Raw genomic sequence first — 143,470 nt, 5'->3', positions numbered from 1 at the left:
TTGTAGTAGCAAGAATGCATGTTCTTTGGCTTGGCTGAACTTGAGACACACCAAACATTTTCCACCCATACCATCGCTGTCTCTCGCCAGTGTTTATAGCGAGGTAATAAATGTGCCTAATTTCCGCAAGTGGCAGACATCTGTGGTGCAAGGAATCCATGCAGTCTGAGCTTATAAGGAATGAGATGCAAGCAAAGGGAGGATTGTGAAACTGAAGTGGGAGTCTTTCACTGATAATGCAAAACTGCAGGAAGGAGTCACTGGTACTTTGACAAAACGAGTTTTCCTCTTTTCCCCACAAACGAAGCTTCAGATGAATTTTCCCTCATGTGCACCTTAGCTTGCTTAGGCTGCAAGGACAATGCTTTTCTTAATCAGCAGCGTCTGCACGAGATGCTTGCAGACATAACCCTGCCAATTCCTGGCTGCTGAGAACAGCTCTTAAAGATGACAAAGCATCAGCCCCTTCCTCTAGCCGGGGAGTGAAACCATGTAAGGAGTTGCATTCCTCCTGCTAGCTCTGAAAACCATATGTTCTTTCGCTTTGAAAGTGGAGATCGCAGAAAAGCACATTTTTGTTTTGTATTTGCTTTGTTTTTGGTTTTTGGGGAAGGGGGATGGGAAGCAAAGACATGCCTCTACCACAGAGGATAAGGGGAATAAAAGCATATCTAAGAGTGAGATGGAATTAAAGAAATAATGCATAATTAACCTGTGGAACTTTTTGCTGCAGGCTCTTGTTAAGGCAGATGATTTAACGTGAGATCTTTTAAAAAATGGGTTAAATCCTGATCTGAAGAATGACATCTGCAATTACACCACCCCCGTTACCCGTCCTCATTCTTCAGTGATAAGCTGACCACTGTCAGAGGTCAGGAGGAACTCCTCTTCCCCATGGTATGTTATCACACAGCTAGATTTGGTACCAGGGGTTAGGGGTGTTGAATTTTCTTCTGATGTATCCAGCGGTTAGTGACAGGATTCTGGAGCTGTTTAACTTATTTATTATTTGCGTTATAGTATCTATCATCTAGGAGACCAAGTCAGGGATCAGGGCCTGGTTGAGTTAGGCACTCTGTGGACAAGTAGCAAAGAGGACAGTCCTTGCCTTAGAGAGTTCACAGTCTGCAAGGCAGGTAGTTGCAATAGGAGGATGACACAAACAGTTGGGCTAGGTTGGAAGGATGAGGTAACAAACAGGATGTACCCAGTGCCAGATCTGATGAGCCCTATGTTACTAGTTAGATACGGGGTGGGGGGGGGAGGGGGAAATGGGCATCTTGAAGAAATATAAAAATAAGACAAAAGTTACTGATGTGATTCATTGTGGGTGACTGTTCTCATTTGTCTAGTATGGCCCTGGGCACATTGTGGACTAATTTAAAATGGTAATATGCTCTAAACCTTTAAATAAGTATCCATCTTCCACACAGCAACTCTGCTACAATGTTTGATTACAGTAGCATTAATGCTAAAAGCTGTCAGCATCTTTGCAGGATGTTGATGATGGATGACATAAATGAAATTATATTTGAGCTCTGGGTAACTGACATACTGGCCGTAATGTCATCAAGCAGGAAAGGTCATGTAAGTAATTTACACCAGTGGTTAGCTGCACTTGACATGTCAGTACATGGACAATCAAAAAGCACAAAATAAATATGTGCAAGCAGAGATGGCTCTTCCCTCTTCCCCCCCCCCCCAGGCAGGTTGTATATTCCTCATGAAATCACCTTCGTTACTATTGTGTCATGCAGGGTTCATTCATTTGAATGTTGTACAGCTTGCCTGCTCTTATTCGAAATGGGATAGAAATGGAATGGAGACAGTGTCTGCCTTGGGAATCAGGGGCTGCATTCGAGCACACGTTCTGCAGATGTGCTCATGAACAGTAAAGATGCCTTCTCTCTCTCAGCACTTGTGTCGAGCCTGCGCTTCTCTGGGTTCCTTCCTTCGCAATCCTATTAATGGTGGTGAGAGCACCTTCGCCCCTGCAGCTCATGTCATTTCCAACAGCCTCCCTGCATCTCTTGAGCCTTCTTCAAACCTCACTTGAAAACCTTGCCTATACAGCTTGATTTCTTTCTGTATCTTCTTCTGGAATTGCATTGTGAACTAATGCAGTACATTATATATGTTTTATTAGAATACTAGCGCGGGCAGCTGTTCGACTTATGAAGCCTAACTTGTGTTACATAATTCTTGTAAGAATATTCCTAATTTTCTGTTTGGTAGATTCCACACTTTATTCTCAAATGTGTGATGTGATCTGTGATGCCCTGGTCTGAAAGGCAGCCGATGAGAGGAAGCATAATGTAGTCGTTAGGGCGCTAGCCTGGGACTCTGGAGACCTGGGTTAATTCCTGCTCCACCCCCGATTTACGTATGACCTTGGGCAAGGCATTTAGGGCCCAATTTTTAAAGCTATTTAGGTGCCTAGAGATGCAGCTAGACAGTGGGATTTTCCAAAGCACCTTCATTGCAGTGGGAGTTTGAGGACGAGGCACTTTCTCCTGCTAAGCACCTGCATCTGCATCTTTAGCTTTTCAAAACCAGAATAGGGGTGGTTCAGATGCAGGTTCCAAAGCACTAGACCCATCAACATTCAAATGAGGGCGAAAGAAGAAGATCATAGATGGGCTTGGATAAACGCTTCTAGTTTTGTGTTGTTATTTCTAGTGGAAACATACCATGTCACATTGGCTTGACAAAGATGTCCTATAATTGGGAAAGGAGCAAAAGGAGTTTGGTTGGACAGTGTGCACAAAAATCACAGTTCGGACTCATTCCTGCACTGAGAGCATTCAGCTCCTTGGCTTTAATGAAAGTTGAAGGTGCTCAGGAATTGGCAAAACTGGATCCTTGATCCCTTGAATTCTAGGTTTCTGTCGAGAATAGCCTGATTGATGGTAGACTCAATGGAGCAGCAGGAGGGTCTATATTCAGCAAGGACCTGATTTTTCAGAAACCCAGCATCCCCACAACTTCAGCTGACGTCGTTGGGAGCTAGGGGTGCAAACCAGGAGATGGGTCTCGGGAAGGAGATAGGGAAAGAGCTCTAAATAAGCTAATCTGACTGCGCTATAGAAAATCATTGATCTTTTTCACAGGTCCTTGCTGACCTGTGCTGTGTATGCTCACCCAGTGCTAAGTTTAAGCCGCCGTCAGATTTGAAATGTATGGCTGCCAATGGGATTTTTTTTAAGCATGCAGGTTTCTGCTGCATAGATGCTGGCAATGGCAGCTGAAGTTTCCCATGCTGCCACTGACCTCTTCCATGGCCTAGAAGCAGTGGTGTCCAGGCTTGGTCCTGACTGAATCTGTGGCTGCTGTGCAGGCTGATACATTGTTAACGCGGCTTATTGCCTGCTAGCGAATTAGCTGAGCTTCAACTGCAGCCTGCCTTAGGCATCAAGCATGGACCAAAGGTAGCAGAAATCTCACCAGGGCAGCTGATCTCATGAGATGGGAGGGGATGGTGGAAGATTTTGGTGCTTTAGAATCTACAGTGGAACTTTAGCCCCGATTCAACCTAATCCCCCTCTTAAACCCAATCTAAACCTGACCAGCTCCCAACAAAGCATGGAACAAAACCTGCCTTTCTGTTCCTGCTGCCAAGGTTTCTGCATGCAATACCACCCCCTTCCCTGTTCAAGAAGTGCATGGCCTTAGGATCCAGCACAGGGGGCTTTCACTCCCTGTGCACCCCAGAGCACAACTCTATAGGAGTGCATTGTACTGAGTCCTGGGCAGTGTGTAGGTAGCAGGGGCGTAGTGTGAGTTAGGACTGGCCAGGGGCCAGGACATAGCTATCTGAATCCACCAGCTCTTGCCTGGCGTGGGTGGGCCAGGGAAGTCTGAAGTGCTGATCATCTATGCTGCAGCCCCAAAGCTGTGATAGTGGCTGCCGAGTGGTTTGGGGTACTAAGCTCAGCTGTTCAGCTGTGGAGTGGGGGATGGAGTTTGCCATCCTGAAAACTCTCTCCTGTTGCTCAGGAGTGTCTGCTATAAATAGACACACATGGAACACCACATCAGTTTGAGTGATGCTGGCAACAGCAGCCCCACTGGGGCAGCAGAGACAGCAGGGGGGCCAGTCCATTAGCATGCTGGCTAACTGACTCCTGCTGCATGGCCTGCCCCAACTCCATACACCAACAAGAACTGGGCCTGTTCCAGGCCTTGTTGATTTCTGCTTATAAGAGACTTTAAATCATCTCAGGATGGGCACTACACCCTGACTGTTTAAGAGTTGTGTTTGCAAGGCAGTGTTGCTGAGCAACTGGGGCTGGGGGTGTGGGGGAGAGGGCGGGACATCAAACTTGTAGCTATTCCTGTCCTAATTTCCCCAAAGGCTGGGAAAGTGCCCAGTTCTTGCTCCTTTGTTCTTCAGGAGGGTGGTTGTCTGTTCTCTTAGAGCTTGCCTACATGGGAGAGTTTTCCAGTCATACTGGTATAAAAATAGCAGTGTAGTTAAATTGCTATAATGCTGTTGTGTAGACACTTCCTATAGCAATGGAAGGGGTTCTTCTGTCTCTGTAGCAAATCCTTCTTTGAGAGGCTAGATCAATGGAAGGATTCTTCCCCTAACCTAATGGTGTCCACACTGGGGCTTAGGTCAGCCTAACTACACAACACGGGGCATGAAATTTTTCCCAGTCCTGAGCGATGTTATTAAGCTGACCTAAATCTGAAGTGCCAACCAGCCCTCATTCCAGAATGATGGGCTTTCTGCAGCTTAACTTGAACTGATTCCAAACGCCTACAAACTAAACCAGAGGAAGGCACTGTGAGAAGAGAGTCTGCAGGGGGATTTATATCCAGGTAACTCTAGTGATTTAAATTCACACTCTGCCTTATACTGGTGTAACTTTCCAGTGTAGACTAGACTCTGATACTTTTACTGAGGCTGAGTATTAGTACCTTGCTCCTCACACAGACCCTTTCATTTCAGTATGATGACTTGAAAAGTAAGGTTCTACTCAAAGTGAATAAGGGTATCTCAATCTAGCCCTTACTTAGGATTTCGTTTGTTGTTTTAAGCAGGGACGCCTTGTAGATATAGGGACAGGCCATCAGCTATGGCTCTGCATGAGAGATCATCTGCATGGCCAGATTTTGGGATCGGTGACTTAGCTTGCCAGTTTTTTGGAGTCAGGAACCAAGTCTTTCTGTTTGCCTTATGAAACACCCAGCACACCCTTTGGGTTATCTAAAAGTAACAGTATTGTCAGTATGGGGAAAAAAACTGCCATTGGTGAGGAGAGATCTGAAGTCAGAAAGGTTATAAAGTGGCAGAATCATAGACATGTCTGGCTGAGAGGTCGTCAAATCCAGCCCCCTCTGCTGAGGCAGGACCAAGTAAACCACCTAGACCATCCCTGACAGGTGTTTGTCCAACCTTAAAACCTTAAACGCTCCTTAAAACCTCCAATGATGGGGATTCTACAAGCTTCCTTGGAAGCCTATTCTAGTGCTTGTGGAATGATTGCTACAGAGAGCAAAGGGCATTTTAATTTCTGATGTCTTTTAACCTGAGCTGCAGTCTGAGTGTGACTTTCAAATGAGTTAGGTGCCCAACTCACCTTATATTTCAATGGGATTAGGGCTCCCACCTCTCTGTCTCTTTTGAAAATCTCACCCGTCATTCTTTTTTCTGTCGTTCCTTTCTTCTGGCACCATTTGGCCTGCTCTGGGCATGGCTGCAGCGCTGGTATGTTTCTGATGATTGTTAAATCCCTGTTGGTGGTGAGTAGGGGGATGGGGAAACCTCCAGCTATTTGTGGGGAGGGGGGCAGAGGTAGGAGTGCACAGCACAGCATTCATTTTCCAGCCAGCTGGTGCTGATTCGGGACATTTTCGGCCATGACAATTGCATGGAGAAAAGCCACTGAGGGATCAGTTACATGTGACTGCTATAGTCACAGTGTATGCAGCCGAGTTCCAGCTCCCTTGTCTTTCTATTTTGCACTGTGAGAGACACAGACGGGTTGTTTGGAGAAGTGACAAGATAGCAAGAAAAGAGTGGGCAAAACCAAACCCCCAAATTCCTCCCTCTGGATTCCCCTGTTTTCCCTATGGCAATGTGATCATATGGTCCATTGCAACAATTTCCGTCCCTCTCTTTAGCCACTGTAGTGGATTGTAGGAGTCAAGCATGAGCCTCTGACACAGCCCAGTGTGATGGGATTTGCAAGAACGACATCGACCTTTATAAATATCTTTGGGTGATTCATATTTCCTATTAAATTAAAACCACAGGATCATGCATCATTTGGACTGTTTGTTAGTTAAACCGTATCTAATTATACACAGTCGATAAGTCAGCTCCTGTGCAAATATTTTCTGTGAGTCCTGACCTCATTTTTCCCCCGCAGTGGGTTGATAAAGAATCCAGCATTTTCTGAAAGATGGGTCACTCAATTCCCAAAGGGCCATGACAAATTCAGGAGATGGGGATCTATGTTAAAGAGTGAGTGGTTGCAGGCAGGAACTGAAATCCCATTTAGAGTCTTCTCCTGGTGCTTTAGGCAGGCTCCTTCCCAGCTGGAAAATAGTAATCTTTTGGGATGGATAAGAAAGCAAGCGGTGTGGGCCAATGAAAAGAGCTGGAATGGGAGTCAGGTGACCTGAGTTCTGTTTCTAGCTCTGCCACTGACCTGTAGTGTGACCTGGGCAAGTGACCTGCTTCAGTTCCCAATCTGCGAAACGGGGACAGAGATCCTTACCTTCCTTTGTAAAGTGCTTTGAGATCTCCCGGCGAAAAGCTGCTTGTAAGTAGTATCCCTATTGCATCTCTTCATATGGAAGCAGTTCTGATCCCTTTGCCGACCCATTTGCTCACCTCTCATCCTGCTAGCACAAGGCAGGCTCTTTCACTCTGGACTCACTTTTCTCTATGACCTTAAAAAATAGCCCCACTTTGTCTTATTTTGACTATGATGAATGCCCATGGCATGTTTATTGTTCAAACAATCTTTTCAGTATCAGGAACATATTATCAGGGGCATATCTAGCGGTTTTGCCCCCAAAAAAACAAACCAACCAGTTCCCCCACACACACACACACACCGCTGGGGAATCAGTGGAGCAGATCCAAAATAAGAGCCCAGGGGCACAATGCGTATGGCAGGGACCCTGCTTGCCCAGTCCTTGAACTGGCCCTGTGTGTTGTATGAGCATGTGAGTTAGTCTCAGAGCAAGGATTTGAACTCTCTAGTGATTAGAACACAAGACTAGCCACCAGGCTCACTAGTGTTCTAATCCTGGCTTGGCCACTGTGTGATCCGGGCAAGTCACTTAACCTTGCTGACTCTATTTCCCCATCTGTAAAGTGGGAATAAAACCTGCAAGCTATTAGGGGCAGGTACTGTCAGTTATAACATGTTTGTACAGCACCTAGCACAATAGAGCCCAAGTTGGCTGAGGCCTTTAGGTACTACCACACCAGCTGTATCTGTTTTAGGTACTTTTATGGCCTTTATTATCATAGTTTGAGCACCCCACATCCTTGAATGTATTTAAATGTTTAATATACTACTACCCCTGTCATATATGGTGCTGAACTTGTGGAGGGCTAGGCTGTGCGGCTAACGCTGTTTGCAAAACCACTGGGATGAGAGTAAAGCATGTTTAGGCTCCAGGACGCAGCCTGTGAAATTGACGCGGCAACCAAAACTCTCTGGAAATGTAAACAAAGTCCTTCAAAACCAAAAAAGATTATTTAAGAAAAAAAAAAAAGAAGACACACCTCACTTAGCTTGCTGTTGCTATTTCTCCGGGTTGCTATGTAAACAGGTTTATTTCTGGCTCGCACTGCATACCAGGCTCAAGCCGGGTGCGATGTAATCCTGCATTATTGGTTAAGCATACCGGGGCAGACGCGTGGGTTTCAGAGCAAAGCTCCTCCAGCATTTCCTGGGAACAGCTGCTCTGCGTGGCCCATGGCAGTTGCAGTCTGTCATTTTCGTCGCCTCACCAGCCAGAGTGTTTTTCCACAAGAGAACGTTCCATCCGCTGCGCCACCCACCTCTTGGAGAGCAGACACCTGCTGCGGGACGCAGATAAGAGAGGCCAGGGAAAAGACTGGGTGTGAGTCAGTAAAGCTACGCAGGGGAGGTGCCCGACCTTTCGGGTGGGAAATGAACGACAGCTGCTGCCTTCACTTTCCCGTTTGGGTCCATTAAGCTGGAATCAGGAAAGGAACCTAGGTTGGTCCAAAGAATCAGTGACACCCCAGGACTTTGAAAGCAAGCTGGTATCAGCTGCCAGCAGCAACAAGGTGACAAAGTTAGGGTCGTGTCACTGTAGTGTCAAGAGACCTGGGTTCCCTTCCCAGCTCTGCCTGCTGTATGACCGTAGGCAAATCATTTCCCCTGGTGGTGTTCTGTAGTCACTCATTAAATGTGACCACATACCTCTCACTGTTAGATTATTTGTATTGTGCCTCAGAGACCATGTCAGGGACCAGGACCCCACTGTCACCGTACAAACACAGAACAAAAAGATGATCTCTGACGAAGGAATTTACAGTCTAAATGATCTGGATGTCTGTTTTCTCTCCCACCCTTTGTATTGTCTGTGTAGATTGCAAGCTCTTAGGGGCAGAGATTGTTTCTTAGCGTGTGTGTTGCACAATGCGCTGCACAATAAGGCTTCAACCACAAATAATGGAGGCTACTAACAGTGCCAGTGATCCTGTTGCACAGGCGAACCAGGCAGTGTCCATGCAAAACTGCTCTATTCGTGATGTGCAATTACCCCATTTGTATGCACACATGCAGGATTTGCACACACATTGTCATGGTGGCATGACTGTGTTTGAGGATGTGGCCTTGAATGTGTCATTGGTGGCTAAGCATGTGACATGTCAAGGGAATGAGCTTCCACGAGCAAAGAGACAGGGCAGCTATTTCTGCTCGCAGTTTGATGTTAGGGTCCACCAGATATGGCTGTGTCTGACCAGCTCTGGACCCATGCGGAGGGCAAGTGTAAGGCCTACAGCCCAACTTAAGTCTCACTATCTTGTGGGGTTAAGTTGGACTTAAGTGGTGAATTTCATCCAGGGTGCGACTTCTTGTCACCTATTGCTAACTCTTCCGCAAATAAAAACGCTAGCTGCAGTGGAGAGATGGCAACACCTGTCACTTGAATTAGGAAACAGCTGGAAGGATGTATTCTCAGACCCAGATAATACATCATCCCAAACAGCAGGTTAGTTTATGACCTAGAGCTATCTATGCAAAGTAGCAATCCTGACTGAGGAATACAAGTAAAGCCTCCTGTCCCTGATGCTGCCTTTCCCAAATTCCAGTAAGGAGGGGAACTGTTGGATAGCATCCTGTGTGGTTTTATGATGTCATCTGTAGTTTCACTATAACCTGCAAATTCATTTCCACTCATGGCCTGTTTGAACCTTAGTGTCTCTATTGATGAATGAGCAGTGGCTCTAAAAGGCCAAGAACCAGGCCATCCCTTTCCTCTGAATCCATACTGAACCAGTGTCACAGCACGGTGTTAGGGGATGCAGTGCTCTGCTGTATGTGAATGGACATCTCTCTTGTATTCTGAAAAGCTTTTTACATGGGCAAGAGCCTAGGGCTATTGTCATAAATATAAAGGGAAGGGTAAACCCCTTTAAAATCCCTCCTGGCCAGAGGAAAAATCCTCTTACCTGTAAAGGGTTAAGAAGCTAAAGGTAACCTCGCTGGCACCTGACCAAAATGACCAATGAGGAGACAAGATACTTTCAAAAGCTGGGAGGAGGGAGAAAAACAAAGGGTCTGTGTCTATCTTTATGCTGCTTTTGCTGGGGACAGAACAGGAATGGAGTCTTAGAACTTTTAGTAAGTAATCTAGCTAGGTATGTGTTAGATTATGATTTCTTTAAATGGCTGAGAAAAGAACTGTGCTGAATAGAATGACTATTCCTGTCTGTGTGTCTTTTTTGTAACTTAAGGTTTTGCCTAGAGGGATTCTCTATGTTTTGAATCTAATTACCCTGTAAGGTATCTACCATCCTGATTTTACAGAGGTGATTCCTTTACTTCTATTAAAAGTCTTCTTGTAAGAAAACTGAATGCTTTTTCATTGTTCTAGGATCCAAGAGTTTGGGTCTGTGGTCACCTATGCAAATTGGTGAGGATTTTTACCAAACCTTCCCCAGGAAGTGGGGTGCAAGGGTTGGGAGGATTTGGGGGGAAAGATGTGTCCAAACCACGTTTCCCAGAAAACCCAGATAAAGTTTGGTGGTGGCAGTGGAAATCCAAGGGTAAAATGATTTTGTACCTTGGGGAAGTTTTAACCTAAGCTGGTAAAAGTAAGCTTAGGAGGTTTTCATGCAGGTCCCCACATCTGTACCCTAGAGTTCAGAGTGGGGAAGGAACTTTGACAGCTATGCTGATGGAATCCCCATATAATGTGCTACAGATAAAGGAGTGAACAAACCAAACCAAACTCCATTAGAAATGGGCTGGGGAGGAGGAAATCGATGTCTGACAAATGGAACCAAATCAAATCAATAGAGATGGGCTTTTTATTTTCAGGCTTCTGAGGCATTGGAAACGGGACCGAACCAATACTTTGACTCTTCACTTTGGGGACATTCGGATCTGGATTCAAACTTTGGGACTGGCTCATGCATCTGTGACTGGCTGAACTGAACACCCCAGAATTCTAATCTGGTCGTGAACTTCACAGCTCAGGCCCATCTCTGATACATATTAAGATATAAGTAGGTGAGTTTCATGCTTCAGGGCATAGGAGTCAGGAAGGAATTTCCTGCTGTGCTCCCTTAATGTACATCAGGCAGCCATGGAAAGCAGAGCGTAAGCTGAAGCAGCCTTGAGTCTGCTCTAACTGATGCTGGGGACTGCAAAGCTTAAGAATATGTGGAATGCAAAGGTGGTTTAAAGGTACCCCCTCTAGCCATCTGTATTCCTGCACCAAGCACAAGACCAGAGTAAGGAAGACTTGGGACCAAGGTCTTAATTACAAACAATTGAAAACATTCTCTTATTTATGCAGCTCCCAATTGGCCTTGCCAAAAGATGTAAAAAGACAGGTCCCTGCCCCAAGGAGCTCCTATTCTGATGACAACAACTGAGGGACTGAAGCATTTGAGGAACAATAAGTAACAATACGGGCAGAAGAAAAGCCCTTGGGAGAGTGTCCCATTAATGGGTGGCTGGGCTAATCAGAGGATGATTGCAGAATTCACAAGGTTGTTCGGTCCCCTGGCCTGACCTACAAACAATGGAAAAAACCTCCTCCAGCCGGTGTCCTGGAGGGCATGTCAATAAAGGCAATAAATGCCGCTGTGTGAGCTGCAACTGCATATGTCTCACTGGATTAGGGCCAGCCCCAGGAGTTGTTTATGCTAATGGAGCTAATCTCTGTAATCTTGTCACACAAATGTCTCCTCACTGCTGGCAGAGGGGCAGGGATTTGGGATTATATGCAGATGACATCATACATGCTCCTCCACCTTCGTGCAATGGGAAAGGGGCACATGTAGGGGATGGGAGTGATACCCTATGGATTTAGCTCTGGGAAAGGGTGATATATCATCCTGCGAGCTGAGGAAGAGATCTCCAAGATGATAGGGGAGCTATGGAGAGCGGTGCTGCAAGTTTCAACTGTGCTGACCTGCCCCACCCTGACCTGAAGGAATTAACTTGAGGGGATGAGGGGCAGTTCATGGTCTAGTCAACAATTGTCCTCTTTGCTCAAAGAGCCCAAGGATGCCAATTATAGTGCCAGTTGTGATGGACTGTAACAGGCTGGCACTGTTTGCCTGGAAACCCTATCCTGTTAGCAGAAGTTAATCCTGCTGAAAAAGGGTTAAGTCGGTTCTGCTGACTAACTGAGGCAAGTGGCTAGTTATGCACCTGGACATAAAGGGGGTGGGAGTGGCTCTCTGGGAACTAGGGTGTGGGCTGACCAGTCTTGAAGAAGGAACCAAACCCGAACAGAAGGGTTGGGCTGAACTTTTCTGATGTTAGTTCTTTGTTAATAAAGCCAGATGCCAGAGGAGGGGGTGGGTTTGGACTCAACACAGAGCGTGGACTTTCTTTCAAAGCACCTGTTCATCTGGAGGTTTTTCTCCCTTGGACAATTGTCTGCTGGAGGCAGAATTGCGACCCACCAACTCATTTCGCATAGGGAATGCCAAACAGCAGGTGGTCGCAGATTTTGGTTATACTTGAGCTGAAATGGATAGAAGCAGTCAGCCTTGAGCTGAAAGGTTCTATGTCCCACTACCAATCCCCTCAGACATCCAGTCCCCCAGGACTATAATAGTCACAATTACCTGGCCAAATTCACCCTGGGTCAAACTCTGCTCGGCGAGAATCACATCAGGGATGAATTCAGGCTGCTGCCAGGAGGTGCAGGTGAAATGTTTGAAAGCAAAAACTATATTTCTCTGATATTTACTGAAAAAGTCTCAGCTGCCAGCCCAGAGCAAAGGCCGTTCATTTCCCCCCACAGCTGTGCTCTTGGGTGCAGATTCCTCCTTTAATTTCTGGATCTCTTAGCACCATTAAAACAGGCACTTGGCAAGCCCAGAAATGCACTGGCATCAGCTCGGGAGATCTTTGGCTGTTACCCGATGGACAGGTTCCAGCTTTCTGAAAAATGAACCTGCTGCTGAGCACGGGTGCAGCTGAGCCATAAGTGCCAACAAGCGAAATGATGCTTGGCATCATTTAAAACTCAGACTCATCGCACCTGATATTTCTAAGGTAAGAAACAAGCAAAAAAAACCCTCTCTCCCAGACGTTCAGGCATTCTTTAGCCATCAGAACAAAGCAAAAAAGAGCACAAACTCGGTATTTTAAAAAATCCTTTGCAAGTTACCTTAAAGCCGGCTCTCCTCTGAGTCTCCCAGGCCGTTTCCAATCATTCCCAATCAGTTCCCCAGGCCTCCTTTTGTGTTAGGATAGAGGCCTTAAGCCTGTTCCACCCTCCTCCATCACCACCTCTGTGTCTCTTTGCTTTAGGTTGCAGGTCCCAATCCACTACATAGATTCTCTTAGCTTCAGGGTGCTAAGAACCAGAGTCCCCTGCAGTCTTCAGGATTCTAGGCCTCAAGCACCCATATAGCAGCAGCTCTTTGCTTCAGGTTGTCTTGCTGGCCACAGTCCTTTTTTCCTCTTCTTGCTTCAAATTCCGGCCTCCCCTTCCCACATCCTTTCTCCTGCCCAGCACGCTCATCACTCTCTGTTTTTTCCCCTTCACACACCCTGTTTTTCCAGATACCCTGGTGAACAACACAGTATAAAAACCCAGCTTGATTAAGACATGGTCCTGCACCCTCTGACTGATGGGCACAGAGGCAGAGGGAGGTTGGAGCTGAGACTGGGCTAGGGGATTGTCATGCCAACTCCTCCTCACCTCAGACGTTTCACTTCTGGTTGAGCTATTTCATTTCTGTGCTGTTTGAGGGGGTTCAGCTTAAATTCCCCCAAGAGCCTCCCCATCATCAGCCATGTGCCCTCTTCCTGAGCATAAATTCCCAACTCATGGGCCTGACTTTGTGCCTAAAACATGCTTTAAGGATTACAGGGCCGGCCCACAACATTTTGGCACCTGAGGCGGGGAGCTCAAATGACGCCCCCATGCCCCCTTGCTTGGGCCAAAACTTTGAAACGCTGGGTCCTAGTGGCACCCCACCCTTCCCCCCAAGGCACCTGAGGCGGCTGCCTCAGTTCGCCTCATGGTAAGGCCAGCCCTGAAGAATTAGCTGGAACACTAATTAGAGTCGGCATGCCATGGTCAGTAAACATAGCACAAGGGGAAAGCAGATGGTGGTGATCGTACAGCCACCAAGGAGAAAGGACTGCAGGACGCTTCACAAGAACCTCTGAGTACAATCCTTTCAGACAACCCCTCATTTTAGTGCCAGACTGTTTGTGTCTCAGCATATGAGTGTAACCCCTCCCCTGACACACACACACACATGCGCGTACTAGACCTGTGGTTTGGGGCACATCTCTGTTAGAAAATTCCCCTTAAAGAACCTTTTAACTTACTGTTCTTTGAGGATTCGGTAAAACACATTGCTCTAGATGTAAAAACCTCATGCCCCAAACTTAGGCCCAAACAAACTTTTTTATGGCTGAGCTCTATAAATCCCTGAATGGGGTGTGTGTGTGTGGTTATAATGGAACTGCTGACGCGAAGCTGAGCGGCAGCACATGAAGAGATCCCTGTTAATACCAGCAATCTGATCACAAACGGAATGCACTGCTGTCATCATTTGGCTTAGTCAATAGGTTGCTTCATTGACTGCTCATTTGACGGCTCAGTTTAGTCTGTTGCATTGAAAGTATGGAAACCGACAAGAGAAAATCCTCGGTGCCTTTTTTCCCCCTCCGACGTCCGACGTTCTTTCTTGGCTTGCTGACAAAGAAGGATTTGCAGAGAGATGATGAGCATGTGAAGAACCCTTAGCTCTGCTCCCTCGGCATATTTACAGATGGCCGGCTGCCCAAAGGCATTCTCCTGTGTGTGCAGCCTAGACAGTAGATGCTCTGCACTATAAAGCTTCCCACCTCTTTATTACAACCTTTCCCACAAGCGCAGTCAGATTTAGTGGGTGTGGTGGGCCTGATTCCCCACTACCTTAAGTTGCACCTGGTACAGTCATTTACTCCTGTGCCAAATGGGCATAAGAACACTGTCAAACTGGTTTGGTGCAGTGTTGTTGTAGCCCTGCCAGTCCCAGGATATTAGACAGACAAGGTGGGTGAGGTAATGTCTTTTATTGGACCAACTTCTCTTGGTGAGAGAGATGAGCTTTCAAGCTTGCACAGAGCTGAAGCTAAACTGGTTTGGGAGCATTTTCAACTCACTTTGCACAGGTGCAAATGAGTCTATCAGGCACAATGCCATGGAGAATCTCCCTGAAAGCATGGAGGGTGGGGTTCTCCAGTCACAACATGTCTTGCACGAGTGCGAAGGAGAAGAGCAGCATATTTGCAGTAGATCGGGAAATGGGATGACTCAGGCGATTAGGGATAGGACATAGTCTTTCACCCTCCTAGTTCTCCAGTTCCAGGGCAGCTCAGGCGGGTAGGAACCATTATCACATGAAGACTGTTCATTGGCAACAGAAAATGAGCTGGGGGCGGGGGAGGGAGCCTCAACCTAGAGTTTGGTGAGCGGGTGCCCCTATTGCAAGAATCCAACAGAGGAGGTGGAACTAACTTTTCCACTGGTGTTGGCAGCCTCAGCAGAGAAGCCAAGGATTATTCCTAGAGAACGACCTCCACCCCTGCTACCATTAGGGAAAGTCACTCCAGTTCAGGTTGAGTCCCGGTGGTGGGGACACTTGCACTGCATTTGTACTTGTGCTGTGGCTCAGAAGAGGACTTCAGATGCCAGGGTGACACCGTTCACTGGTACTATGCTCACTTAATTAGAGACATTGATGGGCTGGGCAGGAAGCAACATTTACAGTAAATAAGTTATGCTGGGATTTTTGGTCCTGCCCTATCAGTCCTCAGCCGGATCTGACAGCTTCAGAAGTCTGTGGGGAGCATTAGTGGTTAGTGCATTAACCTTGATTTCAATAGGAATTAAGCACTTTTAAAAATCCAGCTAAATGCCTATGTGCATTTTTACATGCCTAAATACCTTTAAAAATCTGGCTCTTCCTCTCTCTGCATCTCAGTTTCCCATCCGCTATAGTTCCCTGTATTCTGCAGGAGTCCAGGCTAGATAATCATAACGATCATCTTCTGAACGTAAAATCTATGAATTTTACCTGTTCCAACAGCCTTCCCTGGTGACACTGACCTGTATCTATGGTCCGAGTTATTTAACACTCAGGGAAGGTACTTTGGACCCCACTATCACTGGCCTTGAGCTGCTGCTAAGTTGCCTACACAGATAACAGATAAGGCAGTGGGGCTTAGGAACAGAAAGCTTTTTAAGGACTCAGGCTATCGTGTTCATTTGAAGTTCTGTATTAGCCCTGATAATAAACAATATCCTCAGTAGCATCAATGTAAGGGATGGCAAAAAATACTGGTGAGATCTGGTCCTTTTTAACTGTTAAATAAACTTATTCTTTCTTTGCAGAAAATTCAGCTCATAAATTAATCGGAGCACTGGAGTTCATGGTGGAGAGTAGCCAAATGCAAAAATGCTTCCAAAATCTAAGAGGTCAGTTTTCTACATTTTACATGCAGCATGAATGTCTCTGCTCCTTGGTTGTGTTGAACCAGTGCAATCACTTACAAAATGCTATTGCCAGCAAAAGGGAAGGATGCTGTGAGGCCGGGCTTGCCCCATTTACCTGGGAGGTGTGTCAATGTTTTCCTAAGCAAGAAGACCAACAGAAAGACAAACCAGTGTGCCTGGAGAAAGGATGGTCTTGTGGTTATGTCCTGAGACTGGCAGGTAGGGGAGATCTGTGTTCTATTTACAGCTCTGCCACTGACTCCCTGTGTGACCTTAATCAAATGACGTCACTGCTCCGTGCCTCAGTTTCCCCATCTAAAATGACGATAACAACAACAGTAGGGGATTGTGTGATGCTTAATTTGTCATATTTAAAAACATCTGAGATTATGGCATGGAGAGTTCTGTAGAGGGGTCAGGTATTATGGGGATGGGCACAGTAGAAAGAAGACAGAAAAATGGACAATGGTCAGATGAGAGAGGTTAAATCTCTGGCAGGAAAAATAAACTAATTTGATTCCTTGCAGGATAAATCTCCATGTTTCCTAATGGCAGGACAAACATATGAATCCTGCCAGGAGCTAATTTACATAGACCCTGTCTAGATGGGCATATAAATTCAATTCTTTACAGGGATGGGATGCAGGTTGACACTCTTCAGGGCTCACTAGAGGTTTTCTCTAACCCAGCTGGTCTTAAAGTTCTATGGCTACCTAATTTACCTCCACAGGGCAGTTTTCAAGCCATGTCTGCTCTTCTGTGGATTCACTTAGAAGAGCCTGTGTTCAAAATGACCGAAAGAAGATGAGGTTTAGAAATAAAACACACCTAGTGCAGTCCTTACCGTTTATCAGTAGAGCCAAGCTGCTGATCAGCAGATGTGTGTCAAGCTTTTAGTCTTCCTTTCTGGTGTGCTTTGGATTTTGGCATGCCAGATAGACCTTCCGCCCCCCCTCCACCCAAAAGCAATGCAATCAAAGAAAGATTGTGACACATGTTCCTCTTGCGTACATATCCATTTTTTTCTGGACAGCACCTAAGGAAGTAGAGATCATTTGGGTTATACTGGGGTAGACAACCCCCCCATACACACCCACCAAATAGGACAGCGTTAAAGAGCAGCCCTGGGTTCAGTTAGCCTCACTCTGCTGCACCTGTGCTGAGCCTTGGGCTTAAGAGGAGGAATGCCCAGCAGTGGAGGGCTAGTTGTGAAGGAGAGCAGACAGGCTGATCCTGGTTTGGACTAGGCATTATAGTAGGACTGTGGCCTGTTGGAGGCCTTGGCTGCAATGTAGGCCTGGCCTGGATAGTTAATTAGACGGGTTGCTAAGTGGAAAGACTGGCTGTTGTAGCTGGACTCACCTGCAAGAAGAGGGCTGAAGGCTCAAGCCAGATGGACTGCGGATTCTCTTGTTTGGTTGGTACGTTTATTAGATTTGGACTAAGTCACTCTGCTCCCCTGGAAGGGGTTGAACTTATTCAAGTTGTTTGGCCGAGCAGCCCAGTCACCTCAGTGGCTGAAGCAGGCTGAAGATCATTGCAGGGAAACTGGGGCAGAGCTGCAGCATCACTGTGTTCAGCCCTGAGGGCGTGTGCTGGGATGGCAACTCCATGCCAACAATGAATCAGGACACACTTCCCTATCACTCGGTGGTACTGGGAGCAGCAGTGCACCCCTTAATAATACTGGGCCCTTGCTCTTTTTGAGTTTAGTTTTGACTGTGGTCAAGCTCTCCCTGGAGTCAGTGGCCATTTTGCTTGAGTAAGAAATAAGTAAACACTTGAGGATTTGCCCCTCGGTCCTTCCTCAGTGGGAATGTTCTGCCTGAAGCCTGGGCTACACTTAAACCGTAGGCTGACGTAGCTCCAGGCTCAGGAGTGTGAAAAATCTACACCCCTGAGCCCCGTAACTACGCTGCCCTAACCCCAAGCAGGACGAGGGGAGAATGCTTTTGTCCTCCTAGCTGGCATTGCTTGGGGAGCTGGTGTCCTTCTGTGTCCACACTATGGGGTGATGCCAGCCTAGGTACGGTGCCATGGCTACGTTGCCATAGTCTCCGTAGCATACACGTGACCTGAATAAGGCCTTTAAGAAACTTCCCCTTATTAGTGGCACAGTGTGAGTCACCGTCAGCGTAATGTGACCAGCTGGATCAGTTCAAACGCCTTCTCTGTACCCTCCGCACTGGCACAGTCAGGAGATAAGTGCAGCGAGGGCAACAGCCTCCCCAAGAGGGGGTGGAAAGAGGAATTCAGGATGCTGTCGCAGTCTCGTACCCATTAATCAAATGGATTTAATCCTGAACAATATTCCGTGGCGTGACATTCACTTATGGGCTCTGCCAGCCAGTCGGAGAATGCTCAGCCTGATGGATCCTGCAAACTGTTTTACTCTGACATGCGAGCAATTCTGGACCCTGCCAGCTCGCTAAAATTTACTGATGAGAAGCCAAACTCCGTTGCTCTTAGAACCATTCCTGACACAAAACTGAATGCCAGGCATCTATTTCTCTTTCTCATCCTGTCATGGTAGGATGGTGTTAAAAAAGAGGAGCCTCCGAATAGGTCAGGTTTCCAGCAAGATGCACACCGCAGCATAATGCCAGCTAGAGACATTTTCTGATTCTACCGTAGTTGGGCGGGAGGGTCTATTATTATTGTATAGTGCCTGAAAATGCAGTCTGCAGGTTCCAGAAACCATAGAAAGACATTATAACAGGGAATCATGTTCTAGGATCAGCCTGGAGATACAGGGAGCTTCTGAGTCATTCTGATTTCAGGTACTAGGACACTGTATACATACAGGGTGACTTCTGCTGACTCACTCTTGTGTCAGACCAGATGGATCCTGTTTGCTCCAATCCAGCAGCATGAAATGATGTGAATATCGCTCTGTTAGGCAGAGGGAACTCGGGGCAGAGATACAGGAGGCCCTGCAGGGAAAAGTTCCTTGAAGCAGCTACACTGAAGAGAAAGCATAGGCTATAATAACCTGTAATACAGTAAAAAGAACAGGAGGACTTGTGGCACCTTAGAGACTAACCAATTTATTTGAGCATGAGCTTTCGTGAGCTACAGCTCACTTCATCGGACAGTCCACTGAATGCATCCGATGAAGTGAGCTGTAGCTCACGAAAGCTCATGCTCAAATAAATTGGTTAGTCTCTAAGGTGCCCCAAGTCCTCCTTTTCCTTTTGCGAATACAGACTAACACGGCTGTTACTCTGAAACCTGTAATACAGTGGTTCTCAACCAGGAGTCTGGGGCCCTCTGGGGGGCCGCAAGCAGGTTTCAGGGGGTCCGCCAATCAGGGCTAGGATTAACTCGCTGGGGCCCAGGGCAGAAAGCCAAAGCCCCACTGCATGGGGCTGAAGCCTGGGGCCCTGAGCCCTGTCACCTGGGACAGAAGCTGAAGCCTGAGCATTGTAGCTTTGTGGGTACCCTGTGGCTTGGGGCCATGGGCAATTGCTCTGCTTTGCACCCTTGACTTTTATATGCAGAAAAACAGTTGTTGTGGCACAGGTGGGCCATGGAGTTTTTATAGCATGTGTGGGATGTGGGGCGGGGGGGGGGGGGCTCAGAAATAAAAAGGAGAACCCCTGCTTTACAGTTATAGACTACTTCCAGCAATTAGTGAGCGCCTACTTTGGTACTGTCAGCCAAATAAGACCGTCACAATACTTGAATACTAGTGATAAGTGCCAATATAAAAAATATAGAAGTGGGATTTTTCGAAGGATCTTAAGGGAATTAGGCACCCATGTTCCACTGAAATTCAAGGGGATTTGGGTAGCTAAGAGCCAGATTTTTAAAGGTACTTGGTTACCTAAAGAAGCAGATAAGTGCCCAGTGGGATTTTTAAATGTGCCTATCAGGATATTTAAACTCCTAAATACCTATAAAAATCTGGCCCTATTTCCCTTAGGCCCCTCTGAAAATCTTAGTCTTGATAAGTTCAGTCCTCCTCACCTGATGCACTGCTGACAGGTCAGGAGCTGAAAGCAAATGTCCTGGGGCTGTTTACTACTTGCCCTTCTGCAATTCTTGTGATTGAACACAAGTCCCCTTTGTAGAATGCAAACACAATAAGAAAAATTATGATGGAAAAACCCACACAACACGGATAAATGGATTTAGGATTAAGTCGGATGTTACTAAGTAATATTTATACCATGGTAGGACTGATGGGGGCCCCAAATTGGCTGAGGCCTTATTTTGCAAGTTGCTGTACAAATATATAGTAAAAAACCCAAAGACCTTGAATATGTTTTTTATAATAGGAAAAATTTCCTTTGTAAAAAAGATCTCCCTGCTAAGCTGTGGTCTCATGATTCATTTCTAAGTCTGAGGGTGTTTCTGTACATCTGTCAGTCTCAATTACTTTCCAGGCAATATGTCCAGGTTATAATAGTTCCTTTCATCCCAAAATTCTTTCTAAATGGACACACAAACCATACATGAAGAACATTTCACTCAGCACTAAAATGCCACCACTTCTGGGGAGGAACACAGCAGCTGTTTAACAGCATGCAACAACACTACACAAAAGTTTAGAGCAGGCTGTGAAGAGGAATTGCTGTGTGCAATTAAAACAACTCGGGGAATTTAGTTTGGAAGCAAGTAATTGGAATGAAGCTGGCTGGTTTGGTTCTGATTCACCAATCCCACTTTTTGCAGTGCCCTAAGTGTTCTTTGGCAGTCAAGGAACAAACCATCTAGACTCTGCTTTGCCTGTGCGATCTGACAAGATGGAAGTGCGGGGCAGCACAGCAGCATCAGGGATGAATACGTTTGTCTCATTTACACAGATAACTACATGACACTCTCCACAGTTTACTGAAAAAGGATAACCACAGACAGTACATTTAGCAGCAAGCTTTCCCAGCACCACCTCCTGTGCTTATTGCAGCATTCCAATCCTCTCATTACCCTAAGAAGGACTTTAATAGATTTAATGGGATTTTACAATATTTCTTCAACTCAGTTTGCTCTGTCCTGAAAACATGCAGGGTTATTTAAATACATTATCATTTTTTAGGTTGGAAAGTTTGTCACCAGTCTCATACATGCACAGATGTACCCAAGGATATGAGCTGCATACATACAGCCTTAGCAATCATTACCCTGAGCCACGAGGGCCTTTTCCCTCCCTATAACTCTGCTGTAATCAAATAATAATCTAGTTTACGGCTCACCTGGCAAAGTGCTTTTGCAGATCAGCCAGTTGTGTTAGGAGGATATAAAGGCTGAGCTTGCTGCCAGCCGTTTCTTTTCCCTGCTGGGGAGTTAGGAGAGGGAGGCGGGAAACGATAGCTTCCTCTCATTGAAATCCACATCCTTATAAATTATTCTAATGGGCCTGGAGTGGAAGTCACACTATTCAATTGGTTCCTGTGTTCCTAGGTGTGGCTGGGGTTTTTACTAATCACTGGGGAGGAATCGCATTGAGGACAGAACAGCCTGCATGGTGGGGGAAGGGGGCAGTGTTGAGATGAGAGTCCAAAAAGCCAGGGGCAAGACATATCAGATAATTAAATTATCGCCCATACAGCCATTTCTCAGGATAAGTATTGACTCTCTGTCTCTGGGATCCTAGAAGTTAAGTATCTGTATATCTGTCCTCCAGTATTTCAGTCGGTCTATATTTCTATAATAGAATCCTAGTAGTTACCTATCTATCTCCTAGCAGGCTGCTCCATTTATGAGTTTTCTAATCACAAAGGCCTTGAAGCTAGAGATGGGAAAGATCTATCATATCAGCCAATCCATCCTTCGGGAGCAGGTACAGAATAGCCCCTCCCAGAAATAAGGCATTAGAAGCCACTGATGGATGGCGGTTTGGGGGTTATTTTTTACTAGCTAACGCTGAAATAGCTAGATTAGCTGGGGATGGACGTGCTGAAAGAAACATTCCTTCAGTAGACTCAGGATGATGGGTTGGATGATCTAATAGCGTTTTTCCATCTCTAACTTCTAGGATTCTCTGATCAGAAATGCCATCGAGAGAGAGATTTCAGAGTATCTAGGCATTTCAGCATTTGATAGTAATCATTCCCACCCTTCTAATACTTTGAAAAGAGCAAAAAACAGTGCACAGAGAGTGTCCAACTCCTTAGGGTGGGGAAGGAGAGCACAGCTAAGCAGCAGACAGATCCTGATTGTTTTATGTGTGACCTGGAAATAGCTCCCCAAACTTCAGGATTGCCCCGTTCTCAGACGTGTCTGCAGGATTAGGATTACTGCAGGGAGCAAACGGCTCTTAATAACATGAGAGAGGGCTGTATGGCTCGGGCCGGGGCTTGGCATTAGGAACCTTTCACCACCACAGCACTGCTTCCAGTCAAGCCCCCATGCTCCCTTCTGAAAGCGGGTTGGTGCGGCCTCTGAGATGAATCGTTCGTCGGTTCTAAGGCCACAAGGGACCACTGTGATCATCTAGTCTGTCCTCCTGTACAGAGCACAGCCATGGAACTTGCCCTGAAATAATGCTGGTTTGCACTAACTAGAGCATACCTTTCTGACTCCCCCCTCCCCCCGCCCCCCCAGTTGAGTTAAAAATTGTCAGAACTTTTAATCCGCCACAGCCCCCTGGGCCTTGAGCAATTATAATGTCAGTCCAGTTCCTCGTGAGCTGGGGACATTTCGGTGGGGGGGGGGGGGGAAACTGACATGCAAAGAGATGCTCAGGGCTTATTTACAGCAGCAGTTACAGATTTTACACCAGCGGCCCAACCTGGGAAGCCTGTGCTGTGGCCAGGTACCCGGTGCCATGGAAAACGCCCTCAGAGCTGGCCCCCTCAGCAGAGAGGCCAAGCCTGAACTCCCCCCATCAGCCTGCAGGATTTTTCTCTTCAGAAGAGTATTACAGCACAGTGGTAAGAAGTGAACATTTGAATTACAATAGTGCCTAGAGGCCCCAACCCCGCTCCAGGATCCCAGTGTGCTACACATTGTCCAAACACATAGTGAGACAAGTCTTGGGGTATGAATGTGTCCATTCTGCAGATGGGGAACAGAGGCACTGAGAGCCCAGCTCCTCAAAGGTATAGAATCACCAGACTCCCTGTGAAACTGATGCGAGATAAGTGCCTAAATACCTCTGAGGATCTGCTCCCGAGTGACTTGCCAAGAGCTAGGAAAGGAACCGAGAGGTCCAGTCTAGTGCTATAACAATAGACTATCTTTCCTCTCCAAACCTGCTGCATAACATTGTATCTGCTCTGTGGATCAACAGAAGGCGAATGTCCCCAGGGCTGCAGGTACTGACAGATCTAGGCAAAGGGATAAGATAGTTTAGCATCTAGGTGTGAAGAAAGATCTCTTGTGTGATGCCTGTGATGCACTTGTCAAAATGGTTTGGGATTGCTTCATGTCCACCAGGTGTAAAACTAGAATCCATGAAGAAATTTAAGGCAGTTTCTGAATAATGTGATGATTCCTTAAGTGATTATATACCTGTTGGTGAAGTCGCCTGGAATCAAATGATCCCACAAGACCATAGGACAGTCTCAGAGCTGAAGTGATATCACCCTCTGGTGGTTAAAGTAAGAGAATGGCAGTCGACTGGGATTTTTGGCTGGGGCAGGAGAAAACTGAAAACCCTGAATCCAGTTTGGGGTTTTTTTCTGTAAAGCAGAAACTCAGCCCAGGTTTGCCAAGAGGCTCCCTGAGATTCACCAGTCCTTTGAACTGAGCCAGGGCAATTTTATGGCAAGAACAGGGGAAACTCTGAGATTTGTGCTCTGTTTGAATGGGAGGCTTTTGGCTTGTTCGCCCCCTGAATCCTAAAGCAAAGGGCATGTGAACCCAGCGAGAGTCACAATTCCCATGGAGCCCTGTCACCAGCCTGACCATGTGCCACAGGGCACAGTTACTGGGGGTCTTTGGGGAGGAAAGAGCAGAGGAAAGATTTGTTCAGGCTCTGCCCCTTATGGTGCAGGGATTTGCCCATTGAAATGAAGAGAGGGGCAGACAGCCTGGGAAGCCTGGGGGCTTTATTTCTGTTGGGATCTTTTATTGTGACCACGTACAGGCGACTACAGTAGCCTATATAGCCCCCGCATGACTGGACTGTATCTGGGTGCCTGTGAGGGCCATTTTCTTCCTATTCGGGGGAATAACTTCATCCAGGGATAAGGCAGGGAAATACAAGGCATGACCCCCCACCCCTGCTGGACTTTTCCCTGTAGCACAGTCAGCAGACAAACAGAGGAGCGCTTTCCGAGCACCAGCTGGCCTTTTCTCCCAAATGCATTGGCCAATCAATCTCTGCTCCATATTTCTGACTCCGTGGTTCAGGCTGGGTGGTCACCCACAGAGAGTAAGTGCCCTTTAAGAATGAGGCATGTTAAGAGCGCTCTCTAGGGTATAGACCCCTCCCTGCCTCCCACAGTCTTTCCAGCAGGCACTGGAGGGTGGAGACAGGACCTACAGCAACTGAAGAAAACTGACATCGCTATTTGCGGATTGTTTCTTTTCCAATGGTTTGTGAATGAACCAATGAACTGCTTTCAAACTGCAAATTTTAGGTTGGTGCATTTTCGTCAGTGACCAAAGGGATGGGTATTTTAGTCAGGTTACCAGCAACCTAACCCTCTGAACTAGATTCTGTTCTTAGATGCACGGTGCCTTAACTTCAGTGGGGAAGCAGTGGTGGAACCAGCAGCAGAATTTTCCCTTCTCTGCCTCTTTCACTCTTCCCTCCTCCCCCCCTGCCACTAGTTGGCAGCATCTCAACGACCACAGATTTCATGACAGCGTAACTCCGTTGTTTAGAATATTGTGAGCTCCCAACGCCTTCTGCCGGCTGATATCCTCTGAGGACAGGAAGCAATATGGGATCCATACAGGCCCGTCCATAAATGCTACTTTTTTTTCCTGTCTGGCTTCTGAAATTGTAGCACTTTAAATAAAAGCTATCCTGGAATGGCCCACGTAGGCCAATCAGCAACCTACTGTCAGCGTCTTACTGTGGTGAGCATGGGACATGGCTAGATAGAAACACATACATCCTTACACTCCATACACACCGATTCGCACGCATCTCCAAGTCTGCATCCTTGCTCTAACTTCACATCCATGCAAACAATTCCCTCCTCCTCCTCCCCATGCCCCCCAGTCACAACTTTAGCTTCTTGGTCTTTCCTGAGAACTGCAGTCAGTCATGTCCAATACAAAGGGGAGAAAAAAAGAACCCACAGCTGACCAAAAGAAGAACCAAAGCAGCTGATGTGCAGTTTTAATGTCCAAATGAAAATTGTATCCGTGAGATGATTTCCTATTTTTAGGGCCATTTCCCTGCTGTTTGTTCCTGGAGCTGTGACATGAGTTTGTTTCAGATGCATGTGGTACATAACTGTGCTGCACTCTGCAGACTGTTCCGGGAGCTTGGCCTTCCTTGTTGCACAGCACGACAGCCATCCAACAAGGCTTCCTGTGGTCTCGCTCACACTATTTCATGGAGGGGAGAGGCTTGTGGTGGAAAGCAGAGGGACTTGTCTGTCACGTGCTGCAAGGAACACATGCTGAAATGCACAGTCTGAAAAGTTCACGACTAAATTCTTTGTGGCGCTAAATCAATGGTATCACTGGGAGAAGGGAGCAAAGGCCACGGTCTTTGTATATAACATATGAATAATATGTAGGATGGATGAGATCTGGGCAGATCACCTGATGCCTGTTTTTTATATCTGATTGGACGCACCGAGGAACAGAACCCTCTGAAACTCTTAGCTGGAAAGTGGGTGAGTTCTGTATTTCTATTAGCATTAGTTATCTGCTTCCTCTCCTTCCCTGTCCTTTCCATCCCTGGAGACAATTGGGATGTTTCTTGCTAAAGGTCAGTGTGATGCCTGAACTGAGTCCATAGGGAAGAAAAGGAAATTGCTTCTGGTTCATTGTGAAACCAGAATGGGAAGTAAAATGACATGCCCCTTTTGTCATCAGAAAATCAGTTTAATCCAGAAGGTCTTGAAATGCTCATTCTTCCTTGAATTACACAGGGGTTGGGGAGGATTGTGAAAGGTAAGGAGGTTTCTCAGGTAGGATTACTCTCATGTGATATAAAAGGAGTACTTGTGGCACCTTAGAGACTAACCAATTTATTTGAGCATGAGCTTTCGTGAGCTACAGCTCACTTCATCGGATGCATACCGAAGTGAGCTGTAGCTCACGAAAGCTCATGCTCAAATAAATTGGTTAGTCTCTAAGGTGCCACAAGTACTCCTTTTCTTTTTGCGAATATAGACTAACACGGCTGTTCCTCTCATGTGATATGGCATACATCAGTGCTTCCTTGAGTGTGGTCTGGTGGCCAGAGTAGTTGAGTGCTTCATCCAGGACACTGGCTGACCACAGGTTGAGCCCGGTTGTTCAAGGCCCGTAATAAAATGGAGAGATCCCTTTTCAAGATCGCTGTGGATTGGTTATTTCTCCTGATGAGCTGCAATTCCTGAATCCCAGTCCAGTGTTAATGGGGTCACCAGCAACACAGAGTCATGGGAAGTGCTGTAGTCATTCTTTTGCATTAGGATGTCAACATAATGGGGAAGGGAGAGCCATATATATACAGGAGTATGTGAGAACAGGAGGTAACTGACTCACTCTGCTTGGCACTGCTGAGTTCTCGGCCGGAGTACTGTATCCATCTCTGGGCACCACATGAAGAGAGGTGGACAAACTGGAGAAAGTCCAGAAGACAGCAACAAAAATGATCAAAGGTTTAGAAAACCTGACCTATGAGGAAAGGTTAAAAAAACTGGGCACGGTTAGTCTTGAGAAACAAAGACAGAGGGGGGACCTGATAACAGTCTTCCACTCTGTTAAGGGCTATTATAAAGAGGAGAGAGAGAAATCATTCTCCATGTTCACTGAAGGTAGGACAAGAAGTAATGGGCTTAATCTGCAGCAAGGAGATTTAGGTTAGATATTAGGAAAATCTTTCTAACATCAGGATAGGTTTCAGAGTAACAGCCGTGTTAGTCTGTATTAGCAAAAAGAAAAAGAGTACTTGTGGCACCTTAGATACTAACCAATTTATTTGAGCATAAGCTTTCGCGAGCTACAGCTCACTTCATCGGATGCATACTGTGGAAACTGCAGAACATTCTGCAGTGTGATGAAGTGAGCTGTAGCTCGCGAAAGCTTATGCTCAAATAAATTGGTTAGTCTCTAAGGTGCCACACGTCCTCCTTTTCTTTTAACATCAGGATAGTTAAGCTCTGGAGGTGTGGAAACCTAGTCACTGGAGTTTTTCAGACCAGGTTAGACAAACACCTGTCAGGGATGGTCTAGGTTTACTTGATCCTGGTCCTGATCCTGCCATGGCACAAGGGGATGGACTAAGATGAGCTCAGCCCTAGATTTCTAGGATTCTGTGTTGCTGGTGGAGAGATGTTTTATTGTGACAGCAGACATGAAGCACAGTGATGATGATGATGATGAAGTAGTCCTTTCTGACTCTCTCATGCAGATTGGCACTATTGCTTGCTTTTTGGTGCCACCTGGTGGATAGTTTGTTAACCACTGAAGCCGTAACTGATGTAATGGGATTAGACGTGAATCTGGGGCAACAGCCAGTTGGGATAACTGAATATCACATGGCACATATTACTAGAGATATTAACCCAATTCCAATTAAGCTAACTATATCACCCTTGGTTATGGCATTCTTCACTTCCCAACCTATACCACTGCGTAGTGTTGCTGTGTGCTGTTAAACAGCAGCTGTGCTCCATCCAGAGGTGGCTATATTTCAGCAGAGGATGAAGAGGTGCTCTGTGTACAGTTTGTTTGTAACGTGCTTTGGGATCCTTTAGGTTCTGTATAATGCAATATGGAGAGTAGCATGACATGTCCTTTATCAGAGGACTAAGTCCTGACCAGGCACGGGAACAGACTCAATGGGGCCATTCTCCCTTAACCACTCTGATATCATTGTCTTTAGATTTTTATACCTAGTGAGTGACTGAGTCTTGAGTTTCCCTGGCAGAAATCTTTCCCAGCTTGTGATCATTGGAGCATAAACTTAGAAGCAAAATTATCCCTTCCTTAAAAGATGCTAGTGCCCCCACTTTTGGGAGGGGGGGGGGCTAGCAATGGATTTACAAAGGAAGCTATCTATCAGTATGTAAATCTCTATCCACACTGAGATTGCTTGGTAGAGATATACTGAAGACCTTCACCTTCCCGCTATTATGTGGAAATATTGCAGTTAGACTGTCCATTTCGTGATGCTGAGAGGCTTTTGCAGGATTTGCATGAGGAGGGGGAGCAGCCTTTGTCAGGCAGTCAAATACTGTGGGTGAATTTTAAAGAAGAGTCTATGATTGTGTCATGTGGTGGATGGATCCCTCCTGGGGATTGGCATGTTTGGGGTTAATACAAACTCTGGTTCATGCAGCCAGCATCTCCAGGCTTGCCAGTGTTCCCCCTCAGGAAACTCCTGCACCCTTATTAAAGTCAGCAGGCACCTGGATCCCAGATGCATTTCACCTTCCTCTGAAGAATCAGCACAGCCACTGATGGAGGCAAGGTGCTGGATTCAACGGCTCAATGGCAGAAAGGATAGTCACCTGGTTAAGGCACAACATTGGGACATAGGAGATGTGGATTCAGTTCTTGGCTCTGTGATAGATTTCCTGGGTGACCTTGGGCATGTTATTTAATCTCCTAGTATACCAATCCTCCATCTCTAAACTGGGGGAGATAATAACTCCCATCTCACCCCCTTCGTCTAAATTAAGATCATAAACTGTTTAGGGCAGTAGTGTGCTCTTTCACCCAGCACAACAGGGCCCTGTGCTCAGGTGGGGCCTAGAAATACTAATCCAGGGTCTATCCATTCATGCAAACCCTGTATTCCCAAACTGTATCTTGACTAGTGCTGGATCTTTGGGACAGGCTATTGAGCTGAATAAAAGGTAAGTGTAGTTGGGGATTGAGGGAGTGGAGGAAGGGAAATTAGTCAATCAGTTTTCTTCGCCCCCAGATACTTTTACTGAGAGAAACTCTGGCTCCATGGATAACTCCCACAGCATCTAATGAAAGTCGTCTGACTCAAGGGAGGCAGACAGCAGGAAAAACCCAGTGAACTGTTAAAGTGTCTTTAATCTCTGAATTGCATTGCTATAAAGTCAGTTGACATTTAACCCGCCCACAAAAAACAAAACAATAAAAAAACTTGATAGTCAGGGTGAAGGAAGCAGAAAAAAAAAATCTTGATTGAAACGAAGATTCTGTGAGACAACTACAAGCTTGGAATTCATCAGGTTTCCCAGTAGGTGAAAATTAACTTAAGTGGTAATATTCTCCTGCTGCTCTGTAGGTTTCATGGCAAAACCCAGATCTTCAAAGCGGAAGACATTGATTCCCTGACAAAGATCTTATTTATAATGCTGCTTAGTGACTGGTGTAGATTTGATCACTCGGCCAGTCCATGGATGCTGCTGCAATGGAGTGACAGCTGCTCAGTCTGTCATTACTGACCTGATGCATTTTGATGAGATTAGGCCTGTTGTTTGCTTCAACCAATCATAGATCAGCTTTCCTAGGAAAAGTCAGGCTTTTGTAAAATCAAAATGCATCTTTACAAATCAGTGGATTTATTTTATTGGTGTGGTTTTAAAACCTGGAAGGAATGTATTGTTCATGGAAGGTGCTGAGTTGACAGTAATGGGAAATTAAGTCCTTTGTTTACAGGACAGGTATCACATAGGCAATGCAAGCTTCTCTTGTCATGAGGAAGTGTATGTAGCTGTGTAAGCTACAATTTGGTTTTCTGTCTCCTTTAACGTTCTAGATCTCTGTTTTCTGCTGGAAGCAGCTGCCATTTTGGGTTCAGGTCAGATGCAGCATGTTGCAAAGGCGACAGGCACGATGTGCTCTCTCTCATGAGGACTTTACTTCTGTTCTTTCTCATGCTGTTGTTCTCCCTCAGTTTAAAATAGAATAAAAGTCACTCAGATTGGAAATATGTGCTCTTTATGTCTGGTTAAATATAGCTCCTGAGATGGAGACGTAAGTGCGAAGTTTGGTCTCCAGGGCCCCATCTGTCCCTGAGACTGCCCACTTGGGTTCAACCAGTGACTGCTTTTTTGTGATATGGATACATGTCCACATGGAAATGGACCCTCACGAGACACTTCTTACAGGCCAGCAGACCGCGATAACTTTTGTGCTCTATTGACCAGGGTGATAACTGAACAAACTTACATTTTATAACTAAGGATGAGTGTTTTATTGTTTCGTGTTTCAGTGAATAATAGTGATGCTGTGAGATGAGTGGCTGACAGTGGTTTCATCTGCTGGAATCAGGTGCAAATCCCATTTACTGATGCACCCTTGTTTAGGGATCACAAGTCACTGAGGTTCAAGCTTCCTGTAAAATCAATTTGGCAACGTGCATTGTTTTCATGAAGTCTGTGAGCAACCCCGACAGTGTTAAAAAAAAAAAATCATTAGACACAGAGGACCAGATCAAGTCAAGCATTGAGGAGCCATGTATAGCTAAACACGGGAGTAGTTTCAGTGGGTAAAATTCTCAAAAGTGCCGAAGTGACTTTGGCTCTGAAAGTCTATTTTCATAAGTGACTTGGGCCTAGATCTTCAAAAGATATTTAGGCTTCTCATTTCCACTGATTTCAGAGGCATCTCACTGTCAAGAATTAGGACTGGCCGCTCCACCTGCCTAGTCTCCAAGAAGCCTATGAACACAGATGAGTCCCAGCAGGGCTGCCTGATTGGCCACTCTGTCTGATTGGCTGGGGAAGTCAGCAAGCCCACTCTTAAGCCCAACAGCTGATCTCTGGTAGCTCAATGCATGTCCCTGCAGCTGTGATCGTTCCTGTTTGTCTTGCTCTAGCCCTGAGCCTGCCTTGTTTCCAGCCCTGCTTCCCCACTGGCTTCCCGGCTCTGACTGCTGCCTTTGATTCCTGCCTCCAGGTCCACCCCCTTTGCTCTGGTCACTGGTTTCCTGAATCCAGTGCTGACTCCTGCTCCAACCACTAGGCTTGACTGGCCATGTTGCAGTTTGTGACACTAAGATCCACTAATTTTCAATGATGCTTAGGTTCTTAAATGCCTAAGACCCTTTTGAAAATGGGACTTGGATGTTGAAAATTTTACCTGACTTCAAAGGGGCATAAACATGTGCTTAACTTTAAGCACATGCTTACGTACTCTGCTGGATAAAGGCCTTAATAAGGAACACGGCAGTCTATAATGTAGGCAAGAAATGGATGTAAAACGCCCCTATGATTATCACCTTATTTGGACTTCTATGCATGTCCAGCTGGTTTTGAACGTTTACAAAGGTGTGCTTTGTCACAGTTCTGCTCTTGCTTTCCTCATGCTATTCCTGCCTGTGGGCGTAGCTCTTTGTAACCATTAATCTTTTCTGACTCTGGATGTAATAGAGGGGGCTTGGGCGTAACCTAGCACAGCAGGGATGGGCGATATTAATAATGGCAAATGGTGCATTGAACTAAAATGGAATCTACAATTCATTTTGTGAAAAGAAAAATGTAATATTAAACAGTGCAATGGAATGTCCGTCCATTTCGTATAACCCATCGTAATTCAGGGTGAAATTCACTGCTGTGCAGAGCCCAGCCCAAAGCCTAAGATCTCAAAACAGGGCTCAAATGGGAGTTAAGTGGTCCATATAGGCCTTGGGCTGGCTCTCCTCCTTGGATGACATTCCCTGTCTATGCAAGCCACTTTGGATACTGCAACCATGGGTTCTAGTACCAAAATCCCTGAGCCTTTTCTCTGATTCTCATCCAAAGTATTGCCAGCTTTTATGATTTTACAGCAAGTCTTCCAATATTTGGTGTTTTTTCTTAAAACCCCAGCTACTGGAAGCGGGTTATTATGGGAGAATCTCAGCCTTTGTGTAAAAACAAAAATCTCAGTTACTAGCCCTTGTGGATGCAAATGCGACCCTTCCAGGCTCAAACACCAGAAGGGAAATTACCCCACCAAAAAACAACAACAATTATTACTTTTTAAAGCATGATTTTTAGCCAACTTCATGACTTTGGCGGGAGCCTGACTCATGATTCTTGAATGGCTGGGGTTGACTACACAACAGCCATGTCTCTGTGCCCATATTAAGAGCCCTTTGCCATGGTTTGGTTCTTAACCTGGGGCTGATATTCACATGCTACTGTCTTTTCTCCCATTTAAAACTTCCTCTGCAGTGTTAGTGACAAAGACACATCAGCCTTGAACCCCAGATGTGCTGCTGAGCAGTCTGGTTTCATTGTGGCAGGAGAGCCACCTCCAGAAAATTAAGGGAAGGAGCTTAGCGAGGGAAAGTGGACACAGCACCTCTGAATATCAGGCCCACCCAGCATAAATGGTGGAAAGTAAACCAGATTTTAAAAATTCTTGGTTCTCATGGTCTCAGGCAGGAAGGATGGTTCAGGGGTTGGGGCACTAGCCTGGGCCTTAGGAGACCTGGCTTCAGTTCCCTGCTCTGCTACAGACTCCCCGTGTGACCTGGGGTGAGTGGTTTTGGCTACATCTACACTGCAGCTGGGGGTGTGATTTGCAGCACATGTAGAAGACGTACTTGGACAAGGTTTATTCTAGCGGGCGCACTAAAAATAGCACTAAGGACATGGCTGCGCAGGCTGCACAAGTGAGTACATATCCAGGGGGTCAGGTGGGCTTGTGCAGACCACAGTGCTACAGTCTCACTGCTTGTTTTAGCAAGCTAGCCAGATTAAAGCTAGCCCAGGGACATCTCCATGAGCTGCAAAGCACTCCCCAGCTGCCGCGTAAATGTAGTCTTAGTTAGGGATAATAGCACTGTCCTGCCTCACAGGGGTGTTGTGAGGATGAAGATGTTAGACTGTGAGGTGCTCAGAGACTATGCCAATGAGGGTCACCTAAGTACTGTACCATAGATGGTGTTGTGGTTAAGGCACTGGACTGGGACATCTGTGTCTATTCTTCGCTCTGCCTCTCACTGCACGTAAGTCACCACAACGCCCTCTGCCTCATTTCCCCATTCTGTACATTAACGCTTCCCTATGTCACAGCTAGGTACGTTCACGACTGTTGGTGAGAGCATCAGGCACCACAGTGATGAGTGCCAGAGTAAATCCTATGAATGAATTAACAGATAAATACAATTAGGTATTATTTAGTGACTCAGATAAGGAGTTTCTTAGATAGAGCTCGGCAGTGACTCTTCTATAGCTGCCACATACCAAATGCTGCTAAGGTACAATCCATTTCACATCCATAAAGGAAAAATCTCTGCTTTCCTTCCCCTTAGCCCCGAATAAAGAACTCTCCACTGGCTCTTGCCAGATGCCAGGCTGCTGAATGATAAGCTGGCTCTCAGCAAGGCCTCCTTATCTGTTTAGCCCCAGTTCTGAGGTGTGTTAGTTTCTTTATTGAATTCTGGACTGATCGTGGAAGCGCAGGTTAATTTGCTATCTGTGGGATGTCCTTTGAAGAACAGGTTTTTTACCTCTTGCCCTTTCCCTGACACTCAGTCTGCCTGCTCCATTTTTCATGTCTCTTCTCTTCATGGGAATTGATTATAGATAAACGCTCATCAAAAAACAGGGCGTTTTGGCAAATGCAATTATTTACCCATTGACATTTTAATTTGTAATGCTGTGGATGCCTTCAGGATACAGGGAAGAAGCTCCAAATGGTGTGAAGCTTGTTAGCTGGATCCCCATGGCGAGCATTCAGAAGCCTGCAGTGCATTGAACTCTCACCATGCATTTTGTTTTTATTGGATAAATAGCAAAATATCCCCTGATTTCACTGTTTCTCATTTCCCGCTTTATATGGGAAGTAGAAAAACAACAAAAGAACATTCAGGGAGGCAAGATGGCTGATGATGTGCTCAGTAATATGATAGTACAAATAATAAACAATAAGGCCCTCACTGCTGTGGTATCTGACTGCCTCAGAACACCCTTGTGAGGTAAAGAAATACTTTCCCTATTTGACAGATGGGGAACTGAGGCACAGGGCAGATGAAGCGACTTGTCCAAGGTCACACAGAAAGGTCTGTGAGTGATCTGATAGTTGAACCCTTATCTCCTCAAGACCAGATTAGTGCTCTGCCCACGAGACTATCCTTCTACACGAAATGAGATGTAAAGCCTTTCCCCTAAGGACTCTTAGCTTAAGTTTGGACCGGGATCCAAAAAGGACCTCTACAGGAGCAACATTTGGTGAGGATCCCTGCCACCCCACCACCAGCATGGAATAAGCTGCAGGGCCCTCCCCCAAATCTGGGGGATCCCTGGTGATTGGCAGAAGCTCTGGCCAACTGCACAGAAGTTCTGTGCCTCTGTGCTGACACTTATTAGCAGTTTTGGGTGCTTGCTGTGCTCTGGTCTCCACAGAAAAGACTCTTCCCTCTAGTCTCCTCATACAGAACCTTTACTCCTGCAGTTGTTCCACCCTGCCAGCTTCCTGTGTGGAGTAACAGAGCATCTTCAGTGCTCATGGCTGTTCTTTCCATGTCTATTGGCAAGCACTCGGCCACAAAGTGAACAACATTGTTTATGAAGGCTGAGCAGAGCTGACAGCTACCAATAGCCTCTCCAGCTTCTCCTGTAATAGCAAGTGTGCAAATATGTGGTATTCTTTCCCCACCTGCTCCAGCCTAGTCTAAAAAATGGCCTTTCTGAAATGCAAAAGGCCTGGGTGCAATGGCATAAGAGTTTTTAATATTTGCCTTTTGCAGTCTTTGTGTTGGTGTAAGGGCAGCATCTACTCCTTGCGCTGTGGGCTTTTTGTATATCAAATGCCACTTATTTTTAATCAACATATGCTTATTTTCAGAGACTCTCCAAAAACTCATTCTTATTCAACTCTCCGGATTTTGATCCTTCACTGGGGGGACACTTGAATGAAAGATTGATGGTACTCATGTATTTTGGGGTGAAATTCATCCCTGTGGTGGGGCCCAGAACAAAGCCTGTGCACCTCTTAAGTCCCCTTTAAGTCCTGTTTTGAGATCGGAACTAATGCACAGTAGTCATACAGACTTTCTGAACAAGGGTCAGTTTTACCCTCTCCTTGTTAAAAGAAAAGGAGTACTTGTGGCACCTTAGAGACTAACCAATTTATCTGAGCATGAGCTTTCGTGAGCTCACGAAAGCTCATGCTCAAATAAATTGGTTAATCTCTAAGGTGCCACAAGTACTCCTTTTCTTTTTGCAAAGACAGACTAACACGGCTGTTACTCTGAAACCTCTCCTTGTTGTTTTCCATTTAATGGTGAACATCTCTGTATTTGGACAAGGCAGTGTGGGCATATGAGAAGGGGTTCTTATTCTAAGTTTGCTTTTGTGTATTGTTTTCTTATTACCATAGCACCAAGGAATCCCAGTCATAGTGCAGGACCCCACTCTGCTCAGTGCAGTACCAGACACAGGACAAAAAGTCAGTGCCCCCCTATACCTTGGCTCTCCCTCCTTCTCTGCCTCCCCTGAGCAAATTTCTCTCCGGTCTTCTTGCTAAAGATTTCCCAAGCTTTCACTGTTGCCCAAATCCCAGCAACTGAGTGATGACCTTGTAACCATTCCTATGGCGCTCAGCATGGGGCCAAGAGGTTTGACCCCATGAAGCTCATTGCAGGATCAGGACCATGGTACAATTCAGATGTGGAATGGTTTGATCAGATGAAGGCCAGTCTCCAGGAAGCACAGATCTCATTGCAAATGCTTTATTCCTTAGAATGGGGGCGGGAGGGGGGGGAAGAGATATCTCAAGGAATCCTGGCACCTGGTGATGTTGGAGGAGCCAAGGGAAAGCTGGCAGGTCTGTGGGGGCCTGGGGGAGGGCACTGGGGGATCCTCTCCCCAATCTCCTCGCCTGTGGGTGGCAGGGTGGGGGTAAACACGCATCCCAACCTCTTCAGACTTTTTCAATTCCCCTCAGTTCTTAGGTTCCTTCCCAAAGTGTAACTTCTCTCTCCCCCCCGCCTTTCTTTACTCCTCCCTCCCCATCTCTTCTCCCCTCCTTCCTTCCACCCTCCCTCCTCGGATTGCCCGCCCCTTCACGGAGAGGCAGCCAGTCAAGGCGAGGCTGTGACATCAGTGCCGTGAAACTGACCCGGGGGCGGGACTGAGGTTGATACATTGTAGCGATTCCTTTTCCTGTCTTCGGGTTCCAAAGAGCGAACGAGCCAGGCGCGGGGACGAGCCTGGGGAGGGGGTGGGGGGGTTGAGCGGGGGGCAGCAGCGTTTCCCCTTCGGAGACCCGGGGTGGGGTGAGCCCTGAGGGCTCCGAGCCTTCCCCAGGAGAAGGGGCGGTTGTTTCCTCTCTCCCTCTCCCCCCCCTGCTTTCCAAGCTCTGGGGGATTTAGTTCCCCTCCGCCTGTTGAGAGCAAACTTCCCACTGTGGGGGGAGGAGGGGACTCGGAGCCAAGGGAAGGAGCCGCTGTGGCTGCCCCGGCGTGGCGGCAATGCTGTCCAACTCTCCGAACCCGAATCCGCAGGTGCTGTTCCCCACCCCACCTCCTCCGCCCCCGCCGCCGCCCCAGCAGCACCCCCCGATCCAGCAACAGTTCCCCCAGTTCAACGTGAAATCGGGCCTCCAGATCAAGAAAAATGCTATCACGGATGATTACAAGGTCACCACGCAAGTGCTGGGGCTGGGCATCAACGGGAAAGTTTTGGAAATCTTTAACAAGAAGACTGGGGAGAAATTTGCTCTGAAGGTAAGCGCGCGGGGGGGCGTGCGAGGGGCTACTGACGCCCCTCTCTCCTCTCCTGATTCCCCATTCCCTCCCCCCGGGTTTGGCTCGGGCTGTGTTTGTAGGAGTGACACAGAAGGCATTGTGCTGTTCGAGTAAAGGGGAAGGTCCCTGCAGTTATGGGGCGGGTTGAGCCCTGGGTGCTCCGTGTAAAAGTGCCGACTGAATTATTTACAGGCTACCTTAAAACTGGCGGACGGACAAGATGGTGCTTTAACTTTGGCCTCGTCAGAGCTCGCTGAGTCCAGCGGTGAACCTCTTCCCCCTGCCGCGGTGTGGGCACAAATTCCCCACTTACTCACTGCGAAGGGCTCGTTGGGGAAGTTCTGCCTCGGATATCTTTTCCGGAGGGTGGGTGGAGGGGGTTGTTGGATGATCTAATCTCTCTGCCTTTTAAAAAATGAAACTCAGTAATTAATTTCCCCACCCCTTGCAAAACAGGACTTCCCAGCGGGAGAGGAGAAACCCCCAGAGCCTCCTAGGCCTGTTCACGTTGGCTGCGTTTGATAGGGCCGCTTCTCTCTTCCCCTCAAATCTCTGTGTGTGTTTGTGTGTTAGTTGTGGTTTCCATGGATCCACTGATCAAAGCAGTTTGTGTTTGCAGAGGGAGGAGAGTGTGTGTGCTCTGATTTCTTTCCAGATCCATTATTTTAGTAAAAGGGTGGTGGGAAGGAGAGAGGAAAGAGCAAGGAGCTCCGGTAACTTTGCAGCTGCCCTTAAAGCCTGTGGGCACTTCAGTGATCACTGCAGGGAAGAGTGTATCTTGTAAGAGAAATAAATTCCATTGTGGTTCTGAGAACACAAACGCCACCCTCTTCTGAGGTAGTGTCTGATTGCACTAATTTAGGTTTCTTTCCCCATTTCTGCCCCCCCCCCGAATCTTTATTCCAAGTCTGGAATGATTAAAGCAGTTATTTCCCTGGTGTTCTGGTTAGTGATTTTGCCCAAGAGGTCTGACTTGGCTGATACCGCTTAGGAAGAGAGGACTTGAAATTTACCAGCGACAGTTAGTGCTTGACAATGAGGGAATGTTTCTGGTGCTTTGTTACATGTAAATACAAACAAGCAGAATCTGGTTTAGACAAGTGGTCTTTTGGGCTGGGGCAGCACCGGTAATTCAGTGCTTTAAAGGGATTCTATAGAGAGAAGAAAATCATATTATGATGTGTAATAATAAAAATAATTTTAAAAAAATACACCATTAATTTGTTTGTTTTTATTGCATTCAGCTGGGACAATGAAACAGGGATAGTCAGTTTCACTTTCTGGCTTTACTATACTCCATTGTTACTGCTCTGTGTTTCCATCACTTTAGAGGAATGTCTAGTTTCCCCTTAAACTAGTCTTATTAAGAAAGACAAAATTAGGTTGTGTGGCATTTTAATTTAAAACAAAGCAAAATGACATTGGAGAGGGATGCCTTAGTGGCCTTAGCATCAGGTTTGAAATCCATTGAAACCTCCAGACTTGTCGATTTGATTCAGCACGTTTACTCTCTGTGTTTTCTTGGTAAGCCCTTTAAAATTCAAGGTTCTCTGTGTGGGCACTAAAGATCTCGTTGCACTTTGTGTAAACATAGGCGTTTGTCTGGTTTTCCCTGTTTAATTACCCTCCCTGCTCCCCAGTTGTTGTGCAGTGTACTGTACACCAAGCTGCTACCGTTCTCCACCCCAGATGTGGCTATGTTTGTGGAGCTGTATCTGTGTGCGGTAGTCCATAACATGTTTTTGTTTGAAAGGTTTTCCAATACATAAGATATTGTACTAAAATATACATTTTGCATCTAAATAACTTGACAGTTTCCCTGTTTTCAAATGATTATTTTTTTTTTTTTTGGAGTGGGGGTGGGTACTTCTCTGTTAGAGGGATCCTGGGGAAAGTTTAAATGGATTGTCATAGGTAATGCTTAGCACGAGGAAAGATGGGTACAATTTTTCTCCTCCAGCGAAGCTGATCGTTCCGTATCTTAGGCACAACTTGCTCCCACACATTAGCTGTTCAGAAACACTATACGTTATCCTGTTAATTGTGAAGATTAAAAAAAACCCCCAAAACCTGCTGTTTTGACTGCATTTTTTCTTTTTAAGCCAACACATGTGCTTAAAGCCAACAAGTCACTAATCCTAAAATAATAAAGAAGTAGATTATTGACAAAAAATCCTGAATGGCAGATATTTCACTTTTTGGTCTGGAAATAGGGAAGCTTCTCATTCATTGCGGTGTTATGTTTGAGGGTAGACACGGTAATTTTTCCTTCATGTTGTAAATGAGTGGGATCAGCCTCTGTTTTGACAGACATGCTTTTCTCTCCATTAAATTTAAAGTTGACTCAATGACTTAAATAGCAGTTGCTAATACTTTCCTGTGTGAAATAACAAAAGAAGAAGAACTAGAGGGTATGGCATATGGAAAGGGACAGCTTGTGTCAGCAGTCTCCTCATATCAAAATACTGGCTAAGAATAATAGCATAGCCTCTGAGTTCTGATTATCTTGTCAGTCCTGGAGTGTGGTGCAGTAGACGTGTTCAGGATCTAGGTTTGATATATTATTTACATGGGTGTACTTAAAGTGCCTTTTACAACACAGGATTTTTATGCATTAAGAATGGAACGTAAATCACGGACTCTCACTTTTTGCTCAGACCTTGTCCCCTGCTCAGTTTCCCAAGCTCTTTACCATATAATGAGGGACCTTTTTAAGTTGCGGATGTGTGTGGTCCAATCTCCCTGCTTATGAGCTATGTAACAATGCATGAGGAAGGTGCAGAATCAATTCACAGAGGCTAATTCTATTCAATTCAGCTTTGAATTTTTCCTTTGGGAAGTTTTAAAATTTGTATGGTCCATTCTCCGTGTTCGTATGGTGAGGAAAAAGCTTAGCTGAGCCATCAAATGTGTCCGTGTCAGTTCAAAGGGCAGCCCAGCTGCTGCTGTAAACCACTCCTTCCAGGCCCCTAGAAAGTGCTAGGCTGTTAGCTCAGGGTCTTAGCAGACCAAACTACACTCTGTCCATCTTGCACTGACAAGTGTGTGAGACATACTCTTGGTTTGTCCAGTGAGTTTTGGATACTTCCTGTCAAGATATAGCCCTAAAAGGTAAACCTCGTTAATAGGACGTTTTGCTCAACTGTAGTGTGTATAGATCAATATGCTACTTTCTATTAGTTGGGGGTGGATCTGTTTATAAAGCTGTAGAGCATTGTTCAGAACTTCTGAATAACTTTGTATCATCTGGCATACAAACACCATTTGTTGGGGAGGAGTCAACACAGCTTTTGTAAAAGGAAATCATTCCTCACCAATCTATTAGAATTCTTAGAGGGGGATCAACAAGCATGTGTACAATGGTGATCCAGCTGATATAGTGTACTTGGACTTTCAGAAAGCTTTTGACAGGGTCCCACCCCAAAGGTTCTTAAGCTAAGTAAGCTGTCATAGGATAAGAGGGAAGGTCCTCTCATGGGTCAGTAGCTGGTTAAAAGATAGGAAACAAAGGGTAGGAATAAATGGTCAGTTTTCACAGTGGGGAGAGGTAAATATCAGGGTCTCCCCAGGATCTCTATTGGGACCTGTGCAGTTCAAGATGTTCGTAAATGATTGGGAAAAGGGAGTAAACAGTGAGGTGGCGAAGTCTGCAGACGATACAAAATTGCTCAAGATGGTTGAGTCCATAGTTGTCCGGGAAGAGTTACAAAGGGATCTCAAAAAACGGAGTGACTGGGCAACAAAATGGCAGATGCAATTCAGAGTTAATAAGTGCAAAGTAATGCACGTTGGAAGACATAATCCCAGCTATACATACATAATGATGGGATCTAAATTAGCTTTTAACACTCAAGAAAGAGATCTTGGAGTTATTGTGGATAATTCTCTGAAAATATCTGCTCGTTGTGTACTGTCCATCAAAAAAGTCAGTGGGCTGTTCAGAACCATTAGGAAAGGGATAGATAATAAGATAGAAAATATCATAATGCCACTATATAAATCCATGGTATGCCCACACCTTGAATAGTGTGTGTAGTTCTGGTCACCCCATCTCAAAAACGATATATTAAAATTGGAAAAAGTACGGAGAAGGACAACAGAAACGATGAGGAAGAGCTTCCATATAAGGAGAGATTAAAAAGACTGGGACCGTTCAGTTTAGACAAGAGACGACTAAGGGGGGAAATGATAGAGGTGTCCAAAATCACAAATTGTGGGGAGAAAGTGACAAAGGAAGTGTTGTTTATCCCTTCACATAACACGAGAACCAGGGATCACCCAGTGAAATGAATAGGCTGCAGGTTTAAAACAAACATAAGGAAGTACTTGTTCACACAACACAGTTAACTTGTGGAACTTGTTCCCAAGGAGTATTGTGAAGCCAAAAGTATAATTGGATTAAAAAAACAAATTAGTTAAATTAATGGAGGATAGGTCCATCAGTGGCTATTAGCCAGGATGGTCAGGGATGCAACCCTATGCTCCGGGTGTCCCAAAACCTCTGACTGCCAGGAGCTGGGAGGGGATGACAGGGGATAGATCACTCATAATTGCACTGTTCTGTTCAATCTCGCTGAAGCATCTGGTGCTGGCCACTGTTGAAAACAGGATATTGGGCTAGATGGACTAGTGGTCTGATCTTACGTTTTTATGACTCATTATCTGCATCAGTGTAAGAGGAATAACGGAATAACTTGGATACAAAGAACTGATTGCATCAGGTGTTGCTGTTTCTGGTGACATTAGAAAGAATGCAAGAGGGAGGCCCATAGCCAGAAGCCAAAGGTGAAATTGCTTTGTGCTGTGTGTTAGGTTTTAAGGCGAGCATTTCTATTCTAAACTTTTCTGTTTATATCTCCTGTCCAAAAGGTCATACATATTAACGCAATCTTACAGTGATGGGGAAACAACTGTAAATCTCATTAATATTAAAGACTTCTGGTTCTGTGTGCTCAGGAATTTTGTCCCCCAGGAATTTTGTAAAACCACATATTATAAAACCTCTCTATTCCAAGGTCTTCGATACTTTTATGTTAGGATTTCATTTAGAGATGCACTGCTATAATGTGACCATTCATAGTTCAGTGGGAGGTATATAAACTCCAACAATAGAGAAAATGTAATTTGGGCTCATTCCCCATCTAGTACACGAGTGCTTAGCCAAGGCATTTGATTGCTTAATAAAATAAATTATGTTTCTAGCACATGTTTGTAAGTTACTGGCCTATAGTCTTGTTTGCCTGCACTGTCTAGTTAAAAACAATCGATACTCTTTAACTTCTGACTTATCAGTAGTTATTGTCTAATTGATTAGCGTTTCACTGATCACTGCAGCAGAAAAACATCTCAAGTGGAATCCATAAATTGGCCAGTATTAAAAAGGCATAGCATTGTTTAAATCGGCGAATTAGCATTGGTTCTTAATAGGATTTTAGATTCGGGTGCTTTCTCCTTTAGGGGTTCAGTTCCATAAGGTGCTGGGTGATCTCAGCCCCAGTGAGAAGTGGCAGAACTCAGCAACTCATGGAAAGCACTTGTCAGCAAGCAGCATGAGGCCCGTTGTGGATTGTTCAGTGATTCGCTCATCAACATCTGGCCGTCTGAGAGCGAAGGGCAATGCAGCTGTGGTCAGCAGTAGGAAACATGAGGTGGTGTCTATATGGGTATATATTTTCTCAGCTCGCTGTGATTTCTTATTAGATGAAAATTAGATTTGGAATTTCTGGAAAACATGTTGTATGTAGCTTTTTGCGGATACAGACCAACACGGCTGCTACTCTGAAACCTGTCTTATTGTATGTAGGTCACTGCTGACTTTACTTGGCTTTGTCCGTTGCAGTTGGGCTGCTGGTGTGATGTGAAGCAGATTGCGGAGGTAGGATAGCGGGCAAGACCTAATTCTGTGTCGCATACTGTAAATTCCACTCCAAGATGTACTTTTAAGCCTAATCTTCAGATGAGATCTGGATTAGTGACTGGCTCCCTTAATGCAGCTTTTTACAAAGAAATTGCAGGTAATCTGGGCTGGAGGCTCAGTTAATGCTGGGTGGACATCAGTGAATCTCTTTCTCTGCCATGTGTTTCACTTGGGGCTCTAGGATGCAGAGCAAGATTCTGCTAATGAAACCTAACCTCTAACGTCAACTCTAAGGTAGTTGTCAGCTGGCTGTTGCCATGAAGACTCTGCACAGAACAGTATCTTTGGGAATGTCATGCTTTCAAAGGTAACTCACTAGCATCTGTGGTGCTTTGGAAGCTTCTCCGTGGGACCCCTTTCCATTAATGCCGACACCCACTGAAAATTGGCTGAAGTGGATCAGTTCTTCATTAGTAAGTTTATGCCAGTAAAGTGCATCAGCTGTAGTGCAGTTTGATTCCATCAGATTACATGTCTGGAATGGCTTCCCTGGGGATGAAAGGAGCAAGGTCCAAATACATTAATGGTATTACACTTGGGAGATTCCCATCACCAAAGTGTCTGGGTATGCTTTACAAAGGCAGCATGGTCTTGGGAGAGGGCAGAAAACTAGGTGATGGAAGGCTGGTTTCTAGTCCAGGTTCTGCCTCAGACTGTGTGATGTTAGGGAAATTACTTCCTCTCTGCTGCAGTTCTCCTTATGTGCTGTGGGGATGAGGAAACTCACCACTCTCTGTCCAGTATTTTGAGATCTATCGATTTGTCAGTTTTCAGCTCTTCAACTCTTTTCTTCTTCTATAGAAAACCTGAGCAGGAGTTGTCAGGGTTCTTGGCCTTGTCGCGGCTCTTGGGGCCCTTGTACACCCTTCCGCTCGCTAAAGGAACAGCATCCGGGACAGCTGCGGTGTCCTCAATAGTATGGATTGTATACCAGCTGTTTATTGCTTAACATTACCAAACGAATGGAAAAAGCTGCACATTTCCTCTTGTTTCCACTATGGTTCAGCTGAAATGTCTATTAAATTCTTCCCAACCCAAACACACAAGGGTTTTGATCCTAGTTTCTCACTCCACTTTTCAGGATCCTTAGCAACTTCTACTGGCCTCCTAGAGCTGCCCTTTGAGACGTTCCTCAAAGTGGTCATGGATCCAACTAGATTTTTCTTTGTCTGCAGTGCAGAGAGGGTTTTATGGGTGTTTTCTTTCCCCTTAATTAGGTAGTGAATCTGTTAATGCTCCCTATGCTGTGATATAATAAACGTTATGGAACATGATCCAGTAGTTCCCTTGAAGCTATTAGCCTCCAGCAGGACTCAGGTTCTGTTTTTAGCTCAGCTCTGTGCAGAATGTTAACAGAAGGGGCTTCTCTATCAAGGAGTTGCTGGGCCTTGCTTTTGATCGGGAGAACTCTGGAAAATGCTCTGCTGTTTCCTCACTTCATGTTAGGCTCATTGAACATTGTTTTGTAGAGGTTTTATTTTGAAAGCCCTCTCCGCCTTTAAAAAATAGATAATACCAGCCCCCCCAATCTTCTCTTGATTATTTGCTCTAAGGAGCATGAAGCTGAAAAGTAGAATCCTGGCCTCTTCCACTGCCTGCAGGACACTGCAAATAACCATATTGTTTCCACGGATGGTCCTGTGGAAGTTCTCCTCCTCCAAGAGTGGGATTTTTCAAAGTTGCTGAAGGGAGTAAGGCTCCCGGTTCCCATTTGAATTTCAATTGGGATTGGGCACTTTACACCTTTGAAACTCCCAGCCCCAAACTATTAAACCCCTAAGTCTTAGAATATATGAATGTCCGGGGCTAGAGCTCATGGGTGAAGATAATCTCCCTTCTGATGGCCTGCTGCAGGGTGGTCCGTTCAGAGCACTTCTGATACCCTGGCCTTGATGGGAGTTTTGTTTTCTTTTTTTTTTCCTCACTGTGTAGTTTGGAAAACCAAAAATATCCTCATGTAACACTTTCTTTTTTCAAAACTGTGACAAACACAATTTGGGGTGTTTTTTTTTCTTCCAGGGCAGTGGTTTATCACCTCACTGATTGAAGGTTTCTGCTGATTTGGGTTCTGAGTTCATATCAGTAATTGAGGAGTTGTCATATCCCGTCTAAATTATTATAAATGGTAGCCACTCATTTCCTCGTTTTGAAGGTGTCTGAGTTAAACTGACAAGAGCCAGGCCATGGGGTTGACCGTTGCTCTGCGCTCAGGAATTGGGACCCTAAAGAAACAGCGGAAACTCAGTCCCTTAATTATAATACTTGGCTTTTTTCTAGTGCTTTGTGATGGTTGATTTCAAAGCATTCTCCAAAGGAAGATCAGTATGTCCGTCCCCCTTTTGCAGATGAAGGAAACTGATGCCCAGAGAGGTGAAGTGTCTTTCCCAAGGTTATGCAGGAGTTTGGTAGCAGACTCAGGTTCTGTTTCCATCTCTCCTAGGCCAGTACCCTGTCCACTGGACCATGCTTGGGACGTCTAAACCTAGACTTCACAGAACAGTAGAAAATGCACCATTAAGGAACGGTCCTGCACGGTCCAGGAGAGATGGGCCTTGATAATTTAATAGACCTTTCCTCTAACTTGTACCGTACCGTAAAAGTTATCATAGAGCATGTTGTGTTATTACAGATCTTTGTTGCAGCATGTTTCCTTTTGTCTGAATTTCCTGCTTTCTCATATTCCCTTTTTAAAACTTCCATTACTTTGCAATTCTGATGTGAAAGAGAAGATGTGCAATATCCTACTGATCTCGGCCAGTTGTTCTGAATGGGTAGGGTTGGACCCTCCTTTTTGAAGGGAGCAAATAGGTCAAACTTGACGTAGGCTAGGGCACTAGGGACTTGTTGTCACTCTTTCCTCCCTGTTCTTTAGAGATAAGTGCTTGGTTCTAGACTGACCGCCCTGAAATCTTCTAGGTCACTGCAGAAAGAGTACGACGCAGTGCAGTGCAAGGATCCCCTAGCCGAGTGCCTGCCTTTGCGAAGGGCCACTCCTGGGAGCAAGGGGGTAGTTCCTTGTGCTCATTCCCTTTGGTCTCTTCCTCTGAGTTTGGCAAGAGTGTTAAATCGTGATGGTGATTTTGTGATGTGTATACGTAAGCCTACATGCTGCTTTTGAATGGTGATGACTTGGTTTCTACTGGCTTGGGCTGGATTTATACTCGTGTCCAGAACCCTATCATGTTGGGCTTAATTACAGCTGTTTTTTGTATTCTTCCAACCCTTGCCACTTGGGAAACATTGTGTCATGGACTTCTGGGTGGGTTGCAAAGTGGAGGGAGGCAAAACTTTCTTCTGTGTAAGCTTTGCCAGCGAGGTGTGAACCAGGTGCACATTTTGCTGGGCTTTCATGAAGTTCCTAGTTAATGCCACGGCTGGTGTCTTAACACACCCGAAGCCCAGCTGGACCTTGTTGAGGCGACATGGATGGGCCTCAGCACTGGATCCGGTGAGTCATTCTCTTACAGAACTGCGACTCCCTTCTGTTTGTCTCAAAAGACAACTCAGGTCAAACAGCTCCAGTAGGGAATGTGGCTGAATGATCCAAATCCAGACCCCCAGCAAGAATAAATATTGTGTACTAATGCAAATTAAACAGCAGGGTCTTCAGACGGCCAGAAGGATGATCACTTGTGTTTCACTACACAACAAAGTAGAGAGAGTTCTATGATTGTTTTCAAAAGTGCTTACACAGGGAGCCTGTGCAAGAGGTGGGTATTGAATCCAGTTCTCTTGGGCACTAGTCAGTTCTTCGCCAACAAAACCATTCTAGTGTCAGGGGGCTGACCATGCTACAAAAAGCACTTCCAAACCCTTGGACAGAACTTTTTCTGGGCATGTTGGCAAAAGCCCTTCAGAAGGCAAAGCGTAGGGAAGGGGTTTGGCATACGGAACAAGCCAATCTCTCCAGATAAACCCGTTGACATATTATATGTGCCAGGCCACTACTCTGCCTTCCAGAAGGTTTCTGCCAACACACCTGGTCTGGCAAAAGCTCTGCTTATACAAGAGAGTTGGTTGGTTTGTTCTGTGTTGTATTGCACTGGCTCATGCCCTTCTCAGTCAGACAAACTTTACCTCTTGTAAAACGCCGTGTGTGTTTAAAGCATTTTATAAGCAATAGTTGAAAGCTTTATAGAAGCAAGGCCTCTACATGCAATTGAGGGGTGATGGATAAGAACCCATGAAACCAATATGAAAGGAAGGCGCAGACAGGAAACTTGGGGAAACCAAGTTAGTGGCTTCGCTACTCTTTAAAAACCGCCAGGCCTGCCCTCTGGAATGGAACATAAGCCAGTCCCTGGTGGGAGGGGTAAGAGGGAAGTGGCATCCTTAGGTGTATGGGGTTCAGAGTAACCCTTCTGTTGGCACCACAACAGAGCGAGTGTGCACGGCAGTGAAAGAGCTGGTGCTGGAGGTTGGGGAGCTGGAATTCAGTGCCTGGGTTGCTTGCTGTCTGGCACCCTGTGGGGGTTAAAGGGTCACTGCAATAAGTGTCTCGGGGGTCGAGAAATAGAATGCAACAAAACCTCACCAGCCTGTTTAGACACCTTCCCACCACGGAAACATCCAGACTGCAGCTTCGCTGGTTGGTTTATTTAATTGATTTTCAGGCATCTGTGACTAGCTGCTGCTATGGCCTTGGACTCTACTGTCTGAGGGACGCTGACGGGACAGGCCAGGAATAGCGACCTGTATCTTGTTCGGCACGAAAGGAGGGCGTTTTGCCAAACCCAGTGGGCAAGCAGATGGGGCGGGGGCAGGGAGAGGAGAACCCTGCAATAATAGCTAAAGCTGGGGGGCTGCTTTTTAAGGTCCCTATCTGCATTGGGATTTCCCCAGTTACAGCTGTTGGTGCACCAGCCAGGGTTAGCGCTGCTGCTGCTTAGCCCCTTCTTGACATTTCAGTGATGTGCCACTGTGAGGGGCTTGCTCTGGTGACTGATATCATAGAATCATAGAATATCAGGGTTGGAAGGGACCTCAGGAGGTCATCTAGTCCAACCCCCTGCTCAAAACAAGACCAATTCTCAGTTAAATCATCCCAGCCAGGGCTTTGTCAAGCCTGACCTTAAAAACTTCTAAGGAAGGAGATTCTACCACCTCCCTAGGTAACGCATTCCAGTGTTTCACCACCCTCCTAGTGAAAAAGTTTTTCCTAATATCCAACCTAAACCTCCCCCACTGCAACTTGAGACCATTACTCCTTGTTCTGTCCTCTTCTACCACTGAGAATAGTCTAGAACCATCCTCTCTGGAACCACCTCTCAGGTAGTTGAAAGCAGCTATCAAATCCCCCCTCATTCTTCTCTTCTGAAGACTAAACAATCCCAGTTCCCTCAGCCTCTCCTCATAAGTCATGTGTTCCAGACCCCTAATCATTTTTGTTGCCCTTTGCTGGACTCTCTCCAATTTATCCACATCCTTCTTGTCGTGTGGGGCCCAAAACTGGACACAGTACTCCAGATGAGGCCTCACCAATGTCGAATAGAGGGGAACGATCACATCCCTCGATCTGCTCGCTATGCCCCTACTTATACATCCCAAAATGCCATTGGCCTTCTTGGCAACAAGGGCACACTGCTGACTCATATCCAGCTTCTCGTCCACCGTCACCCCTAGGTCCTTTTCCGCAGAATTGCTGCCTAGCCATTCGGTCCCTAGTCTGTAGCTATGCATTGGGTTCTTCCGTCCTAAGTGCAGGGTCCTGCACTTATCCTTATTGAACCTCATCAGAGTTCTTTTGGCCCAATCCTCCAATTTGTCTAGGTCCCTCTGTATCCTATCATATCCCCCAGTGGTGTTGAGGCCTGAGGCCCCACTCCACGAGGGTCTTCCCCCCTGCCCCCAAATCACACACAAATAGGAAATACAGATCCTGGCTAGCCGTAGTTTCCGTGCTGAGCTGCTTTTTGGGGCCCCCCAACCTGAAGCAAATACTCGCCAGCAACCACACCCCAGAACCACTAACCCAGGAACCTATCCTTGCAACAAAGCCCATTGCCAACTGTGTCCACATATCTATTCAGGGGACACCATCACAGAGCCTAATAACATCAGCCACACTATCAGAGGCTCGTTCACCTGCACATCTACCAATGTGATATATGCCACCATGTGCCAGCAATGCCCCTCTGCCATGTACATTCGTCAAACTGGACAGTCTCTACGTAAAAGACAGGTTTCAGAGTAACAGCCGTGTTAGTCTGTATTCGCAAAAAGAAAAGGAGTACTTGTGGCACCTTAGAGACTAACCAATTTATTAGAGCATAAGCTTTCGTGAGCTACAGCTCACTTCCTCAGATGCATGTGGGGAGATTTATTTACATAGAGAACATGAAACAATGGGTGTTACCATACACACCATGCATCCGATGAAGTGAGCTGTAGCTCACAAAAGCTTATGCTCAAATAAATTTGTTAGTCTCTAAGGTGCCACAAGTACTCCTTTTCTTTTTGCGAATACAGACTAACACGGCTGCTACTCTGAAACCTGTCTTCGGGGCTGTGTTTGCATCAGACCCTGGGGGCTTTCTCTGATCTAGACTTGCTCTCTGTGTTAACGTGATGCTGGGAGAACACAGTGGGGAGGGTCTCTCTCTCTCAGAAATGTTTCCCCTGTTGCCAGTCGAATCAGCTGAGAGTCTTTTCTGAGCTGTTGTCTGGCTCTCTCCATCTCTTCATGCCGGCTTCTCTCCAAGCGGAGCCGGCCCTGTGTGGGGCTTCAGGTTGCAGCATTCAGACTGCATGACCTCACCTCCCAGCTTCCAAGAATACTGCGCTGCCTCCCGTTTTGCCTTGCCATAGTTGTCCGCAGAGCAGGAGAGTGCCGTACTGCCGCGTCCGTGAGCATCCGGCTTGGAGAGGCTCGTGGGCGTAGTCAGGGCTCCCCTCTTCTCCCCCCCCCCCACAGCCGAAACCCCAATCCAAGAAGTCCTCACCTGATGTGGGATGGGGAGAAAATGGGACTGCTGACAGGTTGTATGTCACTTTGTCTTTCTCTCCTGCTTGTGTGGGATGGATTTAGGTAGCAGAATGTGAGGCAGGGCTCCCCAGGGAATGTGGTGCAGGCCTCTTCCAGGGCCAGAATGAGCTTGCAGGCTTTTTCTCTTCGGGATGATGTGGATCCACTTAGCTCAGCGCTGATAAGGTGGCCCTGCCACCAGGCACATTATAGAATTTTTAACACAGCTCAAGGGCTGATCCCTAGAGCGCAAATCTGCTCTCCCCTTGCCCCTAAATTATCTGCTAGCCTGGGGTTTCTTGGGCAGTCTTGCCCCATCTCTCTGGGGTTGTGAATTCCTGTTGTCAGAACCTACCCTTGCATGTGTCTGAGTCAGGCGATGTTTATAGGATGAGTGAAGCATGCTTGGAATGTGGCTCAGCTGGTGAAGTTCCTTCTAAGGTGAGAGGCCTATCTGCTTCAAGCATCAGGCCTGGGGTGGTGTGGAGGAGGAGGATGGGCTGCTAGGTTGGTACTGAAAGGCTTGAGGAGTGGTTCCTGGACGGGAGCAGGAAATCTGGAAGCACCGAAGATAATAATAAATTATTCCAGATCTGATCAATTGATGCCAGTGAGGTCTGGGCATGTCCCATGTGCGCTGAAAACGCGTGGATTGCTGGTACTGACTGCAGCCAGGTGTAGTTCAGGAATGCAGTATGGAGCTCCCTTCCCCTCCCCTCTTCTTCTCAGACACGCCATGCTGACTAGCCTTGTGGGGTAACATTTGTAAGAGTGCTGAAGTGATTTAGGACCCAAATTTCCAATGGGAGTTAGGCCCCTTAAGCGCTTTCAAAGGACTGCGGGAAAATTGTTTTCTAAATGGGGAGTTAGAATAAGAACCCCCAGAGTCCTTTTTGCTGGATCTAACTGTGTGGGGACATCATAGAGGTAAATACTGCTATTCAACTGGATTCAGCATAGAGAGCTGGCATCCCTGGAGGGGTCATAAATTCTGATGTCTTTGACAGTGATATGTCTCTTGCTACGATAGCCCAAGATATCTGAGGCTGGTGAATGTCAAGGGCTGTGCCTAAGAGCTTGTCTACATGGCAACACATTGGGTGTGAATTATAGAGCACTGTACGCTACTGTGCTCTTACTGCCCTGTGTCGACCCCGCTGGTGAGCTCTAAAAGGTACCTAGTGCATGTTGATGTAGCTCGGTTTGAAACAAGGCTACGTCAACCATCGGCGCAGGAATAGGGGGGCTGGGGACCATGGCCCTCCCACTTTTTGAAAGTGAACAGGCCTGGCCCATCCACCTTTCTCCATGCTGCAGCCCCTCCACCTGCCCCCAGAGGGGGCGGGGGAGTGGGGACGGACGACCCGAGAGCAGTCCCTGGCCTGTGTTCCCAGACCTGGGCTCCCCGCCCAGTGCAAGTGGAGGGTCCGCAGCTCCTCACAGCTGCCTGGCCGCATGACTCTTACCATGGCCGGGCTGCGGCTCTGAGGCCCTGCGCACTGGCCGGAGCCAGGTAGGGGTAAGAGCCGTGTGGGCAGCAGTGGGGAGCTGTGAACCCTCCACCTACCTTGGGTGAGGGGGCCCACAGGCCGGCTCCAGCTTCTGGCTTGGTTGGGGGCTGGGGCCTCAGGTGGAAGGGGCGGGGCTGGGGCCTCAGGTGGAAGGGGCGGGGCTGGGGCCTCAGGTGGAAGGGGCGGGGCTGGGGCCTCAGGTGGAAGGGGCGGGGCTGGGGCCTGAGGTGGAAGGGGCGGGGCTGGGGCCTGAGGTGGAAGGGGCGGGGCTGGGGCCTGAGGTGGAAGGGGCGGGGCTGGGGCCTGAGGTGGAAGGGGCGGGGCTGGGGCCTGAGGTGGAAGGGGGCGGGGCTGGGGCCTGAGGTGGAAGGGGGCGGGGCTGGGGCCTGAGGTGGAAGGGGGCGGGGCTGGGGCCTGAGGTGGAAGGGGGCGGGGCTGGGGCCTGAGGTGGAAGGGGGCGGGGCTGGGGCCTGAGGTGGAAGGGGCGGGGCTGGGGCCTCAGGTGGAAGGGGCGGGGCTGGGGCCTGAGCTGGAAGGGGCGGGGCTGGGGCCTGAGGTGGAAGGGGGCGGGGCTGGGGCCTGAGGTGGAAGGGGGCGGGGCTGGGGCCTGAGGTGGAAGGGGCGGGGCTGGGGCCACAGAGGCAACAGAGTAGCTAGGCAGGTGCAAAAACCAAGGCCCCTAGAGCAGTGCTGGTTCTTGAGAAGCACCGTGCTATGCTAGCCTTTCAGTCTGAATTTGGGATCCTGGTACAAATCCATTTGAACCGCATTAGGGACCTAGGCCAGCAGGACATGGTCCTAACACCGGCTCAGTCCGCATCAGCTGGTGAACCCACGTGAGAGCTGGCGCTGTGTTCAAGGCTCAGCTGGAACTGTGCTTAAACATCGTTCTTCGCCATGACTGGAGCTTCAGTACGGATGGGGCCAAAGGAAGGTCATGTCCTGCGATGCTCCAGCAGTTCCTTTCATGCACATCTACCCATAATGAACTCCTTTCCAGCGCTGACATGGGCTGCGGATCCACTCCTGACATGCGTGGTGAGAAATTCCCTAGTTTTTCTGTACCCTGTGTCCTAGGTAGACTTCCTTAATAAGGGCTCTGGCTTGGATCTTTAACTTACCTGAGGAGATGGCGAGGGAGCAGCTCAAGTGGATTAGAGTGGGGTGTGGGCGATTGAATCTAAATACATGGAGCATTAGGAGACTGGAGCCTCTGTTCTCTCATACCTGGTGGTTGAGTCACTCCAAACATTTCAACCTTTGGTTAAGGGTTTTCGTAACCGACAGGGTGGATTTAATTTAAATCATGATTTAAATCACTAGTCAGGAAGACTCAATTTAATCCTGGATTTCTACATAAAAGTGCATTCTTGTTGGTTGTTATAACATTAATACATATTCTTCCCAACTCAGAGACAGATGTAGGTTTCATTTTTAGAAGGTACACACGATACATTTTTAAGCAGTGATTTATTTTGAAAACTTTTCAGATTAGTTTTACAGCTATATCAGAAAATGAATGATTGGTTATTTCGTTTACCAAAGGTAATTGAAGCAGATAGTTCACCTCCCAGTGACTTCATAAATATCTCCAATTCAATGGGTTAATCATTAATATTTGGAGGATTTTCTTGCCATGCTGTGTTAGGAGGAGAACATCACCAGACAGACATTTAAATTGTTTTATTTAACTAAACTGACAACGTTATGTATTCTGGCTTTTTTTTCTTCAACAGCAAACATATAATAATTTTACACAACAAGCATCTGAATTTTTGAATTTAGTAAAACATGCAAGTGTTTTAAAATCAGGTTTGTTTTTGTTAAAATGGTTTTTAACTAAAATTGTTAAATGAAATACTTTTTTAAAAAAACAAAAATTAAATAGACTAGGTCAGTCAGGTCAACGTGAGAAACTTAAAATACTGGCTTCTGCCGCTAACTCAGTCGTCTTCACCTTCGTTTTCCTGTTTGTTCATAATCTGGAAAAGAAAAACCAGCTTTCCTGTTTTTTTTAGGTCCCAAACCATTTCTCAATTTGGAATGAATTAGTCCAAAGGAAGAAAATTATTCTTTCTACACCGGCAGAAGAAGCTACTGCTGTTAAAAGTGAGATTATCACTTCAGCAGTCTCTGAATCCAAGTGCTTAAGTGACTTCCACTGGTTCACCGGTGTGACTTTCTTTAAATAATCATCAGCAAACATATATTTCTTGAATGGTTCTTTTCCCAAATTGGGTCTCTTTTACAGCCTGCTGCTATATTATAGGTTTTCCCTTCTAGTGAGAGAATGGTATGGTAGATCTCAAATCAATGAAGGCTACACTCAGAAAGACCTCAAGACTTCTGGAATATGCTGCTCAAACAGTTTCACTTTTGTTCTACTGCCTGTCCCTCCTTTCTCACATTTATCTCCAGACTTCTTCTCCTTGTCCAGATCAATTCCGACCCCAACAATCTTCTGTTCATTAAAAAGAACAGGAGGCTTGTGGCACCTTAGAGACTAACAAATTTATTTGAGCATAAGCTTTTGTGAGCTACAGCTCACTTCATCAGGTAGGGACTAAAGACCCACATACTGTTAAATTCCACTGACCTGAGATGGTCTGAAACATACCAGGGCTGAATCTTGCATGAGGTGCCATGAAGCATGAAAATGCCACCGCTGGCAGGCTGACTGTCTTTTGCGCGGGGAGTAGTGGGAGCTGCTGCCTGGCTGTTTGTGGTGGGAGGGGGTGACGGGGAGTGCTGGTGTGTGGTGCGGCTTGTCTGTGCACAGACAGAAATGTCAAATAACTGCACAAGAGCTGTCTGACCTGAATGAGGTTGGGAGATGTTTGAAGCAGGGACAGCATCTTCCTTTGTTTTGTCCAGTACCAAGCATGCTGTTGGCACTTAAATAACAGTGAGAGCCAGCGTGCAGTGAGTCATTCTCTGTTCTGTATAATGGGATTATTTAAGCCTCTGGTGTAAGGGATGCAGGTGACTCTTGCTGTCCAGCAAGCTGTAGCCTGAACTAGAGATGGGCTCCACACTGAAATCCCAGACCTGAATGTGCTTGACCTTTGTGGAAGTTTTGAGCCAGACTTGAATTTTGCGGCTCTTTTCGCACAAGACATCCTTGCCCTGCTTTGTGAGCAAGGTACTATATTGACGAGGCTTTAGACTTCACCCCCATATCCTTATGCTGCTCCTCCATCCACCCCTGCAGCTAACACTCTCTGTCCCACTCTTGCATGTTCAACTTATTCCATGGTGTCTCCTTTCCATGCTGCTGCAGACTTAAACTGGGCATGATAACACTGTGCCTTACCATGCTGACTCTGCATAGCGCATGAAGTCTGTGCTCTGAGCCTGGCCCAAGTCTGTCCTGAGGTAGAAGCAATTGGCCCACAGAAGTCCTCAGCTGCAGGGGTATTTTGGAGGTTGGGAGAGGTGGGAGGAGCTACTGGTACTGCAGGATGAGTAGCTGGGGCTAGTGCAATAAATCTATTTGGGGGGTGGAGGAGTCCAATCTGTAAGAGGAGTTATTGAAATGGAAGCCCTGAAGTTGGGGTGGTTTTGTTCCCTACGTTAGAGAAAAAGCTGCATCTTTCTCTGCTCGTGCCTGCATATATCTGTGCTTCCTTCTTTCCTTTCTCCACACTCAAGTTCCTATTGAATTGCCATTTTCTTCTGGGCTTGGTGACCTTTGCCCTTCCTGAGGACTTGTGCTACCTGCTAGAAGAGATCTGAGGATCCCCAAAGTCATGCATCTGGTGAGGAGGTTGAGGCACTGCACTCTCTCTAATTTATAGCTCTCTGGCAAGCTACGGTCTCCTGGGGTGTCTGCTGGAGAAGGGTGGGTGGTTATATCTGAGCAGTCTGAAAACTAAGCAACAGGCCTCCCAACTCCCACTGTTCTGCAGTGTCCTTCAGTCACGGAGTGACACATCCAACCTTCGTGGTCTCCTGAAAAGCCCCATTGACTTCCTGCCAAAATGTGTGTGTTCAGGGAAATCCAGTCTGAACTCAAGCTGGGAACTGCTGTGGAAGTTTGGCAAGGCATCCCGGCAGCCTGGAATTCCTACAGCTGCAGATCATTGTTTCCCAGAATCCAAGAGACTGACGGTGAGGGGCCTGTCACCAACTGTGCTGCTCAGAAATGGCTACAGAACCCCAGGCCCGTGGACCTCATCTATGCTGCAAAAAATCCATGTGACCTGAATCTGATTTTAGAAATACTGATTCGGCTAACACTTTTTTGGGGTAGTAATATTTCTATCGCATCCTTCATCTGAATAACTGAAAACTTAACAGCAATAATAACAAAAGAAATCTTTATTCCCCTTTGCAGGAAGATAAGGATTGCTGTTATTTGCAGAGGGAGAAATTGAGGCACAGAAAGATTGAGTGAGTTGTCCAAGGTCACCGAACGGGTCGGTGTCCAAGCTGGGAACAGAAGTCTGAACCCCTACACCCATGTCTCAGTGACAAGACCTTCCAGTAGTAGCCTAGCTGGACCAAATGGAGCTTCCTGAGAAACGGTGCCTATTATCCTATTTCTGGCAATAATCCTGGTTACATGCATTAGTGTGACTCTCCTGCCCCCTCTCATTCCATGTCACATATAAAGAGCAGACTGCTTGGACAACACTGACTGGTTTTGCAAAAGTCACTTGATCTTTGCTGCATTTGCTGGCCTCCACTAGACCTCTCTTTCTCGTGGGATGAGGATTTGCCAGTAATTTTTAAGTTGGGATGTCTCCTAGAAGTCATCAGAACTGCACTGCCAGCTTTTTGGATGAGTAATTCGTACGCTGAAGACTCTGTTGTGTGGGTTTGCGGCAGAGCCTGCCAATGTTAACATTTGTATAATTATTCAAATGACATCATCATCATAGAGAAATAGTGACTCTGCGGCATGTTGCATATCGTGGCTACACAGAACCTCATAGTGTCAGTGAGTATAGAAAGCTCCAGTTCCAAAGTACAGGTCTTCGCGGAGAATCTCCATTAGCGGCACAAGACCTGGGACACACCGCTGAGCTGCTCTGATTCCCTCCACTGGGGAGCAGTATATGTGGGGGACACAAAAGAAATGATGCTCTTCTGACCTTTATTTTAAAGGAGGCGGGGTTGGTGCTTCCCGCGGAAGAAGCTTGTCTCCTAGGTTATTCGTACAAATTCAGGCAGGGTCATGCAAGTTGCTATTCCTGATTGGAGCCAAGTTAGTGACGGCTGTGATTCCCAGTTACTGACTCCCTGGGCTGCAGCCATCTTAGAACTGTGCCTCTCTTGTCAGCACACTGCTATCTTGATATCACCCTAGGGGAGTTATTCTCCTCCTCTTTCTTCTCCTCCTTCTTCCTGGTCTGCTCTATGCCCATGCCCTTGTCCCTTCTAATGCATGGCAGCGGGAGGAGAGAAGTGCTAATGTCATCACATGAGCTTGGTTCCATTGTGCAAGAGTCTGCTTTGCTGACGGGCCCCTTGTTGGCCGCAGTTGAGTGTGACTGTACTGCGGTTCCCTTCAGTGCAAAGGGGAGAGGGTGGTTTAAGATGTGCCATGTTGCTGCACTATGAACAAGGGACTTCAGACTTGAGGACTGCTAGCTTAGCACCTTTCAAGCCAGTGAAGAAAACAACCCTCCTAACTAAGGGCTTTTGGGAGGGTTCCTGGAAGTTTCTCGGTGGAAGATGATGGATGCTTCCCTTGCCGTTTTAGCACATGTGCGCATGCATGCAGTGCTCTTTGCTAGCATTTGTGTTTATGGATTTTACCTTGAGGAGCCAAAGGGCAGAAGAGACTCTGACCTTGTAAAATCCAGCAAGTGAGACCGAGAAGGGTTTCTTGGCTGTTTTCTATGCAGCTGCAAACAATCCTCCTCCTTTCCTGACAACTAATGCCCTTGCAGTGTGTTTCAGTTCTGATGGTTGGCAAATTCTGCTAGGTCTCATTAGGGTCTTTGGTTCAGCAGGTCAGATGCCTGTAGTTCTTTCTAATACACCCTCTTCTGTATTTGTATCTCCCCACAAATTAATTGAAATGACCAGACTGGTTTCCCTGGTAAGAGAGGTCAGATGGGTTTCCAGATTTCTGGAGTAAAAGATGTGGTGTTGGCTGTGAAATGGGGTCATCATCATTGATGGTCGAGGATGGTCTCTTTCAGAGGTTTTAGTTTTCATGGGTCCTTTAGTGACTGAGGAATCCGATCCTTGAGCCACAGGCTCATTGGCACATGTTGCAGGTGGTGTTGGAAGACAGGGTTGGGCCATGATTGCTGCATGACCGTTGTCTTTCCTTTCTTTTCTGGTGTTTTTCTGCGACTAGGGCAAGGCGATTTTCTTCAAAAGTGGACGTTCCCTCTCTGACAAGTCTTTGCCAGTTATCCCTATCCTGGGCTGCTGTCTTCCAGTGTGTGGTGTCGATGCCACATCTCTTGATGTTTATCTTGGGGGTTTCTTTGAAGTGTTTCTTTTGGCCTCCCCCTTTCTTTTTCCTTTGGTGAGTTGGGCGTACAGCTGTTGTCTTGGTGTGCGTACACCAGGCATGCGTACACAATGCCCGCTCCACCTCAGCTGATGCTGGATAATCAGGACCTCAACACTGAAGCTATTAGTCTCTCTGAGGACACTGACATTAGTGTGATGATCCTCCCACTGGTGTTCCAGGTTTTTCGGGTGTTTTCTATCCGTCACCCAAGTCTCACGGCCATAGAGGAGAGTTGGGATTACCACTGCTTTATAAACTAAAAATGGGTTCTTAGCTGCTTTTACTCAGCATTCAATCATAGTGGTTGTCTTCTGCATAAACCCAGCATCTGGAGTATACCTGGGATGATGTATTTAAGTGCCTTCTGATTTGGGACACTCACTTGACTAAACTGTAAAGCTCAGTTCAGTGGTGTCCACTAGTGATACAGTAAAATCCTCAAATCATTTGAGAGAGAGAGAAAAATTGTATAATTCCAGTTCTTTGGCTTTCTTAGGGCTTTTCTACACTTGAAAGTTAATTTGGATGAAGGTAGGGTTTGCATTTAAAGTGCAGTAGCTATTTGTGAATATCTCCATATGCGGACACTCTTAATCCAGAACAAGAGTGCATTAACAGAAACAAGATATTATTGTTCCGCAGTAAGTGTCCACACATGAAGTTAATCAGGAACAGTTTTCTGTCGACAGGCCCTAAGTCTCCCCCATTTTGGTGGTGGGAGGAGAGATGCTTTGAGCAGAGGACTAGGAGCAAGGAACTCCTGAATCCTGCTTCTGACACACATGTTCTCTGTGGTGTTGGGAAAGTCACTTAAACTTCTCTCTGCCTCAGTTTACCAATGGGGAGGAAAGTGGGAGTAATACTGACCTACCTAGCTACTTGTTGGGGCTGTGACTAATTAACTAAACATTCAAAAAAACTTCTGAAGACTGAGAGCCTGATTGTTTGTTTTTTTTCCCTCTTATTGACACCTATGTAAATCTAGGGTGACTATTGAGCTCCACGGTGCTGCCATGATGTGAAGCCAGCGTAAGGGAGAGGAGAATTGGGTCCTGGAAGTGCGATAGCTGTGCTAAGTGCTTTCATAAACTAGCCTCTTCTTACTTCAGGGAGCTGGCTTTGCATTTGGATAAACCTTTAAACTTCTGGAACTGGGGAGTAGGGAGAGAGGCACAGAGGATGGATTGTCTGAACGTTGGCTGGTCTCACTGTTCCTTGAGCCCTAAGCTCTTTTCATAATGCTGCCTGTATAAGTGGGATTGAAGAAGCTTAAACTCTTGCAAAGCAAGATCTGGTATTCCTTCTGGCCTGCTTGGTGTGTGCTTTCACCTTGCTCAGCTCATGCCCTGGGGCTGGGTGAAATCCTCCTTTGCTGTCTCTGTCCCCCTGGGATGCTCTAGCGGTTAACCTCTCTTGGACAAAATTAATTGGGAGCCATAAGGAGGTCTGTCAAATGAATTTTATTTTGCAGATTGGCTATTGAAATGTCTGAGTTGAACAGTCCCCAGGGGCTGGAGGGGAGGTTGATTCCAGTCAGGCGGGTTGGGGTGGCAGAGGTAGGGAGGGGTGTGTGTGTGTGTGTGTCTTCAAAGAGCCATTGTGCGCCCAGACCCTCATTATTAATCTTATCTAGTAAAAAAGTGGGGAGCCATGTGCTGTTAACTGATTAACAGTGGGCTGCTGGGCATGCTACATAAAAGGATTAGCAAACCTTTCCTGATGTGTGTGTTTTAATTACAAAAAATGGGATTTGTGTGTTTACTAGCTGACTCCTGGCTCTAGGGCTGTTTGTGGCATGCAAGGAGCTCAGAGTTCCTCAATGAAAGCAGGTCTTAAAGTAAGGGGCTAATGTTTGTGGAGGGGGTGAAAAGCCCCCATGTTCTGGAGGGAGGGCAGGTGCTTTGTCTCTTTGTTTGCAAAGCACCTGGCAGGCTTCTCGGGTGATATATTTTGAGGCAGTATGGTGTAGTGGATAGGAATCTGGTCTGAGGCTCTGGGGATACAGATTCTGTACCTAGCTCTGTCACTGACTACTGTGTGACCTTGGGCAAGCTGCTTTGCCTCAGTTTCCCTAGCTGCACAGTGCAGATAACAGCCTCAAAGGGGTGTTGAGGCGTAACTGATTAGTGTTAGCGTGTTGCTTTAAGGGTCTGGGTGGCACCAGAGTGCGCCGTATTAACACCTATCTGAATGCCAGAGTCTGGTTTTAGCAACTGTGTCTCCTGAGTCTTATAGAGAAGTGCAAGCAGGGTGAGACGAGGTCCTTGATTCCCCTTTTAAATAGGAGCGAGGCTATTTTTTCCTGTCTGCAGGGTGGGAGGGGAAAGACGCCTGCCTGCTCTGTGAATCGGGGGATCTGTAGAAGAACATTGTCGTCCTGGGAATGGAGGGAATAGTTGACATCCAGTGCGTTCCGTGGAAATACGATGCAGATCAATTACCGAGTTTGACTGAGAATAAAATAGGGCTGCCCCAGTTTGCCAGGCTGGTATCACCTGAGCTGTGTCCGCATGTGCATACGTGGTTGAATGTGTTGGTATCATGTTATGGAAGGATCTAGTCTCCCGCTCCTGACTCCTACCTAGCAACAGACAGGGGGGTCTCGAAGCCCTCGTTCAATTTCCAAAGTCCTTTTCAGGGATGAGAGAGATCTGTGAGGTTGGAAAATCTTCCAACTGTGAGGATTTATAGCCTTTGTGAGTGTTTTTTATTGCGTCCCTTCAGAATCTAAGCTTGCATTTAAAATGTTTCTAGCCATTTCAATTCAATGGAATACACTACTGTAGATATTGGACTTGAGTCTGGAGCTGGCAGGACTGAAATATTGGCACAAAGAGGCCTGGTCTTTTGGTTGCTGTTTAACTCTTAACTCTAATAATGACGGCAGACGCACTAATTGTATTAACCACTTTGAGGCTGCTTTTACCAAACGCTTGAGGCTAACACCACCGCTGTAAACGAGGGCATTATTAGAAGCAGTCGGTGAAAAATGATCTTGCCAAAGGTAGTACAGCTCGTGGAGGGGGGGCAGCTGGGGAAAGAACCTAGGAATCCTGACTCTCCATTGACCCGTTCCACAGGCTTTGCCCTGATACGCTGCTGGTAGACAATGGATAGATCTGAGTAATAGATAGCAGTGATGAGGGGTGGGGGTGTAGTAATCTGTGTTTGAAGAGCATCCCCTTAGTCAGGAAGCAGACCCCAGAAACTTATAAGTAATGTTGAGCCTCTCCTTTCTTGCAGTGCCCTGCCCCCTCTCCCCCATTAGCGTCTGTTCTAATTGTATGTGTCTGCTGCAGATCTGCTTCTTTCACAGCCATTTGGTCAGGAGCCAGGTGATGGGCACAAAGCATAAGGTTAGTCTCTCTCCCCCAGAGAATTAGGAGCTGTGTTTCTGAAAGGGGCCCTGCTGCAGGGAAAGCCACATCAGAGCAAAATGTCTTTGGGGAAACAAAAAATGTGCTTTGATTTTTGTGCCTCCCCCCCCCACCCTTTTCCCTTGTCAGAGGTAAAGAGAACAAAGCAGAGTAGAAACTGTGATTTTTATCTGTCGAAGTGTGTTTGTTTGTGCAGCTGGGGGAGGGGAGAGATGGGTCAGCCCTGTTTGCCTGAGAGGCAGTGGAGAGAAAAGGATGTTATGAAATCTTCACATTACTCTTATCCCCTACCCCAAAAACAAAACCCTCTTTCAGTAAAGCCAGAGGAGCTCCAGGAGCGGTTTATATAGTGCAGCACTCTGAAAAACACTCAGATCCCTGCCCTGAGGTTCTGGCAATCTCAGGAGCTTTTCACAGTGGTCATCTCTTTCTGGCTTTCTTTGGGGAGCAATCCTGCACCGACAAAGGGTGGCTAGATTAGATACTGCAGTGATGGATGCTGTAGAAAATGCTCTGATAGATGGGGTGTTATAGGTCTCCTTTCCACTTTAATGTCGAGGATTCTTTAATGTCCAACACTCGCTTCCAGGCATCTGTGTAAACAATATCTAGGAGCGACTTCCCACCTTGTCTGCTGCTCCTGCCCAGCTCTTGGTGAAGCAGTAAGCCTGGAATGTGCCATTAGAGTGAAAGGATCATCTTGTGACTCAAGCTCAGGGTAGGATGTCAGATCCGGGTCCTATCCCCAACTCGACCACTGACTTGTATTGCATCCTGGGGCAAGTCATTCCCCTTTCTGGGCCTCCATTTTCCCATGTGAAAAATTGCGGGGAGATAGTTCTGTGTTGCACCAGTGCAGAGGGGAGCTCGCAAGCCCAAGCAGCTTTCAATCTAAATGAATGCAGGTTGGGTAGATGTGATCGCACAGGGTCCAGTCTCATAGTGGTATGTAAATTATTTTTATTTATAACGTCAACCTAGCTGCTTTACAGATTGCTGTAAAGGTGAGGGCTCTGCCCTGAAGAGCTTGCAATCTCCTGTCATCTGCCTGGTAGATGAATTTCAAAGGGCTTTGTGGGATAAGTGTGTGTTCGCTGTTTGCTCTTTGAAGGAGGGATGTGAATGAGTCGGGGGGGGGGGGTAGGGGCAATTTCAGACATCAGTCCATTAGCCCAGACATCAAAATCAATCTCCCTCCAGGAAGCAGTCCTCATATCACCAAGTTTATGAAGAAATCCAGAGGAGCATGGGTCTTGCCTTATTCTGGGTCACACTGGGGGTCCATTTGGTCCAGTATCTAGGCACTGACAGTGGCCAGTACCAGCTGCCTGCAAGGAAGGTGCAAGAAACTCTGCAGTCATCAGCTATGGGGCTCTTCAATCTAGCAGGCAAAGTTATTACGAGATCCAATGGCTGGAGGCTGAAGATAGACCAATTCAGACGAGAAATCAAATGCACATGTTTATCTGAGGATAATTAACCATTGTAGCAACTTACTTAGGAACGTGGTGGATTCTCCATCACCAGAAGCCTTTAAATCAAGATTATCTGCTTTTCTAAAATCTGTGCTCTTGTTCAAGCAGTTATTGGACTTGAAACAGGTCATTTTAATTTGAGTTTTGTGGCCTGTGTTGGGTAGCAGGTCCAACTAGACGATTGCCAAGGCCTCTTCTGGCCTTAAAATCGGTGAAACTCCCCTCAAGGAAAGCTTCTTTCTCCCTTCCCGTCTCCCAGCTAGAGGTTAGTTCATGCCCTGAAGCAGGAGGAGAAAGGAGGAGTATCTGACACTTCTGTACCGCTCATGCCCACCTTTCTCTGTGCACCCACATTATGCTGATTGCTGAAGAAATGCAGAGTGCCTGAGTCTAATGGGTTCTGGACAAGTAATTTCTAACATGTGGCCTGTCACTTATTTAGTACATTAAGCTGGGGTTCTCTGCATGCAGGCACAAAGTCCAGAGTGTTTCTCTGGACTGTTTCAAGGAGGCGTTTACTGGGCCTGGGGAGATGGTAAAATTCTTGTAAATGTATAGCTGAGGAAGGGACAAAATGACATTAAGAACTCCCATTCTGCTGTACTTCACTGGACGTCAAGGCCATGTAAATAAAACCCCCTCTCTCAAGCTTGCAATGATGGAATAAAAATATGCAATGGCTTAAGGGCTACAGGCTGCCAGAGCTGCTGCTCTGCTGTTTATCTGTATTTCTTGGGGGGTTGAAGGTTCCTTTCGTGGAAGTGCTAGCAGAGTGCATGGGGAAAAGAGGGCTAGGCAGGTGTGTCTATTCTATATATGTTCTTAATCTAACCTCATCACCAAAGTATCTGAGCACCTTTTAATAGTGCATTAAGCAATGCGGATAACATCTTTTCGTGTGTGGTTCATTCTCTCCCAGGGGGAGAATTATGTGTGTGTGGTTGTTTTTTTTTTTTTAATACCCATGTTGTTCTGTGTTTATAATGGAGAAGGCAGGTTAAAGAGGTGTGCTGGGTATTTGGTGCAGGAGACGGGGAGACTTGTGGTGTCCTGAGTTCCTGGGGGAGTTCATTCCACAGTCGCGGACCAGCCCCCGAGAAAGCTCCATCTCTGGCACAGATGAGCTTTATTCTTATGGTTCTAAGTTCTGTTGTACCGGAAGAGCAGAGTCATAAACCACAGTCCTCATCCCGGAGCTTTAGGGTCTTTGAGATATGCTGGGTGCAGGCCATTAAGTGCCTTAAAGATAGGGACTGCGCTCTTGAGCCTCTATTGTATGGGAAGCCAGTGTGGCGAGCCGGGACCTGTTTTGATGCGCTCGCATTCGATCACATTGCTGGAGAGATGTGTTGCAGTATTGTGTGTGCCGAGGGGGAATTTTCTTCATCTCTGAATTCATTAATCTAGATTCTCATTGGCCTTAGATAGGGTTGGGTGCCACTCCTATAGTTTCTCGTTGAAGGAAACATAGGAACTTCATCTTGGAGCTGCTCCAGAGCCCACTGACGTCAGTGGGAGTCATGGAAAGGCTCACACTGTCTTCACTGGGCTTTGGATCAGGTCCGTGGAGCAGACAGGAGTGCTTGGGGGATTGGTAGAGGGGTGCAGAGCCTTCCAACCAAGAGTCACTGGGGTAAAATCAAATCCAGCCCAGGTTGATAGTAACCACTGGTCATGACTATCTGCTGTCTGTTTGGCCTGTGTGAAATGAGTTTTGATGGGCCTCAGCCCTGTTCCTAAAGGGCAAGTTACCCACATTTGCAGCCAATGGTCCCCCTAGTTGGCAGTCCTATTGGAGAGGCCAAATGTTCATTAGACCATGGAGGCTGTGCCCAGCCCTCCTGCCCCTGGAGGCAGTTACCCCAGGCTACGGCTGCGGCACACAGGTGGAGTGGGGGGAGCTTGCATAGCCCCTGCCAGTGCTTCCCCTCTTCTCTGGATAGAGGATTTCAGACTCCAAGGCTGTCAGAGCCTTTTGCCAGTGGTAAATTCACTTATAAATAAAGAAGAGATTTTAAAAGAACCACGGTTTCAATTAGAAGCTGCTCTTTTGGCTTGTGCTTCTGAAGCTCCCGCCCAAATGAGTTATTGATACAGTCTTGGGAAGTGGTAAATTGTACCAGAAAGGTGTAATGTTGAGATCTCTTCCCCTCCCCCCCTCCCCTTTTTTTTTTTTCTTTAGCCTTTTGCAAACTGAAAGGTCGAGATACAGGCTGGGATTTTCAAAGAAGCCTGAAGACGGTCAGTGGGAATTAGGCACTGAACTCCTGTAGATGTATGTGAAACCCTGACCCTTAATCCCTGCCTTCTGGTTAGAAACCCACTCAAGGTTTGTGCCATGGTGCTGCTTTCACCGAGGGCCCCTGCACCTCTGGGACTCTCACTGCAGATTCACCCTATGGCATTCAAAATAATGCAGGACTGTTGGGAGCGAGGCCCCACCTATGGAGGGGGGAGGGGGGAGGAGGAGTGTTCAATCTAACCCTTCCCTCCCACACATGCTTCATCCTCATTTGCCCTGAACCCTGCAGACATGGTGCAAGTGTTTACATTTGACTCTGGCATATCCAGGTACCAAAAGGACAAACTTATTGTTAAATGGCTTATGACCATCGCAGCAAACCCGGTGACCTATCTGGTCACGTCATGGAGACTAAAGCTGGCCAATCTTATCTGATAGGCAAAGGAAATCCCAGAAGCATCTTGCAAAGAAAAACAGGAAATGACACCTGCTTGTTCCGCTTGTAACTGGCTCGCAGGTGCCTGGGATGGACTATTCAGCCTGTACGATTAATTTAAGCAGGGGTTCGTTTTACGCTTATGTATGTATTTTGCGGTACTGTGCAAAGTACGGAGGTCACTGCTGAGTTAATGGTTTACAGTGGTGTTTACCTTTAAATTAAATGTGACTGCCAATATCAACTCATTTCCTATAGTACAAACACATACACATGCTCATTCACAAATCCCTGATAGGAAATATAATTAACTGCAGAGGCTTAGGGGAATGGGATTTGGAAGGAAGAACTGAAATGAGCCTCAAAGGGACTTGGCTCTGTCTTGGGTCCAGACTAAGAGAATTTTGTATGAAATAGACTACTGGCCTCAGCCAAATGTGTGTATTTTGGGTTGAAAATATTCACCCCTCCCTTCTCTGGTAATATTTAATTTATTTTCCTTTTACTCTGTGATGCTGATGAAAGAGGCCAGAGTGACAGTGCTGGCAATTGAAGCTCGCTCTTTATTCGGATTTTGCATGGCCCTTATAACTGCCCCTATTCGCTGAGCAAGGGATAATGTCCCATCTGTGTGCTGATGCCTCTGTGGAGTTGTGGCGTTTTTTTGTGATGTGGGCATCTGTTTGCTAGGAAGTGGATTGAGACACCCCCCCCCCCCCCGTGCCTTAGAGGTGAAAGGCTCTGTGTCTTGTTATTAACACCTTAGGCCAGTCAGTCCCTTTCAAACTTAAACCTGCTACTTCTGATTCCTGTTTGTTTCCAACAGGAAATTACATCACAAACGCCAGAAGGGAGGGATGGGCTCGATCGGTGCATTTTAGCTGTAGAAACATCTTGTTTCATGTCCTCCTGTCTATCTGTCTTGCACCTCTCTCCTGGGTAGTTACACCAGGTAACCTGCTAACTCCATAACTCCTCAGGATCTGCATTGCCAAGACACACTGCCTAACCGGGAACTGATTTATCTGCCGGCCATTCTCTTTCCTGTCCCCATGGAGGAGCCTCCATGTATCAGATACAGCTTTTCTGGAGCATGTCACATGGCCAGCTGCATGCATTCACTTGTTAAATGCCTGTACCATGACTCACTGAAAAGTAAAGGAGTACTTGTGGCACCTTAGAGACTAACCAATTTATTTGAGCATGAAAAACACTGAAAAGTGTTTGTGGTGTTTTCCTTTCCCAACAGCACAGTGATCCACTTACCCCATCACCTGCCTAAGAGAAGCCCTGCTGGATGCCTCATCCAGAGTCCCATCTCCCCATCCCTCCCTCCTCTCCAAGGTCCAAATAGATGCAAACAGAACATTGGTATCAGGAATTTAAAAATGACATGAGATTAACAAGGCACTGTTTCTAGAGTCCCCATTTCCATCCTCCCACATTTGATGTAATTTCACAGTAGCAGTTGGGAGGAAATATGGCAGAATGACCATGCTTGTGTGGGATGGGTCCAAATCTCAAAGGGACGGCCCTCCTAAAGGAGGAATGCTTGGAAGGTATTAGATGAGCCTGAGCTGCACAGATCACACTTGGATTGGAAGGATCCCAAAGCTGTAGGGTGATTGGGCGCAAGGAGCCAGGACAACAACTACAGAGGGTCCTGTCTTTCCTTTTCAAATGCTCTGTCCTTCTAATCTGCTGCTTTCTTCCCTGAGGAAATTGGCAAGGATTCTGAGTGAGGAATCCTTGCAGCCCTGGAAGGGTAACAGCTTTGTGCCAAGGTTATATTTCATCTTAGGGTTTTTGTAAGGCCTCTCTTCTCTTAACCCTGTCGCGTTCAGTGGTGGGATTTGTCAGTGTGTCCAGTTGGCACTGAACAGTTCATGAACGTCTCTGAATCAGATTCGCTCATGTCTCTGCAGCCCATATAATCCTACATAAAAGGGATTGCGGGGGCCTTGCTAACCATGTGCTGAAGCTGTATTTTCTGTGCACCCAGCTGAAACCTTGAGACCCCTTGGAAAGGAATGGCTTGCAAATGGCTTAAGCATGCAGAGTGATGGGAGGTGAAATGCAATAGACAGCCTGGGGAAAAGGGAAGGGAGGTGGATGCACAGAGGAGAATTCTTCATTCTTTTCTCTCATGGCTGAGCCCTCTTGCAGGAAGAGACCAGCCCCAAACCGACCACAATGAGGCAATTTTGTAGCTTTTTTCCACCTGGGGGGAAGCGGGGGCTGAATATGGTTCTTGCAGAAGTTTCTGCCTGAGGAAGGAAATAGAAAGGGGCTGTGGAAGCACAGCCAGAGGACGCCCATTCCTGATGGTTACAGCTGATGGACAAAGCTCTAGTCACGCCCGTTGCTGCACAACACACGCAGGACTTGGACGCTCCTTCCAGCATCCTTTGGCTTGAGGCTTTTGTTGCTCAGGTAGTGAGGTTTGGTAGCCCTCCCCCACCCACCACATGTCCCCAGTAATGTGTCAGCTGGTCTTGTTCTCCTTATTGCTCTATAAATAACCAGCTGACATAACTGGTTGCTTATAGCCCTTCAGTATCTCTCTGAGTTGCCCCGCCTTCCTCGCTGCACACTCCCCTCTCCGGGGGGGGTGGCGGGGGGTTCATTAGCTCTGATTTGTGTTCTCGTTTGGTTTTCCCCTGGCCGCTGTGTCCTCTCCAGTTTGGACGGTTTCTCTGAAGAAGTTTGACTCGCACTCTCCTGTTTTCATGCCACTTCTGAAACGCCTGTCTTTTCCCCTTGCTTAGGAATAACCCAGGGTCAACATTTAGGGCTTGGCCCCAGCTCAGCTATTCCATGTATGGACAAGGGTAAGATGGGGGAGTGCATCAGTCTGACCTTGTGTTAATGGGACCTCAATCAGTGCAAACACAAGCTTGCCCTTGTTTCCACACAGGGGTCAGCATCACTACAGCTACACCAATTGCTGACTGTCCAAAGCATAGGGAAAGCTTTACCTTCCCAGTGCTGACCAACCTCCCTTTGCCACTGTGATCAGAGAGTAGCTTGCACACTGGAAATGTTTGTCATCCCAGTTGCATGGTGCGATGGGTCAAAGCCCCCAGTGTGAGCCATTTGGGATCGATGGACTCTGAATGGGTCAGTGCCGCATGGTATAATTGAGTCTAATAACTTTGGTAAGACAAACAGATTAGGCCTTTTTGAATAGGGTAGTGAATGCAGAATAGAAGAGAAGAGACTACAGAACATGGGCCACTGTTGCTTAGCATCCCCTTCTCTCTAGCTTGGACCACACAGCAAGGTCAGTTCTATCAGTCCGTACCTTTGCTAGTAGCATTATGGTGGGAGGCTGGGATAAGGCCTTCCCTTGAAGCAACCACCTGGTGTTACTCACTGTTGGAGCCAGATGCTAGTTTGTTCTAATCTCCTGGTGATGCTGTGTTCTCTGAAGTCAGAAGCTATTTGTGCACTCTGAAGAGGGGACTCTCCCATGTATAATAAGAGTAAAGAACTCGATAGATGCAGTGGGGGGAGTCCTTCCTGTGACTCGGGAAAATCCAAGAGTTGTCACTGAGTTTCTTTGATGCTGCAAAAATTGTTTTGTCTGCTGCATGATCAGGACACTTTCACTTACCTACTTCACTGCCAGTTTGTAATAGGCAACAGACCAGAGTGACTTGTTTGCAGTAGAACTAGTCTTATGAAAATCCTGAAATATATATGGAGTCTCATTCCTCCTAACTCAAATGCTACGTAGAGTGACCATTTGTATTGTGGTCGTGCCTGGTCATCAACCAGGACCCCAGTGTGCGAGGCACTGTACTGATGTAGAACAAAGAGATGGTCCTTGCTGCCAAAGAATTTATAATGTAGTCCTGCAACCGGTTCCAGTGAGTGATGACAGTGGTTGCTGTGGTTAGCTGGCTAGCTCAAACGGAGAAGATCTCTAACCCTAACCCAGTTTAAAAGTACTTGTTTATAGTAATCTCTCTGTCTCGACCCAGAATGAACAGGATGGCGTTTAGAGTTGAATCTGCTGCTCCAATGAACTCTACCCCTTCAGCCTTTTTTGGAGGTGCGTGAGAGGGTCAACAGGGGGATTTTTTAGGGTGGCATGATTCCCAATGAATCCATTTCTGACTGGAGAATTCTCACCGTTTAATAACTGAAAGCACAGAGCAGAGACACCACAATCCACCCACTTCTCTGCTCAGATTTCTACACCTCATGTGGGACGTTCATTATGTCAGGCAACGTGTTAAGGGTGACTGTGCCTGTTTGTCTCTCTTGATCCATACCATGTTCATCATGTTGCTGGAGCATAGCATGATGAATCTTCTAAAATAACAGAAGTGCTTATTGTCTCAGAAGAGTGCCCTGACTCGGACACCGTAGGCTGCAAAGGCTGTGTATTTCCCTGCCTTTCTTTATCTTCCTAACTCAGGGAGCATCCCAACAGAAACACCTTTGGCTGTTTTTCAAATGGTATCCTCAGCGGGTGTCTGTTGGGAGTTCTGTTTGGCCAGCAGGACGGTGGCTGTGATGTGAGTTGAATGGCAGGGGAAGAGCTTTGTTGTTTGGTCATTGCTTACTTTTCTGTAACACCTCTTATCCCAGAGAGTCCTGAAGTGTTTTCACGGGTGGTGTGTATAGAGATGTAGCCTCCACATGGGTGGAAATGGAATAAGCATTCTGCTGCAGCAAAGCCTACTCTGGAGGGATTTTTTAGGAGTTAGAGAGGAAGGGGAGAAACTTGCCCAGCTGGAACTGCATGCAGATGGCAGGTTGGCAGGCAGTAATTGCTGGAGTTGGTGGTGTGTGTGTGAACCTGGGCATAACTCAAACTGGATTCTTTAAAAGTCGCATGTAGTTGATTTGGACTGGTTGCAAGTCCTGTTGGATCTTTCTGTTCTTGGTCCTTGCTGCATTTATTGTGCCGTCACTTGGCCTGTGTTCCATCCTAGCCTTCAGAAAACCACTCCTCAGCAATACACCTCAAACCCACTGCTCGCTTAGGGGTGGATTCTGCCACTCTCCTTATGCTGATTAGTGCTAGACATCCCACTGAAATGGGAGGGACTGTTTGTGAATGAAGCAAGGCAGTACTCCATGTAAGAAAGTGTGACAGAGTCTGGGCTTTATAATGAGGATATCTGTACCAGTGTAGATATAGCAGCGCTTACTCGGGGTGAAGTGTCTGGTGCAAGCCCTGTATTATACCAGTGCAGGGTGTGATATGCTTGGGGTTTGCACTGTTGTAGCCCTGATGTGACTAGATGAGCCTAGCTACACCTGCACTAATATCTCCAGTATGCATGTGTCTTTAACCTTCCCTGCACCCCCACCCTGCCTTCCCCCCACCCCCCCACTTCTTTTTTCTTCCTCTCAAGCCATGTTCTCTCAAAGTTCTGCAACCCAACCCACCACCTTTTGGGAAGAACAGGAATGGGTCAGCCTCCAAAATCCCCGTCAGTAGACTTTTTTTTAAGCAGTCCGAATGGGATGATCCCGAACCACATCCCTGGGCCTGAATAGTCCAGAATTTTTTTTTATCAGAAACTTGCAGTTCAGGCCGATCTCCTACAAAACCATAATTGCCCCCCCCCCGCCCCTCCCAACCCTGCAGTTTGTTGTCACTGTGAAACAGTGAGTCACTGGAGACTATTAGTGCTGCCTCCATGTTGCCCTTTACCTGATTTGATCTATTCATTCAGTTTCACAATCCCTCCTCTCCCTCCCTCTCACTTGCTGCCCCCTCTGATTACGTTTCTCGCAAGTTGTTGCTCACAGGTTGTGGCCTCGCTGGCTTGTGTGCTTTTCTCCTACGTCTCAGGAAAGCACTCTTGATTACCTGGTCGGAAGCTTGATGTGTGTTTTATTTTTAGCAAGGTAGGGAAAATAAAATGTGCCAGGAATATTGGATGCACTTGGGAGGCAGGGGTGGTTACTCCCCTCCCCCCAATGACGTGAGTTCCCTAAGCAGAGGCAGGTTGGGCGGAAGTGATGCCTTGTTGACACAAACTGTTTCAATGCTCAGGCCCAGGTTTGGCTGTGCAGGGAAGGGGAATGAGGGCCTCTGGCAGGTGGCTCCGGTTTAAGCTCAGGCTTTCTCTCTCTCTGTCTGCCTTTGTGCTTTTGGAGAGGGCTTTTGTTCCTATCTGAAAGGACCAAATAGCAGCCCACATCTGTCATTCTAGGAAATCGGCCGTTTGGGTGTGTTTGAATAAATACTCGGCAGATGCCCTGCTTGGCCGAGGGCTGGCTGAGGGATCAGAAACCTGCTGCATCCCACGTGTATCTAAGGGAAGGGCCTGCCTGCAATTTTACCGCCTGGCAGCTGCTGGCTGAAGAGGAGAGCATCCCCGATAGATGTGCTGGCAAGAAGGTGCTCCGCTTCACCCAGCGTAAATGCACGGGAGCAGGCTCTTATGCTGCCAGTCATTTGGAAGATTTCAGAACTGGCAGGAGGCAGCATCCATCAGGGTGGGTTGCTTGCAGTTGCCTTTTCTTTTTTATTCTGGCAACGCTTAGTGGCCCCGGCTGAAATCCAGGCTCCACTGGGGCAGTCCCTGCGCCAAATAGCTTACAGTCTAAACAGATCGGATGGGAGGGGGAACCAGAGGCCCAGGGAGGGGAAGTGGCTCACTGGAGGTCAGCCAGCCAGTTGGTAGCAAAACTGGGACTAGAACACCAGGGTGGTACCCTATCCATTAGACCACGCTGCCTCTTAGGCAGGTGTGGCAAGTGGGGTGGTGAGTGCACTTGCTTTGCAGTCAGTGGCAAGTGATGCTCACCATTCAGGGAAGCCCGGACCCTATGATGTGCAGTGGGGATTCTTTACTAGCACGATAGGTGTAAGTGGCGCTTCAGAGGCCCCGTGAAAGGAGGCAGAATTATCTTGTGGACTGGGCATTAGGAAATCAGGTTCTGCAATGAACTCACCCTGGTTCACACACGCTGAGTTTGTGGTAGAGTTCCATCACCTCTGTCTCCCCGTCTCCATCAGTAAAATGGGGATATTTACCTACCGGCTTTACCCACAAGATCAGGAAAGCTAAATCTAGTGTCTTCCTGCAGCCAACTCCTTAATAGGCTTTTGAGCACCTCTGTCCATTTTAAGGCTCAAGGCGGGAAACTTTTAATTCCTAGTTTTATGTAAATACTGCTTTGAATGTATGTCCAGGGTGCTGGAAAGGGCAGAGACTAAGTTTCTTATACAGAGTTGAAGAGTCTTCACCAACCATGGGCGCAGCCAGCTTCTTAAAACAGTGTGTCCTTGGCCCTAAGCTGTCTCCAGTTTTTGCAGGGTACCAGAAGATTGTGCAACCATTGTGACTCAGGGCCGCTTCCTGTTTAAGTGATCATTCGGCCTCCAGGATGCGGACTTCCTTATGAAAGCATTCTCATGCAACAGCTGCATTTCTCTCTGTCCACTTCGGGTTTCCCTTCTCCACTGCCTCATTGTGAAATTGTCTACTAGCTCTGCACTGTGGTGACAGGTGACAAGATTCTTAACTGTATGATATTGTGGTCAGTGTCTGGAGCTTTCTGAAGCAGTATTGCTATAAAAATGTAGAACCGCAAGCCCCATTTGCCATACGTAATCAGAGGGGCTAGATTTTTTTAAATTAATGGAATAGTGATCTTCAGTATTCCCACCTCTCGGACAGTGGACTATACAAGATGCTTTTGAGAAAGGTGCAAGGAACTCCACCTTGGACAACGGTGGAATAATTTCCCTGCGCGGGAAATGAGTTCTACAGGTTGTCTACAGTGGGTATAAAGTACCAACTAGTTAGTTCTCAGTTTCACGGAAGGTCTCCTTATTCTTGTGTTATATGGGAAGGTGAATAGAAGCATCCACATGAGATCATCCTGTTCATTACTTTGTATACTGCTGTCATGTCCCCTCCGATTCATCTCCTCACTAAGTTATAAACAATCCCATTCTTTTCAATCTCTTCTCTTATGGAGATCTCACTAGGCCTCTAATCACTCTTTGAACTACCCTTGCTGTTCCTACATCCTTGAGAGAGAGAGACCAAAGCTGAACAATGTTCCATGTAAGGATGTACCTCAGGGGTCAGGTGACCAGATGTCCTGTTTTTAAAGGGACAGTCCCATTTTTGGGGACTTTTTCTTACATAGGTGCCTCTCTCCCCTGCTGTCCCATTTTTTTCCCAGTTGTTCTGACGTAAATATTATTTATATTACAGGAGGGTGGGGGAGGGCTGTTTTGCCACAAACTGTATATTCCTTGCACCAAGAGATCAGAGAGAGAGAAGGTGGGCAGGGAAACAGAGGCACCAAGAGGTGAAATGACAGCGGGTCAGTGGTGGAGCTGGAAATTGAACCAAGGGGACCTGGTGCCCAGTCAAATGCATTAGCAGTGTTCTTCATCCTATTCCGTATGTAAGCTAGCATTTTAGGGCTGGGTTTTCCTGACTGCTGCTGCACGTTGAGATGGTTTTCGTTCGTCTGTCTATCCACAGTGACACCCAGGGCTTTCTCTTGAGTGGTTACAATTCATTTAGAACCCAAGAATGTGGCTGAGTGATTCAAATTCTTCCTTCCAATGTGTGAGCGTTTGCATTTGTCAACACCACGTCCTGTGCTGTCCTGCTGCCCGTGGTCTAAGGTAGGCTGTGAATTGGCTGTTCCTGAATAACTTTAAGGCTGTGGCTACACTGGCACTTTACGTCCGCTAATCCCCTCGTGGAGGTGGAGAACCAGGAGCGCCGGGAGAGCTCTCTCCCAGCCCTCGGCGCTGATCCCCTCGTGGAGGTGGAGTAGCAGGAGCGCCGGGAGAGCTCTCTCCCAGCCCTCGGCGCTGATCCCCTCGTGGAGGTGGAGAACCAGGAGCGCCGGGAGAGCTCTCTCCCAGCCCTCGGCGCTGATCCCCTCGTGGAGGTGGAGTAGCAGGAGCGCTGGAGAGCTCTCTCCCAGCCCTGGCGCGCGACCACACTCACATTTCAAAGCGCTGCCACGGGAGTGCTCTCGCAGCAGAAGCGCTTTGAAGTTTCGAGTGTAGCCATGCTCTATGTGTAGACGCTCTTACTCCAGAATAACGGTGCCTTGTCCCTGCTGGCAGTAATCCAGTAGATTAACTCCATGTGTAGATAAGCCATGAGATGCCTCTGAAGTTCCTCACGGTCTTGTAAAGCCTTGACTAACCTAAATAACTTCTTATCGGCAAAGTTTTGCCACTTCACTGTTTACCCTGTGATACAAAACAAATGAATACAGAGTGTGACCTTTTCTCTAAAGCAACACCAGAGTGATGAAATTGCTGACTAACCGACCTGGAACTTGCCTCATTCACAATCTGTGAAAACTCAGACAAAGGACTTATCAGGTTCCCCGTCAGTCTTCTTTTCTCAGAACTAACCAGGCCCAGTGTTTTTAAACCTTTCCTCATAGGTCACATTTTCTAAGCCTTTGGTAATTTTTGTAGCTCTCCTCTGGACTCTCTTCAGTTTGTCCACATCAAAACTGTGGTGTCCAAATCTGGAAACAGTTCTGCAGCTGAGGCCTCGCCAGTGCTGAGTAGAGCCGCACAATTACCTCCCATGTCTTACATACAACACTCCTCTTAATATTGATCCTTTTTTCAACTGCATCACATTGTTGAGTCATATTTCGGCTTGGCAGAATTTGATTGATGACTTGTAATTTTGCTGGTTAATATCAATGTTTGTTTTTAAAACGTCTTTAAAATATTTTTTTTTAAATTTTTAATTGTGGGAAATTATGAGGGGTCAAACTATGGGGGTCAGACAATTGTTGTTTAATGACAGTAGATGCTGAGATTCAAAAAGTCAAAGCTTTACAACTGTTAGAACACAAAATTGTCACCATCACACTTCAAAATACACAAAGTAAATATTGTTAAATGAAAAAAGAACAGGAGGACTTGTGGCACCTTAGAGACTAACCAATTTATCTGAGCATAAGCTTTCGTGCTCAAATAAATTGGTTTTAGTCTCTAAGGTGTCACAGGTCCTCCTGTTCTTTTTGTGAATATAGACTAACACGGCGGCTGCTCTGAAACCTGTCATCGTTAAATGAGACTCTAAATACTCCAGCAGCATTTTTCTTACCTCACCTGTCTGAACATTTCAGTGATTACTGATGGAAATATTTTTTGCCACTTTTTGTGTGTACAGTGATATTGACATTTAATGACACTTACCAATAAAAATCAAATCCTTTTAAGCCTATTCAAATTCAGTTTGTGATCCACTGTAACTTCCAGATCTTTTTCAGCAGTACTACTGCTGAGCCAGTTATTCTGGGCAGTGTTGTAGCCATGTTGGTTACAAGGTATGAGAGCGACAAGATAGGTAAGAAAATATATAATATAGTACAATATAATATAATCTAAATATGCCAGTTATTCACCATTTGGTGGTGGTTGTTTGCACTTGTCTTTATTGATTTTCATCATGTTAGTTTCAGACCAATTCTCCAATTTGTCAAGGATGTTGTGAATTCTAATCCTGCCCTCCAAAGTGCTAGCATGGTGTGGGAGGGCGCATATTTTATAGGCGTACTCTCCACTCCACTTTCCAAACCATTCATGAAAATATTGAATGGTACCAGATGTAGGGCTGGCCCTTGTAGAACCTTGCTAGATACAGCCTCCCAGTTTGACAGTGAACAATTGATAACTACTCTGAGTACAGTCTTTCACCCAGTTTTTCACCCATCTTACAGTCAGTTCATCTAGACCAGTGATACTCAGATTGAGGCTTTGGAGCTGCAAGTGGCTTCTTAATGTGTCTCCTGCAGCTCTTTACAGCATATGATATTAAAACACGGTGTGATTTGAATTATTAACCAGTCAAAGCTATTCACCAATCAGGATGCTTTTCCTATGTAATTAACCAATGATAGAATACTTGGTCAGTCATCTTGCTGTGAGAATAAAATATAAATAAATATGAAATGAAACAATCAATTCACACTGCTGTGGCTCTTCAGCATAATGCTGATTGCTAATTTGGCTCCTGTGCTACTGAGGTCTGAACTAGACCACACTTCTCTAGTTTCCCACATGATATTCTCATAAGCCATGTGTCTCAAGCCTTAATAAAATCAAGATATATCATGTCTACTACTTCTCCCTATCCAGTAGGCCAGTCATGCTGTCAAAGAAGGAAATTAGGTTGGTTTAACATGATTTGTTCTTGCCAAATCCATGTCGGCTATTTAACCTCGAGGAGCTTACGAACTGATTGTTTAATTTATTCAAGTATTTTTCCTAGTATCAGAGTTAGGCTGGCCGACCTATAATTTCCCAGGCCCTCTTCGTTCTCCCTTTTAAAGATAGGTACTATGTTGGCCCTTCTCTGGTCCTCTGGGACCTCACCCATCCTCTGACTTCTCAATAATAATTGCTAAGGTTCAGAGATGCTTCAGCTAGTTGTTTAAATAACATGAATACTTCTAACTTACCTAAATATACTTTAACCTCTTCTTGTCCTCTGAGGGCTTGTGTTCCTTTCTCCCTTGTTGTTAATATTAATTACGTTGAGTGTCTGGTCACCATTAAATTTCAGTGAAGACTGAAGCAAAATAGGCATTAAACACCTCAGTCTTTTTAATGTGTCTGTCATTAGCTTGCCTTGCCTCCGAGTAGAGGACCTACACTTTCCTTTGTCTTTCTCTCACTCCTAATGTATTTAAAGATTCTCTTCTTACTGCCTTTTGTGTTCCTTGCTATTTGTAACTCATTTTGTGCTGTAGCCTTTCTGATTTTGTCCCACTTGCTCATGATATTCTTTTGTACTCCTCCTTTGCAATTTGTCCATGTGTCCACTTTTTGTAGGAATCCTTTTTTATTTTCAGGTCATTGAAGAACTCCTGATGGAGCCATATTGACCTCTTACTATTCTTCCTAGCTGTCCTTCGCATTGGGATAGTTTGCTGTTGTGCCTTTAATATTATCTTCTTGAGAAACTGTCTGCTCTCCTGAACTCCTTTTAGCCCTCGGATTTTTCTTCCTCTAGGGCCTTACCTACCAGTTCTCCAAAGCTGTTACTTTACTTTTTGGATTTCCATTTTCCGTATTCTGCTACTCTCACTCCTTCCTTTCCATTGAATAATGAAATCTCTGATTTTATGATCATTTTCACCTGAATTGCCTTCCACCTCCGGGTTCACAACCAATTCCTCCGTGTTGGTCAGAATCAAGTTGAAAATGGCTGTTACCATGGTTACTGTCTAACTGTCTGAAACAAAAAGTTGGCTCCAGTACAGTCCAAGTACGTGTCTTGATATTTGCCATATTACTTTTCCAACAGATGTCTGGGTAGTGCAAGTCCCCCATTATTACCAGCTCTTGTGTTTTGGATATTTCTGTTATTTGTTCTAGAAATGTCTCGTCCATCTCCTTCCCCTCATTTGTTGGTCTACAGTAGACCCTGCCATGACATCTCCACTGATTTTTTCCCCCCCACCCCCAATTTATTTTCTCCCACAGACTTTAAACTGGTTTGCCTTTCATCACCCTTGGACCTCAGAACAAACGGATATATTCTTGATGTATAATGCAACACCTCCCTTTTTTTCCTTTCTGTCTTTCCTGAACAAGCCATACCCCTCTATACCAATATTCCAATTAGGAGATTTATCACCCTTCTCCTCCCCCCGCAGTGTCTGTTATGCCAGTTAAGTCATAATTTAGCTTATGTACTAATACTTCCAGTTCTTCCTGGAATAAGGTGTGATAGTTGTTTCCAAAGCTGCATATTTAGCCATCCCTGCCTAGCCATCAAGCATGTGCTTAGGTTTAAATGCATGAGTAGGTCCATTGACTTGAGTGACTTCATGTGGTTCAGTGTTTGATGGATCAGGTCAGAGGGCTGAGTACTTGCTCTCTTCATTTCGAATATATATCAGAGTCTACGTCTTAAACCCAATATTCCAATTGTGGACATTCTGGAACCATCTGGACGTGCCCCCTCTTCCCTGCTGTGCAATGCAACACTCTGTATATGCATTCCAAAATCCCATGGGCCTATATTTTGGTGTGCATGTCCATCAATTGCTTTCTGTGTATTCCCTTGCACGGAATACCTTCACTTCAGAACATTCCCCCTCAGATGTAGTCGCTTGGTTTTCCTCTCTGGCCTTCATTTCCCGCCTGTATTTGTAACCTCTCTTGGGCTCCCTTTATGCATTATTTTCACCATTCTCCCTGACATTTGCATCTTCTCAGTGAATTTCATTAGTGTCCAGTTGGCGCTTTCTTCCGGATCATTAACAAAGCTGTCCCACATGGTCTGTGCTCACATCCATCCCTTTGGCTCCCTGCTAGACTCATTTCTCCCCATCCCTTTCCCTGCAACTCTGTGTGCTGCAGTTCCGTGGTTGGTCACCATCAGCCGGTTTGGAACTCCGTGTAGCAGAACTCCCAGATTATGCCCAAGTCATTTGAATTCGCCTCTCAATTATCATGTCGGGAAATGTCTTTGATTTCCTCTCCCGGCTGAGTCCTCAGCTGAAGAGCAAACATGGGAGTCTCCACACTAGTCTTTACTAATGTGTAAAGTATGTTAATTGGCAATTGGTTAACTTGAGGTAAAGTCTAGCGAAGGCAAGCCTTTGAGGCCTTGTCTTCACTATGAAAAAAGGTGTGTTCTTACCTCATTTTAGCAACTATGAGGTAAAATCCAAGTGAATACAGGCAGTTTGCAGTTCTCACATGTTAGCAGGTCTAGGTAAACCTTTGCCTCCCCCCGCCCCCGCTGAGATTCAGCAGGAAGCCAGAGTGTTAGGTAGGCAATCAGGAGCAAGGTAGCAAATCAGAGGCTTGTTCTGTTCCCAGGTTGGACAAGAAATGCCTGCCCCTCAGTTGCCAGTGCTGTGAATGGAAGGTGTAAAACCCTCCAGAAATCTGGGGATGTCTTAAAGTGTCCAGAATGTGATTGACACCTCCCCCATGCCCCGCCAAATACCAACACCTTTCACTACACCAGCCTTCACAGCCCTCTGCCCCTCAGACCCGGTTTGTCCCAGGGCCTCCATTGCAACCTGTATTTGCAATGGGTCTTAACCTCACACCCAGTCTGCCCCTCGCCTAGCAACGTGTTCACAGTGAAATTGTGACTGTCAGTGGCATTTCACTTGTCAACTCTCCAGTCAGGGTCTTTTCGTTCCCGCATGTGTGTGTAAAGTGGACCTTAGGACAGATTTCCCTTCTGCTTGGCTGATCCGCTTCTCTGTGCAAATCATGTGTGCTGTTCTTGGGGGATGGGGCATGGGATCAGTGTAACCTATGAATGGGTTGCTGCGGGGTGGGGGAGGGAGGAGAGAGAGAATTTTGGAGCATCAAAGTTTGTGGAATTGGTGGAAACTTCCTGGATGAGTCCTGGCGTGATTCATGGCAAATCACAGCCTGAGGAGGAGGTGAGACTGAGTCAGTGCAGTGGTGTCTGAGTACGTACACTTAATTTCCTAATACTGTTGTGTGTAATCCCAGCTGCCTGTCTTCTCTGGTATCCTTCCCACCTGCCTAGATTTCAGTGCAAAGAGAATTGCAAAGGCTTCAGCCTGTGCCTGAAATGCACGGTGGAGGTCTGGTGAGAAGGGGCCAGGTGGGATCTGCACTGTTCTTGTAGGGACACTGGCTTTTAAGAACCCTGCTCAAAATCTGGTTGTTGGGTAAGTGCCGAGCTAATGCAGGACACCCCTTCTGGGCGCCATGTTCATAGCTGGGAGTTGGGGAGGGGGCTGATACTTTTCTGTCACAACCGTCTGGGCAGACCCAGATCGCGTTGCTGTTCTGTGAAGTACAGCAGGGACTGTGACGGTCATTGGTAATAAGTGATGCGGGAGGCATGCAGACAGACTAGCGGGAGAAAAGATCTCTGCTGAGCATGCTGAGAGGCCAGAGTGGCATGTGGAGAGGCCTGTATTTTGTCTAGTAGCAGCCTGGCCCAGCCTGTGTGCGGAGCTCCAGGTGTAACACCAGACTGGATCCCTCCTAGAATCTTACGCTCTGTCTCCAGTCCCGCTCATCATTCTAAATATGGCCAACTGGAAGGAACTGGAGCAACTGGCTAGGTGTGGTGTATGGGCTTCTCAGCTACCTCTGCAAGAGAGCCAGGGTTGGCCTCTGATTAGATTTTTGCAAAGGTGCAGTGAACCAACAGCTCCTTTTGGAATCACGGGCGCTGCGAGCACTCGGTCCCTTTGGAAACCAGGCTCTGAAGCTCCCATTGCCAAGCGGCCCGCTAAATAAATGTGGTTGGGAAGGCTGAGCTGTTCGGTGGTCTCGAAGCTCAGACAATGGCGCTTATTTAAGCATCCAGCATCTAGCTTGAGGGTTTCAGTGAAGCTAGCAAGTATGTTTAGCTTGGTGTGCAACTAATTTCTTTCATGCTGCCTAATGGCTCCTGAGGGATCTAAACTGAGCCAATAAAGAGACAGTATCAGCAAAAGCCATCTGCTTCACACTGTGTGTGTGTGTGTTTTTGTGTGACAATGACAGGTAAGCCATTGCTTTACTCTACCACCTAATGCTGACAAAGGATGCACTTCTCCATCCCCATCTTTCGTTCTTTCCAGAAGTACATATCTTCTAGATGAGGAAGGGGATGGCTTAGTGGTTAAGGCACTGGACTGAGACTCAGGAATTGGGGGCTTGGTTCCCAGCTCCGCTACTGATTCCTTGCGTGACCATGGACAAGTGACTTAAATTTTTTCTGTCTCAAGTTCCCCGTCTGTAAAGTGGGGATAATGATAGAGAGGTTGTGAAGATACATTCATTCATGCCTGGGAGGTACTCAAATGCTGCAGCACTGGGGTTGTATACCTAGATAGAAACCAGGAACCTAATTTGTTTTTGATTAAGTGGTGTAGGAATCTGCATTATATTAGAGATGAACATGATGAGAAAATTCCTGTAAGGATGGTGAATTTCAAGGCACTCATCTTTCGCTGGGATGATGTCTTTCGCTGTCTGCTTTTATCCCACAGACTCCTCCTTTTAAAGAGCACATCTCTTGTCATCCTTTGCTGCCACTTTTTTCCCCATTGCTGTCCAATATTTCATTCCCCACCCATGTATCTGGCACAATTTTAGCATAATCAAAATAGCTGCATTTTTTTCTCCTTTGAACACTGCTGGGATGAGATGCATCTGGTGAGATGGGCTGAATAATTTTGCAGCCTCTTCCCTACTCATTGTGTCTAATTAGGAGCCTATTGCTGGAAGTCCGTATAGGAGCTGGAGTGAAGTTAGCACAGGGATTTCCCCACTTGCATCCTTTGAGGCTGCTAGTTGGCCAAGAAGCGTTATTTGTGCTAGCAGTGGTTTGAGGCCAAACCCCTGAGGGATTCTTGTGGATCTCCTAAAATAGAAGCATTTTTGAGGAGGATGGGCTTCCTGGCTTGCTTCTCTTTAAACTAGCTGTTGCCACACCGGTTGACCTACTAGGAAGTCCTTCAAGCTCCCACTCCCCAGCTCTCCTCCCACCCCAGATTTGAAGATGCCTTCAAAGATGATGCAGGATAGAAAACAAAATGAATATTCTTGATGTGAGGAGTGCATGAGTGTCTCTTCCGTAGTGTCTTCTGTGTAATGGGTACAAGTTACTGAAACTGTGGGTTTTGCTTAGAGACCTTTGCAGTTTTCAAGTGTATTTCAGCAAACACTTGTTTCTGTCCATCTGTCTCTATTTTCTTTCCTACTTTTGTTTTTAAACCTTCTTCAAAATATTTTGTGTATACATAAAAGCATCTTCACTTTGCTAATCAGCCTCCTCCTCCTTCCCCGGTTGACTGCTTCAGTGGGGCCGCAATCCAGAGTTTTACAAGGGAGTTTTGCTTCCCTGGTGTGACTAAACTGCAGCATGGAACACTAGCCTTGGATGTCTCTGATGGTATGTGGCAAGGTGACCAGCAAGATATTTGTATGTCTTTTATACCTTAGATGCTTTCCTGCAATGGTAGAAAAGGAAAAATAGAGTAAAAAATGAGGGTGTTGTCTAACTGGGTCTTGGATATTGGATATTTATGGAGGCAATAGGTTGTAAGTAGTCTCGCAAAACACAAGCATGGAAGTCCACACATTTAGTTGAAGGCCTTGATTTAAATTTTGTTTGGTCCCAAAGTATGACCTGACCTTCAGCTTTTATTTTTAAAATGGAACTTCAGAGGTGAATTTATGAGAACGAGAGTGCTGTGCTGTTTCTTTTGATACAAAGCTGAATGTTGCAAACAGGAATGCAAAAAAACAGGTTTACCCCTTTTGACTCCAGTGAGGTTCAATGGGACATGGGCATTTGGGGGGAAGGATGGATCAGGAAAAACGAATGTTGTGCTAAAAATAAAAAAAATAAAATAACGGTCCTTCCTAAATAGGGACATTCCGTACTATACTGGAAAAAATCCCACCCCTCCTGAAGGAGCAAACACCAGCTGTCCAGCACCTCCACTAGCAAACCAGTATGATTTTGATGCCATTCACAAATAAGTTCCTGATTTCCTCTTCCAGCCAAGGGCTTTCTCTAAACCATGATGTTCATGAAGAAACTGGTGACCCTCCTGTCTTTTCTCAGACCATTGTGGCTGTAGAATGATTGTATTTCCAGCCTCTGCTCTGCAGCACTGCCCTTGTCCTCTATCAAGGAGATGCTTTCGTAACTCCAGGATCCAATTACTGCACGTCATGCCTGCCTTTCTGGTATGGCTTCAAGGTTGTTCGACAGTAACTTCTTATATCAGAGTTTAGGGAAACTTGCTGGTCCGGCTTTGTGCAGCTTGCTCTAAGAGGATGGGAGTGAATGCCTGTTCCAAATCCTATTGCTAGCTTCAGAGGAATGTTCCAGACTGGAACATGATTGACTTTCATTGTCCAGGTCGGACATTGTAAATGTATGGCATGGAAGGTGCAGTACTGGTATCTACCAGTCCCTTCCTATAAAGAGGATCGTGGCTCCTGGCCCTGGAATTCACCTACCTCGATAGCAAGTGAATGTCAAATGCCACTCTGGATAGCTGGACAGTCACCTGCCTTTTTGCTCATACTGAAGAGACTCCCACGCCTGATATTAAAGCTCTTGGGAGTCTTCCCCTGCCAAATTTCCCCATCTGTGAACAAGAAGAATTAATAATTTTATTAAGATGATGATCAAAATAAAAAAAAGGGCACAGAGTTTAAGCATAGAAGTTTCTGGTTATCAGGGAATAACGTACAGATTATCAAGGGATGTGAAGTTCGGTTTAGGATCGGGTGGCGTAAGGGATACATAATCTGCAATATCCCCAATTGGGGGTAAAAGGTTAACGGGTCAAAGTACAGGCATTGAGATATGAGGGTATGTTGTTCATATAATGCCCATGTTCACGTGTGGAGTATAATGAGTGGATACGATGATGAGGATGGATTTACCCTCATTTGGTGAGATTTAATGTTCAGTGAGTTTATGGTTCCAGTTCATTTGGTGAACCAATGGAAAAAGTCTCTGTCCCTTTCTCATAGTTGATGCACGATGTTGTTCCGGCTCACACTTCCTGGTACTGTCGGTGGCCGGTGATGTGTTCGATGTAGATGTCCCTGAACCATCGGACGGTGTCCGAGACCAGGAGGCGCCGCATGAGCCGTGCATAGCGTCGACCGATCCCACAGGTCCGCAGCACTACCCTTCCCCCCACCCCCTTTTGAGCCTCCGATGAAAGGCTCTGAGTAAGAGCCTATGCAGCTCTGAACCTTGCTCCTCAAGCATTCACTCACAAAGTCTCCTTGTGAAGTAGGCAACATCCCCATTTTACAGATGAATAAACCAAGGGTTGGAGAGGTGAAGTGACTTACTAAAGGCTATGGTGGTTTTAGAAATCTGGAGCTTGGCTCCAAGCTGCACTACAACCCAGTGGATCATATGACCTCGCCTCCAGTTATACCAGGTGGTGTGGGCGTCTGTCTCTTAATGTTGGAGGCCTCACTCTCTGCCTAATTGTCTGAGGATATGAGTAAATTAAAGCTCTAGCTAGGGATGCTCTAGCAGTAGCCAGCTTATGTTTTTAGCTCGGGGGGTCCCTAGTTCGGTCCCCCATGTGTCTGCCAAGGTGGCAGCCATCATATTGGCATTGCCAAGAAAACTTGGAAGGGGTGGGGGAGAGAGAGTTGAGGAAGGAAGAGCGATAAATTATCTGTTAATGTTTTTTTTTATTTTTTATTTTTGCCCTGGGTGCGGAGGGTTTGGTTGTCTTCCTGAGACTTATTGTACCTTTCATCTTATCTGATGCTCTTTGATATAGTCTGGCAAGGGCCTCTTGTCAAGTGATTCTAAAACCTCCTAGGGTTTGCTTTGTCATTGCTGCTTCCTGCTTTTGGGGGTTTGCTCAGCAGACAGCTCTGTGGGCGGTCTGCTTTCCCCAATAGTTTTGGGAGCTGCAACCTGTCAGGCCTGTCAGCCTCTCAATGAACTTTTCCTGCTGTTTTCCAGTGTAGAGACACTGTGTGTGTGTGCGCGCAGGAATTTGAATTCCCCAGCTTTTGGAGGAGCACATTCTGTGTCCTTCCGCAGCCCCAAGGCCGGAAGATTTCGCTCTCCTCACCAGGGCCCCGAGGCTGGAGGAGTTCTGTGTCCCTGCTGATTATTGGGGGGGCCCTGTGCCCATGCTTTCCCCCCTGGAGTATGCCCCTGTGTGTGTATATCTGATTGTCTGAAGTTCGGTGACTGTCTTGTTCTCTGATGATTTATAGATTTCTCTGGGGCTGTTTGTCACTGCAGCACTCCCTGTTTATGGGCTCTTTTTAAAAACTGGATGTGCCTCTGTTGTAAACACTAGCCATAAAAATACTTCCTGCATCCAGTAAATTGGATCAGTCTTCTGTACCTTGGAGGTCATTTTTGGAACAACTTGTTCTGCATATTCCAACTATCTTTCTTACTCACTATTTCCCACTGTTGAATCTCATGCCGATTGGAGTAAAGCAGAAGTGAGTAAAAGCAATTCATGCTTCAGAGACCATTAAACTGAGCTTAGGGAAGGGAATCGGGAGATGGTGGGAGCGCTCCAGCGTTTGTGAGTTGATTTGAAAAAGGAGGAGAGAGCAGCTGAATTCTGCCAAACATTGCTTCCTTCATTCAAAGGTTTGAAATGCAAGAGAGAGGAGGTTGTTCTGTGCTATTGTGCGCATGGGGCATAAAGACCCCCATTGCTGAGACAGTATACTGAGTGCTGATGCTTGGTGCATGCCATCAAGACCAATTCCATGTGCTGTGCTGCTTGTCTCTAGTCTTATCTCAGCCCTGGGGAGTCAGCAAACTAGAATGTGTTCCCCATGTGTCGTCATCCTTGCAGATGGGCAGGGCAGGGCAGGCTGGAGTCCTTGCTAACTTAAATACCGTGGGGATATTATGAAGATGATCGAGATCCCCTTGGATTCCCCGGTTATCGCTTCCCACTTGACATATCAGGAGTGTGATCTTAGCAAAGCCCTAGTTTAGAAAGGGAACCAGAGATGACAGAGGTGGAAAAAGCTGAAGTGAAAATAACTGCTTCCTGTAGGGTTTTTACTGCAAATTGTCAGTCTTCATATTGGTTATCTTCCTCTTTGCTATTCCTCTACTCCTCTTTCCCCAAACTCTGAGTTAGGAAAGTTACTCCTCACACCAGCTGTTCTCTTCAAAGTTGTGTTTAGAAGGCTTGTATCTTGGTCGCAAACCCTCCTGCAACCTAAAGCATCCTAACCCTGGAGGTGAGCAGTTCCTGTGGTCGGTGGGTGCTGCTGAAACACAGGAGTGGGCAGTGATCAGTTAACCCTTTCTGTACCCTGACCTAACACAAAGGGTTCGCCTCCCCCCAGCCTGCTCAAGGTCAAACAGGAAGTACAAATATTGCCCCAGCTGTAGGCTGCAAATTAAGGACGGGGGGGGGGGGCGGTGCTTCCTAATCAACACACCTGAACACACTAGACACCGTGTCCAAGTGATCAGAGCATGCTGTGGACGACAGCAAAATATTTTTGATTCACACTGATACAGCAGCATAAATAGTGACGAGGGAGCAATGGATAAGGCACCGGGCTAGAACTTGGAAGACCTGGGTTCAAGTCACAGCTCTGCCTTACTGACCTGTAGGGTGACCTGTAGCAAGCTATTTTGCCAAGTGGTATTTTTATAAAATGCGTTGATACAAGTATGTATATATAAAAGCTCTGTACCTGCTAGGGGGTGATGGTTTTATTAATTGCACCAAGCCTGCACCCAAGGATTTCAAAATACTTAAGATTGTGAATGATTTTAATCGTCTGAGTGTAGGGTATTATGATCCCTGTTTGTTAACGTAAGGGGAAACTGATCCCCCCAGCAATGAGTGGGACTCCTCCGGCCATGTACTGAGCTGGGGATGGAACCCAGTGTGACGTGTCATTCCATATTCTTTATGAAAATATGGACTGTGAAAGAGTTTAGTCTTCCCGTGAACTTGTGGGTCAGCCTGTGAAGAATGGCTACGAGGGTCCGACAGAGTCAGGTGGTCTTGTCACCTGATACTGAAACATTACCTGGGACTTCTTGTAACATTCCACTGCAAGGGAAGGGGGTTCAAACTAGGAAACAAAGGGCTCCTGCCTTATGCAAATCCTATTTAACGGTAGGGAGTGAGGTAATCCTGGTGTCAGTTCTCCCCTGCTACTGCTGGAAACAACGAAGACTGAACTGGGGGAAAGAACTGAACTCAGGCTGGAAGGGCATCTGGCCTGTGAAGAAGATTTAGAACCACATTTAGGTTGAGAACTCACACGTAACCAGTTTCTTTAGTGTATTAAGCTTAGTTTGCATGCTGTGTTTTATTTTCTTAGTAATCTGCCTTGTTCTGTCTGCTACCTCCTTCACTACTTAAAATAAACCTGTTATAGTTAATACATTTATTTCTGGTTTATAATATAACCCAGTTTATGTGATTTTTAACTGCAGGGGTTGGGAATTTGTGCATACCCTCTTCCACATTGAGGGAAGAGGTCAATATAATACATCTTTGGATCTGCACTCCAAGGGAGGTGGACATCTGAGTGCTGGAGCAAGTCCCTTAAACCGAGTATTCCCAGAGAGGTGTGTGAGTGAGTGAGTTAGTTAAGGTTTTAAGAGTCTGGCTTAGCAAGACCGCTAAAGGGGGCCCATGCTGGCAGAACAGGTAGACTCAGTGGTATCTCAGCAGATCAAGTGACTTCCCAAAGAGTCCAACCCATCACACCCAGATCTCCTGACTCCCAGCCCTGCCTCTTATGGAAAAATCATCCTGTAGAATGTAACATATCTACAGGCTTCTTTGCAGTGTCATTGTAACCATGTTGCTCCCAGGATATTGGAGAGACAAGGTGGGTTAGGGAATATCTTTTATTGGAGCAGCTTTTGTTGGTGAAAGAGACAAGCTTTTGAGCTACCCAGAGCTCTTCTTCAGACCTGTAAGCTCAAAAGCTCATCTCTTTCACCTGCAGAAGTTGGTCCAATAAAAAATATTACCTCACCCACCTTGCATTCTAAAAGGTTGTTGAAACATCCGATGGAAACTAATCATTGGATCCGCTCTGTAGAATTTTGTAAAATAACTAAAAATAGAAGGGATCTAATTCTTGCTCAAATCCTATAGGTTTGCAGCGTAATCTCCATAGAAACCCACTGGCTTCATCCGCTTAAATGCCACAGGACTTTACAATAAGATGTACTTTAACTACAAGACTACCCTTCCTTTCTGCACTTGGGTTGCACCCCTACCCGCCAATGTAGAACAAAGACAGAAATGCTTTTATGTCTCTCCATCCCTGGGTGTTACACTTGCTCTGTCTTTTTCCCTTTACCCAGGCTGTAAAACACACACCACTGGTAAAAGGAGAGTGGGGCAATGGCATATCATGCTTCTCTCCTCTTCTCCCATCCCCCTATCCTCACGATCTATTATTAATTTATCTTTGCATTCTAGTAGAATCTGAGGCCCCAGCTGAGATCGGGGCCCTGTTGTGCTAGGGGCCGTGTACGGACCTGGTGAGACGGTCCCTTCCCTGAAGATCTTACAGTATAAATAGATAAGAGGGTCAAAGAGGGGCACAGAGAGGGGAAGTGAATTGCCCATGGTCACACAGTAGGCCATCTCTGGGGACTGAACCATCTCTGGGAGCTGAACCCAGATTGGCCATTATCTTTGAAAACTCGTGGAGAACGGGGGAAGTCCCAGATGACTGGAAAAAGGCTAATGTAGTGCCAATCTTTAAAAAAGGGAAGAAGGAGGATCCTGGGAACTACAGGCCAGTCAGCCTCACCTCAGTCCCCGGAAAAATCATGGAGCAGGTCCTCAAAGAATCAATCCTGAAGCACTTACACGAGAGGAAAGTGATCAGGAACAGTCAGCATGGATTCACCAAGGGAAGGTCATGCCTGACTAATCTAATCGCCTTCTATGATGAGATTACTGTTTCTGTGGATGAAGGGAAAGCAGTGGATGTGTTGTTTCTTGACTTCAGCAAAGCTTTTGACACGGTCTCCCACAGTATTCTTGTCAGCAAGTTAAAGAAGTATGGGCTGGATGAATGCACTATAAGGTGGGTAGAAAGTTGGCTAGATTGTCGGGCTCAATGGGTAGTGATCAATGGCTCCATGTCTAGTTGGCAGCTGGTGTCAAGTGGAGTGCCCCAGGGGTCGGTCCTGGGGCCGGTTTTGTTCAATATCTTCATAAATGATCTGGAGGATGGTGTGGATTGCACTCTCAGCAAATTTGCGGATGATACTAAACTAGGAGGAGTGGTAAATACGCTGGAGGGCAGGGATAGGATACAGAGGGACCTAGACAAATTGGAGGATTGGGCCAAAAGAAATCTGATGACGTTCAATAAGGATAAGTGCAGGGCTCTGCACTTAGGACGGAAGAACCCAATGCACAGCTACAGACTAGGGACCGAATGGCTCGGCAGCAGTTCTGCGGAAAAGGACCTAGGGATGACAGTGGATGAGAAGCTGGATATGAGTCAGCAGTGTGCCCTTGTTGCCAAGAAGGCCAATGGCATTTTGGGATGTATAAGTAGGGGCATAGCGAGCAGATCGAGGGACGTGATCGTTCCCCTCTATTCAACATTGGTGAGACCTCATCTGGAGTACTGTGTCCAGTTTTGGGCCCCACACGACAAGAAGGATGTGGATAAATTGGAGAGAGTCCAGCAAAGGGCAACAAAAATGATTAGGGGTCTGGAACACATGAGTTATGAGGAGAGGCTGAGTGAACTGGGATTGTTTAGTCTTCAGAAGAGAAGAATGAGGGGGGATTTGATAGCTGCTTTCAACTACCTGAGAAGTGGTTCCAGAGAGGATGGTTCTAGACTATTCTCAGTGGTAGAAGAGGACAGAACAAGGAGTAATGGTCTCAAGTTGCAGTGGGGGAGGTTTAGGTTGGATATTAGGAAAAACTTTTTCACTAGGAGGGTGGTGAAACACTGGAATGCGTTACCTAGGGAGGTGGTAGAATCTCCTTCCTCAGAAGTTTTTAAGGTCAGGCTTGACAAAGCCCTGGCTGGGATGATTTAATTGGGGATTGGTCCTGCTTTGAGCAGGGGGTTGGACTAGATGACCTCCTGAGGTCCCTTCCAACCCTGATATTCTATGATTCTATCTCCTGACTCCTAGTCCAGTGCCTTACCTACCAGAGCAGTGATATTCAGACTGAGGCTTGAGAGCTGCAAGTGGGTCTTTAATATGTCTCCTGTGGCTCTTTGCAGCACCTGATATTAAGACAATGTGTGAGTTAGTTATTAACCAATCAGGATGCTTTTACAAGGTTATTAACCCATTGTAGAATACTTGATCAGTCATTTTGCTGTGAGAGATATATGTCAATGGTAAATGAAACCATGAGTTCACATTACTGAGGCTCTTTTGGATAATGTCGATCGTTAATCTGGCAGCTGAACCACTGAGGTTTATTACCCTCTTTCTCTCTCCTCTCCCTCCACCCCTTCCCTCCCTCCCTCCCCCCCTTCCTCAGATAGTCTTGTCCACTGCTGGAAATGGCCCACTTTGATTATCACTACAAGCTTATGCTCATATAAATTTGTTAGTCTCTAAGGTGCCACAAGTCCTCCTTTCCTTTTTGCGGACACAGACTAACACGGCTGCTACTCTGAAACTGAGATCTGAGTGTCACTGCATGAGATCTTTCCTCGGTTTCATCAGAATTCTTACTGGTGGGTTTGAGTGTGCTCAGATGGCAGCCTGGAGACTAATGGAAGCTCTCTGCCTGGGTTTGCTATTCGTCACCTGACGTGCACATTCAGAATGCACTGGGATAAGTGGCCCGGGGAAGAGGCATGAGACGTGACACTAAGAATAGGAATGATAACAGCACTGAAACTCATTAGCAAGTTTCCTGCCCTTTCTGGGTCCAGTTATAGCCAGAGGGGTAAGGAGGGAATGAGTCCCCTGCTGTCTCTTTACCCCCACGCTCCCGAAGTGTTGAAAGGCGGAGCTGATTCTGAAGGACGATGTAAATGCTAACTGTGTTAGACTCTCTCATGCTTGAAAGTGGGCTGGAGAGGGGAGGTCTAATGCTGGGTGCTCCGCTTGAGGTGCATACAAGTGGGGCACTGGCTGGGGGCTCGTGGTTCTGATGGTGATGGCTCTCACTGTTGGGAGCACAGGGAAGGAGGATGGAGAGGAGACGCTGCCTCCCAAGAGAGGGTGTATGTGGGATGCAAGGGGGGCATTATCCTTGTCACTGGCCAAAATTTCCCTCCCTTTTCCTTACTGTTACGTTGCGTGCTGCCGTGTTTCCCTGGCGCCCCCCCCCCCCCCGCCCATTCCAAAGATAGGTGCATCTTGGCAGTGCTGTGCTTACCTCAAGAATTGTCAAACCCATGGCCTGCCTGACGTAGTCATGTGGCCCACACGAATATTTAGAATCTTAGTTTTCCTTTTTTTAAAGTAACCTTGTGGTTGCAGAGAGAAGCCTCCAAATGTAACCAATGCAGGGTGGTCTACCAGAATCTGCACATGGCCTGAAACAAGGATGCTGAGAGGTGTTAACTCCCCTGGTCTGTCATCAGTCTCTTTGGGGTGTGGACTCTGTAGCCTAAAGACACTTGAAAAGTCAGCATGAACTATTTGGAGGAATGGGTGGGGATGAAACCTGTGAGTGGGGGGAATTGAGAATTACTGTAGGGAAGGAAATGCAGAGAGAAGAGGAAGGGAAACAGAAATGGGGATGGGGGTGGAAGAAGGAGAACCCAAGGGCAGAAATTGTGATTGTCCTGAAGGTGAGCGTATTTCTGCACTGAGTGAAGCTGAAGGCAGCAATAAGGTACTGAACAAGCGATGATACTCACCAAGTTCATTTACTAAACAAAGGAGTTCCCCATGAGCTCTGTGCAAACCTCCTACTGGCACCAGCCGAGAATCACTGTGGGTTGGGAGGAGTATGGAGACTGAAGCTTTAACCCCGGACCATAGTTAAAAATAGAATTCAGCCCTCTCCCAGAATGGGTTTATATCCCTGGTCTATGCAGCTGGTCAAAGGTGACTGTAGCCCTTTGCAACACAGATGCGGTGTGAGTGTACATGTAATATAAGTATCCCTCCTTGATCTCTCTCTCTCCTGTTTTTCTTCCGCCCCCATTTCCAGCTGCTCAATCTGACCTTCCCTGGCCTGCCAAATACTCCTACTCTCCAGGTGTTTCCACTTGGGAATTAGGGACAACTCTAAGTTTTGAGATCTTTCTGCCTCAAGGCCAGATGCCATGGAGTGATTTTTGCCTGGCTTCTGCATTGACAAGACCTCTGTATGTCCTGAATCTCAGAACCAGAGCTGTTCCCTTTTCTTTCAAGGCTCCTGCACTCTGCCTGGCATATTCCCCAGCAATAAAAGCCTACATATGAAAGAAACGTGATTAAATCTGGCCTTTGTTAAACATCTCACTGCTGTGGCCCAGCTTGACCTTCATTCTGCTGTCAGAAAAACCTCCTGAAATGGAACAAATTTATTTTATCAAGGGTTAATCATGCTCCTCTCCTCTCCCATCCCGAAATGGACTGCTCCCCATTCCCCAGGGAAACAGGAAGGGCCTGAGTATTTATTTAGTTGAATTGCAGATAGGATGTTTTGAAAGACACGGAGCAGCTGTTTACTTGCCTGTGTGGGTGTCTGGATATTCTTTTTACAAAGGCAAATGTCACTGTGGTCTTGCTGTACCTGTGCAGGTTATACGGGCCACAGCTCTGATTTCATTAGTAATACACTGAGCTGCTTTAAAAGGATAGATCTATTTATACCCTCCGCGGTTTGTTATAATCAGACTAACATGAAATTATTTCCTGCTGTCCAACTTTTCTAGCGGGCAATTGCAGATGATTCTTCTTTTCCTGCCGCTCCACCAGGCTTTTTGGGAACAGCTGTAAAGAACAGAGCTTATTTTTAAAAGTCACAGCTTCTGTATTGTGCTGTGATCTTGCCCAGATTATTTTTTGAAGCATCTCTCACAATGGCAATATTGCAACAGACAGCACACTGTCTAACTGTGGGTCCTGCAAATAGTAGTTTCTTAAAATGTCAGAAGAGACGGATTTTTATTGAAATAAACTATTGGAAGAATTCAAAGGGAGGTTCCCTTGCTATTCCCCCCTCTCTCATGTGTCGCATGTATCTTTGTCTGTCTTCTGGGCTGCTCCTCATACTTGCCAGGAGCTCCCCTGCAAACATCTGCAAAACGACTTCATTGTCCTTCAAATCTCCCCTTAAATTTCTCCTTTGCTGTGATGCCTGCAAGAGAAAACACAAACTTGGCTATGGTTAGGCTACTGAGACCACAGCCCGCCATGCTGACCAATGTTGTCTCATTGCTTCCTCGTACAGTGACACTATGTGCCATCTGAGGTGAGAAGCAAAGCAGGTCTGCGGACGCAAAATGTCTTTTGCTGGGAACAACACAGTGAAGGCAGGGAACTGTTCAGCTTGGGAATACCCGGGTCAGAAGACCGAGAGATGTGTGTCTCCACCCAAGCGGGGACAGGCGGGGGGGCAGGAGGGGCAGCATCCTGATTGGTGGTGCCCTTGCTGTACCGTAGAGGGGAATACAAGTGCTGTGCTCTAAGCTCTGACTGCTTAGGCTCATGGTAGATCCTTTTTGCAAACGTAGGGTTGTTAAAATGCTGTATCTGGCCTAAATTCCAAGTTTCATTTTGCCTCTTTAAATTCCCCTTGTGTTTCCAGTGTCCTACAATATTCTGCTTCACTTCTGTCCTCACCCCCTGCACTGCACTGATACTCAGTGGCTGGCACGTTCTGCCCCCGAGGCAACTGCATTGAATGAAATGAATTTGTGTGAGCCCCTGTGAAATATACCGTGAGATATAGTCGGCCACCTCTGTGTGTGTGTGTGTGTGTGTGTGTTTAGATGTGAGACAAACCATAGGCTCAGGGTGCACTTGACAAAACTTCACCAAAAAAAAATCCCAAGTACCTACAACACAATTGAACACCTCCCCACCCCGTCAGTGAGCCAGGCAACTTAAAAACCCAAATCCTCTTTAGCGCCTCTCCAGTTGTAATACCCCTATTGCAAGTACGCAGGCCCACTGTTTTCACGTGCTTGTGCGCCGGGGGGGAGGGTAAGATCAGCTCTGCGCTGTAAGTCATTAATAGCAACGGGGCAACTCCATCTTCAAAGGTCACAGGCTTGGTTGGGTGGGTGGTGGGGACCGATCTATTTCAGACACTGAAAGGAGCTTCAGCAATGACTTCCTCTTGTCTCTCATGACTCTGTTATTTCCTTGCTTTTTATAGTGTTGGTGCTTCCTGTTCTTTTATCGGTCTCAGCAGCACACCGAGCGAGCGCACCCAAGGGGGAGGGGTGGAAGTGATGACGGTTTTTTGGGGTGGGCTACTGCCCCCTTAAATTCTGTGTATTTTAAAATGTCATGGCTGCCTCCTCAGAGAAACGAGAGCAAAGAAAACAGCATCTGCCCTCCTGTCACTTAGGGCTTGTTAGGTGCCAGTTGGGTTTTGTTGCAGCATCGGAGTGCTTGTGGGAAACCGACAGTGGTGACGTGAGAACTGGAGGTTCCCAAGCCAGCCCAATATCTCCAGGGTACCAGGTCACCCACAGGGGAAATCTCATGCTCTTTCCAGTCCAGTCCGGCTGTGCTGTGTGGGAGATTTTCTTCTCAATAAAGGGGGTTGGTAGAGAGCGTGTGAGAGAGAGAGGAAATGGACAAATACCAGAGCTGTGTGTATCGTGTCATTGGGGTGGGCTCACTACCCCACTGATGAGAATTGACCGGGGCGACCTGCACCCCTCCCAGAGCTCTGCTCTGAATTTCCAGTTTGGCTGGTGCCAAAAAACTGTCAGAACAGCTGTTTTGCCTGGTGTCTCTCACCCTCTGCTGGTTGGAACCAGAGCAGTTGAAGTGAACGCTGGCATGGGTCCTTTAATGCTAGCAGAGACTTTCCTTTGACTCGAGAAAGGGGATCAGTGTTCTGAACTTGCTTGTGGCCATGATGTCATCAGCGACCATGAATTTGGTTAAGATATACATATGGATTGTCAGCAAGGGCACACTTCTTTTCTGATGGCGTGGGAGAACAAGGTGAGGAGGGGGATGGGCAGAGGTTTTCCCCCAATCCCTACCAAAAATCCTCTAAATTTAATTTCAGAAAGTAGCACATGCTGGAGTGCATTTCTGTTCTTTAAAGTGAGATCTGCTCAGCACAGGCTTGAGATGCTTTGGGGAGCGTTCCTGTGTTCTGATTCCTAGAGACAGCAAACTTTATTGGTGCCAGTTGCTGCTAAAATCCTCCGGCATGCGTGATGTTTTTACACACTCCATGAATGAATTAGAGGCAGCCTGGCATATAGAAAGAGCAGCTGTGAACTTTGTTTCAATTTTTTTTTAATGTTATTTGGACTAGTGCCCTACAAGGATAAGGTGAGCTTATCGCAAAAATGGGGTATCCTTTCTATAGCCCAGCAGGCTTCTGTGCTAAGGGGCTTGTGAATTGGCCCTGCGGTGCAATATGATTTTATTTCCGGGCTAGAAACAATTCCAGATAGTACCCACGCTGATGAAATCCAAAGTGGGGCAGAGATGGTCTCTTGGGCTTGGTCTGTATTTAAAACTTATACTGGCATGTACACATCAGTCAGGGGGTGTAAAACCCACACCTCTTAGAATTGTACAAGTGTAGGACTGGAAGGGACCTTGAGAGGTCCTCTAACCCAGTCCCCTGCACTCAAGGCAGGACTAAGTGTTATCTATTCTAGGCCATCCCTGACAGATGTCTGTCTAACCTGAAACACTGGAGACTGGTATGTTACCCTGGCAAAGCATGCCTAGCAAGGACTCCATTTATACTGGCCAAATGGTGCTTTCAGCAGGATAGCTTGTTCCACATACCCCTCCCCTCTCTCTCCATCCGTGAAATAAACCACAGAGGCAAAATGAGAGTTTGGCCGGTGTAACTGCATTTACAGTAGGGGTTTTTGCTGGCACAGCTCTGTCAGTCAGGGATCACACCTCTGCCCACCCCTGTCTGACGTAGCTATGCCAGCAAATATTTGTAGAGTGGCCCCATTCACCTATCAGGGCACATGCAAATATGGGGTGTGGGTGAGAGAGAGAGAGGTTAAAAACAAAACCAAAGCACATTTGTTTACATGCCCAAGGGTTGCTGCCTTCTCTCTCTGTACAGTAGAGAAACAATAATTGCCTCTTGAGGAAATGTCCTGTCACAGCTAATGGAGAATCTTATTCCTGTTCTAGAACTCTGTAAGATGATTTGAAAACTCATAACCAGGATCTCGCTCTCCATAGGTCTTCAGGATTCCTATCCTGTGACATCCGTGAGGATTTGTCCATAGGAGGGTGACATTTGTCTGCTCCCTGACTGTGCCTGGGAAATCCTCAGTGATTCTTTTGTTTTCTTAGTTGCTCCCTGGCCTCTGAGCCAGGAATGCATCAGACCCTTCTGTCTAATAGCCAGTCTAGGCTAGTGTCTTTTCCTTTTGTTTCCTCCTCTTCTCCCTTCCCCCTTGGTGTGGACTGTCTTTGAGCCTGGAATGCCGGTTTGACAGCCTGTGGAATGTGCCTGGCCTCAGCTGGGGCCCCTAGCTCTGTGCTGAGTGTGTGTATACACGGTGGCTGGCCGTATCTGGGAAGGCTGTGGCTTGGTGCTGCATTCTTTCCAGGAGCTGTCATGCCGTTTGCTGACACGGAGTTGCCAGTTGCAGCTTGGGTTTCTTGGAAGCTTTTCTAGCCGGCTTCTGTGCAGAACGTTGAACTGAAAACTTTTGGCTTGTAACTAGAGAGGTAGGTGGCAGTGTCACCTAGTAGTTAGAGCAGGCGGTTGGGAGCTGGAACTCCCTTGTTCTATCCCCCACAGGGAGCCTTTTCCCTTAAGGGTGTAATATAGTCTGGCTTGTTGCTACACACCTAAGCACACGCCAATACACCATTGATGTTCTGGTGTGTGCCTTTCCAAACCACTGTTTGCCTGAAGCTTGTGCCTTTATTCTCGATCTGAGGCCATGTGCTGCCGAAGGCGATAAAATTTAGACAGGCAGCGTGTAAATCTGAGCGCAGCTGAGGTAGGCGTTTGAGTGCCCAAATATGGTGAGTGTCCTAGGAAAGGATGGGTAGATACCTCTCCACCTGGGCTGCCCAGCCCTGGTGCTTAGCTTTGCCATTAAACTGAAACGCAGACCCCAACAAGAGCCTGGATGCAGAATCAGCGAGACAAATATCCAGCCGACTTAACAGCAGGCATGCAGCAACGAGCCTTGAGGTAGCTGCTGGAGGCAGGGAGGGAGGGTATGTGGCTTTGTGTAAGACACATTTGTTGTCTTGTATTTAGGAGTCTGCTGCACATACAGTATTTAAGGCTGGCTGTTTGTGCTGACAAACGTGGTAATTAATAGACTCTGGCAGACGAGCAAATCTTTCCTGCTCCCGAGAGCTGTGAGCAGCCTTTGTGGAAGTCAGGGGACTCCTTAAAGAGCTGTTGACTCCTGCTGGAAAAGCTGAGAAACTGTTCTTTAGAGCTTGTTTATTTTGTCTTCCCCATGCATGGGATGGGTTTTTTAGACTCTCTGGGGGATTTGTCGCTAATGGGCTTTGTGTGGTGCTCCGGTCTGAGGTCATGCTGTGCGTGTTCCCCAGCCAACGTTAATTCTGTGTGTTTCAGGAGTCCATAGCACCCAGATGGGATATCCCAGGGCTCTTAATTGTGGAGATTTAATGTTCCACATCCAGCCTAGCAATTTTTAAAGGGATCCACAGCAGCTAAATGGACCCTCTCAAACTTCCCCTCTGTAATTGCAATAGAAAATGTCTTCAGCAAATTAGAATTAAATCCTTCCCTCCCCTTCCAAACTTTTCATTCTTTCTGCCATTCCTCGGCAGCATTTGCACCCCTAAAGCCCAGGTGTTTATCACTTCCACTAGATGATGGTACATGTCATTGCATCTCTCAAAGGGATCTGCCCCAGGTTTCCTGACTCCCAGTCCAGTGGAACGTGCTACCTCCCACTTAGCTGTGACAATGTAGCAGGCTGTAATAGTTACTGGGCATAACTGCTCAAAGCAGCTTTGGTCTTATGCCCTGTTCTGCTAATAATCTGAGGTGATGCTAGTTATATAGATAAATAAGCTTGTTTTTTAAAAGTATGGTTAACCTGCCTGTGTCCCTCTAAGCCAGGAAACATCAGCAGTAGCACTGAGTGCATAGGCCCAGATCCTCAAAGGTCCCATGGGAACTGGAAAATTTAATTTTTGACTAGAACAAACCCCTTGGAAAATGTTGAGATGTAAACTTTCATTACTGGCGTGTGTGTGTGGTTTTTTTTTTTGTTTTTTTTTAAACCAGCCTCAGAGATCAAAATATTTTGTTGCCGTATTTTTGAAACTTTGAAAAATCAATAAAAATAATTCAAATTCACACTAGCATTTTTTGCTGTTTCTAACCAGCTCTAATTATTATGTAGAGGCCTGATACTTCTGCCACTGAACTGATGGAGCATTTTGCCTTTGATTTCAGTGAATGCCAGCGCAATTTCCTACGTACCAAAAGCATAGTTCCCCTCAACCACTCTAGGTCCAGCCTCATAAATGCACGAAAGGCAACTTTTAGCCAATGTCATTCAATAGCCAGTGCTCCAATAACAGTAATTGGATGAGGAAGTTAGTTAATGTGCTCCAGAGAGCTATTTTATTAAGAGCAATTATTGGGTAAATTGATGTAATTAAGGAAACCAGACTCGTGCAACTCAGCAAGATCCTAAATGGACCAATCCATGATGACCTTTCAAGTCTTTGAGTAGTAATACTCTCCTCTGACCCTCTCCCTGTACCCTCTTTAAGGTGTTTAGTGGTGTAGCTGATGGATTCAGTATCTGTTAATTGGCCTTTACTGTTGATTTGTCTGTAACATTGCTCTAATTTGGATCCAATGGACTGAATAAGCCCAGCAGAAAAACCTGTTTCATGAGGTCAGAAGTGTAAACCATCCCCCATGTATCACTAATCTACTGTGCGATCTTGGGAAAATCACTTTCCTTATCCATGCCTCAGTTTCCCCATTTGTAAGATTGGGATGATGATCATGGCATACCTCAAAGGAGCATGAGGAGGCTTGAGGGCAGGTCTACACTACAGCAGGGATGCTCTGAGATCGATCCACCGGCTGTCGATTTAGCTGCTCTACTAAAGACCTGCCAAATCGACTGCAGATCGCTCTCCGGTCGACCCCTGTACTCTACCCCGATGAGAAGAGTAAGGTAAGTCGACGGGAGATTTTCTCCCGTCGACCCCCTGCGGTGTAGACCCTGTGGTAACTCGACCTAAGGTACGTCTACTTACGTTATTCACATAGCTAGAGTTGTGTAGCGTAGGTGCACTGACCACAGTAGTGTAGACATAGCCGTAGCTTGCTCTGGTTTGTATGGCTCTTTGAGGTCCTCCAGGGAAAGGCACTGCATAAGTGCAAAGTGTGATTTTAAAAAAAAAGTCAAGAGGATTTTGCAGATGTTTATAATGTAGATTAGTTTCAGAGTAGCAGCCGTGTTAGTCTGTATCCGCAAAAAGAAAAGGAGGACTTGTGGCACCTTAGAGACTAACCAATTTATCTGAGCATGAGCTTTCGTGAGCTACAGCTCACTTCATTGGATGCATTCCGATGAAGTGAGCTGTAGCTCGCGAAAGCTTATGCTCAGATAAATTGGTTAGTCTCTAAGGTGCCACAAGTCCTCCTTTTCATAATGTAGATTGATTTCTTTGGCCAATACAAAGCTCAAGCCGCTGGGAGTGATGTGATGAACAGCTCCTCTGCATGTTCTTGTGTGTAGTTCAGGTCCACAGAATGGCAAGAATTTTTATGCAGCCACTTTTTGCCACTAGATGGCACCATCGACCAGAAAATGGGAACAGCTGCTCCCTGCTGGACTCCTTTTAGGCAGCATGTGCTGCACAGAGGGGATGGGCTCCAAAGGCCCATCAGTCCAACGCATGGGCAGATTGTAAACACCGATAATATGCCAGGTGCTGATGTTATGGGAGTGTTGTTTTTTTTTCTGGCCAACCTTAGTCTGCGGCTAGCTTCCTCTGCCTCCAAAAGGACGGGGGAGGGGGTTGCATACTGTGCGCAAGCAAACCTCCTTCCCCTCATCATAGAATCATAGAATATCAGGGTGGGAAGGGACCTCAGGAGGTCATCTAGTCCCACCCCCTGCTCAAAGCAGGACCAATCCCCAATTTTTGCCCCATCCCTAAATGGCCCCCTCAAGGATTGAACTCACAAGCCTGGGTTTAGCAGGCCAATGCTCAAACCACTGAGCTATCCCTCCCCCCTTGCATGTGTGGGGTCATTGAAGGGAGCATTGAGCATCCCTCTGCCAAAGTGTGGGGGGTGGGGAGCACACTCTGATGTGGAACCCAAGGGTCCAGTAGCACTCATCCTGCGATGGGTCCCAGTGCTGGGCTGAGATGTGACACTTCTGGCCCTGACTTTAAAGCTAAGTGTTGGGAGAGAAAGCAGAACGTACCGGGGAAACACTGTCGTCTGCCTTTGTTGGGTGTGAACGGTTGCAGTGTCTATCCCAAATAAAAATTAAATAACCCCTCAGACAGGGTCTGGCTTTCCCTGAGAGTTTTGCTGCTGCTGTTGTTTATTTCCTAGTTGATATGTAGTAAGTGCAGGCCTTCTGCTGCTCGTATCGACGCCTTTGGCCTTTACTCGCAAGTCTGATTAATCTAAGGGCTCCTATTTCCCAAGTTACGCTCAAGCAGGAATTAACGCTGTTGACACAACTATACACTTCTACTAGCTGTTGCTTTTGTTTTGCGTTGGCTAGGAACCAAATGGCTGGGATTGTCTATATGGTCCGCTCCAGGCATAGTAGAGGGCTAGACTTAACTCATGTGCCGTTCCCTCAGACCGAATAATAATGGCTGAGAATGCATGGGTCTCTGTTACTTTGTCCTTCATGCCCCTAGTTGTATCTTTCCCTGATCTATCTGCAGAGGTCTAATAGAGATCACATTAAAGCTTTATGAGCAGAATATCATGGTGTCAATGGCAACATCTCAGACCTTTTGAATCCAGAACCTTTTGTTCAAGTGTCTTGGACAAAATGGTGATTCTGGAAATTCTGCTGCATGGAGGGGGGAGAGAAAAGACTGAATTTTCTTTCTTTCTTTCAGATGCTACAGGACTGCCCCAAAGCCCGCAGGGAAGTCGAACTCCACTGGAGGGCATCGCAGTGTGCCCACATTGTAAAGATCATTGATGTCTATGAAAACCTGTACCAGGGGAAGAAGTGCCTGCTTATAGTCATGGAGTGGTAAGTGGTGTTGTGTGAGAGGAGAAACGAGCCAAATCCCTCCTCCCACTTGACCGCTTCACTTCTCTCAGGGGAGGCCGTCGCTCTAGAGAGCTGGGCAACTGTGGGAAATGCTTGGGGAATCTTAGGATATCGGGGATCATCTAGAAAGAGCTGGTGCCCAGGCTCCCACTGCCTCATACCATGTGTGTTCTGAGCACTTGAATGGTTGGCCGCCAACATGTCTAAGTATTGGTATCTGAAGGCCGGGCCATGTGCCTTTTGGAAAGGCAGTGTCCCCTGGAATCATAGGATTTACCCCTGACCCTGCCATCACATGAATTCAACCATTTTGAAAGCAGCATGGCTTATTGGTCAGAGTACGTGGCTGAGAGCCAGGAACTCCTGGGCTCTGACACACCGGGTGGTTCTATGCAAGTCATTTTACCGCTCTGTGCCTCAGTTTCCCCATCTGTAATATAGGGTTTTTTTATACCTGTTCACCTCACGGTGTGAAAATATTCCATAATGTTCGTAGAAGGCTTCATGATCTTTGAACTGAAACAGAATTTGCTATCGAAATGCACAATGTTTTTTATTCTAGCCCTTGAGCATTGTTATAGATGAGGTGGGAAGGGGCTGTTTGAATTCTAACCTCAGTGTGTAGGGGGAGTTCTTGGAATGACTGAGGTGGCGTTGGTAGGGGGGAAATGGCCTTCTATGATCAGGGAAAAACAAAGCCACTGAGAGATGTAGTAAGGTTTTCCCAAGTGCTCGGCACCCAGAACTGGGGCCGGAGTATGAGCTGCTGGTTGCGGAGTCATTTGGAAAACCTGGAGCTAGGTAAGCAGGTGTATGGTCCGTGGGTCCTTGTTCTTGTTGTAACAGACCCCATCATAGTCTCACCTGCCAAGAGTTCTTCGTAAACTGGACCTGCTTTTGCCACGAAAAAGGTGTTGGTAGCTTTTGAAGTGCCTGGCGGGCTGTCAAATGTGGGGCTGAGCTGGTGGTTGGCAGCAGTGGCTGTCAGGCCGGCGGTACGCCACTGGCAAGGAGCGACACAGGCTGGTGTTCACAGAAACGTCTGAGCGAGTCTCAGAAATTTGATACGAGGAGGGAGGAATGAAGGGGAAAGTATCGAAACCACATCCCAACCACAGCTGTGATTTTTAATGCAGCTGTCTTGCTGAAACCTCTCCCCTGGCAGAGGCCAACGGGTTGTCAGGGGGCGGGGAGGGGGCGATGGAGGAGCAGTTCAGGGTTTGGCTGCTGATCTGTTGCACAAGAGCCTTCTGAGTTCTCTGTGTGGGAAGATGCTTCTGACAATCGTGCTGAGATCCTGGGTGTCCGCAGGCAGAGAAGCTCATTTGTACACGTGGGGAGACGAGCAATAGGAATCCTGCCAAATGCGCATGTGAAACTAGTTGAAGCATTGTTTTAATAGCCACCTGCTATTTTAAAGCTAGCCTGAGCGTGATGGATTGGAATAGGCTGAGATACTGCCAGAATGGACCCTGTATAAGATGGAAAGTAACCAAAGAGGAAACAGACACGAAACATACATCCCTATGATTTGGGTCTGTTAGTGTCTCCATTCAGATCTGGGCGTTTGTAACTCAGTACTTGGCTGTGAAGCTCTTAGCATTGACACAGATTCTCTCTCCTTTTCCGTACCTTCAATCACATAGCTTGACACTGTGCTTGTTATTTGTATCGGGGTAGTGCTGAGAAGCCTGTTTGAGATTTGGGCCCCACTGTGCTCATTGCTGTATGGACACGTACCAAGAGACAGTCCCTACCCCAAAGAGTTTGCCATTGAAATAGCCCAGAAATGTAGTTTCCCATAGATGGGGAGCGCGGGCACAGAAAGGCTAAGTGGCTTGCTCAAGGTCACTCAAGGAGTCTGGTAGAGCTGAGAACGGACCCCAGATCTCCTGAGTCCTTAGCCAAGACTGTCCGTCCTGTATTCCTCCAACAGCCAGATGGATACGGAGAAGTTAGCTTTGTATTCAGCTATTTTAGCTGCATCGTTGACTCTGCATAACTTGGGCTAGTGGCTTCAAAAGCCAGAACTCTTCAGAGAGACCAAAGCCCCCGGTCTGAGGCCTGGGGTCTGTGAAATCAGTGGGAGCTGCCTGGGGCGGAACCCCTTGGAGCACCAGGGTGCTACTGGGCTTTGTCCCATTTGCCCTTGTGCTCAGTAAGTTTGCCGACTGCCGGTCACCCAGCTGGTCAGGTGACTGACTGGCATATGAGTTTGTGCTGTGGTGTGACCTGAGCACACAGGCTGGGTGGAACTCTGAGTTCAATGCCTCCTTGCTTGTGTGGTTGAATGTAGCTCCAGTGGCTGTTGCTGAAAAGTAGGCCAGCTAGCATTTCCAGAGCAATCTGCTCTCTTTATTGTAAAGGTGCCGCTGTACGGTTGTTCTCATGTGGCCAGGAAACCCACAGCGGCTGGCCCATTGCCTGCCGGCAGCAGAGGGAGTCCTCTGCTCTGCAGTCTCTCTTGTCTGCTTTCTGGAGAGGGGAGAGAGGGCTGGAAATGGAGGGTGTGCAAAAGAGGCAAACTTGGAGGCAGGGTGTTTTTGGTAGTCAGGGGTGGGAGGAAGGGAGGTTAATCTCCCTGAACTTGGGAACAAAGCCAGAAATGTCGCAAGATCTCTCACTCCCTGCAGTTTGTACTGGGGCTTCTTCCCAAAGCTCAGTGCAGCGACTCCTGGCCGCACTTGGCTTGGAATGATCAGTGAGGATCTTGAAGACCCGCTGGAGAGGCCGGATGGGTGGGGGAGGTAGCGGCTACACCTTTAACTCCACTTGTTTCTGTATTTCAGCTTGGATGGTGGGGAGCTCTTCAGTCGAATTCAAGATAGGGGAGACCAGGCCTTCACGGAACGGGGTACGGAGTGGACCGGTGGCTTTTTTAACCCCTTGGCTGTTTTATGTTGGTTGCTGTTGAATGAAAACTTGTTGCCTTACAGCTGGTTGGAACTTCTGCAACCAGACGTTTCACTGAAAAGTGAAGAGTTGGTTAAAGAAATGTTTTCACACACACACACAAACATTGACTAAAATATTGTGGGCAATTTTAAGAGAACCTGATTCTTTTCTCCAGAAAAACGTTAGAAAGGAAAAAAAATTCCATTTTCACTGAAATTTTTCCTTAGGAAGTGAGGCAAGATTGTTCCCAGCCAGCTCTAATCCTGCCTGAAGCTCAGATTTGTGTGCTCCGGCACTCTTCAGCCACCCTGCAGCTAAGTGTGAGAGCTGAGCTGTTCCCTTCCTCTCCCCATGTCCCAAAGTGGCAGGCAGTGGTCTCAGTTAGCCATACTGAGACACAGCCTACTAAACAGTCTCAGGTCAAAGCCAGTGGCTGGCGCTCCTCCAAATCCCTTTTGTTGGGAGTGATTGTAGCAGGTCTACTCTCTTTATGGGCAGGTCCCATGTGAAGAACCCTGCTCGGAAAGAGAGACTTCAGGCACAAGTGCTTCTTTGCCTTCTGACGCTCAGAGGGTCTCTCTGTGGTGCTCTCCAGCTCTTGCCTTCAGAGATGCACTTGGATCACCTGGGGGAGTGGCTTTACTTTGAGTTGCTGAGTTTTAAATACTTTTAAATTTTCTTTAACTCCTCTAGAGGCTTCAGAAATAATGAAGAGCATCGGAGAAGCCATCCAGTACTTGCACTCGATTAACATAGCGCACCGGGATGTTAAGGTACTGCGTGCCTAGCGGATGCTAGAGCATGTTTTCAAGGTCTTTGCCCTCTGCTTCCTCGACTCCCTGTGCCCTGGCCCACATAAAATTGTACAATCCAGAGGCGTGCTGCAGCCACTCCCTAGCTTGCATGTAAGAGGCCCACTGAAGTTAACCGGCCTCAAGTAACTCGTGCTTTTTGAGAGGCAGGAGAGTGCGGGATGGGGAGGAAGAATAGTGTGGCTCATGGCTCCTGTTGGCTCCTTTCAAACAAGAGCTGACAGCTGTACTCTTGTACTCGTGCCTCCGTCAGTATGGGGACATGTCACTTCGGATCAGGAGCTGGACCCTTCCAGGGTGGGGGTGTTTGGACCATAGGTTTTTTGTCTGGGCACTATCTCTCTGTGCATGTCTATGGGAACGGCCTCCCCAGGTCAGCTGGGGAAAGTGCCAATGCACTTCAGCTCTGGCTGGCCTTGGGGTTTCATTGCAGGTTACCTGCAGAGATCAGTCAGAGCCTATAATAGAGACCATGAGATGGTGGCTGGTTTGGCTTAGGGGGAAGTGGATAACTTGCTGAAATTGAAGTCTCCTCTACTCTGGTGTGTGGCCCTGGCCCTTTGGCCCTTATCATTTTCCCTGCCCTACAGGGTGATGTCCATTGAAACAATGAGTTCTTGTAAAAATGGCATTTCCTTTCTGCAAGAGCAGCAGAATTCTTAAAGGGCGAGGTCTGAATTGTTCTAGAATTCACTTGTAAGCAGGCAAGACTTCCTTGTTCATATGGTCTTGTATTTTCATATAGCATCTGTCATCCCCAAAGAGGTTTGTATACTGGGGTGTGATGAGTGTGGGGAGCAGGTGACATTCAGAAACAAAAACCCTCCATCCACCTCTGAAACACAGCCGCCCCACAGCAGCTGTTCCGCAGTCACATGGCATCGCTGCCCAGAGCAGGAAGTGAAGAAGAGTCCCACATCCAAATGAAACCACGGGGAATTTTGCAGAGGCAGAATAAAGTAACTTTGATTGGAAATTCCCCAGGATATTGGGGCTAAACACCCCAGTTGGCAACAGATTTACAAGTTGCAAAGGTGCATGCAGTTCCCTGAAAGACGCAGCTTCCTGGTTGAGCAGATTATGGTGTGGGAGGGGGTGGAGAGAGAGCTGTCAACAAAAGCATGAAAACTGAAGATCTAAAATTGTGTCGGGAAAATCAGTGCAAGTTGCCTGAATAGTACCAAGCCCCAGGGGCCAGGGATGGGCTCAGGCTTTGTGAGACTTGCCTTTCCCTAATGATCATACAATTCCACACTGCCAGTGTCCGCACCCCTCCTGTTAGCTCTTCAGTGTCAATTGGTGTGGGAGACAGTGCTCTCTGCAGAATATCCCAGGTCTCATTCACTGGCTTGTAACAAATCTCAGAAGTTGTAGATCCTTACTATGTGTTGGGGTTTATAGAACTGGCCTGGAAGTCCCACTAACCATGCCATATCTTCACACTTCTGCTTCTGGACCTAGCTAGGATCTGGAAGGCTCAGGGGTGCGAGTGGGGGGAGAAGGGATGATTCTGGGATCTCTGATACAGAACCCACTTCAGCTGTTTCAAATCAGGTCTTGCCCTAGGGGGGAAAAATCAGTCAGCAAGGTGCCAAGAGTTGAGCTGCAATGGGGTGGATTGAATCCTCTTTGGCTCACTTAGAACCATATGGCTCCCATTGATATGTTCATAGTCAAATTTTCAGTGACTCTGACATGCTAGCACTGTTCTAATGCTGCCCTTGGCTATGCGGGAGGTAGGAGCCCGGAGGACTTGGCCAGCACTTAGTTTGCTTTTTATTCGTTGTGTTTTCACAGCCAGAAAACCTCTTGTACACCTCAAAAAGGCCCAACACTGTACTGAAACTCACCGACTTCGGCTTTGCTAAAGAAACCACCACCCACAACTCCCTGGCCACACCGTGCTACACACCTTACTATGTGGGTAAGTCATGGGAAGCTGACTCGCCCCCTTCCAGGGAATGGGGATTGCGGGCATCCAGAATCTCCTGTTATTGCTGCTATTTTGTGCAAGGAAGGCCAGGAGCTGTGGATTCAGAGGCTGTAAGGCCAGAAGGGGACCACAGTGATCGTCTAGTCTGGCTGTCTATATAACACAAGACAGAGAACTGTACCCAGTAATTCCTGCATCAGGCCCATAACTTCAGTTTGAACTATAGCTGTAGCGAGGTGTAGGGCTGGGCCTGAGAAGCAGAATGCTGATCCAGACAGTACCATTGCTTTGGGGTGTTCGGATCTGAAATTTAGGTCTGGGCTCCAGAGCTGGAAGGGCTGTGGGTTCCGATCCCAGCTGCCATGTTCAAATCCAAACTCCTCAGCTGGGCAGCCCAGAGGACTGGTTTGATGGCACATGCCCTGGAGATCTGTTCCTCTGTGGTCCCTGCTCCAGAGCTGATGGTGACAATTACAACCAGGTGTATTCCAAATGTTACCCCAAGTGCCGTGCCAGGTGGGGTAAGCAGGGCAGGGGCATGTGTGTATCTCTTTCTGCAGTGCACCTAGCACACATCAGGGCATTGTATAAACAATTCAGTGTGGGCACGTGAGACTCTCCCTTGTACTTGCCCCACACAGCTCTGTGAATGCCCCTCTTGCCTAATGTGTAGCACCCCTTGTTAGTCTAGTCCTGGCTCCCCACTGCACAACATGGCTAGGGGACTTATATAATTAGGTTCTTTCCAGGAGTAGGGCCTCTCTGGAGCACGCTGCCAACTGTGCTAAGCTGTGTCTACTGTCAAATGGCTCAGGATTGGGGTGGTTGGTCCATCAAACTCATGGTCTCAGCCTGCATTAGAGCTCCTCCCTCCAGAGGTGTCACTTCTGTGTTTAACCCCATAGCCTCCTTGCACAACGTCTCTGACTGCCTTGTGAACTTCTTTCTTTCTTTCCCCAGCCCCGGAGGTGCTGGGCCCGGAGAAGTACGACAAGTCCTGTGACATGTGGTCCCTGGGCGTCATCATGTACATTTTGTAAGTAAGCAGTTTCCCCTGTACCATCCTGATGAGCATTGCTCATGCATAACCCAGGGCTGCAGCTTCCACCCTTTCAGTAGCTGTCCCCGAGCGGGCTTGCATGGCGCTCCCTGGGTGAAGCACACAATGCCCTTTTCCCTGAGTCTGGCCAAGCAGCATGCCGGGAAGGCTGCACTAGGCGCAGTCGTGAACATCTGACTTCCTCCTCCTCTGCTGCCGAAAGACACCAGCCTGGGATGCCCCGCCTTGCTGTTCAGTGTGTGCTGACTGACCCAGTCCTACCCAGGACAAATGCCTCTCTGCAGCAGTGAAATGATTGTGGATATTAAAGATGGGGGCAAACCTAGTGGGTCACGTAGCGCACGTCTACGCTGGAATAAAAGACCTGTGGCACGTGGACAGCTGGCTTGGGATGCGGGGCTATCAATTGCTGAGTAGATGTTTGGGCTCAGGCACCCCTCACCTCTCTTGGGGTCCCAGAGCTCAGGCTTCAGCCCAAGCCCATACATCTACACAGCAGTTTTAGAGCCCTGTAGCCCAAATCCCGCAAGCCTGAGTCAGCTGAGCTGTGCCAGCCATGGGTGTTCGTTTGCTGTGTAGATGTACCTTTAAAAATCTGGCCTCTAGTCTCTCTGGTCCGAGCCAGTGCAGGATTGTTCCCTGTCGTACAGTGTCTGTCTATTGCTCAGCCCGGCCTATTTGCAAAGCAATGGGGTCCCCGCGTGTCCTTTGCGGAAGTATTGCAGAGCCAAACAGATCTCCCTGCTGGTGCGTTTTTCTTGTTTTAGGCCTAAAATTTCCCCTTTCTTAGAATGATCTCATTACCCTTAGAGTCCCCTAACTGCCTCTCCCTTCCTGCCCCTCCTTTGCTGTCACTCCATCATGTTATGCAGACAGATGTCACCCGTGTAATCCTTTACAGCTGTCTCCCTCTCATAGAGGTAGGGATAACCCACTTCAGCTATGCAAGGATGCTGTTGGACAAGCTAGCCAAAACTGACTTCAGATTATAATATAAGCAAGGAAACTTTATCTAGTAAATTACTAATGCAGTGTAAAGGATTTCCCCTCTGCAGATCACTTCATTACTTTCTCTCTCTTTGGCTTAGGCTATGTGGGTATCCTCCTTTCTATTCCAACCATGGTCTGGCCATTTCTCCAGGCATGAAAAAACGGATCCGAATGGGCCAATATGAATTTCCCAACCCTGAGTGGTCAGAAGTGTCCGAAGAAGGTAAAAGCTGTGGCAGCATGTCTGCTCCATGACCGTGTGTGTCCCTGCTGCCCGAACATATTGCTCTGTTTAAAAGTGTCCGTATCCTGGCACCTGCAGAAGCCGTGCCTGGACCGCCTGCGGTGAAATCCCAAGGGACTGGTTCTGATATTGGCAGTGTGGTTTCCCTTTCCTGGGGCGTGTCAGGCTTGCAGCTATCATGCCCGATGGGAGAGCTCAGCCTGTGTGTGTCTGCGATCCCCAGTTGTAGAACAAGGCCTTGCCTAGAGTGGGACTTGGCCCTGTGGAGCCAGCGGTGTAGTTGCACTGGTGTAGACCCCGAGTGTAGACAGGGGAAGCTGTGACTTACACTGGTGCCATGTAGCCCCTTTGAATAGTGGCTTTGCCTGTCTGTACTAGGGGTAGCACCTGTTAATTCATGGCTGCTGCATTAATGTCTCCTCCCCCCCCCCCCCCCACCATGGTCCTCCAAGGGCACCCCCTCTCCAGTTCCTGGCTCCTCGGCCAACACGTCTTTTGAGAAGATCTGCATCTCTCTCCCTTCTGACTAGGGTATTTCCAGGCTATGTGGCTCCCTGCCTTCATCATGTTATTCCCCCCAGAGATAGGCTGCCCAAGCATACCTGTCTGCTTTCTCTCCAGAGACGGTTAACAATGAGGCTGCCCAGAGCTGGAAATACCACACGGCTCTTGTTATGCAAGTCTCTTTTATTCTTAAGGTAAAAATGTTCCAGGGAAAACATGTTAAAAACAATTCCCGCCCCCCTCTCCCCCCACACACTTACTATTAAGCTTAGCAGAGTTCACCCCAATCCAAACAGGGGTTCTGGCAGGAACAGTCCTTCTGCACCCCAGCCAAATGGTTTCAAGTTCAGAACAAGTTTAGAACAAGCACACAGTCTGATGTGCCCTCAGTGGGCCCAGTCCTTCCTACTCTTCACTAAGGATTGGGGTCCTCTGTTGACCAGGGGGTCTGTCTGGTTGCTGGATCAGGAGGAAGGCCCTGAGCCTGGTTAAAACGAAGCTATTTATCCAAAAATCCTTTCTTTGTCTTTTGGTCCCTTGAGAATCCAGTCAGGACTAGTCTAGGTGCACCTCTCCATGGGGGTGGCTTCAAGGGGCTGATAAGGAGAGGTGTTACTTTAGCATCCCTCTCCTCCTAGAGAAGGTACGTACAATTCTCCATAACACTCGCACAATTCCCTGTTTAATAACAATGGACTCCAAAGGTATTAACCCTAATTTAATAAGGTTTAGTCGAGGATATTACAAGATACTATCCGTCTGCAACAGCACCAATGGCTTTAACTGGGGCAAATCCCTGGTGGAGATGAGGCCGAAGAGACCAGCAGAGGTTCTGGTGGTTGCTAGGGCCTTGCGTACCCTTGGGGAGAACATATATATTCTAAGTGCTACTTTTTATTAACACCTCCCTACCTCCCTCTACAGTTAAACAGTTGATCCGGAACCTGCTGAAGACAGATCCGACCCAGCGCATGACAATAACGGAGTTCATGAACCACCCCTGGATCATGGTAAGTGCGTGGCTTTCTAGAGGCGAGACATGGAGCCTCAGAAATGTGGCAACAGCTGGAACTGAGAAACGGGACTGCGGGGAATTTTATTGGAGGCTCATCCTTTGTCTCTCTTACCCTCCCCTCTAAAGCAATCGATGCAGGTGCCCCAGACGCCGCTGCACACTAGCCGAGTCTTGAAAGAAGAGAAAGACTTGTGGGAGGACGTCAAGGTAAAAACTCTGAATTGCTTCTGCCCCTGACCCACCTCTGTTCCAGCAGGCACAGCTTGTACAGCCTGCTCTCCAAGTGCCTCATTTCGGTGGACATAAACATTATGCTTGGCAAGGCTGGGAGGGAGCCTTTGGGAACTGGAGCCAGGTCACTGGCCCCAGTCCTGCCAGCTGTACCCTGCTTCCCCTCCTCACCCCCACACCCGAGTAGCTTGCCGGATCAGGGCATTGATTGGCTGTACTAAATGGAGCGCTAATAAAGAACGCTTCCTTACCCAGAAACTGCATGGGAGAGAAGAGAGTATTGGGAGGGCCGAGCCCGGTTCTATTCGAGTCCTGGAAATAGGAAATTAGTGAAATGAAGGGTCTGGAATAATTTTGTATCTACGTGGTAAAAAATAGAAAAACTGTCAACTCCTGATTCGTGGTCATGCAAAGCCTTTTCTTCACTCTTCCCCGCCAGCAGCCTTGTTGTGGTTTTGTCCCTGGCTGCGCTAGTAGTGACTGTCTTGTTACTGTAGCATGTTTTTTGGCCGGATTGCCAACCCGACCTGGAGGCACGAGTGGATGATTGTCTTCGTGGCCTCTTCAGTCCTCTGTGCATCTTCTGAGGCTGCTAATAAAGGTGTTTCTGTCTGTGATGTGAGCATGAAGGCCACCACCTAAATTCACTTGCTGTGGACCACTAGACTGCTGCTGGATAGTAACAGGGATCAGGTTGGGGAACGACTGGCGCTGTGTTGTGTTGGAAAGGGCTACTTGTCCACTAGCAAGCAAGCCACAGACCACTAAGTTGGAATGCTTAGTGGTGTGTGAAATCATTTGATCCAAGGAACAAAACCTAGATTATAGGGTGAACAAGAGCCAATGGCTGGACATTAGAAGCTAGACAAATTCAAGTGGGAAACAAACCACAGATTTGTAACAGTGATGGCAATGAACCATTGGAACAACTTCCCAAGAGACGTGGTGGATTCTACATCTCTAGACTTAAAATCAAGCTTGGGATGCCTTTCTAAAATGATGTGTGTGTTCAACGACATGAATAGAACCATTGGGTGAAAGTCTCTGACTTGTGCTATGTGGGAAGTCAGATGATCACACTGGTCTTGTCTGGCCTTAGGATTTATGAATGTCTTGGTTAGGGGTACACGTGTGTGTGGGCATGGACAATGGACATGGGTACACGCATGGGCCCAAGCCCATGGGTTTTAGCACTAATGTCAGATGCCCCCATTGTTAACCAGGCCCTGTATTTTACTTGGTGTTTCTAGGAGGAAATGACGAGTGCCTTGGCCACCATGAGAGTAGATTACGAACAAATTAAGATAAAGAAAATTGAAGACTCCTCCAACCCTTTGCTAATGAAGAGACGAAAGAAAGCGAACCCCTCTGAGCCGACAGCACTCCCCCACTGAGGGCCCCCTCTGAGCCCTGCCTGACCGTCGAGAAAGCAATAGTATATATATATATATATATATGTATGTATATGTATGTGTATATATATATATATGTATATATTTTTTTTTTAAGAAAAGGACAAAGACGGACTTCATCAAACACGTGGAATTCCGACATTTATACCAGACGTATTGTTTCTTAGCTCCCCACCCGTGTTTGTGGCCTTTTTGGCGCAGGTGAGGAGATGACCCCTGTGAGAGACATATCTTTATTTTTGGCCTGAGAGTTGAACAGCTCCGGTAATTTGGTTTTTTTTTTTTTTTTTTTTGTTAAATATTTTTTTCCTTCTTCCTTACAAAGACATGGAAATTCCTGTGGTGACCTTTTTAGGGTATATAATATATAAATATTTTTTAAAACTACTGTAAAGCTGAAACCCAGACAGTATGTTCCCCGTGCGAAGCGCTGGCTAGAGACGAAGGCTTCTGGCTTTTTTGCCTAGTGCTGATGGATTAGCCCCTCAGGTGAGCCTCTGGTAAACACAGGCTGAAGCAAAGAGGCTCAGGGAGAGGAATATACTTAGTCCCTTCCACGCTCCTTTTCTTAACAATTTCCCTTCAGGGGCTCGTGGTCCGGGGAGAGGGGGGCGGGAAGGGGAGGTCTTGGGTGTGCCTGTGGATCTGGAGCACCTTTTCAGGCCTGGAAAATTTCTTTTTAAAGGTGTCGTGGCACAAATCCCCACTAAACAGAAAGCCTTGGCTCTAATGGTCCATGCACAGGGTTATTGTCAAGTACCATTGTGCGTGTTTGGGCTGTGTGTATGTATACGTCTGGGGGGCATGTCGTTTGTATGTGAGCACATGGATGCACGGGGGTGTTCTCTCTGGATGAATATGTGGGGTCTGTAAAATGCCTGGAATTCAATTCTAATCTCAGGGGGCTTTGTGGGGGAGGGATGTCGATGCCTCTAACAAATTCACTACAGCCACCCCAGCCTTCGTGGGATTAGACCAGAAGCACCTAAAGGAGATGCCCCATTGTCCAGTTTTCGTGACTGTCTCATGCTGTTAGGGCCGAGCCCTTTGCAGGGTCCTGCCCTGTCTTTCTCTGGGCTCCTGTGCTCTTGGCTCGCTGTGCTGAACACGGCAGTCCAGAATTACCACTTAGCATCAAGCTGCACCTCTTCAAAACTTGCAGCAGAGGTGAAAGCAGACATGGACGAGCCCCCCTGCAAGTCCCTCTCTCCTCAGGGGGCCCCAGCACTTACCATTGAGCCTGTGGGAGGCCGAGCCCCTTCACTTACCCCAACTAACCTATTCCTGCCCCACTTCGATGTGGGAAACACAGTTACCCCGCATCGGGGAAGCAGGAGTCAAATGGGACACTTCCTACCCCGCTTCTGAGCCATCTGGCTGGTGACTGCTGTGGATTTCAGTGCCTGCAGTGCTGCAGCATTTCCTTAACTCTTTGGCTGTTGCTTCCCCCCGTGGCAAGAAGCCACTATGGGACGAAGCCGGTCAAGCTCCCACCAAGAAATCCAGCTGACTCAGCCATGGATGGGAGAAATGGGGAATGTATCTAAAAGATCAGTTGGGCTTCAGTCTTGTTCAGAGCTTCAGCTGGGATTTGAGCACTGACCCCTTCCCTTCCTTCTCTGCCCGGCACCCCGGGCTCACGGTGAGCTCCCCTCTTGAATCCCCTCCCTGTTTGCCCACATGCTACCAAAGGGGAAGGCAGTCCCTGACTTCATCTACACCCCCGCCACCTCTCTGCTCCTGGTGGTGTTTGGTGTTTGCAACCGGTCTCTACTCCTGGGAGCAGAATAGCTACCCGAAGTCTTTAGTCTGATTTCTCCCCCCCGCCCCCTTGTCACATTGTTTCACTGCGTTTTAATGTGTTCAAACAAAAAACATTTTTTATGGAAATGTTTAGTTTTTAGGTGACATTTTAGGCACTGTATGGAATTTGAATTTGTTTTAAAGACAAGTTTTTTAATTTTATTTTATTTTATTTTTGTCTGTTGGCTTATACTAATCCTTCTGGCCTGCTTTTCCCTCTTTCAGATTAAAGACACTTCATGCGTCGTGCAGTCTTCTCCTTCTTGCGTGTGTGGTAGAGTGGCAAGCGGCCTGTTACTCCAGATTGGCTGCTGGTGATCTTCACGGTGCAATACTCAGGGCTTCATTTTTTCCCACAGAGGGGCTGAGCACAATGCTGGGTGGGATTCCCCCTGGGTCTGAGCCAAAGCTGAGTAAAGTCCAGGGAAAAACACATAGACTCCGGCTCAAGCTCTCCAGGCACAGGGCCTATGCACCACTTATTTTGACGACTTGAGTGGGATTGGAGTGTGCATTGACCTTGCTCTCTGGCTGTTCGCACAGGGGTGGATTTTACTCCATTGATTTCAGTTGGAGCTGTGCGGGTGCTTGGTTTTCCTGCAAATCAAACCCTGATGTGGCCATTGCCACTGCTCTGTGCAAGTGGGACTCCGGTACCCCATGTGAAGCTCAGAGCAGGTTTCAGGCCAAAGTGTCTTCATTTGCCATTTACTGTGGCTAAACATATACCGGTTCAAAAAAATTTATTTTTTTCCTGCATCATGCTGCGCCCCTGGACTCTGATTCTCTCCCTCCCTCCCCCTCTGCAGTGGGGATGGATTTTGCTCAGAGGCGAGGACAGTCCTCCTGGCTGGTGCTCAAAGCAGTAGAATTACACGGGTGGGTTAGCTCAGGATCACCCCCTTCCCCTGTCATTGTGCATGGAACATTGCGCTGCCAAACCCCTTTGGTTGGGGGCTGGGTGATTCGGGGCCCAGTGCGAAGTTCTGATCCGATTATTGTGAAATGGGGGGAGTGGGGAGGGGAAAGGTGTATGCACTCACATTCTTACGAAGTCTTTGCAAGTGGCTTCCTAGCTCACCCACCCCACGGCAGGACAGGTGCTGGACCTGGACCGAGTGGCAGCTTGATGGGACATGGCTTTGGCAAGTAGCATCGAGCAGTACATGGAAGAGCCAGCAGAGGGAGTTGTTCATCCAATATTGGCTCAGCTGCCTGTAATTGTTAGTTTGATTTTTTTTCAGCCACATCTGAAGCTGGGGTATAGAAAGGGGAAGGGGGACTAACTGTGCACCGGAAGGGGGTCTCCTCAGATGCTCGCAGGCCAGCTGCAGATCCTGGGAGAAAAAGCTCCTTTCCTCCTTGGGATTCATTTGCCAGCTCTCTTTGTATTGGTTTTTGGAGAGGGGACACATCACGGGACAGCAAAAGGCAATTAGCAGTGCAACTGGTGCTGGTCTTTCCTTCGGCTGGGAGAGGACTGAGCGGGATCTGAAGAAAGTGACCGGCCCTGCTGACGGGTGAACGTGGCCCCTCATGCCATTCAGCTCTTAGGAAACTCTCAGCCCTTGGGAGGCTGCTGCTGCTCGGCTCAAAGCTCTCTCTGCTGCTGCCTCTGATGCAGGCACCCCCGTACACACAGCGCTGGGGCTGCCTTTGCAGCAGCTCTCTCCGCCCTTCTCTTTGGCGTTTGCTGAGTCCTCCTGCTGCGGCCAATGACGTGAAGAGGAGAAAGTCCCGGGGTCCACCAACACCCTCCTGGGCTTCGGCCAATAAAAGTCCGATGAGGCTAAATATATGACAGTGAGGCGCTTGGATGCTAGGGTGTTGGGAGGCACACAAGTACCTAAGAGGGACATGGGGTGACCTACGCAGGGCACGGTTATTTCTCTCCCAACCGTTGCTTTTTAATCTGAACCTGTCACTTTAGTTCTTTGCTTCCGTCAGGAAATTCTGAGGAAACTGATGGGACAAAGGCCAGCCTGGCAGTGCTGGGTTTTTATAAGACAGTACCAAGCGGAAGTTGAGTGCAGGGAGCAGCCATGGCTGTGGTGCAGGGCAGAGAGCCCTTTGGCACAATGCTGTGGACTATCAGAGGTCCGTGGGTATGAGCTCGGCGGAAGGCTATGGGCCAGAACAGCCCCCCACTCACTCTGACTTTCAGCTTCCCACTGGCTCAAGAGTGTTGGGGGGTGCAGAGAGGGGGTTATTTTTGAGAGGTTTTCCTCATAATGGCCCCCACCCAGTCCAGTGCAGGACACTGGACCCTGTGCAGGGAGAGCTCCCCACACTGTGCAAACCAGACACGGCACTAAACCCAGCCTCCAGATCTGAACACCTCTGAACTTTGAGAGAGACTCAGAACATGATCTGGGCTGTTTCATGCACCTCTGCCGCTGCGTCTCGCACCTGACCCAGAGCATGTCCTGCTAATCCAGCCCCGGCCACCCCTACGGCTTTTCCATTGCACCTTGATTCTGACCTGCAGTGCCCCTACAGCTCAGTTAATCCATCTAAATCCTGGACCTGCAGCAGCCCTTGGCATCCTATTCCTGGGTCCTTGCACACCTGCGATTGAGGCAGCTCTAGTTTGACCAGAGAAACAAGATGCTGTCATCAGGGGCCACCTAATGCATCTTAATTCAAGCGTACACGCCCTTGTGGTTTTGCTGTTGGCCCCCACCACAGCTAGCTGTGTCACTACGCCTCAGTGCTAACCTGCCAAGCTCATGTTCGTTTTCCTCATCCCATAGCTTCTGGAGGTGTTGCCGTCAGTACCTGCCTGGCATGATTTTTTTTTTTTATTGTCTCCACCCCAAGTCTTGTAGCTGTGGGCGAGCACTTGCCAGCGTGGGTACATGAAAGGGCTGCCCATGAGCTTTGCCAAACCACAGAGAGCAGACGCGGTGGGAGGAAGCAACGCAAAGGGCTTTACGTGATTTGTATGATTTCACTTTTGGAGACTGGTTACTTTTTTCTTTTCCGTTCCAGCCAGCAGGGATTGACGCAGCGGCGTATTAATGCCTAGGCCGACAAATTTGCAGGGGTGGCAAATTTATAACAGTAGCCAGAGGCTGCTTCCCCCGGTGCTGGTTCACGCCCTCCACCCCCGGTCCCGCCCCAACTCCATCCCTTTCCCGCCCTCATTCCCTGCCCCTTCCCTTTCCCTACTGGTCCCCTTCCCCAAATCCCCGCCCCAGCCCCGCCTCCTCTCCTGAGGGCGCCGCGTTCCCCCCTACTTCCTGAAGCTCTTTTGTGCACAAGCACTGTCAGGGAGCGGAGAGAAGCAGGACCCGGCGGCGCGCTCAGGGGAGGAGGCGGAGGTGAGCTGGGGGGCGGCAATTATTTCTGGGCCTAGGGACGGCAAAATCATTAATCCGCCACTGGATTGATGTATGTTCTGATATCACCTGTTAAATAACGGATGGAATCTTTTTCCTCTAAATCTGACTTAGGTCTTTCTGCTTCACCCATCCACCACGGTAACTGAACACTTCCCAACTAAATTAGATCAGCAGCTCAAGGTATCTAGTGAACTCCATGGAGCCTCCTGCCTTCCCTGGTTATATGGAGCTCTGCCTGGCATATCTAAATATAAATGTTACGGTGGGGAAATCTTTCTCAGTCCTGAGAGACGGCCAAGCTCTGGGTTAGTCTGACCTACTCTGAGGTCATTTCAACCCAGTTTGACCAGCTGGGAATGGTTCCAGTTTTCAAGCTTCCTACTGGGCTTTGTGCTCTGCTTTGACTCAGAAGAGGGCAGGTGTCTTGGTGGTTGATGGACTGGGATGCAGCTGGGGCTTGACCCATCAAAGGCTTTGAAGATCAGTTCTCCAAGGCCTTGGACCACTGGATTGCCCATCATGGGACTGGAGCACATATGCTGCTGGTGATCCATCAAGTGGTGCACTGCTTTCACCTTCAGCCTCAGATGCAGTGAGTTGCAATAACTTACGCTGGAGATCATGAGTTACTGTGTTCAGGTCCTCAACAGAGAGGGCGAGGAGAAGGTTCCTAGCCAGCTGGAGGTAGAAAAACATTTTTGGCTGGGCTTGGTCTTCAGTTGAAAAGGATTCTAACGGTTCCTGTGACTTTTTGAGTAAATGGGGGGAGGATGGGGAAAGTTGGGGCGGGGGGGAGTTTCCCAACGCACCGTCAATGGAAGGGGAGGACTGTGGTTCTTCACAGCATTTTCTCCATTCTGAGCAATGTTGCTTCATTCTCACACCTAGGTCCAGTTGAAGACAGAAGTTTCCCAATCTTGGATTCTACCTGACTTGAGGGGCTTGCTGGTGTCACCGTTAAGTGCTGCTGATGGCACATACCTGGTCCACTTAGGGTTTCAATGACAGATCTCACAATGCTTTGTAGAAACTCATTAACTGAACACCCTTTGAAGATGAGCAGCAATATTCCTGCTGTGTAAAGAATATGTCACACATAACACCTGTCCTCGGAGTATCGCCAGATATTAACAAATGAAGTCTCACAACCCATCTGTGCCATTGGTAAATGTACCCCCAATTTACATATGGGAAAACAGGGGCACAGAGATAGAAAGTGGCTTGGCCAATGCTGCTATGTGAGAACAGAATCCTGGTCCAAGATTTCCATAAGTGGCAGGTGATTTACGGGGGGGGGGGGGGGAGCCTCAAGTTTTGGGAGCCCAACTTAAAACACCAGAAAGGGGCCAGATTTTCAGAGTGGGAGCTCAGCCATTTCTGGAAGTCAGTCCTCTTTAACCTGTCCCAAGTGAAGCCCCCCAGACTACTAGTGCCTTCTGAAAATCTTGGCCCCGACAGTCCTGACTGGCCATCTCCTGCTCTAACCATTAGACACACCTCCTCCCTTAGCAATCCTGCCCCATCTTACTCCCAGTGACTTCTGAGCCCCTAAAGACCTGCTCTGTCAATCTCTGGGCGTGATGTTTCATGTTAGCATTTCATCCTAGCTTTCTGCTGTACAAGTGATTTCATTAGGCCAAGCGATGGATGCTGACAGGAGTGGAAGTCGAGGGAATATTAGAAATCGCTCACAATGTGCATCTCCTTCTCCCATTCCCATGCTTTTGGTTTTTGCAGACCAGATGCTGCACAGATAGCCTTGGAGTGTTTCACCCATGTACTGTGATGACAACTCATATTAAAACTGTCAGAAAACATTGTGGTTTAGAGCTGCACTCCCGGAAAGCAAGAAGCTAGCAAAACATTTCAAATTTGCATAATCTCTGTGTGTTAAATGTAAAGTGAGAGGCCATGAGCTGAACCCCGAGATCCGACACGGGTGCAAAAGTGAACTCTCTTCCAGGGAGTCAGGCAGCCAGAGAAACCTTGTGTTTGCTGTTGCAAGTGCTCAAACTAATTATGGTGTCCGCTGATCTCCAGCGTAGTGCTTTAGCTGCTTTGGTGAGCTATGGAATGTAGGGTTTGCAACCGACCTACCAGGAGCATACACCAGGGCCTGATTGTTACAAAGTAGAGGCTGGTGGTCTTCACCTATTTTTTTCATGCACACTTTCCATGTGCAAAACCAGGTTATTTGTTGTGCCCTCAGGACTAAATTGATGCCTGTGTCTAGTTTTGAGCATGTACAATATGCCAACCTGTGCATGCTCATGCTTTGTGTGTGTGTGTAAGAGAGAGAGAGAGTGGTATTAAAAGATCAGACCCCAGACAGCGTCAGATTCTATGGTGGTTTGAGCTCAGTATCTTGTATCTTCTGAATGTGTTTCACATCCCAGCAGCAAAAGGGGCTAATGAAAGAATTCGTCAGCAGCTTCTGGCTATATGTCTTACTTTTTCCAGTTTAATGCTTTCCGTGCAGGACTTTCTTTTAGTTACAAGGAATTTATTTTAGATTGGCGAGAGCAGCGCTAAGCTAGGGCTGTAGAATGGCATGAGGATTTGGCATCTTCCCCCCACGCCAAGTCTGAGATCTGGCTTATGCCCATCTGCGATCTTTTCTACTGACAATGGTGACGAGTGCTTTATGTATCTGAATTTTAATCGATTTTTTTCCCCTTACATCTTCCCTGTGACGTAGGGAATTAGTATTATGAGTGGGAAATTGAGGCACAAAGAGATCAAGTGACTTGCCCAAGGAGTTTGTGACAAAACCAGGAATTGAATCCGGGAGTCCTGTGTCCCCATCCAGGGCTTTAGCCATAGAACAGTCCTTCAGTTCCTTTCTGGTTCTAGGAGGTGGCAGGACATGTTAGCTGTCACTTTGTACTATGTATTACAATGCTAAGGAAATAAAGGCACAGTGTCAACTTGCACAGGTTCCTGGAAAGGGGTTGCCAGTACTGCTGTGCTGAGCAGAAAGGGAGGGGACCAAAGGGAAGTGCACCAGTAATGTACCTCCTCCAAGTGCTCCTCCCAGGAGACGTGTGAGGAGGAGTCACTTCCTCTAGTTGCTAAGTTCCAAAAGGGCGAGGCCTTAATCGAACCCTAACAGTAAATCATGTCCTTTTTGCATGATGATCTGGTGCTGTGGTTACTCTACTGAAGCGGAAATGTGGGACTGTACCAACGCACAGCACAGAGAGAGGTGTGAAGTGTAGGCAGGTATTTCCAGGGTCTCGGCCCACGGCTGCCGTTAGCGTGAAGCGCTTGCGCAAACTCTACATTTTGGAAAATTATTTCATATAAACAAATACCAAATGAGCAATAAAAAACCCCACCCCAGCTCTGGGGGGAGAGTCTGAGGTTCACATTTCCTACAGAAAGCCTTTTTTTTTTTTTTTTTTTTTTAAATCACAGCGCTCATTTGCACAAATCTCAACTCCAGCATGAAGATTTCCAGTATGTCGGGGGAGGAATAGGCTCGGGGCAAAGAGAAGGGAAATAACCGAGGCTTTATTGACCACGTGAGTTTTGCAGCAAGTGGGCTGGAACTTGGTGTTCGCTAATGGACTGCTCTAAATGCAGGAATAGTCTGGGAGGATCTTGTAGCCACTTGACAGCAGGGCCACTTGAGGGGGCCTGATGTAATCCTGCTTGTCCCTACTGCATCTCCCAGCAACGTCCTGTCTTCCCCAGACTCTAGCCAGGCTCTATTCGTCTCTTCCTCCTGGCACTTCTAGCCAGGCTCTGTCTGGTCTTATAGGTCCTTCCCCCATCTTGCCCTCCAACCATACATACCCTACTGGGTCTTCACCACTGCCCTCTTCACTCACAGCTTCAGCTTCAGTCTAGTTCCTTCTCCTCCACTCCCCAGCTTTGGCTTCTCCTTCTCTATTTGGCTGTGTCTACATTACAGACATGTACCGTTGCACCTGTGCTGCTGTAAGGTCTCTCGTGTAGCCGCTCTCGCGCCGGCATAATTAAACCACCCACAACAAGCGGCGTTAGCTCTCCCTCCGACATAGCGCTGTCCACACCAGCACTTTTGTCAGTGAAACTTATGTCACTCTGTGGTGTGTTTTTTTCACCTCCCTGACCGACAAAAGTTTTCCCAACAAAAGCGGTGGTGTAGACATCACTCCAGGAAAGCCGTGCCTTCCTCACACCGGATAGACCTCTCTTCTCATTCTTGCACCCCCCCCCCGACATATATGTATTGCGGGGGGGGAGGGGGCAGAAAAAGAGCACAGATCTGTTTTCTGTAAAGATGCAGCTATTAAAAGGAATTGCTGTGTCAATCTGTGGGTGTTGGTGAGAACAGAGTCTTACTCATGCAAGGCACAATCGCGCTCTCCTCCTGGTTTGAAAGAAGAAAAAAATCCCTAGCAAACAAAACCATGGTAAATAAATAGAATAGGAAAAGAAAGGGCCAGCCCAGGTTTTCAGGGATACCCTTGTCCACATCTTCTGTGGGTGGAAGGGCATGGTATCTCGCCCCCAGTGCATTGGTTTGTATGGGATGAGTGGGTTGGTTTCGAGAGAGACGAGGCAAAACCTATATAACTGCTTTAGCGAAAACCTGCAGAGGGGATGAGAGGGGAAAGGAGGTCTTGTGGTTAAGTCATTAAACTGGGCCTCATAAGGTCTGGCTCTGATTCCCAGTTCCACATACTCCATGTGACCTTGCATGAGGCACTTAATTTGTCCGTGAGAACTAGATAAATTCATGGAGGTTAAGTCCAGTAACAGCTATTTGCCAGGATGGGTAAGGAATGGTGTCCCTAGCCTCTGTTTGTCAGAGGGTGGAGATGGATGGCAGGAGAGAGATAACTTGATCATTACCTGTTAGGTTCACTCCCTCTGGGGCACCTGGCATTGGCCGCTGTCGGCAGACAGGATACTGGGCTGGATTGACCTTTGGTCTGACCTAGTATGGCCGTTCTTATGTAATGCCTCGTCTGTGAAATGGAGATGATGACTGTCTGTTTAGACTGTAAGCTCTTTAGGGCAGAGACCGACTCTTACTATGTGTTTGTACCATACCTACCACAATGGGCTCTGTAGATAATATTATAATATGAACAATAGTCATTGGAGGGTGTTTCAAAGAGGGATGGACAAATGTTTTAAAACGTGGATGTGCTTCTAAACTTTCCCCCATAGTTCCCCGAACCAATCCCTTTGAGAATTTGCCTTTTGTTTTCTAGTGTACTGCATTACTATAAATGAGATGGGTTTACACTACATCAGACCGTGGCGGCAGCTGGAGGTGGGATCTCCTGGCAAAGACCATTTGTTGCTGTGAATTGAAGTAAACTCCACTGACTACTGTGTTTGGGAGGAGCTCAAATACTTTTGCCAGGTCTAGTTATATGAATTGTTAGGCAGCCAGATGGTGGGAAGGCTCCTTAGGCCATGCCTATGCTACACAGTTTTGTTGACATAAGGTAGCTGATGTTGACCTAACTATGGAGGTGTGCCCACTGCAATGCTCCTCCCGCCAATTTAACTCTCCCGCGATGCCGACATAAAACCACCTCAAGGAGAGGTGTAGAGCTTAGGGTGATGTAGTTAGAGCGACGCAGGGTCCGTGTAAACTCTGCGTTGCTTACCTTGCCTTAAGTGGCCTCTAGGAGGCATCCCACAAATGCCCACACTGACCACTCTGGTCACCATTCTGAACTCTGCTCCTCTGTAGCTAGGTACACCGGTGAACGCCCCAGCCTGTTAAAGCCCCAGGAAGTTTTAAACTTGCTCTCGCTGTTTTCCTCGGTGTGGAGAGCTCACATAGCAACTGCCCAGCTGAGCAGGCCGGCTCCATGCGGCAAACACACTCCTTTGCCTGGAGTACACAGGAGGGTCTGTGGGGAGAGGAAGCTCTGCCAGCCCTCCCCGCTCCAGTTTCAGGAGCGTGCTTGGGGCCTGGAGGAGAAGGGCTACAATAGGGACGCGCAGCTGTGCCGTGTAAACATCAAAGAGCTGTGGCAGGCGGCAAGGGAGGGAAATAGTTGCTTCTGGTGCAGAGCTGCAGACGTTCCGCTTCTACAAGGAGGGGGCTGGCTGGGGTAAGGGTGGCGGTGAATAGACCCCTCCCCCCAGCCCTTCAGCTCCTCTTATAGCCTTGTGTTCATAACACACGGCACAGTGCTGAAGAGCAGTGCAGGATCCAGGCTTTCTGACCCAATGGTTGGCTGGAAGGTTACCAGGGCAGTTGAAAAGCAGCTGGAAATCTAGTAGGAAGCCCATGGAATGGGATCGAGAAACCAGTGTCAAGTGTCACGGAACCTGTCCCCCCATGAGGCATTGCAAACCTTTCCCAAAGCACCCTGCGGTCAGTCGCACAGTGGGATAGCGATCCATGGTGCATGGCTTTCTGGGTCGATGCGAGGGCTGCTGTGGTGGATGCGCTCCGCTGACACAAGGATCATGCAATAGCAGTTTAATTATAGCAATGGCAGCATGTCAACGTAACTTAATTCATCTTAACTTTGCAGTGTAGCGAGCCTAAGACTGCAAGCAGGGGAGATGACTGGAACTACATCCAGTGCTACGAATGCTTACTGTGCTGCTTTAACTGATTAATAGCAATACAGCAAGTCCTAATGAATATACCTGTTTGTTTGCTCTGACCTCTGATTGGCCTTACAAGAAGCCATTCTTTTTTGGTTTCAACTGGAAGTTCACGATCTGAGACACAGATCAGTGGCGGTAAGATAAGAACATGACAACCTCAGTTGCTAACATTTGTTTTTGCAAATGCCTCAGGCGTAACTGGAAACCAGGAGTGGTTGTACAGATAATTCTGATGAAATGTTTTATCCTACAACTATGACTGGAACAAGATTATCACAGGATAATCTGTGCTTTCACAACCAGATGATCAGCGCTGTGGTCTCCAGTGCGTTGGTCTCTCTGCAGAGTGGGTGAGAAGTGCTGCTTGTGGGAATGCTGGCTTGTGATATAAACTATTATTATTGCATGGCTCTGGAGGAAGGGCACAGCATGTGCACATCGCCCACGTGGTAATGGGCACCTTGCTACCTAGCCCGGGTGACTTGGCCAATCTCAATGCAATTCTGAAGAATTCAGGGCTTGGCCCAGGAACTAATTAGTCACTGCCAACAAAGCTATTCCCACCCTGACCCCTATGTAGGGAGACCATCTTCATCTCGGACTCCCTTCATACCTAAAAGGGGCATCCTCTGTTGCTCCAGTCTGAAAGGCTCAACCAGAAACAACACAGGACAGGTTCTCTCTGCAAAGAGACTGACAGTGAACAATGCTGTATGAATTGGTGGTTGTAGCTGTGTGGGTCCTAGAAGAGAGAGAGAGAGAAGGTGGGTGAGGTAATCTCTTTTATTGGACCAACTTCTGTTGGGGAGAGAGACAAGCTTTTGAGTGACACAGAGCTCTTCTTCAGGTGTGGGAAAGGTACCCAGCGTACAAGATCAAACAGATAGTTTAGCATAAATAGTTTATCACATATTCTAAGAACCATTCAATCCCATTAATATGCCTTTAGTTTTAGGATGAAAATGGGGGCTAAAGGGTTACAGATTGTTGTAATAAGCCATAAATCCAGTATCTTTATTAAGAACGTGGTTTTTGGTGTCTAGCAAAGTTATGAATTTATGCTCCCATGCTTGTCTTTTGTAAGCATTGTGCAGGTTTCCTTTGAGGATGAGGACTAATAGGAAAGTGTTCACCCACAGGTGATAGGGTGTTCTTGTGTTTTATCATTTCCCTGTGTGACTTCATCTGAGAGCGCAGTGATGGTCTGGTTGTAATGTAAGGAAGGTATTTGCAGAGTAATGGGTTGCAGGTAACTACAGTTAAATGCAGGAATAAGTCTTCCATGTATTGCCATGTACCATATGACGAAGCCTTGTCCAAACAAGGCTTCTCTCTTCTGAGACATGGAATACTTGCATATCGCCCTAAACCCTGCCTTTCCTGCTGGGAATATTTATGCAAACTGGATGTGACTTTTCCTTTCAACTGTCAACCCCCGGCCCAGCAAATATAGCCTCAGTGATGCTGCTGTTGGACTGTTGGTCGTTGTAACGTCCATTGGGACATTCCACTCTCCGTTCTGGACCCGGAGTTTGGAGACTGCTCCAGAATGCTCCTTCCCAGGTTTTGCACAAGACCCAGAGCACACAGGGGCCAGACCCTCAGTGAGTTTTTTCTTTAGTTCTAAGGAGAGCTCCAAGTCAGGCGATACTCAATAATGTTGCTTGTTTCTAACCTTAATAGAGAACCTTGGTGCGTCGAGTAGAGGCTTTCAATGATCCTAGGACACTGTTACTCAAACAGAGCATCCATTGAAGCAACAAAGACGTAAATAACTCCGTTGTGAGATACTTGGTTATCCCTGAACACTCTTGATTGTAATGTCTATGGCATGCTGTATATGTGAATTGAGAGTGTTTCTTATTGTGGTGAAATGGTCAGCAGTAACTGACTGTAATGTAAGGAGGGTGTGTGCTGAGTAGTAGCTCCAGGTAACTACCGTTAAAGGCAGGAAGACATTTTCCACACATTGTCACAGGCCACATTTAATTACAAACTTGCATTTAGAACCAGTCTTCCATTTTGCACCTACATATAATTGTGGGTGCTGTTTTGCATTGACAAATGATGGCTTGAAGATGTCTACCTACCACTCTCTTTCCTCATAGTTGGTGCATTGTTTAGACAACTTGCCGTCATTTGGGCCCACAGTGACTTGCAGGTGTGGAAATGAGACAGTAGAACGGGAGCCCCTTAAAAACCAGTCCCACCAAATGTAACCAGTGTGTGTTCTGTAAAGGGGTTTGGGGGTGTGTGTACCTGTGCAGTGATTCGTCTACATGGCACTTCTCAAGTAAACCCGTGGGACTGTACCTGTATCCTGCTGACTCTAGAGGAATGTATGAAAGATTCATCGCAACATTTAAAATTTTTAATAGTTTGCAGGGAAAAAGGAGCTTCTCCTGTCACCCGACTCCTTTATTTTTAGCAGCAAATTTCCTGCGCAGTAAAAATATCCATTTCTCGCTACCAGTGAAAGATTGTTGGTTTTGGTCACAGGTTTGACTCCAACCCAGGTTGATATAGTCAGTTTGTTACCATCTGATCCCAGGTTCATTAAGATCTGTATAAGATGAATTGGGGGAAATTCTAGTCTTTCACTGCTGGCAGTAATTACCAGTCTTGTTGGCAGAGAGGCCAAGGACTGAACGGTCCATGGATTTTATTTCCCCAGTCATCCTAGGAGCTGAGCACTTAAGTGGAGTCTTGGGGCACATTGGTTGAACAATGTTGTGACAAGGCTGCCCTACTCTCCCCAACCCCCACCATTAGAACAGTAGTAAGGCCAACGGTGGTAAGGAACAGTTGCCCTCGAAGGATGACCCAAATGAGTCCCTCTAGGTGGATGTAGATCCAGGGGAGAATGGTGATGATAGTGAAGGATGTTCAGCTACTGGCAACCCTGAGAAGTCGGCAAAGGTGATTTTGGAAAATCTAACAGGACGGTCATGTTGAGGACCATCAACCAGAGAAGCAAGGGATTCAGAATAAAACCACACCAAACGGGAGAGTCATCAGGTTGCTTAGTAATTTCAAAGACCATATAGTTAACTGACATTATTCAGTAGCGGAAGGGCGCTGTTACGAGAGTGCTCTATGTCTCTCTATATGTAAATATTTAATAAGGTACCAGTAGATGGTGCTCAAAACTCTGTGGTACACTGCCAGGGTTCTGTAGGACCAGTACAACTTCCGGAAGTTGTGCACTCCAAATAGCTTCCTTTGTGTGGCTCTTTACACCAGCTCTTAACAAGCGTGAAGAAGCTTGCTTTGCTCTTGTCAGTGCTATACCTGTCCTGTGCCTAATCAGAGGTCTGCAGTATCTCAGGTGATCAACTCAGCATCTTTTGCCAGCGCTAAATTATTCCCCACAATGGAAGTTGTTGTTGTAACTGCTTTCTAGACCAGCTGAAGTTTTCTTTAATGAATCTCATTTATCTTATTTATTTAGATTAAATGTTGTTTCTCTGAAAGGCAGAAGTGGTGAAGGATGACTCTGATGAGGAAGCACAGGGTATTTCTCGAAGTCCTCAGTGCTATTTGTGGATGAAATCCTATAATCTAGGCTTCTTAATGCTGATTCATCCAGACCAAGCAGAACTTAAATTTCCAAACCGGAGTTTAAAAGACAGAGAAAAGGGAGGAAAAACTCGCTCATGTAGTGTTTCCCCTGGTGCACTCCAATCATATGACTGTGCACTTCTATCCAGCAGGGTTGCCAACTCCGACTGAAGCTATTCTGGGAGATTTTTTTCCCTCCCGACATGACATAATGCTGTTTTCTTAAAATATCCTATTAAAATCTCTCAGATTGCTATCAATAGTCACCGGGAGATTCATGCCGATTCTGGGAGACTCCAGTCCAAACCTGGAGGGTTGGCACCCCTACTATCCAGACAACATGAACTGGACCACAAAGGGTATTCTCATGGGATTTACCAAGCCTGTACCTGGGAATCAAGTGGGGTCCTACAGGCATTCTTATGCATCCTTCCACCTTGATCATAGAATATCAGGGTTGGAAGGGACCTCAGGAGGTCATCTAGTCCAACCCCCTGCTCAAAGCAGGACCAATCCCCAACTAAATCATCCCAGCCAGGGCTTTGTCATGCCTGACCTTAAAAACCTCTAAGGAAGGAGATTCCACCACCTCTCTAGGTAACGCATTCCAGTGTTTCACCACCCTCCTAGTGAAAAAGTTTTTCCTACTATCCAACCTAAACCTCCCCCACTGCAACTTGAGACCATTACTCCTTGTTCTGTCATCTGCTATCACTGAGAACAGTCTAGATCCATCCTCTTTGGAACCCCCTTTTTAGTTGAAAGCAGCTATCAAATCCCCCCTCATTCTTCTCTTCCGCAGACTAAATAATCCCAGTTCCTTCAGTCTCTCCTCATAAGTCATGTGCTTCAGTCCCCTAATCATTTTTGTAGCCCTCCGCTGGATGCTTTCCAATATTTTTCAAATCCTTCTGGTAGTGTGGGCCCCAAACTGGACACAGTACTCCAGATGAGGCCTCACCAATGTCGAATAGAGGGGAACGATCATGTCCCTCAATCTGCTGGCAATGCCCCTTCTTATACATCCCAAAATGCCATTGGCCTTCTTGGCAACAAGGGCACACTGTTGATTCATATCCAGCTTCTCATCCACTGTAACCCCTTGATTGTGATTATGTGTTGCAGCCCCTCCGAGGAATTAGACCAGGGCATATGCCAGTGAGTTTGTAGTAAAAAAAACAAAACAAAACAATCATTTACAACTTTAATGGGACCAAATTCACATTCTAGTCTTGTAAAACCATAAAACCGTAGAGGTTTTCTTCACTGAAAACTGGGTAACCCCAAATGCATCTGGCTAGAATAGATCTTACAATATATCCACTGGAAAACCTATTTCAAACGTTCTCAGCACCTTTCTCAGGCAAGGAAGACAAAACCTTTCCTCGCTGCTTTGAAGAGGAAATCAAAATACTTCTGAGCGTCATTGGCAAGGGAAACTGTGTCTGAGATGTATCAGCAGCAGGGGCTGGCTGATGACGGCATTGTAAAAGATTCAGGATATGGAAATCGGAGCATAAGGAGAGTGAGCTTGGATATTACTGAAAGAAAATAAACCTGGTAGCTGGAGCTTGGAAATAGCAAACTGTTGAAAGCAAAGAAATACTCTATTACTGCCTTGAGCGATAAAAGGGTGGGTCAGACCTCTGAAGGGGAAAAAAGAAGCAGCTCATAAAAGGCGAAGATGGAAAAAACTTATTTGGGTCATCTAATTCATGCCCTTGGCCAATACAGATTTGGTCTTGACACCCTGCGCTAGATTCTCAACTGGCATAAATCAGTGCAGTTCCAAAGAAGTCAGTGGAGGTGCACTAATTAGACCTGCTGAAGACAAGGTAATATGTAATATTATTATTCCATTAATTAACATATGTAATATGAACAATAAATGTCTCTGGGCTCCTGGATCTCTCCTGGCCAGATCTTGCCAATCTGCTCCCCCACTTTCCAATCAACACCTTTTAAAAATTGCCAGTTGCCGAGCTTTGACGTCAGGATTTATGTCCTTGGAGAGTCTTATACTATGTCTGGATAAAGCAATTTGTAATGAAAGGAAAAGCAAGCAGCACTTGTTTTGGTGGGATAACAGCCTTGCAGGGCTGCCCTAGGTCCCTTTCGCTGGGGTAACCTTCCCCTAGTCATTGTGAAACCTCCCTTGGCCAGAGGAGAGAGGGACACAACATGGTTCTGCTTTCTGTTAAGGTAGGTGGGGGACCAAAGCCTCAGGGCTTGATTCCAAGGTCTTTGGGGTGGGGGTGTGTGAGGGGGAGGCTGAGCTATGGCTCACTGTGCCAGAAAAGAGCTTCATTGAAACCAGATACCTTCCTGAGAGGCTGCCACTTGCCTCCCAAATGTCTCCAGCCAGCCCTGTATGGCCTCTCTTCACAGGCAGCAGGTGTAGCTAGTTGGAGTTGCTTGGCCTTGCAAGCCAGAGGCCCCTTTCCCAGACCCACAAACTATTTGCAATTCATCTTCAGTTCTCATTCTCAACCAGTTCTTAGAGGATCAGTGTGGCTTAGTGGAGTGGAGTAGTTCTCACTGTTTTCATACCAGGAACCCTCCACAAGCCCCTTCCCAGTGTGCAAAAATCCCTGTGCCATTTTATTATGGGAAGATCAGATCCTGAAACCTGTGTCTGACTCCGAGGTTGGGAGCACCGATCTAATGGATACCGCATGGGACCGCTGCTGCCACTGACTGACTCACAAAGCAGCTGCTGAGGTTCAGTGTTTGTGAAGTGCTACAAAAGGGACCATGCAAGGCTATTGGTAAACGGTGTCATCAGTAACACTGAAGTGGAATATAAGTGACATCACAGTGTCTGGACAACAATCCGTTTTTTCCAGCATATGGCATTTTTTAATCACAGAGAATCCCGATGTGCTTTGCGACCTACCGTGCCACTGACATATGGGGTGGGGAGGACAGCAGGAGCTTGGATACCATAGTGATGGGTGTGAGAAAGAACCTGGCTAGATTAGAAAAGAACCAGTGCATAGAACACCACACAGCATAAAGGGGAGAAATGGGAAATTTTGCCCTATGGCACCAGCTCAAATCTCTGTTTGTATCATATGCCTTTGGATATTGAAGTCTGTAAGAAGCTGATTGGAGCTAGATTTTTAGACTGTGGTTCTCATGAGAGCCTAGAGCAAGTTAGGAACCCACCTTCTCTTGACTTTCTTATGGGAGTTATGTGCATAATTCTCTTAGGAGCTTTTCGAAATCCCACCCCCTAAGATCCCAACACAAAACCATGTATGCTGTAAACTGCACAATTCTCTGTCTTGCTATTAGAGGGAAGAAAGGCGAAGTCAATGCTGCTGTGATAAGCTTGTTGGGGCCAGGGACTGTCTCTTTGTTCTGTGTTTGTACAGCACCTAGCGTAGTGGGAGTCCTGATCTATGACAGGGACTCCAAGGAGCTATAGTAATACAAATGGTTGTTTGTTTGACCGTCACCATAGAATGCCAGCCGTTAGGGCCCGGAATACAATATTATCACGTCCATTAAAATGGAGACTGATTATAACTGGTAGTGCAAACAGCCCTAGTAATTCTGAGATGAGGTAGAGAATTCTGTGGTTGGCTGCTCACTCACACCTCACATGCGTCAGAACCCACCTTGTGGCTAGGTACTGCACCTGTGTTACTGTCTCGCTATGAGACAGCGATGGCTGCTGCTCCGACACTTTACGGGTAGAGAGGGAGCGAAAATGAATAAGTGCAGGAACCAGTTTTCATTTGTCAAAATATTGAAAGTGAGGCCTAGGGCAGAGGGTATGAATTGTCTCTAGACCCAGAGGAACTGCCAGATGTAAACAGACCAAAGGATTGTTCAATCTGGTGTCCTGTCTCCTGTCCCACTGGAACAGAACAGTGGCCACTGTGTCTGGTGTCCTGCTTCCTTCAATGCCAGGATGGACTGCTCGGGGACGCTTAGCACCTCTGGGCGTCAGGCATAGGGGTCTCACATCGGGCACCCAGAGCCTCAAACGTATTTAGGCTCCCAGCTTCCATTGATAGTCCAGCCAGGTTCTTTCATTCATCGATGGACTTCAGTTGATTTCAATGGACAGTCAGAGGCTGGGCCCCAGAAATGGAGATGCTCAGAAGTAGCAAACACTTCTGCAAATGTGGCTGTGAGAGGCCGTGGCAACATAAGCACTCTTGGCTTTAGTAATCCTGTTGTTTCCTCACCAACTGATCTTAGTCAGGCTCATCGCACTGAGACATAGCTGGAGGAGGAAAGTGGTAGTCTGTGAAGCTGTGCATGGCCTGGGGCCTCCTCCTCTTGTCTCTGTTACCATAATGAATGCACCAAACCCACACCAGGACTGTCTGCTCCATTTTCATTTTTACACTCAACCTCCTTTACCACAAACCCCAGCCTTTCCGAAGAGTTGTATTAAAATCTAGGGCATGGAGAGACGTTCACCTGGGGCCAGGGGCACAGACAATTTAAGAGGCAATAATGACCTCAAATGAAACGACCATGAAACAAATAGGATTTTAACAAACATGCAATATTAAAATGCTTCATTAGATTTTTAAGAAATGAATACCCTGCCCCAGCTCTTTGATGCTACTAGAGACCGTGTACCTGATCCTCGTTGTGTTAGGGCCCCTTTATGCCACTCTGTCAAAGTGAAGACCCCCAGCAAATGACCCCCAGCAAACACCTGCTGCGTATGGGACTCCTCTGCTGGCATAGAGCTACCGGATCAGCCCTAAACAGGCCTGCTTCTCATTCCCCCAGCATTGAACGGGGCGTCTCAGTGGCAGGAAGGAAGAATAGCTGGAGTACTCTGCACTATGGCTATTCTTTGTCCCTGGGGGCCATAGGAAGCAAAGCATCAATTCTAGCAGCCATGAGGCTGCTCTACCTTACATTGAGGGCTGGGGCAGGCCCCTGCCTAATGCCAGACTTAGAGGAGCACTGCTTAAATTCATCTTTGCCCTCCTTCCCTATCCTGTGCCAAATACAGTCCACTGAGAGTTGGGGCCATTTTTTTTATGGGGCCCTGGGATGTTTATAGTTAAGGTTTGAGAAGAAAACTAATGATTACAGTAATAATAAAAGCACAGTTTGTTTTAATACCCATAACCTTAAGTGAAAGGCAGAAATTCCTGATAAATCTGCTGTTTAAGCTGAAAGCAACAGCTTCCCCTTTCTCTCAGAAGAAGGAAGAGGATGGCGTTTTGAGTCTGATCGTCTACAAGCCGAGGGATGTCCCCATCCTTCATCTGTGCTGCATTTCCCTCTGCTGCAGCCAGGTTGGTGCGTAACCTTCACTGACTGTCCGCACTTGGCTGCCTTTCCCACATTTGTCAATGAGGCAATGACGAAGATATTTAATGGCTTCCTTCTCAGAGAGGACAGGTTGTTCAGTACGAGGACATATATTGCTTTCAAGCAAATTTCTTCACATTCCCACAGAAAAAGCAGAAGACGCTTCTCCTGCAATGACTGGAATGGTCAGCTGTGACCCCTCTTAACCTGTTCTTCATTTGGGGCGAAACATGCTTCCATGCAAAGGGACAGCACCAGGCCTAGGTGCTACGTAAGTCCTCGGATGTTTCATCAGCTGTGATTTAAAAATCAGCTTTGAAACCTAGGTTGTTCAATCGGTGCAAATGCCTTGTGCAGCCCCACTTTTTTCAGAGCCTCTGCCCTATTTTTCTATGAAGCATCAGATGCTTCTTCGAAGGAAGGACACCTGTGGTGTGTCGGTCTCAGGCAGGCCCAGTGCGCTGGGGTGAATTTCACCCCAACTGAGCAATATGTTGAGAGGGGTGATGGAGCAGCTGACACATTGATCTTTGCGGCAACACCTTGTGAGTGTTTGGCTAACAGAGGGCACTTTTCAGCCTGCCCTTCACTTCAACTGTGGCCTTCTCTCCAGCATGCCCTTCCAAACAGCTCTCCCACGCCAGTGATTCATCCGCTGCATGTCAGCCACGCACTTCACCATGTAAGTCCCAGCCTGGCGTGACCGCACAATTGTGCAAGTCTGTACTTTGTTGTTGTTGCTTAGGAGGCTTGTCCCCAGATTCTGCCACAGGGTCAGCCCATTGCTTGTTCCACCACATTCATCTCTAGGAAGTGTGCAGCTTAAACCACAGACTGAGCATGATACGTGAAATGAGTGTCAGATGGATGCGCAAGAAGAGAGTGACAACCGTCAATCGTGTCTCAGCATTAATGTCCGGTGGGAGGCAGAGGTTGGCACATGGACCTGTGAGTCACACAATTGTTGGAGTCTGAAAGGACCGCTCTTGGGGTTGTCTGTCTAGTGCTGTCTGCATTATGGCAGGGTGGATCTTGCTACTTTGTCATTCATGGGTGTGTATTCTAGCCTGGTGGGTGAACCCATGCCTTGCTTGGCAGCTTGTTCCAGGGCCACATTGTTTTCAGTAGGGACTGGTGAACTTCTTGACACTCACTGGCTTCCCAACTGCATGAACTATGTACTTAAGTTTGCAAAACTAGAACGAATGTTCAACCCCTGTTTTCCCTAATATTGAAACCTAGTCCTGCCCCCATCTGTCCTCCTGTCAAAATGATTCAACTGGGCCCAACCCTGCAATCCTTAGTCCTTGCAGTACTTCAATAGGAGTTTTGTCTCGGTGATGACTGTGGGGTTGGGCTCAGGATGTATGTAACAGAGGCCAGAAGGGGTTTAAGCATTTCAAGTGTGTTTCAGGCCATTTAGCTGAGCTGTGGTAGCCTAAATGTAGTGAATGAATTGGAGCTAGCTGGCTGTGCAAGGGGGTTAAGTGTCAGGAAGTTGAGCATGCGCAGGGTTAGCTGTCAGGAAGAAGATACCCCGCCAAGAAACCATGTTCTATGTGGGAAAAAATAAAAAACCACCATTTCTTATTTGTGTAACACTTGCCAGATGTTACTGTAACAAGGGAAGGCAGGTGAAGATTGTCAGGAACTTAACTTGCATGCAATGATGCAGCATAATAGATGCAATTATTATGACTTTTATTATTTCTGTTGCACCAGTACCTACAGGTCCCATTGGGGTCAGATTGTTGTGCTATGCACTGTGCAGAACTAATAAAAAGACCGTCCCTGCCCCACAGAGAGGTCAGTTTATACATCTAAAGAGACAACCACCGGTGATGAGTAAAACAATAACTGAGGAGGGGGTAAGCAGTGAGAGAAGCCCGCTTAGCTTAATAAGTGGCAGTATCGGCACACCCCTGGCCTGACCATTGTACAGGAAGAATGAGCAGTGGATCAGTAAAAGCTGGCGCTGATGTCACTGCTCACTCAAGCAATATCAGCTCCTTGCCTGAGCCCTGGCTCCTCCCTGCGTGAGGCTCCCTGCTTCCCCCCACCGCAGCACCCCACCTCTGCACCCCACCTTTTTGACAAAAGTGGGCATTTGCCGATTTGATCAGTTGGCAAAAGCAAATGGGACAAATGCCTACTTTTGCCAAAAAGGTCAGGATGGCTGAGACAGGGCTTGAGAAAGGGACTGTCCCAGCCACAGTGGGATGTACGGTCACCCTACTCCTAAATTCCCAGAGAGAGTCTTTGACAGAGCCAGGAACTGTGAACCCGGGTGTCTCCCATCCAAGTCTAATGCCTTTACCCCAAGGTCACCCTTCTTGTCTGTGAGCTTATTCCATAGGCTGTCATTGCAAACTTAACCTAGATAGCATGCTTGCAGCCTCACTGCAATTGCAGTTGCGTGCCAGGCTGGGGAGACGGTTTGTTTTCATCTCTAGTGTTCTCGGTACGTGTGAGCAGGTACACTCTGGGTCAGAGGGCTTGGCCACACTTGGAGCCCGGAAGCCCTGCGGGAACCACGGAACTGTAATCCGCATCCAGCATGTGAAGCCGCTCTCTGATTGAGACAAAGATTAGGTGAGATGAAGGCGAGCCAAAAGGAAGGTTAGAAGACGCTTGTGCTGTGATTCTGGTTTGATGTAGGTGTCGTGAGTCATGGGGATGATTTCTAATGGTGCTCTAAGTGTGTCAGCTTTGCAGCTTGCTCCGTAAGCTGTGCAGCCGTGTGAAGAGGGACTGCCGGGGATCTTGCTGTCCCCGCCCATCCTGAATTAGCCTGCCCTAAGGGATAGCCAGAATGGGCACACAGTACCCACCTGCCCCCCCACCCTGCACAAGCAAACACTTCTTTCAGTAGTGCCTCCTCTGCCCAGATGACAGGGCAAGGGCTTCCTCTTGTATTTCAGTAATACCAGTCCGGAAATCTTCTGGAGATAATATATATGCAAATATGCATATGTGTGTGTTTATGCTTACCAAGTGTGTGTGTTTAATATATTCCAATCATTCCTGGATCTAAACACCCCTGCAACTTGGGAACAAAGTTTGCATGCAGATTTAGCTCTCAGCTTTTCCATTTTGTGGCTAGGGCTCATCTCCCATCATCCACCCAGCCAACCAGCTTCCTCGGCTGGGAATCCTGCAGGATGAATCTCTTGGAGTACTTCCGCTTCTGGCCCTGGCTGAAACTCAGAGGTCTATATGTCCGTTTCTCTCTCACAGCTCACTTTACTCTGTTCCCATTCAACAATAATCCACCTGTTATCACTGCACACAGCCATCCTTCCCGAAAAAGGCTCATGGCAATGTCTCCATTTCGTTCTGCATTGAGTGACTCCTGTGGCACCAGGTAACTGGAAATCTTTTTTTATCTGTACAGCAAGAAGCATCCGGTCTGCTTCCTTCCTTTGGTTACTTTAACCATAGTGACTGAGTCTTACCGAAAAACTGACCACAGCCTAGCAGACAAAAGCGGCATTCTCTGTGCAGAGGACAGAATGTTCAGTGCCTGCAACAATTGAGAGAATCCACCAGTATCTCTGTCACCCCGAGGCTACTGTTCGGCAGACACCTGCCTATACACGGTTGACCTGGCTAAACAGAATTGTTCTTGTTAATAATTTAAACAAAAATATCAGTGAATCCAAGTCAGGTTGCAAAAGCCTTAATGTGCCAGTAGGCTAGATTGGGAAGGAGAACTGAAATCGCATTTGGGAGAAGTCCGAATGTATTAGAGACCAAGAGGATTAATTTATGGCTCTGGTTCCAGTACAGGCTTTCAGACTCCCTTCAGCTCTAATATACCTCAGTCCTAATCTCCAGCGCCCCACAGTGTCCTAGGACTGGGGTCCCCACTACTGTATCTCAGTCAGTGCCTCTCCGAATTCAATATCCTTATAATAGCCCTTGCTGTTCAAGTACTGGATCGTGCCATACGCCCGCATCATTGCACCTCAAAACTGGTGTGCAAAACCTCTTGGGTCTCCTTCACACAAGCTGCCCACACTGCTACTTTGCATAGTGGTTTTGCAGTGCAGAGCAATGCCAACTAGGGATTAAGCTGATCACCTGCTGGGCTGAGTGTCAGGGGCTACCTTGTTTGGGATATGAATCCAGATTCCCAGTGGTGAAAAGCTAGTGCACTAACCTACTGCGCTCCCTGGTCCCTGAAGAGGGACAAGTTCTATCACAGGGGAATGATATGTCCAAGAAAGGAAGCAGGGTAGCAATATCTGTCAGGAACAAAGCTAAAGGAGTATAAAATAAGGGAGTTGCTTGAAATGCAGGAGCTGCAGTCACACCAGGTGCACTTCTGCTGTACAGGCCACTCCTGTATCTTCACAGTATAAAAACGAGTCTCTGACACAGATGCATTGTGCCAAAAATGCAGTTTGGATTAAAATCAACTTGGCCAAATTCTGTGCAACCACATTGACCTGTAACCCTGTTGATGAGTGGGTAGAACACTGCAGATGTTATCTCGTTGCCTGCAAATATTTTCGTGTTTTTTTTTTAAATGTTCTGAACCATTGTGCGCCTAAAAACAAGAAGCCTCATGCCAGTGAAAGTGACTGGAAATTGAGAGTGAAACTGATTAGCGTGCTGATTGAAATCCATAAATAGCTGGGCTTAAATGGCGGAATGCAAAATGGACATATATTGTTCTAATCTGGGTTTATTAGTAACAGGGGTAAAGGAGGCTTACGTCCGTATGCGTACATATATTCTTTATGGCTAGGTGTTGAGAGGCTATGAGGATGGGTGTAGCTTTGTAAATGAGATAAACAATAAGGGTTGTTAATATTGTTTGTATTGTGCTAGTACCTAGAGGCTGCAGCTACGATCAGGACTGCATTGCTAGGTGCGGTACAAACATACTAAGAGAAAACCCCTGCCCCAAAGAGCTTACAGTCGATTTAGACAAGGCAAACACAGGAAGTCCCTGTTTTACAGATGAATAATGGAGGCACGGTAGATTAGATCCCAATTGTAGTCACTGGAATTTAATCACATGCCTATAATTTAATACCTGTTTGAGTGCTGGCCTGAATAGGGATGATTTGAGCATGTGCTTAAAGAGTTTCTTGAATCAGGGTCTAATTGACCTGGCCAAGGTCACACAAGGATCTGTATTTGACCGTGTTTCTTTAATCACCATGTTAATTCAGGTATGAGCCCCGTGTGCGCAATGGCTACTAAAAAGGCTCTGCAAAGGGATTCATCCCTTTATGTCCACACTGAGTCCCACTGATTCAGAGTGCCCTGTCAGAACCCTCTGCATGAGGAGGGACTATCTATGATCATGTATCCTAATGTGAGCCACTCAAGGAAGACAAAATGTTATTTACAACACCAAAATAAATGCCATTCCTCTAGGTGGTGAGCAATATTTCACATTCATAACCACATTAATAAATGGAAGGAATAGAATAGATCAGATTGCTGTTAGAAAACATAAAAAGTTTATTTTTACATTCACATAAAAACAGATGAAAATTCTGCAGTCACGCACATGAACACATCAACAGAGCACTTACAAAGGCACTGCCCTCTGAGCAGCAACATGTCTTGCAGAACTGAAATTGCAGCTGGCGAGATGGAACTTTTGGTCTGTTTGCTGCTGCTGTAACCCGTTTGCCCAGTTCACAGCCCTGTGACATCACTCAAGCCAAAGGGAGTTTTGCTGGAATAAGGAGTGCAGAGTTGGCTTGACAGGAGTTTAATGCAAAAAGGGGCAGACTTTTGCAGAAGCCTGACTGAATTTTACACCCGTTTACACCAAAGCCTGCCCTTACTCTGACTTAGGTACCATCTCTAAGTGAATTTTAGCCCTTTGAATTGCAGAACAGCGCTGTTGTGGTTGGGCTGGTTACTTCTGTTGGATCACCAGCTTCATTGTAATGCATTCCCGGGACGGGGACATGACCCCCCCGCCCTTGTGGCGTTAGCTCTGAAAATACAAGCTAAGTATAAATCTCCTTACCTCTTTTCGTAATGGTAACTTACAAAGCACAGTAACACGCATGACAAACTGACAGTTTTTCATGACAGTGGAGCATCCTATTGCTTCTAAATATTAGAACCCAGCTCCCAAACATTACTGCAGTTCACTCTCTGTTATTCTCTGCATATTGAGCCCATGAAACAAGGTGGAATCAAATACTGACATACAGAGAATACTGACTCTCTGGGTATATAGAACCAGCATTGGTTGTAACATTTCTAGTGTAGCAGTTGCCAGTTGCAGCTCCTGGCTCATAATGTGAGATGTAAAGCAAAACAAACCGTTGCCAGCCCTATGTGCAGCTTCATGCATTTGAATGCAAATTACCAAATCCACCTTAAAATGGTGGGTAATAATTTAAACTATCCTCCGCAACCCTAACCAGTCAGTGAGTTAATCCCCGTCCAAGGCTGAAGGATAAGTCACTGTGGCCTGACTTTCAAAGGTGCTGAGCTCCTGCAGCTCCCGTGGGCTTCAAGGACCACTGTGGATGCCCCAGCAGCTCTGAAAGTCAGGTGATTAAATGGCTAGTAGCAGTTAAAAGTTAAGTTCTATTAGAACCAAAGCATTTCATTCCAAATACTGTTTTTTCTTATGATAGTGAGCTAAGTTTAAACTGAGGTCAGGTTGATCAGAGTCATTTGTTTGTTACATCATCTGCTGGTGTTTCCTAGAGAATTCAAGGTTTTGAATATAAACTCGGCACCCCTAAATTTCATTTCATGTAAAAGCTGACCAAAAGCCTTTTCAGGAAAGAAAAAGCCCTCTGTTTTAGCTATGTTTAATTGGCTATTTTAAGGCTTGAGAGCCCTGATTTCACTAGGAGGGTGGTGAAACGCTGGAATGCGTTACCTAGGGAGGTGGTAGAATCTCCTTCCTTAGAAGTTTTTAAGGTCAGGCTTGACAAAGCCCTGGCTGGGATGATTTAATTGGGGATTGGTCCTGCTTTGAGCGGGGGTTGGACTAGATGACCTCCTGAGGTCCCCTCCAACCCTGATATTCTATGATTCTAGAGAACAGGTTAGTTCCCTTTCTGAATTACAGAACAGAGACCATGCCTACAGATGTTTAGCTCAGAGAGTAGGGCCCTGATTCAGCAAAGCCATTAAGCATGTTCTTAACCTTAAGCACATAAGTATAAACGCTTTGCTGGATTTGGGGCCTAGAACTCCTGATTAGACAGACCCTGACTTCAGCAGAATTACACCAGGGATGAGTATGACTCATTATGTACTCCCTCAAGAGTATTTCCTGAAATATAAGTTTTGGTATTTCCAAGCTAAGTGTAAAAATAGCACAATCATACAAAGTACAAATATCAAACAATAAATAATAGTTTAAAAATGACATTGCTTTTTCCTATTTAAAAAAAAAGACATCTGTAAATGTAAACATTGAGGTATTGGAGGTAATAAATACTTAATATGGTAGGTATAATATGTTTTTTAAAGTACAGTATTAATACTGTTCAGCCATAACTGTTGGCCCAAACCATAAGATTATTCTATGTCTCATGTGTTTGGAGAGTCTAATGTTACTTTTATAAAACAGCAGTTTCCTTGTTGTGAAAGATGCAGAACTTCTTTGGGTTTCACTTTGCCATCTTCATCATCAAGTATTCTTCAATGTAGTTAATGAATATGTCAAATTCTCCCATTGCCTTATAGATTCCTTTCTCTTGTAACTAGGGGAAGGGGAGGAGCAGAGAAAATAAATTACTTAATATCAATTAATTTACACATTAGTAATTAAGTGTCTAATAAGTCACAAGATAATTTAAGTTAAAGCATGTTAAGCCTAGATGCACAGTTCATAGAGCGCATGGAAATGTTACTCAGATTCTCATTAAACCACAAATGTTGAATCACAGCTAACTCACAAGTGATGGGAGAATTGATACGTAGTTTGCAAGCAGTTCATTAAGCAAATTTGAATTGCTTTATTTGGAGATGTAGCTCTTATGATATATTTCTGTTCTCTGATTGGCTGAATGTAACTTTTAGGATCAATTTCCAATGGGAATGCTTGTGATTAGGAATTCAAAATTGGCTTCCCACAATGATCCTGCTTGACTTGCTTAAAATACTTTCATTTGACAGAATATTCAAGGACAAGAAACAGAAGTAATGCAAACACACTCAAAGCAAAGTATGGTTTTGAAAAAAACCATAAACTTCTGCAGATTTTTTTAATGCAACATTTGTCCAGCTGCAATAGGAATCATAATACCAGCTTTTGGACAATGTGAACTGATAGACTCATTCCTAACTCATTTGTGGTTGTGTAATATACCATACAGATACTTGTTTAGATAATTTGTACACATTATAATTCCATCTGCAATTTAAGCTGTTTTCCTGAAGTTGCTCTGGCTAGTGCAGTTACTGTATCTATCTGACCCAGCCCCATTGCATTGTCATGCACTTACTGAGTGCCCCAAAATCTTTAGTGTGTTTATTCTGGCAAAACAATGGTGGGGTACGGATGTGCTCTTATCCCCATTGTTCAGACAGGGAATCAAGGCCCAGAGAATGCCCCAGGTCCTACAGGGAGTCTGTAGTAGGGCAAGAACTGGAACCCGTGTCTCCAAAATCCCAGGTGGGGCTATCTTTTAACTTTTAGAGTCAACATGTCCTTTGCTTTAGCATTGGTGTTAGCCAAACCTGAGAAGGTTGAGAGTCCAGGTTCAGTTTGGCTCACCAGCCATCACTTTTGATACTTCTGTGACCCTCATCCGAAAAGTCTAACTCTCTTGAATGTGAAAAAGTGTGTGTGTGTGTGTAGAGGGGGTGTAGTATGGAGCTCAAATGGACCATTGTTATGGTGTTGCAGCATTTCTGGTCCCAGTCCAGGCCAGAAATGCAAAAGTAAATGATCCTTGTAAAAAAAAAGCCTGGTTTCAGTAGTGGGCCAGGTTTCAGGGGCTGGTTAGCAATTGGACAGGAGAGTTACCTTATTGTATGTTTCCTTGATCTCCTTTAAGGTCTGGCTCCTCTTCTCGCAGGTGAAGAATCTGTGCTGTGGAGGAAAGCAACCAGGGATTTTTAACAAAACAGCCTTCCTTTACGGTACAGCTCTGGATGGGTGAGAGACAGGCTGCCACAGCCCAGGTGTGTGCTAGGGAAACTATGATTGAGTCCTTTACCCCCACTCCTCCTGCCACGGTAGCCCCTCAGCTCCCCAGCCCCACTCTCCCACAAGGCTGTGCTTTCCCCCTTTTTACCAGCTTTCCTCTCCCCTCATCCATTTCCCTCACTTCTTTCAAAATTCCACCCATCTTCCCCATGTCAGTCACATGTGCCCTTCAAAACTAAGCCTTTGTGATATATATAAATGAAATCCATTCACAGATATTTATTCTCAGGGGGACTAGCCCAGTGGCCCCCTTGCTAGGATGTTGGATCCTTTCCCCCTCCCCTCAGCCGTCATTTGTCTTTTTACATTGTGAGCTCTCTGGAGCAGGAACTTCGGCTACTTTTTACTATGGCCTACCCAAAGATGGCTGGATCCATTCTGGGACCTCCAGATGCTACCCCTGTGCAGATACCCATAGCCATTATGTTTGAGGAGTTCTAGTAACCAGCTCAGCAAACAGCCTGTGTGATGTTCTGTCAGGGAGGGTTCACCCTCCTCTTTGCTGAATTGCTTGCTCACTGACTGAGTCATTTCACAACCAGATGACAGAGTCAGGACACCACCGCCAGGCAGTTCCAGGAGCTGAGGCTGCATTTAGCTTTCATTCTGCCGCCCCAGCCTGTGAGAGCAGCTCCTTTCAGGTAAGGGCTTCAGATGAACCCTTTTAAATTAATCTTTGATCAGTGTTTATTACAGGGCTGCGGGCTGGCCTTTAAAAATAAATAACTATTTCTAAAACTTTACAACTGAATCTTGATGATACAAATCATAGATTCCTAGATATCAGGGGCCTGAAGGGACTGCTTGGGTCACCCAGTCTCTGCAGTCTCTGTGTGTGTCTATCTCTGGTCTATATATGGTGAAACCTTCCCCATGATGAGTAAAATTCTGCCTCCCTTTTCTGTAATGACCAGGATGTCAGTCCTCAGAATCCAGCTGGACTGTATTTTTAATGTGCCTGTCGCTGTGCTATGTACACTGACATCAATGGCCAAGCTCCAATCAACCTCAGTGGTGCATGATCAGACTGAAGGTGGCTTGGCAAAACCTTTGTAGGCCTCCTCCCTTATAACACCACCCTGAGCTTCTTGTTGAGTCCCGGCACCGATGGATTTGCAGACCCTTCTCTTCACAATTGGCCGGTACTGCAGCCCCTCAGCCCCTGAGGCAAAGAACTTTTAAGAAGCTCTCCATCAAGAAACTGCAGAGGTTTTATGCTGCAGCTTTGCTTGGGATACGTATATTGATATCCGCTTGTGCTCAGCTCCCTGGGAACTTGGCAAGTGATCTGCAAAAGGAAGCTCCAACACTTACACAGCGCTTCAGTGTCTGCCTCAGGTCCTGCAGCATGTTGCCAATCGAGCCCACGCTCCGCTTGATGTGTTTGCTGCTGTTGATCGCCTTCGGTAAGACTTCATCCAGGTAAAATCGGATCATGTCTGACACTGACTGGCAGCCCAAATAACCCTGGCGGAAGAGGAGTGAGTTGCGTTAATGACACGCCACCGCAACTGGA

At 46.9% G+C, this 143,470-nt stretch overlaps 2 protein-coding genes across 2 annotated transcripts in view; one reads left to right on the top strand and one right to left on the bottom strand.

Annotated features, from left to right (window-relative positions):
• Positions 1-36,421: 36,421 nt before the first annotated feature.
• MAPKAPK2 (MAPK activated protein kinase 2) lies at positions 36,422-114,275 on the top strand. The gene is made up of 10 exons (XM_084610878.1): positions 36,422-36,889; positions 100,971-101,110; positions 103,921-103,985; positions 104,720-104,799; positions 106,636-106,762; positions 107,732-107,807; positions 108,920-109,044; positions 110,494-110,579; positions 110,711-110,791; positions 112,066-114,275. Exons 1-10 carry the CDS (start codon positions 36,635-36,637, stop codon positions 112,207-112,209), a joined length of 1,179 nt encoding a protein of 392 aa, XP_084467004.1. The 5' UTR covers positions 36,422-36,634; the 3' UTR covers positions 112,210-114,275.
• Positions 114,276-140,410: 26,135 nt separating this feature from the next.
• The window catches only part of IL10 (interleukin 10), a gene marked incomplete at both ends in the record, with an annotated part of 5,049 nt that continues 1,989 nt past the window's right edge, over positions 140,411-143,470 (bottom strand). Inside the window, 3 exons of the mRNA XM_084610973.1 lie at positions 140,411-140,503; positions 141,772-141,837; positions 143,269-143,421. Of these exons, the coding sequence (XP_084467099.1) occupies positions 140,411-140,503; positions 141,772-141,837; positions 143,269-143,421 (312 nt within the window). The remainder of the gene's footprint in view (positions 140,504-141,771; positions 141,838-143,268; positions 143,422-143,470) is intronic.

Source organism: Lepidochelys olivacea, assembly GCF_965140295.1.
Source record: "Lepidochelys olivacea isolate rLepOli2 genome assembly, chromosome: 21".
Taxonomy (NCBI): domain Eukaryota; kingdom Metazoa; phylum Chordata; order Testudines; family Cheloniidae; genus Lepidochelys; species Lepidochelys olivacea.
The sequence above is the reverse complement of the archived record's forward strand: the minus strand, read 5'-3'. Positions and strand labels throughout refer to the sequence as shown.

Excerpts from the sequence above, each read along its gene's own strand:
- MAPKAPK2 (XM_084610878.1), top strand. The coding sequence starts at position 36,635 with ATGCTGTCCAACTCTCCGAACCCGAATCCGCAGGTGCTGTTCCCCACC. Across the intron at positions 106,763-107,731 it reads CTACACACCTTACTATGTGG|CCCCGGAGGTGCTGGGCCCG; the intron begins GTAAGTCATGGG and ends TTCTTTCCCCAG. Across the intron at positions 109,045-110,493 it reads GTCAGAAGTGTCCGAAGAAG|TTAAACAGTTGATCCGGAAC; the intron begins GTAAAAGCTGTG and ends CTCCCTCTACAG.